The following is a 144,179-nucleotide window of genomic DNA, read 5'->3' as shown; positions in this document are numbered from 1 at the left end:
TTTTTGTTGTATAAAAGGGAATAAAATTTAATTTTTTGCTCAGCATTGCTTATTATTCCTCCTATGGTTTCAAAATATACCCACATACCTCTTCTAGAGTGTTGGATCTCACTCATTTATATCCAAACATGGCTCAGGATAAATATATGTATTGACCTTCAACTTCTTCCTGATTACTTTCATTTGGTTGCTCCACTAGCATCTCAAAAAAATAGCTCCAAAATACTACTCCATTCTGTCTTGACTGTGTTCAAAGTGGAGTAGTCATAAGAAATAAGGGTTTTCCATTCAGCATCTCTTATTGACCGTTAACTACAGAAGTTGTGTTTGTAAACATGCATATGGCACAGCCCTTACTCTTGCGGAACTCACAGAACTCTGTTAATTGGCGGATAGGATAACTGACATATATTTATCCCACACTCACCCCTGTACACAATCACCAAGAAAGTAAACAAGCAATGCAGTGTAATGGCCTGGCACATGGAATACTAGGCATTCCATCGTGATACTTATGGAAGAAGCAAACTTTGAGCCAAGCCTTAAATTGTTCAACAAATTCCAGGTATTGCAGGAATTGGCACTCCCAATAAGCAAACATCAGTGAGTAAATGTGGAACATACAGGGTTATAGAAGGAAAGGTTTGGGGGATAGTGAGCAAGTGTCTAAATTTGTGGGGAGTTCCTCCAGGTCTTAAGAATGACTCATTCATTAACCTCCTGTAAACTAATTCACAATGAGGTGTCAGTGGCTTAATGATACCCCTCCTAGGACATCAAAAGATTTTTCTTAATGCTTCCATTGAAAGGGCTACATCTCTAATGGTGTGTATTTCAAATCAGATGGTGGGGTACTTCGGGGAATATTTGAGGGTAGGGGAAATTTTTAGCATCACCACTCATACCATACCACAAAAGCAATAGGTGCAAGTCCCACTGAAAGATGAGCTGATAAAATGTTGTTGGTTTTGGAGTTGCTTTGTTGTTATTGTTATTGTTATTTTTAGCTGTTTGGAAATTGCAGTGCTTCTATGGAGAGGAGGATGAATTTTAAAATAACATGGAAATTGTGTGTATGTGTGCTTGTGTGTGTGTTACTGTGTTTGTGCCCTGGGGCGTCCTAGGTGAAGGGCTCCCTTGAAAAATTTGAAACAAATAAATAAAATGAGAGCTGACCTAAATTTTTGCCTCAAACTGGAACAGAGTTCAAACTTTTGAGGAGGATCAAAAGCTTGATTAACTGTTGTTTATTTGTTTTTAGAGGCTTTGCTTCCCTCCAACTCAAAAAAGTAAAAGTGATCAAACACTACACTCTGAGAGAGACTCTTGTCTCAATATTTCCAACCGGGTTGAAACCAGAAAGTACTTGTGAGGCAACTGGGAAACCCAAGTGACCTGCAACCCAAGGTCCGAGATTCAAGGGGTTAGGAGGAGTTCAGCTAAATTTCATGTTGGCATCCAAGGAAAACAGCAGCACTGTTGTGTTCAATGGAACTGAGATCCTAGAGGGCAGAAAACATCATTAAGTGAAACAGAAAAAGTACATGCATTTGTGTTTCCCACCAATGTCTGGAGGAAAGCACATTCATTGATTGGTTGAAAAGTAAAAAAAAAAAAAAAAGAGAGAGAGAGAGAGAGACCCATGGGGTGTTTTGAGACCTGTAGGTCAACTTCAGGCAGCTGGTGTAAGACAAAAACCACCAGGGAGAAGTCAGGGGACTTGAAGTAAGGCCCTCCTTTACAGCTGCATGACCTTCAGCACGCTGTGTAGCTTCTACAGAATTTTGGTGTTTGAATTTGTAATGTATTCACTTGTTCAGAAATACCAATGGCCTGACTTTCATGACACGCTGAAGCAGGGCTTTGGATCTTTCTGAATTGGGTTAGACCCAATACGAACCTTTAGAGTAGTGAAATTCAGGAGGGACTGCACAACACACACCGAAATCATTGTGTTAAAAGGTAATTTGGGGAAAGTCATTGAGGCCAAAGGATAGTTGTTAGTGAATTCTAAGCTGCTAGTTTGGAGTTTTGCTTGGCTATATGGATAATTATAACCCTTTATCAAGATTAATTTTATAACAGGATAAAGTTAATGAGGAGGGAAGAAACAAGGCTATCCCAGCAGAGATATGATGGTGTGGTGAGAGGTGGTATAGCCCTAACGAGGACAATGGCCATGCCTATAGAAAAGAGGGTATGAATTTCAGGGGTAAGATGGAAGTAAGTTCAAGAGGATCTGGCAACTGAACGTGGCCTACAAGGGAGCCAGAAGAGTCAGGAAGCTGAGGCTTCACACTTGAATGACTTGGGAGATGGTGCAATTAACTTGAATCACTTGGGGTAGAAGCAGGGTTGAGAGAGAAAAATGAGTCTGTTGAGCTGGAGGTTAGAAGGACTACTAACTGAAGGTGGGCGTATAAATCCTGAGATCAAGAGTTAATCATGGCTGCCGTCCAAAATGGAGAGTCAATTGCACAGGTATCACCTAAGCCAGTGATGGCAAACCTTTTGAGCTCAGCGTGTCAGCATTTTGAAAAACCCTAACTTAACTATGGTGCCATGTCACATATAGAAATTTTTTGATATTTGCAACCATAGTAAAACAAAGATTTATATTTTTGATATTTATTTTATATATTTAAATGCCATTTAACAAAGAAAAATCAACCAAAAAAATGAGTTCGCGTATCACCTCTGACACGCATGTCATAGGTTTGCCATCACTGACCTAGGCAATTCCTTCTAATGCCAGCTGGGCAGATATGTTTCCTGGGCTTTGTTGACAAGTTTCCATGTGTGAGCTCTTGGCAAGTGGACTTTGTCCCTGGAATTTAGACTCATTTCTGATGAGTTGAATTTCAACATCTACATGAGTTCTTCAAGCCTAATCCAATCTCTGTACTTCCTACAAGTTCTGACCTCCCTGGGTTTAATCAAGTCCCCAGTTGATTAAATCCATGACCTGTAGTTCCCATATTGATAAGAATTAGAAAGGACTATCAAAACATTTTCCAAAGGAAAAGGGAGACTGTAGGCTTCTGTTTGCTTTTTTGGATTTCTGATTTAACTTTAAAAATAAAACCCATGTTTTAAGGATCTGGATATATTAGTTTAATACTTTCCATAAGCAATGTGCATTTTAATAATGTTGTATTTCCAAAGAACATTCCAGGAAAATGGCAATGCCAAGAAAACATAAGAAATTCCTTCCCTCCATATATCACATTTTTCCTGTTTTATTTGCCTCTAAAAGGCCTCTTATAGATTACATAGATGTTTCCTCAATATTTAAAGACATATGATGAGATAAGATGATACAATTCTATAAGGTTGATGAGCTGCCTTTAAACCTTTCTAATTCTTTGATATTTGATGAATCATTAAACATTTTAGAGTTGTACCTGAATGATATGAAATTTCAGTGAAGCATAGCACCATTCTCTGAGAGCTATAAAGAACTAGGCAATATCTAAGCAATATAAAGTATTATAACATTGAATAGGGCATAATAAGGAGAAATTATTCACTGCAATCTAGAATATGGGGAGTGACACTTACCAAGGTAATTGTACATTTATTTTATGATATTTGATGAATGTGTATAATCAATATCAGATTACTAGTTACATGATGATGAGTCTACATCAGCTCTTGCCCATATAACTCTTTTTTTTTAATATATTTTATTGATTTTTTACAGAGAAGAAGGGAGAGAGATAGAGAGTTAGAAACATCGATGAGAGAGAAACATCGATCAGCTGCCTCCTGCACATCTCCTACTGTGGATGTGCCCGCAACCCAGGTACATGCCCTTGACCGGATTCGAACCCGGGACCTTTCATTCCGCAGGCCGACGCTCTATCCACTGAGCCAAACCGGTTTCGGCGCCCATATAACTCTTTACTGCACTTACCATATAGCAGGTTCTCAGTGAAAACTTTTGAATGAACAATTGAATACTTTGCAGCTTAAATTTTGACATGTTAGTATAATCAAAGGATCAATAAAAATTTTGAAAACAATTTCTCTTCTAAAATCCAATACAGAGGATGCTGTATATTGGTACAAGGAGGATTTGTGTGAAATGTATGTATGAGAAAATCCATGGTAACAAAATGAGGAAAGATAGAAATGAATACACAAATCTTTGAGACTCTAGCCCTGTTTTCTGTTGATGCCAACTAGTCTTTCTACTGTTATAGTGTTAAGTTTCCTTTGCTATGTTTTTTGTGTGCTTCTATGTAAAACATATGTTCCGCAAAGAACAAACAGCACTCACGCTTTCCCCACTTTCCCATTACTCCTTGAAGTTTTGCCTTAGTCTACAGAATGCTATTAAATTTGTTCTCAAGTAATTCACCAGCAGCTTTATAGAATGTGCTTCTTGACTCTGCTGATGACCTCTCCGTCTTTCTTGAATCTCACTTCCTTTGGCTTCCATAATAAGTATTTTCTCCTTATTTTCCTCCTTTTAAAAACTTTCTTTGTGAATATGCTCTTTGGCCACATCCATAGCTACTTGATATATATATATATATATATATATATATATATATATATATATATATCAATATATAATCTCCATAATATCCCAAACTCAGTTTGTCCAAAGCTATCTATTTCTTACATTTTTCCATCCCATTCTCGCATCCCCCTTACCATTTACCTTAGAGTATAAAATCAGAATTCAGCACTCAAACTTTATTCTTTATATCTATCTTTTTGTCTATCTATCAATCTATCTATCTATCTATCTATCTATCTATCTATCTATCTATCTATCATCTATCTATCTATCATCTATCTATTTATCTATCTATCATCTATCTATCTATCATCTATCTATTTATCTATCTATCTATCTATCTATCTATCTAATCTCTATTTCTCTCTCTTCCCCCTTCCTTTCCCTCTCACTCTTTCTCCTTCTTTATCCCCAACTCTTGTCAGTTTTTTCTTTATGGTGTCATTATGCCACTCCCACTTTTCTGTCCCAACCATCCCATTTCTGGTTTCATTGGACTTCATTATAGAAATAGTGTCCTATTATCCTGACTCTATCTCATGCAATACACGACTGCCAACATGATCTTTCTAAAATTTACATCTGCATAGGCCACTCCTACTTCTTCTGCTCAGCCTCTGAAGTGAAGTCTTTGGCTTGGCATTCATGAACTCTTTAAATAAGGCTCTAGTCTAAACTGTCTTGCAAATCTCCTTTATTTTTAATTTGTAGATTATCTGATATGTAATTTACATAGCATATTCACCCCTTTAAAGTGTACAGTTCAATAGTTTTTAGTGTGTTCTTAGAGTTGTTTAACTATCACTACAGTCAATTTTAGAATATGTTCATCATTTCCATAAGAAACCACATATTCTTTAGCAGTCACCCCTGTCAATTTCCCCCATCCCATCCCATCCCAATCCCATCCATAAGGGACCTATGTAGCTATCTATTTCCTATCTGTATAGATTTTCTTATTATATATATTTCAAATAAATGGAATAATTCAATATGTGGTCTTTCACTTAACATAATATTTTTAGGTTTCATCCATGTTGTAACATGTATAAGTACTTCATTCCTTTTTTATTTCAAAATAATATTCCATTGCATGATTATACCAGATTTTATCTATTCATCAGTTGCTAGTCTCCTTTTCCACTTTTTTTTCCCTTTTATCACATATAATTCTCTTATTTTCACAGTCTCTTGTTTTTGTTGTTAATTCCCACCCAAGGACATATTTTCCATTGATTTTTAGAGAGAGTGGAAAGGAGGGAGAGAGAAAAAAATGCATGTGAGAGAGTCACATTGATTGGTTGCTTCCCACACATACCCCAATCAGGGCCAGGGATTGAACCTGAAACCCAGGTACGTGTCCTAGACAGGAAATTGAACCTGAGACCAATGCTCTAACCAAATTGCCCTTTCTCAACTTCTTAGAGCCCTTTGTACCTTGTGTTTTTGATTTAAGTTTTTAAATTTCCAATAGATTTTGTCTTTACTCTTCTTTAGTTGTTATATTCTTAATTTTTCCATAGATACTCATTTGTATTCAATGGAAATGGATTACATGGATTACGTCTACTGTTCTCAGTATTTGAAATTATATATATATATATATATATATATATATATATATATATGAGAGAGAGAGAGAGAGAGAGAGAGAGAGAGAGAGAGAGAGAGAGAATCCATGATGTCAAGATGTTTAAATCTACAATCATGTACCATATGGTCATTGTGCTTATATAATTTGTTTGATGCCCTTTGTTTATATATGAAATGATATTATTATTGACATTAATAAGTCCTTGATGGCAGATTATATGCATCAGTTACTCAAAACCACAAAAATTCTAAAAGGGAACATAGGCTTATATCCCCTTGGGCAAAGGAAACAAAAAGAAAAATAAACAAGTGGGACTACATTAAACTAAAAAGTTTTTGCACAGCAAAGGAAGCCATCAACAAAAAGAAAAGACAACCCGCTGAATGGAAGTACATATTCGCTGATACATCTGATAAGGGGTTAACTTCCACAATTAATAAAGAACTTATAAAACTCAACACCAGGAAGACAAACAATTCAATTTAAAAATGGGCAAAGGCCTGAATAGACACTTCTCCAAAGAGGACATACAGATGGCCATAGACATATGAAAAGATGCTCACAATCACTAACCATCAGAGAAATGCAAATTAAAACCACAATGAGATATCACCTCACATCTGTCAGAATGGCTATCATCAATAAATCAACAAACAACAAGTGTTGGCAAGGATGTGGAGAAAAGGGAATGCTTGCGTACTGTTGGTGGGAATGCAGATTGGTGCAGCCACTGTGGAAAGCAGTATGATAATCACCTCAACAAATTGAAACTGGAAGTGCCTTATGACCCAGCAATTCCACTTCTGGGAATATATCTGAAGAAAATCAAAACACTAAATTTGAAAGAATAATGGCAATCCTATGTTTATTGAAATGTTATTTAAAATAGCCAAGATTTGGAAGCGGCCCAAGTGTCCCTTAGAACATGGATGAATAAAACAGCTGTGGTGCATTTACACAATAGAATACTACTCGGGTATGAAAAGTAAGAAAACTTTACCTTTGTGACAATAGGGATGGACCTGGAGAACATTATGCTAAGTGAAATAAGCCAGTCAGAGAAAGACAAGCACCATATTATTTCACTTATATGTGGAATTTCATAAACAAACAGAACTAACAAGCAAAATAGAGACAGACTCAGAGAGAGCAGGCAGACAGCTATGGTGGTGGAGCAGGGAGGTGTTGGGGAGGGAATTGAACAAGAAAGTTAAAAAAGAGAAAAGAACTCATGTACATAAAAAACAATATGGTGATTGCAGGAGGGAAGGGGGTGAGTGAAGGTGGAAGAGGATATGGGGGATAAATGATGAAATAAAAAGGATTATTCACACACATAAATAAATTTCTTTGCACTTAGATTTTTCTATTTGCTATTCTATTTAGATAAGTATGGACTCATGGATATATATTTTATATTTTGGATTATAAGTCAATACTTTGTTTTTCTCAAATTGTTCTAGCATTGGCCATTGAAGACTCTTTCCGATAATGCCTTTGCCTCTTTGGCAATCCCCATCTTTGGGTATTTTTTGTTGCTGTTTGTTTTATTTATAAATGTTTTTTATTGATTTTAGAGAGAGAGGAGAAAATTAGAGAGATAGAAATATGAATGAGAGAGAAACATTAATCAGCTGCCTCCCCCTCACCCCCCACCGAGGATCCAATCCCAAACCCAGGAATGTGCCCTGACCTGGAATCGAACTGGCCACCAACCTTTCCAGTGCACAGGACGATGCTCAACCAACTGAGCCACACTGGCAAGGCTGTTTGTTTATTTATGTAAGCACTTCTTTACTTCACATCACTACAAGATGCTCCAGGCTCATACTTATATGTCCACCCTCTCACCTCCTGTCATAATCAGGCATTTCTGCAAGGAGTCCCTGGTTCCTTTTATTGGAGAGCAGCATTAGACACTAATATCTGGGAGCTAGATGTGCTTGTTGCTTCTTAATTGTGACTGTTTCTAGGTTTTCTCAGCTGGCAAATCAAAAAAAAAATATATGTGTGTATAGTAACCCATGAATACACCGACCCCCCGCTGCCACACACACACACTCACACACACACACACACACACACACACACACACACACACATATATATATATCCTATCTAATAATAGACAAACATGGTAATTAACCGTACCTCCAACAAGCTTCCCGTTGGCTAATCAGGGTGATATGCAAATTAACTGCCAACCAAGATGGGAGCCGGCAGCCAGGTAGCTGAAGCGAACTGGAGGCTTGCTTGCTCCAGTGATGGAGGAAGCCAAGGTTCCCCGCCTGCCGCTGCCCAGCTCTGAGCTACACTCTAAGCAACTATGTTGCAATTATAGAAGCTAAACAATCCCCAGAAACCTGCTTTCAGCCAGCTGGGCCTCAGAGCTGGAGTTGCAACAGTGTTTCAATTATAGAAGCTAAACAAAGCCCAGATACCTGCTTTCAGCAGCCAAGGTCTCAGAGCTGGAGCCGAGCCTCAGAGCTAAAGCCAGCTCTCAGCTCCAGTGACAGCCATAGAAGGTAAATAAATCCCAGAATAAAAAAATAAAACAAGAAAAAAAGGAGAGGTTGGGAGCTTTAGTTACCCACCAGCCTGAAAATGGCCCTTAGCCCCTCGCCCAGACTGGCCAGGCACCCCAGTGGGGATTCCCACCCTGAAGGGGGTGTGACCAGCTGCAAACAGCCATCATCCCCTCATCCAGGCTGGCCAGGCACCCAAACGGGACCCCCACCCTGATCCGGGACACCCTTCAGGGCAAACAAGCCGGCCCCCACCCATGCACCAGGCTTCTATCCTATATAGTAAAAGGGTAATATGCAAACTGACTCTAACAGCAGAAAGACTGGGAATGGCTGGTCACTATGACACACACTGACCACCAGGGGGCAGACACTCAATGCAGGAGCTGCCCTCTGGTGGTCAGGGCGCTCTCACATGGGAGGAGCTCTGCTCAGCCACAAGCCAGGCTGATGGCTGCCAGTACAGCGATGGTGGTGGTAGCCTCTCCTGCCTCCTCAGCAGCGCTAAGGATGTCCAACTGCAGTTTAGGCCTGCCCCCCACTGGCAAGTGGACATCCCCTGAGGGCTGCTGCTGCTGCCAGAGGGATGTCTGATTGCCATCTTAGGCCCAATCCCCCGGGGAGCAGGCCTAAGCCAGAAGGTAGTCATCCCCTGAGGGGCCCCAGACTGCGAGAGGGCACAGGCCGGCTGAGGGACCCTCCCTCCCCGCTGAGTGCACAATTTTTTGTGCACTGGGCCTCTAGTATATATATATACATCTTTATCTGTATTAAGCTAAACATCAGTACATATGAGACCAAGAAAGTCAGCAGTGATATATGAAGGATTTGCAACAGGGTCCGAGAATTGTCTAGAAATGAGCAAGTTACAAAGTACTGTTCTAAATGTTAACACCTATTGTATTTATATTATTTCCACTTGCTATCATGACAGTGAAACTCCAGGAGTACTTTCTTGGTAACTTGTGTAACATTTTCCCCTTTCCTGGTTTTACTGATCAAGCTTCTGAGCCAATCAGAAGAATGGCTGTGATACCTGTTACTATCGATTTTGTCCTTGGAACAAACCGAATAAAACAACAAAAATTAAAACTGAGAAAAGAGAGCAGATGCATCAGAGTCAAATCCAGTAGCACATGGATCCCTCTATGCCCTCCTTCCCTTTGCTTGCATGTAACCTCCCACTCCCATGAAACCTGGTTTCTCCCATCTTCCATGAAACTACTAAACTCTTCAGTTCCTGTAGACATGCAGAGAGGTTTCAAACATTTTAACCCACAACTCCGTGCGAAACAACTTCGCCAACTAGAGCTTGATATTCTCATGTAGCTCTGTGCCACTGATTGTGTTGGGGTGGCAACCCAAATAAAACTTAGTCTTAAGCATTTCATAATCTAGAAGAACAAGTCCTCCAAGAAACTCTAAGCTATAACATCCTGGGCTTATTTTTTTTGAAAGAGAAAAAAAAACTATTAAAACTATTAAACTATCCAAATCACAAAACTATTAAAGATAACAAAAATCATCAGAGGTAAGTAAGATCCTGGGGGGGGGGGGGGGGGGGGCGGGGAAGAATGGAGTATTTCCTAACAGAGCAGTGTCAGCAACTGACAGTACATGTTGAGACCTATTTTGTTAAATCCTTTATGGATTTAGAGAGGCCTATCACTGTCGTTCCTCCTAGTCCCAGATGACCACCAGGGAGAATCTCAGCTCCTTACAAAAACCAGACTTCTACAGCAAGCCCAGGGCGTCTGAGCTTTGGCCCACTTCTTTATTTTTTTTTTCTCTTTTTAAAAATATATTTTATTGATTTTTTTTTTACAGAGAGGAACAGAGAGGGATAGAGAGTCAGAAACATCGATGAGAGAGAAACACTGATCAGCCGCCTCCTGCACACCCCCTACTGGGAATGTGCCCGCAACCAAGGAACATGCCCTTGACTGGAATCGAAACTGGGACCCCTCAGTCTGCAGGCCGATGCTCTATCCACTGAGCCAAACCGGTCAGAGCTGGCCCGCTTCTTAAGAAAACTTCACAGGTCTGGCAGTGGCTTAGGGCTAGAGGACCAGAGAGAATGGACAAGCTGGCCCCATCATTAAGAAAGGCTTACTACTAGTAAAATTCCTAGTGGTCCAAGAGCTATTTCTGATGGACCTTCCCAGGAAAGGTGCCCATTCAAAATAACTAGCCATTATTATTTTTTTTAAACAAATGGCATCCCACTCACAATTTCTTATTAAAATTATGTCCCTTCTGCAAAAGAGGAAACCAAAATTGCCCCACATCAGAATGCATCTTTTTAAAAATCGGTCACAGCCCCCTTATTATTTTTCTTCTTTACATTTAGTGACATATGGCCTCCAATATTGTTCCTTGTTTATAATGTGCTCACCTTCCCCTGTCCATTCTGCACCAGCTATGCTTCTTGAGGCTGGGGGCTCGATCTCATAATTAGAATGGCTTTCCCATAGTAGGCGATCAGCAAACATTGAATAGAAACTGAGTAACATCATAGGAGAGAAAAATTCAACATTACAGCTTTATTATTCACAGGTTTCTCTCATGAAAGTGAACAATTTCCTTGAGTCTATTTGGATAAATGGCTTTTTGTCATGAACATTTATACTCATAAAAGCAAGTTTTCAATAGGTAGTACTGTCCTTTGAGTCTCTGAAAACGGTGTTTCTCATGCTTCTTGTAAGTTTTTCAAAGAAATATTATAGATTCTCCATTATATCTCTGGAACTGGATATCTTGGTTAGAAGTTCTCATTGCCAAATAATGACCCAGCTTCATCAGAACTGACTTAACATTTAAAAAAAAAATACATGTTCCAGAGTCATATATATCCCGAGAGTTTCGGATGTAGTAGGTTTGAGGGAAGGTTTGGAAACCTGTCACTTTAAAATACTCTCCCAAGAGTTTCTGGTGGGAAGTTGGATCATATCCTGCCTCCTCCTCTGGAATAGGTGGTTACAAACTCCCAGGGCTCTATTCCTTAGCAAAAGGTGCCAGTAGTGAATCAAAAGCCATCCTCCCCATGTGTGTTACACCAGGAGTTTGTTCATCTCAGGCCTCTCTGGAGGTCGAGTTTGGTTTGCCTTCTCACTGGTAGTTGCACCAGGCTGTATGGAAAAACAGACTGGCTGAAAAGCAAAATTTATATTTGGAGGCCACAAAAGAGAAAGCCAGTTTTAACACAGATTAGTGATAAGCTTTCCATAGCAAATTTATCAAGACTTCTCCTCTTTCCCTTAACAAAACTGCCTGGCTAATTCTTCATGGCAAATATATCTGCCTTCCCCCCCCCCCACCCCCCCGCCACACACACACACACACACACACACACACACACACACACACACACACACACACACACACACTCCAACCCCCACCCCTAGCATTTGGGGAAGGGGACTTGACATTCATCCTGTGTGCCTTCTGAAGTACAATCCAGTATTGAGACAGGTTACTGGGACAAGTCTGAGCCTCAGGGAACAGCGCCATCTGCTGATTACCCAGGACATAGCTTACATGAAAAAGGTGAGTTGAGTATTTTGGGGAAGTGGTAGACGTTAATTATATATTTCCTGGCTTTGTTACCACTGTTGCTATAACACCCCTACTCCTGAGTGCCAGGCGTTCTTTCAGCCCATTGTCTGAAAAGAGCCAGTATTAATTGGTGGGTGTTTTTGTTCCTTACGTGTGAATACATCTCCTTGAAAACCTTGGCTTTCACTAATTTGATTTCAATATATTTTTAAGCCATAGGTAGACAACCCTGCCTGTAGGTGCTCATTCATGATTCGGGGAAGCTCAGCACTTGCAGTACCAAGAGCCAGAGCTATCATACAATGTACGGTCCCTTTGCCCACTGCACCTTTCATGGTTTATGGAGAATGTTCTGGGAGTCTGGCTACAAGGGGCTATAGGAAATTTCATTTCCTAAACAATTTTTCTTTAGGGCCCAACAGCAGCAATCCACAGAGTCAGTGCTGCACTACTCTGAAGTCCCCCCTATGTGCCATTTCCTGCTGGAACAGGCCTAACAGGGCAAAGCAGATTCCGGAGAAGCCCAATTTTGGTGAAGACCTTTAAGAAATGAGGTGCTATTTTTCCCATTGGTAGTTTATTTATGTTTGTTTTAATGTTAGGACCTATTTCTTATAATATTCTCCCTAGGTCCAGGAAAGGGAAATGTTAAAAAGAAATAGTGTGTGTGTGTGTGTGTGTGTGTGTGTGTGTGTGTGTTCTAAACCAGGCCTTTGAAAGATAAACATTTGATGTAGGGAAATGTTGAAAGTAAGAAAGTTATAAGCAGGTTTCATTACATTTTTCTAAAAATATTTGGCTTTCAAAAGCAAACCCACTTAAAGTTTTCCTCCTTTTATTTTCTTTTCTTAGTCATTTCGACATATTGTAGGGGGTTTCACTGTGTCATAATAATGTTATTTTTATACAAGCTTTAATAGTGAAAATAAAGTCGGTGGGCCCCACTGCCCTCCACCCAGCTGAAAGTGCACTTCTCTGCCCAATTCTTCCCACATTCATGAAAAAAACACAAGATTTAAAATTAAAGTTCAGCACTTAAGCTCTTGTGAGGTCCTGTAATATTTGATCACTTAAAAAAAAAACCCTATAGCATATATTACAAATATTAGCAGGAATAAGTACAGATGGGACTAATTAGCATTTTCCAGTTTGATTTTACCATTTACAAAATAGAACATTTTATGTTTTGAACTAAGTTTTTTTTCTCTTTTGTATTCAAAATGTGTGTAATCCAGTTTTCACTGATTCAAGGACAGAAGTGGCGTAAACACACTCACGTGAAAATATCTTTAACTAGTGCAACTCTGGACCACCTAATTCCAGGTGCTTCAACTTAAAATGTTGTGCCCTAGCTGGTTTGGCTCAGTGGATAGAGCATTGGTCTGCAGACTAAAGGGTCCGTCTGGTTAGATTCTGGCCAAGGGCACATGCCTGGGTTTCGGGCTCGATCCCAGTAGGGGGTATGCAGGAGGCAGCTGATCAATGATCCTCCATCATCATTGTTGTTTCTCTCTCTCTCTCCTTTCCTCTCTGAAATCAATAAAAAAAATATAAAAAATTTGCTAGTTCAAGTAACTCATATTTGGTGTTAATGTAATAATGATCATTAATAATAGTGAAATGTGTTGAGAATATTGTTAGGCAATGTTTTTGGTACTTTATGTGCAATAATTCACTTAATCCTCTCAGCACTGTGAGTTAAGTATTATTACTCTTCCAATGAGGACATAGAGAGGTTAAGTACCTTGAGTAGGGGTATGAATACCTAGTAAATGGTGGAGCTCATAGAGATAGAGATAGATATACAAATACAGGTATATAGATGAAGGTCTGTGACTAGATCCCTTTGTATGCCCTGAGGATACTTTAAATGTTGCCTCACCTATAGTATCCAATGCTAGTCTTAGGTATCTACTAGTATCAATATCTATCTATCTATCTATCTATCTATCTATCTATCATCTCATCGATCTGTCTACCTATCTTCTATTTATCTATTTATCTATATAGTCACATATAGATATAAACAGATACATATATACATATATGTGTGTTTAGAGGGATAGAGAGAGTGAAGATGGGAAGGAAGAATAATGCACAAAATATTAATTTGCTCTTCTCGTTGGTCTTCCATATGACCTTCTTCTTAATTTGCCTTCTTGATTACTCATCTCTTGGAGGCTGGTGATGAGATTTGGTGCTTGATCTCCAAGAACTCTTGGTTTCATTAGCTCAGTAAGTCCCACCCATGCATGCGCGCGCGCGCACACACACATACACACACACTAATATTTTAAAGTAAGTACTCTCTAGCCAGTTTGGCTCAGTAGATAGAGCGTCAGCCTGCGGACCAAAGGGTCCCCGGTTCGATTCCTGTCAAGGGCACAAGCCTCAGTTTCAGGCTTTTCTCCTGCCCGGGCCCTGGTTGGTGCATGTGCAGGAGGCGACCAATGGATGTGTCTCTCTCACATCAGTGTTTCTCTCTGTCTTTCCCTCCCTCTTTCACTCTCTCTAAAAATCAATAGAAAAATGTCCTCAGGTGAGCATTAAAAATATTAAAGTAAGCATTTAGTGCTAGAAGATGTTCTCTTTAGGTGAGAATTGGAGCGAGTTCTTCCATGCAGGAGGGGGGGGCGCTGTGGAGGAAAGAGGAAAGGCTTTGTTAGAAGAAATAGCATTGTGCTGTTTGGCAGGTGGAAATAGGAGAGCATGTTACCATTAAGGAGGAGCCCATGAACTGTCTGTGCAGGGAGTAAGGGAGGGAAGTGTGTGTGAAATACAGAAACCATATTTAATCTTTTCTCCCACGCCTCACCTTTACCTGCCTGTCTTTGTGCAATTAGATTTACCTGTAACATTTTTCTTGGATGGTTTCTCTCTCCTTTTCTTTGGTGTTGTTACTTTCAACATGACCAGTAATACAGCATGACATTTAAGTGTTTCTGTTCTGGGCAGACACTGCACGCTTTAATAATCCCTAGGGTTCTGACTGCCACTTTCTGGCTATTTTAATTCAAAAGAAGATGAGAAAGAAAACAGGATTAGATTTTTGCAGAAATCAAGAAAACGGGAAGGCAATTTCAAGCAAGAGGTGGGAGATAGAGGGCCATTAAAAGTCTCAAAGGCTCCAGGGAGGACAAGAAAGAAAATGTTGAGAAACACCTTTTCTATACCAGCATTCTCTAATTTGTGAGACTCATGGTGATTTCAAATTTCCTAGTGCCTACAGCAAAAGAAACATTATTTGAACATTGTTATCATCCCAAGAAGTTTTCTAAGCACAGTCACTCTTCTGATATATATTTTTTTACCATAGATTTATTCTAGGATCCCATACAAATGAGGCTTCTTTCACTCATCACAAGGTTTTGAGTTTCATACATTATCATATTTTTAGACAGAGGTGCTCCTAACTGTGCCAGTGACAGCACTCCTACAAGGGAATCTGCTTGATTGTTACTAATAAGTCAAGTTTGTTTTAAAGTTCTCAATGTCATTGTTGTTCTTATTTTGAATTCTGTGGGGCTTGCATACCAGCAGGATGCTCACATATCAGAGAACAATGTTTATTCCATATCACGTAATTACTATTATTATCGTTCCTTTTAGGATAATCCATTTTGCATACGTAAGAAAGACATAGAAAATGACTGAAAAACAAAAGCTATGACTGAGATAAAACTCTGATCAGATAATGTGACCTCATTGAGATTGGAAGCATTAGGGGTCTGATGATGGCCTGGTTTCCTCATGGGCAGAGCAGCAGAATGCACCCTGTCTCTGCTCAGAATTGGTCAAGACTTTGAGGTAGGTGATGGATGCCGCCAAGCTCCTATGCAGAGCTGTAGAAGTATGGGAAGGAGCCGCTCTTCCTGCTAAGACAGCGGTTCTCAACGTGTGGGTCACGACCCCTTTGGGGGTCGAACAACCCTTTCGCCTAAGACCATCGGAAAACACATATATAATTACATATTGTCTTTGTGATTAATCACTATGCCTTAATTATGTTCATTTTGTAACAATGAAAATGCATCCTGCATATCAGATATTTACATTACGATTCATAACAGTAGCAAAATTACAGTTATGAAGTAGCAACGAAAATAATTTTATGGTTGGGGGTCACCACAACATGAGAAACTATTAAAGGGTCGCGGCATTAGGAAGGTTGAGAACCACTGTACTAAGAGATGGTATCTGTTAGGGAAGGGCCATGGGGGTAGATGATTGTTGATCAGCACTGTGTAATTCAAGGGTTGCCCTCAATTGCAAGAGAGTACTTGTCTTCATGATGCTCTAACTCCAAAAGCTTCCTGTTATATTGTGTCAGGCCATCAGATCAGGAAAAGCAAGGCTTTCTGGATTTAATAAGGAAAAATCTGAAGTAAGCAACTATTGAGAAACTTAACCTCTGATCTCAAGAAGTGAAAATAGAAATGATCAGCACGAATATTTCAGGAAACTTAACTCTGATCTTTTCTTGGGTATCTTGGTTTGCACTTTATCAAATCAACACAGGCACAAGATTATATTTTGCAAAAGGATTTAGAGACATATATTACGTGTTTCATGTATATATATGTTTATGTATTTTCATTTTTTCTTATAATTTGTTGGCACAAAATCAAAGATTATCATAAGAATGTCTTTCAATTGGGGTAAGAACAGGTGTTTTTGTTTTCTTTCTTGACCTCCTCTGTTCAGATCAGAGTGGGTGTTACTGGAGTGAAAGCGTAGCTTTATTAGTCACATCTTAACATCAGGAATGGCCATGTCCCTGTGAGAGGCTATAATGAATGAATATTATGCTTAAAGCATAAACCTCAGACTTGTGGGTATTTTATTCTCCATGTTTTAAAAAATACCAGAGAGGAAAGATTTAACTCACCAGAGTTATTTTGAGAAAATCAATTTCCATAAATACATTTAATTGCTCACTCATAAATTTATACTTCCCTTTCCCTCACTGCATAATTGGTTTCCTGCATTCAGTTTAACTCCATGTTTCATGTTTTCTTAAGAGTTTTATTCCTGATATTTGTCTGGTCAAGACATTCTTCTGCTAAAAGACCTGGCAGCTTTTCATTGCCTGCAGGATTAGGTCCATAATTCTTAGTATGGCATTCAAGGCCTTTCAGAAGCTGGTCCCAAACTGTTTTTCTAACGTGACCTCCCCCCCCCCCGACCCCTCCCCCCGCCGGGCATTCCTTTGCAGTTTCCTTCCACTTCCTTCCCAGTTCCCACAATTTCTATATTCTTTGTTGTTTCCCTATGTGCAAAAGATTTTTGTTTGGAGTATAATTTTATACTACCGCAGTGAAATGACTGTGTGTCTGCCCACCCATGTTACTAGAGGCTTCTGTGTCAGAAGATAATCAATAATCTGCTTACTCACTTGTTTTACTATTTTTAAATATTGTAGTAAAATATACATAACATACAATTTACCATATTTTTAAAAATATGTATTTTTATTACTTTCAGAGAGGAGGGCAGAGAGATAGAGAGAGAGAAACATCAATGATGAGTGAGAATCATTGATCAGCTGCCTCCTATATGCCCACACTAGGGTTTGAGCCTGCAACCCATGCATGTGCCCTGACTGGGAATCAAACCATGACCTACTGGTTCATAGGTCGATGCTCAACCACTGAGTCACACAGGCTGGGCAAAATTTACTATCTTAATCATTTTTAAGTGTACAGTTAGGTGACATAAAGTACATTCACATTGTTGTACAACCAGCACCACTATCCATCTCCAGAATTTTGCATCATCCTAAACTGAACCTCAGTACCCATTAAACAATAATCCTCTATTCTCCCCTCCCTCCAGTACCTGACAATGATGATTCTACTTTCTGTCTCTATGAATTTGACTACTTAAAGTGGGATAAGTGGTATCACATAATATTTGTCCTTCTGTGTCTAGTAAGTTTCTTCTATATTGTAGTATGTATCAGGATTTTCTTCATTTTTAAGACTCAATAATATTCCATTGTATGTACATAACACATTTTATTTATCCATTCACCTATTGATAGACATTGAGTTAATTTCCATTTTGTGGTTATGATGGATAATGCTTCTGCGAAGATTGTTGTACAAATATCTGATTGAGTCGCTGCTACTGCATCTGTTCCTTTGTGTACGTACCCAAAAATGGGATTGCTGGGTCAAATGGTACTTCTGTGTTTCATTTTTTGAAGAACTGCCATATTTGTTTCTATGGTGGCTGTATGATTTTACATCCCTACTAGAAATGCACGAAGTGCCAATTTCTTCATATCCCTGTCAATACTTGTTTTCCGTGTTTGTGTGTTGCTTTTATAACAGCCTTCTGAATGGGTGTAAAATTATTTTGAGCTGCATTTCCCAAATGACTAGTGACGTTGAGCAAATTTTCATGTGCCTATTGATCATCTGTATATTTTCTTTGAGGAAATGTCTATTCAAGTCCTTTTTCAGTTGTGTTGTTTGCATCTTTGGTGTTAAGTTTTAAGAGTTATCTGTATATTCTGGACATTAATCCATTATCAGGTAAGTAATTTGTAATTATTTTCTCCTATTCTGTGATTTGTCTTTTTAATATACTGATATATTGATAGTGTCCTTAGATACAAAAAAGTTATCAATTTTTATAAAGTCCAATTTACCTATTTTTTTGTGGTCTGTTTTTTGGTGTTATATCCAAGAAATCAATGCCACATCCTTTGTCATAACGTTTTCCTCTATATTTTTATCCCCAAGCTTTTATAGACCTTATAAAAATGTTTAGACCTTATTTTTAGGTCTTTGATCCATTTGAGTTAATTTTTTGTCTATAGTATCAGGTAAGGGTCCAATTTCATTCTTTTGCATGTGAACATCCAGGTTTCTTATGGTCTGTGTGTCACTAGGGTCAGGTTTGCCATTGAAATACTGTGATGCCCTGGTACTATTTCCTTAGGTATTTTGGAACCAAAGCAAATGGCTACGACAATCCAGGATGACTTACTGGTCATTCCTAAAAGAGGAAAATGTGAAAGGGGCTTCAGTTTTTCCTTTCTTTTGTCCATTAAGATTCCCATTTCTGTCTCCTGTTTGTACTTCACGGAGCACTTACAAGGCATCAGTGAAACTCTTAATAAGTAAACTCCTAATAAATAAAACCCAGTATTTTTTTTAAATCAAAAGTTTCACAACTCAACACTCCAGGAAGTCTAATTTTATTACTTGTTTATACTTTTTCCCCCTTTTTCCTGAACCAAGGCTGCCTAGCCAATTAGATGCAATTTACCTCTCAGAGAATTTCAGTTTGATACTGAATTCAGAAGCCCTCTAGACTTGGAAGCATGCATTTTAAATGCTACAGAATGTATCTGTTTTCTTCAATGAATGTTTCATAGTACTCAAAGCCAGGCGTATAAAACAAATCACAACACATTTCCTCAAGCAACTACTCAGAGATCATACTAAATGAACTTAATAATTATGCTTTACATTTTTTTAATGAGCAACGAGGAATGTGCCTGAATGGTCCAATTTTTTGGAAACTTTTCCAGGAAAACTTCCTACCAGCTTCTCCCAGTAGAGAACACTTTTTAAAAAATCTAAGTTTAGTTCTCTCCATTTCTCTCTATTTCTTTTCTTTCTTTCTTTTTTTTTTATTTTTTTTTTATTTTAGCTCTTTCAGGTGGTGGAGCCTCTAAGGACCATGGGCACTAATTATTTTTAGTTTCTCCTCACATCACACCTGAAAAGTACAGTCTATTTCTGGGAACCAAATTGCTTAGAAATGTTTCCAGGCTCCTTAGCAGAGGTCAGTACACACATTAGCTTGGGGCCAAAGGAATATTCGTGCCCAGGCATCCCTTTTGAATTCACAGCTGGGATTGTGGCGGCTCCATGCTGTTGGTCCGGTCCCCTTGGTTACCCTTCACCTTGCTCACAATACCCAGACAGCATGTCAGGACCCATCTCATCTCCACGTATCAACACATGTTTGTGGAGGATCAGCTGTTCCCATGGTACCTGGGCTTGGGGATTTGTGTTGGAATGTGTGGTGTTTCCCAGAGCCTGGTTCCCAGCAACTGTATGCTCATATTCATACAGTCTTGAACCTCTGCGCCTACGGGGTCTTGCTGGGGTTTCGTGACATTTGCACACGCTTGGTCCTACCTCTCTGTTACCAGCTACAGGGATTAAAGGATTCCTCCCCTGAAACTTGACTGCACTCGCATTAATTAGCCATTTGTTCTCTGCTGTTTTCCCCCTTTAGGGTGAAGTTTAAAGAAACACTGGTTATCACTTTTCCTCATTTTAAATCCACGTGATAAAACTTTCAGAATCGGGCTATTTCCCCTGGAGAAAATACAGAACTTGATTTTGGTGGAAAAAACCTTGTGGCATGTTCTTCATCCTATTTCTCTGGCTAATGTGTTTCATTTCATGGAAACGAGACACACGAGAGAGTATGGTACTCCCATAACAATACAGTAGTGTGAAAATGATGTATAAACCTCTGTAAATTAAGTGATGCCTAAATCATAAGACATTTGAAATAGACATTTTATGAAAACATTTTAAATGCTTCCCTTAAAGCATGAATAAGTTTAAGGTAGTGAAACTTATAGAAGAAATAGTCAACCCCTCAACTTTGGAAAATATTCAGTTTAGGTCTGAAATGTGGATTTGAAAAGAAGAATAAGCAAATTTATTCTTCTGAATAAAAATGTATTCTTCTGAAGAATAATAAAGAGCCAGATTAACAGAATTAACTTGGAAAGTACTGGTAACACAGATTACTCTTGGTGTCCCAGATTTATTAAAATGAAAAAAAAAAGAAAACAAACAAACAAAACGCCTGAAAACTGAGATGTCAGTTAAATTTGAATTTCAGGTAAACAATGAATAATTTTATAGTGTAAGTATATCCCAAATATGGCATGGGACAAAGTTGGACTAAGATATTAGTCGCTGTTTATTTCAAAATTCAAATTTAAATGAGTGTTTATATTTTATCTGTTATTCTTAATCATTAGAGGATCCAATTCAGTTGAAAGTGGAGGTCCAAATGGTTGTACTTTTTATAAAAGTTTGTTTTTATTAATTTTTTTAGAGAGAGAGAGGAAGAGAGAGAGAGAGAGAGAAACATCAATGAGAGAGAAACATCAATTGGTTGCTTTCTACACATCTCCCACTGGGGACTGAGCACCCAACTCAGGCATGTTCCATGACCTGGAATCAAACTGGTGACCTCCTGGTGCATGGGATGATGTCCAACCAACTGAGACACACCGGCCAGTCCAAATGGCTATACATTTTATACTCTGAACTAGGCATGGAATTCTCATTAAGTGTGGTTTGGGAAACACTAGGTTATTATTTCAAAACAGAAAACACACACAACAGAGACATAACGGTGGTCCCAAATTCTATGTTTCTGATATATTTATATTGAAAATGTCAAAAAAATATTACCTAAAGTAAACAGAGAAACCCTTGCCAAAACCGGTTTGGCTCAGTGGATAGAGCGTCGGCCTGCGGACTGAGGGGTCCCAGGTTCGATTCCGGTCAAGGGCATGTACCTGGGTTGCAGGCACATCCCCAGTGGGAGATGTGCAGGAGGCGGCTGATCAATGTTTCTCTCCCATCGATGTTTCTAACTCTCTATCTCTCTCTATTTCTCTGTAAAAAATCAATAAAATATATTTTAAAACAAACAAACAAAAAACAGAGAAACCCAAAGGACATCTGAACTTGCCATTGGGGGTCCCAGCACAGGTGAAAAAATGCTCAGGTATTTTTCACGTTAAAGTCTGAGCTATAAGCTAGTAGACTTATATAATAATAGTCGTGATGATAATACTGTTTTGACTGTCTAGCTTGAATTTATGTTATCAAATATGGCTGGTAGTTATTGTATGTTCTTGTAACCTTTTATGATTGATAGTGAAGTACACATTATAAGTAAAACCCCAAATATTATTTGTGATCTACTACCCTTTTAAAATATAATTCAGCAAAACATACAATAATAATCAAATTGAAAAGAAGTTAATTCATTCATTCTACATATATTAAGTGCCTGCTATGTGGCAGTGCTGGTGAAAATGATACATAATATAGGGCCTTGGCTTTAATGAATAGTTTAGAATCACAACAGTTTCCAGCAGGCCCTTATGTTTCTTATGATGAGCTGCTTTATGTTCAAAACTAGAGCCCTGGTGCACGGATTCGTGCACCAGTGGAATCCCTTAGCCTGACCTGCTGGGATCTGGCCGAAACCAGCTCTCTGACATCTCCTGAGGGGTCCCATATAGCAAGAGGGAGGTTCTCGGGTGATGCACCCCAGAATTGGGCTCCCTCCTCTCTGGTTCTGGTGCATCACCCAAGAACCACAGCTGCCAAGTCACCACAGCTCAGCAATTCCTGCATTAAGCGTCTGCCCCCTGGTGGTCAGTGCACGTCATAGCTACCAGTCAGCTGGTTGAATGGTCAGTCGATCGGATGGTTGCTTAGGCTTTTATATATATAGATGACAGTAATAGAATACCTGCTTCCACAGAGCCTATGACATTGAAAAAAAACAACTTTACTTTTTAAAATGTAGCAACCTCAATATAAAGCTTTAGAAAGGAGAACTCCTTTTTGTGTATTCTTCATGCTACATGGTTTGGTGAGAAGCTGGCATTAAAGCTCTTTGTATTCACTGGGTTTATTTAATTAAGAACTAGTTATTAATTATCACATAGACATTTAGTACTGTATGATACATTTCTATTGGTCATTGTCACATGAAATCTTCTCTGGATTATTTTTTTCTATTAGTGTCCATGTTTAGGTGATATGAAATCATGCTCCTGAGAGAGAAGGGGGAACTTCAGCCTTCTTAGTATAAAAAATCCAGCTCCGTTCCCCACTATTTCTTGAAGTCTCTTGTGACAACAGTCACCCACAATGAGCTTTCTTTTTCCAAGTGACAGTAGCACTACCCACTGAACATTCAACTGTTCAAAAAATCTTGTTATCATGTTTAAGTCTGGTAGTCCAATAATATTTATAGGGGGAGGAGAGCAGCAAGCACCACGTCGGTCTAAAATTCGTTTAGAATTTTCCACAGTGCCTGCAGAAGTAGCCTCCAAGTATTTTATCATCTGATTGTTTGACCTGAAAGTCACTTTGAAGATCACAGCACCAAAGCAAGTGGTGTAGACAGCAAGCAGCACTTGCGGCACCAAGGGTGTATCCTGAGAAACAGGCAAATCAAAGGTAAAATCTCAATGCACCGGGATGAGTGAGGATTGAGGGGTAATTATTTTTTCTGGTTGACTGGAAATGTCTTTCTGAAAATTAATCTACTACGATATCAAAGTTGCCGTGCTTAGGATTCTGGTTTGTACAAAGAGGACCAGACCAACACAGAGCACCTATTCTCAAGGATCAGAGAGGCCAGGTGAGGAGTGAAGACAAGGGTGTATGAAAATGTAATTGCCAGGAGGGTTCTTGCCTGCAAAGGGAAGTTACTAACAATCAGCTTCTCATTCTCTAGACTAGCTTATTTTCCTGGTGGATGGAATTGGGTCATTCTTTTGATATAGTTTCTTCCAGTCTATTAGGTCAATAATAGTAATAATATGATAGCAGGAACTGGTGGAGTGCTTACTACTTTTCAGGTACTCTCACAAGAGCTTTTTGTCATTGAACAACTTAATTCTCCCAACAACCCTATGAGCTAGGAGCTATTACCCCATTTTACGGAAGAAGAGAGGTTAAGTAACTTGCCCAGTTTGCACAGCCATTAGGTAACTGAGTCAGGCTGACTCCAGAGTCCATGCTGAGCAATGATTCTGCTCTCCCATCATTGTCTCTTCACATCAACTCTTATCATGGCTTATGAAGAATTCTATTCCAAAAAGCGTTTCCTCTTCTTTTGTCTCTTCATGTTACAGAATTGAAAGGAAAAACATCTGCTCAGTGCAGCAATTTTCAACCTTTTTCATCTCAGGGCACACATAAACTCATTATTAAAATTCAAGGGCACACCAAGTATAATTTTGATTCATTCACATTAGATGACTATTGTTGAATTGGCTGTTTTCATTTTGTTTAATTTGACAATCTAAGGGAAAAGAGGTCAGTGTCCCTGACTAAATAGTCCCAGTATTGCATGTTTTAAAAATTCTGGTAGCACACCACTTGAAAAGGGCTGGCTTACTAGATGGTTCTTGTAAGAGACACTGTTTCCTGATGATTGAAACTCACATTGGTGAGGCTGAGAGTACCTAGGCAAGGTCTGTTTCTAAGAGGTGGACATAAAAGCAAAACAAACATCAATGTCCCCTGATAGTCCGTGATCAACAGAGATGTGGCCTGCAACACCAGAAAGGACAGTTCCTTTGAGAAGTTCACTGCCTTACTAGGTAAGAAAGAGTCATTTCTAATCTGTGAGGAACTAAGTTAACAACAAACAGGGGAAGCAGTGAGCTGTCTTGGGCTTTGTAACATCTGTTCTAACTGCACCTGCCTCAAAGAGTTCCTGGTTCCTATTCCCCAGAGAACGTCAGTCAGCAGGAAATGAGGCAAGTGCATAATGGCTTTACGGGAAAAGGTGGCTTTTAACTTCTTCTTGGGCTTAATTCCTGACAATATTACCTATCCCCCTTGTTGTTCATCGTACTTTATAAGGCGGCAGTTTGCAGAGCGGAAGATGGGGAAGAAGAGAGGGACCTGCCCTTGGAAACAGCTTGATAGGACACGGGAATGTCACAGGACCAGTGGTCAATTGGGTGACATCAGTGCATCTGGACAATTAGTCCTCGCTCTGACTCACGGGGTCACACCTGCAAACAAAGAATATCCCTACTCCCCTACTCGCAGAACAATTCAAAGGCTGGCCAACTCATGTCTCCTTTCTTTCTCAAATTCAGTGGTTCTCAAACTTTAAAGAGAATCAGGATCCAAATTTCCGGACCCGATGCCCAGAATTTCTGATTCCGTGTGTCAGGTGTGGTGCATGTGGTGCAAGTTTGCCTTCCTGCAAGTTACCTGCTGATGCTGTCACTGCTGGTCTGGGAACTCTATTTGAGAAGCATCGTTCTCATTGATTTAAACAGAAGCCCTCCATGCTTACTAGTATTATTCTACTCTAGGGTTGCTCTCCCATCAGGATCATTCCGTGCCCAGGAGATTCCATCTTTTCTTCTTGTCAGTAGCCATGATCCGAACTTGCCTCTCACTCTCCATCCTAGCCCCAGCCCCAGCCCCAGCCCCAGCCCCAGCCCCAGCCCCAGCCTCAGCCTCAGCCTGAGCATTCCTCTGCAACTTTAAGTTACACTCAATGGGTCCCAGAAAGAAGTTAAGTGGATATAGCCTTCCCAAGCTAGTAGAAAGGAGCAGGCATGTCCCCAGATGTCTCACTACATGGGAGAAGGTACTCTAGAGCAGTTTTCCTGTAAGCAAACTGCTGCAGATGAAATGCAAATAAATAGCTTATTTTATTATTTAATCCATTATTATTTACAGACTTTGGGCAAGCACCTAATGTTTCTGTGTTTCATGTAAAGTAAATAGTAGAATACTGGCACATAGAGACATTTACTAAAAACAGTTTTTCCAATTAAAAGCTCCCTGGGATAAATATCAATATATCTACAGAATATGAATATATAAATATGAATATATCTACAGAACTAAAGAAGAGTATGTATAATACATACTATATGTATAATATTTATTGTATTACTATAATATGACTACAATGTTTACTATATTAACTTCCTTTATAGTGATATTCATACTATTTATGTATTTATTCTTTATTTTCTTTTTATTAATTTATTTTCTAATTACTATTGGCTACAATATTACACTGGTTTCAAGTGTAGAACATAGTGATTATACATGTCTATACTTTACAAAGTGATCACCCTGATAAGTCTAGCACTCATCTGACACTATACATAGTTATTACAATGATATTGACTGTATTTTCTATGCTTTACATCCCGATGACTATTTTTATAACTGGCAATTGTATTTCTTAATTTTTTTACCTTTTTTACCCATCCCCTCAATCCCCTCTCATCTGGTGACCATCAATTTATTTTCTATCTAGGAAATTATTTCCGTTTTTATTTATGTATTTTCTTATGTTTATTTATACATATTTTTATTTAAGAGAAATGGGATTCTACACATTCTATTCTAAAACCTGCTTTAAAATTTTTTGACAATGCCTTAGACATCTTAGAGGAAATGAGCATATTTGTTTCTACTTGACTAATGTTTTGTTTGAAACACCTATATAGTATGTTTCCTTTTTTCTTTTCTTTTCTGTTTTTTATATATTGAATTTATTAGAGTGACATTAGTTAATAAAATTATATATGGTTCAGGTATAAAATTCTAGAATACATCATCTGTATATTGTATTGTGTTCACCACTCCAAGTCAAGTCTCCTTTCATCTGCCCTCTACCCTCTTCTACCTTCCCCAATCCACCTTTCTTCTGGCAATCACCATGCTGTTGTCTGTGTCTATGAGGTTTTTGGGTGTTTTTTTTTCCACTTAATCTTTCATCTTTTTTATCCAGGACCCCCAAACCCCTTTCCATCTGACAGCTGTCAGTCTGTTTTCTGCATCTATGAGTCTGTTTCTATTTTGTGAGTTAAACATGTTACTTACATTTCTCTGACTGGTTTATTTTACTTAGTATAATTCTTTCCAGGTCCATCCATGCAGTTGCGAAGGGTAAAATTTCCTCCTTTACAGTCGAATAGTATTCCATTGTGTAAATGTACCACAGCTTTTTATCCACTCATCTACTAATGGGCATTTGGGCTGCTTCGAAATCTTGGCTATTGTAAATAACACTGCAATGAATGTACGGTGCATATATTCTTTCAAATCAGTGTTTTGGACTTCTTCAGATATATTCCCAGAAGTGGAATCACTGAGTCTTAAGACAGTTCCCTTTTTAATTTGTTGAGGTAACTTTCCACAGTGGCTGCACCAATCTGCATTCCCACTAATAGTGCATGAGGGTTCCCCTTTTTCCACATCCTCACCAACATTTGTTGTTTGTTGATTTATTGATGTTAGCCATTCTGACAGATGTGAGCTGATATCTCATTGTGGTTTTTGGAGAAGTGCCCTTGGCCCATTTCTATTGGATTATTTGTTTTTTGGGTGTTGAATTTATGTGCTTTATAAATTTTGGAAATTAATCCCTTATCTGATGTATCATTGTCAAATATGTTCTCCCATTCAGCAGGTTGTCTTTTCATTTCTTTGATGGTTTCCTTTGCTGTGCAAAAACTTTTTAGTTTTATGTAGTCCCATTTGTTAATTTTTTTCTTTTGTTTCTTTTGCCTGGGGGGATATATCAGAAAAAATATTGCTACATGAAATATCCAAGATTTTACTGCCTATGATTTCTTCTAGGTTTTTTTATGGTTTCCAGTCTAACATGAAAGTCTTTAATCAATTTTGAGTTTATCACATTATTTTTTTAATAGTAAAACAGTAGGACACCTATATTGACATATTCAATATTTTCATTATTTAAATACTTGCAAAGAAATATTCTAGAAATACTTTTAAAGAAATAAATATTATGAATATAATAGATATTGTACTAACATAATGCATATAATATATTTTAACTAACATATGAAATATCAATAATGTTTATAAATTACATTAGATGTTAAATATTAAAAATGTATAATATTATGTGACATATAATTAAACATTAGCATAATAATTAATTTATTCATGTTGATATATGCAAAGTTATTTAAAATGCATGTATCTATATGCAAAGTATACATAAAGAATAGTAAAATCTTACATTTATATTTATATTAATATGGGAACATTATTGAAATGGTAATTAGATATATATGGAAGATAATTTTATATAATACATAATGTATATAATTAATGATATTTATTACATATGATATGTTATTTACTATTTTTAAGTAGTCACTTGATTTATTATTAATGTCTTAATGTATTCTGCCACCCTAGTTTTAATGAAGTTATCATCACAAATCTTATTGGAAAGACAACTTGAATTAACAAAGTCATTGGATAATGGAAAGTTTACTTTATTTCTTAAGGTCTAGCTTTGGAGATCTTAGGTATATATTCAGTGCATGTTTTAAACATGGAGTAATAATTAGCTCTACCTTTCACTTCTAAAGCAGTATGTTAATGATAAAAGCCTTAATAACAATAATATTTTTAAGGCCCTTATTGAAGAAAGCAATGTGTTGGCCTCAAAGGGGTCATTCAAGGGCTTCTGGAATGTCCTGCTCTTCTATCTCTCCTGTCTTCCCACCATTTTGCCTAGAATTCCACTATTCCTGTCATTATTCCAGGAGTAGCCTTTTTCAAAAGGCTTCTATTTCTAAGAAGCTGCCTTCTTGTGAGTCTCATTATGGGTGTCATTATCTGATCACCTGCGATGGCTTTAAGACATCTAGGATTTACAGGTACCAAAAATACAAGAAGGAAAAATGGGGACAAATTTATTTTGCTTCAAACTTTTATAGGGCTTACACAGAAAGAAAAAAACAACAACACTGAGATCCTTATTAAATCTGTCGTATTCTTTAATATTTTGCCAAACTAAAGGCTCACATTATCATCAGTTACATGACCCTAGCAAGACGTGTGACTGACAGAAGTTAATGTAAAGACATGTGCTAATGAATATTGAACCAAGGTTAATATCATGCCCCACGGAAAAAGCCATATGCTCTGAGAATTTAGTCTGTTACTAAAACTGGTTTAAAGTTGGCTGTATTTAAATCTCCAAACATTTTAAGTAAGCAAACACTTAAAATCAAATACACAGTGATGATTATATTAATCCCTCCCATTTGTTCAAAGCCTGACAGTAGGGCATTTTCAGAATTTATAATGGATATTCTCTCATTCAAGACAGAGTAGACCAACCTTGTTTTGTAGGTAATTAATAACCTTATTTTACCCACGGAGACACCAAGGCTCATACTGAGAAGTTAAGTTATGTAAGGTCATGCAGATAATAGGCTATGGTTTCAACTAAAATCTACCCCTTTGCAGACAATGCACTTGCCGCCCCACTGGGCTGTACTTGAAGATATCTGCGGGGCCCTAGATATATAATATCTGCAAAGTCACTTTCTTATTCTAATTTAGAGAAAATTTGGGACGGAGCAAATGTAGCCAAATGTTCTTTCTAGATGATTTTGATTACCCCTCCACCTCTGTTAATGGGCTACATCGTGTCCTCCCCAAATTCATGTTAAAATCCCAACCCCCAGTAATGGGATCTGGAGAAAAGGTCTTTAAAGAGGTACATAAGCTCTGAGAGGCCCCTTGGGATAGGACCTGATGCAGTCTGCCTGGTGGTGCCTTTATAAGAAGAGGCACTATGTGTGTGCAGGCACATAGGACAAGTGTGGTATAGAGGCACTAGGGGGTGGCCCTCTGCAAGCCAGTAGAGAGGCCTGGAACAGACCATTCCCTTATGGTCCTCTAGGCTTCCAACCTGCTGAGACCTTGATCTTGGAATCCCAGACTCCAGAGCTGTGGGAAACAAATGTCCCTTGTTTCAGCCACACAGTCTGTGATACTTTGTGATGGCATCCCAGCAAACCAATACAACCCCCAACCAAATCTCTTGAATCACCCACCTGGAAGAAGTAATGAGAGGGTGGCTGTGGAAACATCTATGCAGTGAGGCTATTTATTAACATTTTAACGTTTAGAGAGTGGACCTTCCAGCCCCCTGGACGTGCTTATTTGAAACATGGATGGCTCGGGTAGCCTGTAATGCCCACGGTAAAGCTATTCTTGAAGCATCTGCAAGTAGCAGGTACTCAGGAATTTGATTCTTTATTGAGATATCCCGCCTGCTTTCCTCTTCCCCTTCATTGTTCTTTCTTTCTCCTCGCTCTTCCTTCTCTTCATCTCTGGCTTTTCTCCTCTCCTTCCTTCCCCTGCTTACACTGTCCCCCCTCTACTCTTTCTCCTGTCTGCCTTCTCTCTGATCTTTCCTGTTCTCCCTTCCCTTGTCCTGTATTTTCTCCCCTCTCTGTCCCCAACTCAAATACTTCCTCCTCACCTTTGTCTCCCCTCCTTATCCTACCTTTCTTTTAAAAAATTTTTATCTAAAAAGGACAGCTTTTCAATCTTTTTTACCTTTGTGCAAACATTCCTCAATATAAGATACCCCATGGGGTATTTTCTATGAATTCAACAGGGGCTGCAACAAAATAAGTGGCTTATCCAATCCCTATTAGAATGCCAGGCATCAGAGTACAGATGTGGAGGCATTTCTGGGTTGGCACAGGCTTTCCAAGTCTCCAAAGTCATACTACCAGGCAGACATCAACACTAACTGTTCACAAGTCCTTGCAACCACTTTTGAGCTAAAAATTCCTTGCGATTCCCTAAACTCTTTCAGATATATTTAAAATTGTCTGAGTCAGTGGGTGGGGAAGGCGGTGGCGGCAAGCGTGGGCTGGCAGAAATGACTAAAATGAACAGCGATTCTTGAACCTATCGGTATAAGATCAAGCGTGAATTTGAAAGTTAAAGGGCAGATTGTCATTAAATATCATATTTGAGGTACGTAGTTGTCTCCTCCAAATCATGTCTTACTTATTCATGTAAGCATTACAAAATGGAAATCTCTCGGCATTGAAATCAACAGTGTGGATTCTCCCATTCTGTCTGACTCCTCCTTTGCAGGAAACAAATAAAGAACTTCTCAGCTTGTTGCAAAATCTAGCATTCTCAACTCTGCACTCCAGCTTTTTGGATTTCACCTTATATATAGAATAACATACTTATAATCCATAAAAAGAATTCTTAAATTGCGGGAGAAATATGGCTTAACACGTCTCCTCTGGCCCAAAGAAAATAATTGGTATCCCAATAAAGTCATTATTAAAAGTAATGGATGGGCAAAGCCTGGAAAAACCATTTTTGAAAATTTCCAAACAGGGCGAAACAGGAAAATGTCTGGGTTTCACAGTGTTATTTAACAAACACACACTGTCTGCTCAGGGGACCTGCATCACCTCAGTCATGAATTCGACTCCTCTCATGGTGCCCCTTCTTGTAATGATGGTAAAATCCATGACATCCAGGACAGAAGTGAAAAACAAAACAAAACAGGAAAGCTTTCTACAGTTATAAAAGCTACAGCTATGAATTACCAGGTTTATCTTCAGTGACAAGTCAATGAGAAAAGACCAGGGCAAATGAGATTTTCAGAGCATCAGAAAGTACCCTGGCTGAAGGCAAACAGGACTCCTGGCCTTTGAGGGACACAGGCACTCTTTTGTGTTGTGTATAAGCTGTATGAAGCAGCAGGGCATGTCCCAGATCATTTGAAGTCATGGAAATGGACCATCATTTATTCTCTAGCTGGACTTTTTTTTTTTTTTTTTGCATATTTCTAGTATATGTTTCCCTTTATGATTTCATAGTCCCTTTTTCTTAACTCTCACCCTACTCATCTAATAGCAATTTGTTCCACCTAAAGATGAAAATTCAGGTATCCATCCCAGGAAAAGTACAATTGATATCTCCACTGTCTAGCAACTCTGGAGTTAGTTTGTCCATCATCCCCAGAAGAGGCCACATCTAACTATAGAACTGCAATGCCACGCCTCTATTAGGGTGTCCATATTCACAGCTATCACCCTAAGTCTAGAGGGGCAAGCTATCCCTGTAAAGAACCTTGCAAATGCCTCACTTTTATTCTATCTCTAACCAAAGTCTAACTGCTTGTCTATTAAGACAAAGAATTAAAGAGGAAATGAACAAAACCTAAGTATGTCTTTTTAGAATGCCATAGCCCGAGCAATCTCTAACACAGTAATTCAAAAACTGAAATTCATATCTAGATATTTATCTATATATCTATGTTGAGTTATATAAACTATGAATTTCAAAAATGGGTGGTTTGGAAATATGAGTAAAGGAGATTTCATAAGATCTGTAAATGCACCAAAAATGTGTACTGGATTCTTCTGAGACTACCAGACTCACATATCTGTCCACTGTTGCTCTAAGTACACTTGCTATTGTTTACTATTTGTCTTCCTGCATGCCTCACAACTCTTTCAGCTGTTCACATAATTTTCTACTCATTGCTATGCCTTTGAGCTTTTATTCTATAATCTATAGTACCAAGGTTAAGTCACATTTAAAAAGTTAAATGGAAAATAGCTCTCTTTCAAAGACTTGCATTAAATCCTGGCTCCTTTAGTATGATCTAAACCTCTGTGCCTCAATTTACTCTTCTGTCAACTGGCCATATTCAGTTATGTACTATCTATGTTTCCTCATACTCATTTTGTGAGACTTACCTGCGTCTAACTTACTCTACACTAGCGCTAGCATGGGGAGAAAATCCACAAAATACAGCAAAAGGAATACCAGGCTAAGTGGGTCTCCTTTCCTGGTTGCACCATCCTGAGGATATGGATTTGCCTCTTTAGGACATGGGACGTGAGAGAGCACAGGCAAAAAATAAAGGTGAGGCCATACAGAGTTTACAAACCAGCAGTTAATTTGAACTTTTCCATGTGTTTACAGGCTAATATAAGTAGAAGTTTACTCAAATTGATGACAGTTGAACAGGATTCCACTGTTCAGGTTTTGTGTATTACAGGTAAGCATTGTCTACGCCTGTGTTTATCATCCATTGGAATGACATGAATTCTAATCCCAAGAGGCATAAATGAGAAGTGAGATTCACTATATACACTGTATCTAAATTCTCTTTATATATAAATATGTTAGATAAGAAAACTATAGACGCTGTATACACCATATAGACAATTGTAACTCCTGGTTAACAGCCCCTAAAACTATTAAGAGAAAATGTTGAAGTAAACACACAGATGGAAGTTTGGGGTTTGTGTGATGTTTTCTGCCTTTATATTTTTATTTCCCAACATTCTTCTTATTCATTGTTTTTGAGTGATTGTGGACTCTGTCGAATGTCTGCTTTCGTCTGTGTGTAGGTAAAGAGATAGTTACTTGGGAATTGTGTAGGCTGGTTTTAAAATTATAGGCAATTCTTTTTCTACTTCATAGGAAATTTGTTTCATTAGGATTTTATATGAGTTTTCTGAACCCACTTGCCTCCTTTTGGAGGATCTTAGTCTTTATGAAGACAGAGGATCTTCCTGGATGGTCAAAAGTAGGTGATCTTCTAAAGCAGTGGTTCTCAACCTTCTGGCCCTTTAAATACAGTTCCTCATGTTGTGATCCAACCATAAGATTAATTTCGTTGCTACTTCATAACTGTAATGTTGCTACTGTTATTAATCATAATGTAAATATCTGATATGCAGGATGGTCTTAGGTGACCCCTGTGAAAGGGCCGTTCAACCGCCAAAGGGGTCGCGACCCACAGGTTGAGAACCGCTGTTAAAGCAAAGAATGGTTAGAAAGTCCAGATTGTGGATTAGGCAACCAGAATAGGGTGAACCAGGTGAGGGGTTTAGTCTTGATGCAATAGAAACTAAAATAAGAGTTAATTAAGGTTTTAAAGACGTAGATGGAATAAAGGAAATTATGATCAAGGAACTCACTGTGGTGTGGATTGAAGGAGTCATTAACATATGGTATTGTTATAATATCCAGAGAGTTATTATAATAATACGAACGAAGAGTGAATAATCACAATGTTGAGAATAAAATAGATCTGTAGTAGATTATTGATGAAATTTATATCAGAAATCAGCTGCTCCAGTGGTTTCTATTATTATCTAGACAGCTTAATTCATACTGTGAATATCTGTGTCTGCCCATTGCTGACACTGAAAATACTTGAACTTGGTCAATAGTTCATTTTACAGATAAAAGGGCAGTGATTCAGAGAGGTTAAGTGACTTGCTGCAAGTAAAGTTTATTGTTTATGAACAATTGAGGACAGCATAAGGGTTTTTGCATTGAACCATCCTGAACATATCAGGATTCCTTTCTTTGGGGAAGGAGGTATTGTTTTTCTTTTATAATTATAGAATTGGGGAGTCATTTGATTTTTTTCTGTATTAGCCTTTAATCTCAGTAGTTCAGTACTTCTTCCCTTTCAAAATGATTTTCTGAATCACTCTAGTGTTTGACTTTCATTTTTTCTTTGCTTTCTTTTTTTAACAAATATTTTTTTATTGATTTTTAGAGAAAGAGGAAGGGAGAGAGATAGATAGAAACGTTGATCATCGGTTGGCTGTTCCTTCAAGCCCCCTACTGGGGATCAAGTCCCCAAACCCTGGTATGTGCCCTGACTGGGAATCAAACCAGTGACCTCTTGGTTTCTGGGTTGATGCTCAACCACTGAGACACACTAGCCAGGCCCATTTTTTTTTCTTATACACCCATAAAACTACTCCACACTCAGGACAGTAAACACACCCAAAAGCCCTAAAAATTATTTCCTAGTTCTTCTATGTAATGCCTTCCTTTCCTGATCTCCTAAACACTACAAAGTAACCACTGGTCTGTTTTCTGTCTCTATATATTAATTGGAATTTTCTAGAATTTTATATAAATAGAAACACACAAGTATGTGTTCTTTTTTAAAATCTCATTTGTTGATTCATTACCTATATCTTGTTTTTTGTTTAATTTTTAAATTTAGGGTCCTTTAGAGTTTATAATAATATGTCTTTATCTTCAAATGATTTTATATTACTTCAAATACAGTATAAGAATCTTATGATAGTTTAATTCTATTTCTCCCCTCCTGAATTGTATGCTATTATCACACATTTTATGTGTTTATGTGTTATAAATTCTACAATACATACTATTTTTGTTTAAGCAGTCAACATCTTTAAAGAGATTTAAATAATAAGAAAACGTATGTTTTCCATGCAGTTACTATTTATGGTTCTCTTCATTCCCTTGGGTAGACCCATATTTCCATGGGGTCTTGTTTTCTCTCTGCCTAAAGGACTTCCTTTAACATTTCTTACAGTACAGAGCTGCTGTTGATGAATTGGTATTGCCATTTTCCACCATTTTTTCTTTTTTGGCAATCTCATTTGAACCTTTTCTCTCATATGCAGTCAAGATAAACTGAGCTAATGTTAGATGTTTAGTTCTACACATTATGTTAGCCTCCTCTATATTTCCTCGTATTTTTCAGAATTGAATTGGCAATTCTATCATTTCTTTTTACTTTTATATAAATTTTAAAGTCAACTTGTTGATATTTACAAAAATGTTTGCTGGAATTTTGATTGGTATTGTATTATTGGATCTATATAACATTTTAATACTGACTCTATTAAGCTATTAACACAGTATAGCTCTTTATTTACTTAGGTTTTCTTTCATGTCTTTCATTAGTGTTTTGTATATTTCTATTTATAGATCTTGGATTAAGATTTATACTAAGTAGTTCCATTTTGTATTATTAGTAGTATTAATTATTAGTTTACATTTCTCATGTGATATATAGTAGTAACTAGAGGCCTGATGCATGAAATTCGTGCAAGGGGCTCAGTCCTCACAGCCCCTCACAGCCTCGGCCAGCCCTCGCAGCCCCAGCTTCATCCAGACGGTCATCTGGAAGGTTGTCCAGACAGTCATTCCACTGTTCAGTCTAATTACATATTAGCTCTTTATTATATAGGATATAATTGACTTCTGTAGGTTGACCTTGTATTCTGAGACCATGTAAAACTCATTTATTTGTTCCAGGAGTATTTTGTGAATCTTTTGAAATTTCCTACATAGATAATCATATTATCTCCAAATAAAGATGCATTTCTGTCTTTCTCTCCAATGTATGCCTCGTTTTTTCTTGCTTTACTTTACTAGCTACAACTTTCAGTATTGTGTTAAATAGGAATGGTGGGAAAGGACATCCTTGCCTTGTTGTGGAGCTTAGAAGAAAACTGTTAGTCTTTTACCAGTAAGCATCATGGTAGTTGTAGGTTTTTTGTAGATATCCTTTATTAAGGTAAAGGATTTTGCTCACAAATATTTATTTTTAATATATGAGATTGTATCATAAATGAATGTTAGGTTTTGTTGAAAGTTTTTTCTGCATAAATTAATATGATAATATTTTTTTCTTATTTAGTCTAATAATATGGTGAATTGCGGTGATTGAATTTTGAATGTTGAACCAGTCTTACATTCCTGAAATGAACTCCACTTGATTTTGATGTATTACTGGTATGCTTTTTATATATGACTGTCTTTGATTTGTTAATATTTGTTATGAACACTAACTCCTCACTTAGTCATGCTTCAGACACTTAAATGTCTTTACCTCACTTCTACTTATACCACGTACCTCCCAGTTTTGTTCCTACTCCTCTGACTCATTTGATGTTTCCATGTATGGTTCCTTTTCTTCTGTACAACCTCAAATGTTGTGAAATCCAAACTTTTCTTCTTGGCCTTTATCTTAGTTTCAGTCTTCATAGTTCCATTGACCTTATCCTTTCTCATTGCCCCAGTATGGCAGATGGATTACTAGCATAGATCATTCTTCTTGTTTCAGACCCATGTTTTCAAATAACTTCTGAATATCTTCAGCTATATGCCCTACCTTCATCCATTCCCTTATTCATCAAAAAAAAAGATTTATTGAGTTATTATACTCTATGCTGTAACAAAGATTTTGCCCTCATGAAAGTTACATAATTGTGTGTGTGTGTGTGTGTATGTGAGAGAGAGAGAGAGAGAGAGAGAGAGAGAGAGAGAGAGAGAGAGAGAATAAATAATTCACAAGATAAATGTTATGCTATTAGATGGTAAGTATTATACAGAAAATAATTCACCCTATGGTAAAGATCAAGAGTGCCTGGGGAGAGTGTGGGACTAGCAGTTTTAAATAGAGTAATCAATGAAAGCCTTGTTTTGAAGGTGTATTACAGCAAAATGTTGAAGGATATATAGGAATTAGGCCTTGTATATCTGGGAGAAGCATTCAAGTTAGAGGGGTTGCAGTGCAATGGTTGTAGGGCAGTGTGAGCCTGGGTCTTCTAGGACAGTAAGGAGACTGGTGCCTGCCAGTGTAGTGTGAGGAGGAAGAGAAGAGGAGAATAAGTCAGAGAGGTAATACAGGACACATCTTGCAAGTTCTCATGAGCTTTTATAAAGAACTGATCTTTATTCTAAATAACCCCTCAGTGCTTGCGAGGTTCTGAGCAAAGGCATTATTCCTCTGCCTGCTGTGTCTCTTGAACATCAAACTGTCCAAAATTTAAGTAATTTATTCCACTTATTTATTTTTCCAACCCAACTCTACTACCCTACCTTAGTTTCTTATAAAATCCACTGTCTCCCAAGCCAGATGTAAGTGAAATTTACTTCTTGCTCATATAATAGTCCAATACATGTTTCCATCATCAGCCAGTGACTCCCTCTTACTTATTGATTCAAGGAATATGGGTATTGTATACATGGTTCTACCATCCCTTATGGCCTCATCACTGAGCTTCAACCAGCAAAAAGAGACAGAAGACAGAGGGCCCTCTCCTGTAGGGGCAACACCTATCACTCTCTCATTTTCCATTAATGAGAACTCAAATGTGCCACTTAAAGGTTAGAGGCAAGAATTATAGTCTAGGTGGGTGCCCAGAGAGAAAAGATTTGAATCAACAGCTAAACTGTTATTTTCTCATCAAATAATATGAAATTAATGGACTCTACCAACTAAATACTTTTATATATATACTAGAGGCCCAGTGCACAAAAATTTGTGCACTCATGGGATCCCTCAGCCCGGCCTATGCCCTCTTGCAGTCTGGGACCCCTCAGAGGATGTCCACCTGCTGGCTAAGGCCTGCTCCCTGGGGGATCAGGCCCAAGCTGGCAGTCAGACATCCCTCTGGCAGCCTGGCTGTCCTCGGGGGATGTCCGCTTACCAGCAGGGAGCAGACCTAAGCTGCAGTCGGACATCCTTAGTGCTGCTGAGGAGGCGGGAGAGGCTCCCACCACCACCACTGTGCTGGCAGTCATCAGCCTGGCTTGTGGCTGTGCAGAGCTCTGACTCTGGAAGCGCACTGACCACCAGGGGACAGCTCCCACATTGAGCATCTGACCCCTGGTCGTAAGTGTGTGTCATAGTGAGCAGTCATTCTCAGTCAGTCTGCTGTTAGAGTCAATTTGCATATTACCCTTTTATTATATAGGATAGCGGTCTGGTGCACAGGTGGGGGCAGGCTGGTTTGCCCTGAAGGATGTCCCGGATCAGGGTAGGGGTCCCACTGGGGTGCCTGGTCAGGTTGGATGAGGGGCTGATGGCTGTTTTCAGGCTGGCCACACCCCCTTTAGGGTGGTGGGTCCCCACTGGGGTGCCTGGCCAGTCTGGGTGAGGGGATGAGGGCCATTTTCAGGCTGGCCAAGCCCCCCGGCAATGGAAGCTCCCAGCCTCTCTTTTTTTTCTTTTTCTTTTTTATTCTGGGATTTATTTACCTTCTATAATTGAAACTTTGTAGCCTTGAGTGGAGCTCAGAGCCAGCCAGGGCAGGCGGGAAGCATGGCTTCCTTCATCACTGGAGCAACCAAGCCTCCTGCTTTCTCCAACTTGGTGGCTGCCGGCCGCCATCTTGGTTGGGTTAATTTACATATAGTCGCTCTGATTGGCTGGTGGGCGTGGCTTAAGGCATAGCAAAGGTATGGTCAATTTGCATGTTTGTCTTTTATTAGTGTGATTGATAAACTTTTCTGCTTTATTTGGGTGTTATACTCTCTACTCAAATTTTTTGGGGGAAAAATCTATTCTCTGAGGTTTAAGGGTCTTCTATAGATGTCCTGTCTCTCACATTCAAATTTGGTCATTTTCATACATTTCCAGGAACTCCTCATAACTTTTATGCTGACACTCAAGGCCTTTTGCTGATCAGATTTACAGACTTGCTTGATCTCAGATTCTGCTGTCTCCACCAAGTCTGTGTGTGTTTTCATGGTGTTATCTGCTTTTCCACAAATCATTGGTGTCCTATTACATGCTCCTTGTGCCTAAGTCACACCATTCCACATGCACAGGCAAATGCCAACCCTTAGAACAGCTGATCAAGACCACTTCTAACCTTGCCAAAGGCCCCAGGAGATGAGAGGTGTGCTTGGTGTTCCACACCTCCTTAGTTATGACCTGGTACACCATCCATGGTTCCGGGTGTGACAGAAAACAGACACATTTTATTTTTATAAAATTGATTTGATGCAGAAATGTCACATTATCTTTCTCTCATCCTTCCTTCCTTCCTTCCTTCCTTCCTTCCTTCCTTCCTTCCTTCCTTCCTTCCTCCTTCCTCTCTTTCTTCCTTCCTTTCTTTCATTTAGACAGTGTTTTATAGTGTTTAGGCCAAAGTATCTTATATTTTCAAAGTGTGGGTTGAATAAAATCATATCCAGAATTTCTTCAAGCATCCGAAGTGATGGATTCTAAAGTTCATGAACATGAGGCCTCATCTTTTATAGCATCTGCCTTGTGAGGCCTGGAGTTTGTGAGCACAGTATTTTTTTACAGACCTCAGAATGCTCTTCAGATACCACTACCTATGCACATCACAATTGTTTGACACAAACCATCAGATCAATATTAGATTTCTGGGGAGTAAGGAATTCAGATGCTATTTAAACAGCAAGACCTTTTCAGGTTAATAGAAAATGTGTATTTCTATTCCTATCTCATTCCCCAATCCATCTGAAACATATTTGGAAATTAAACAGGTGGGTAACATGTGAGTTTTAAGATGGAATTTCCTACTCCTTTGGTTCCTACTGCCAACAGCATTTTTGCAATTAATTTAACATTAGATGGACATAAAGAAACATGTTTCTCATCTCTGCAGGAGACTATATAAGATAATTGGGGACAGATTACTTCTTTATTATAAATTAGTAATATTTTTCATGTCTTGCATCAATATTTTTCCTATACCTTAGGAAGGGCAGAAGCGTGTACACCTGCACCTCTCTTATCTAACTTTGATACTTGTCCAGAAAATTTATTTATTCGTGTCTTGAACTTACTTATTCTTCATTGAAGTTAGAGCTATTAAATTGTCTTTTTAAAAAATCTATTGTTTCTAAATGTGTAAAAGAAAAAGAACTTACATTGGAATGATTTTTTTTATGAGAGCAGAGAACTCTACCATAAACACAATGGCTAGCAAATATTTGTCACCCAAGAAATATTTGTTAACTGTGTCCTTCCCTTTTATTTTTCTATGTGGTGTCAGATAAAATAAAGCCCACTATAATAAGAATAAAAACAATAAAATGATTTTTAACTAAATATCTTACAGATAATATTGAACAATTTTTTTCATATTTGTCTTAATCAGAGTTTTTGGAAAATTTAATTCATATATTCTCCCTCATCAAAGAACGTCTCAAGAAAAAATAGTATCTTTATTATAAAATGACACCCACGCTATAATAAATCTTCATGAGTGGGTGATACTGACTTCAGAAGCATGGGATAAATTGCCCCAAATTCATGTTTTAGTTCCATTATGTTAATGCCATGCAAACATCCCTTTATAAGGCACACTATTTATACTTCTCTACATTAGTTCTTTCAAATTTACCTTAGGAAATAAATTCATTGTTTTCTTCAAGCTATCCTCTTGAGGCTTTAAGTGTCATCAATACATTCAAAGATACATACTCATAAATTGAACTGTTGTTCATAATCCCAACTTAAATGATTTGCAGATATATTCATGACAAGGAACTAAATTCCTTAGGCTATTTGCACAAATCTTGCCTGTTGTGAATAATGTTGTGGACATAGGTGGACAAATATCTCTTCAGGACCCTGATTTCAATTATTTTGATTAAATGTGCAGAAGTGGGATTGCTGGATCACATGGTAATTCTATTTTTAAGTTTTGAGGAACCTCCATTCTGTTTGTCATAGAAGCTACATGATTTTACACTCCCATAACAATAGATAAGGGTTCCATTTTCTCCACATCTTCACTGACACTTATCTTTTTTCCCCTTTGACCATCCTTCTTTCTCAGTGTCATATTCAATCCATGCCCTATTAATTTCATCTCTAGATTCATTCTGATGCACCCACTGCTTTACATCATCATCTTTATGACATGGACCAACACAACATTTTCAATTTCCTACACTACTATAAAATCCTATAAAAAATATCATATCACTATTATCTTGTCCAATATATTCTTTAGAAACTATCCAAAGTGATATTTTCTAAATTTAAAAATAACATGCACTTCCCTATTGCTTAAAAGTCTGCAATGGCACTGGAAAGTGTGGCTCAGTTGGTTGAGCATTGTCCTGTGCACTGAGAGGTAGCTGGTTCTACGCTGGGTCGGGGCACATGCCTGTGTTTCAAGCTCAATCCCCAGTAGGAGATGTGTGGGAGGAAGCTGATTAATATTTCTCTCTTATCAATGTGTCTCTTCCCCTCTCCCTTCCTCTCTCTCTAAAAATCAATAGAAACATACTTTTTTAAAAACTATAATGGTTTCTCATTGTAGTTGTAGTAAAATTCAAATTTCCCATTATGGGAAAATCTCTACCTATTCTTACTTCTGCTTACTTCTCTCTAAAGTCACCACAACTTGATCTACTTTTATGACCTTACAAAGCTGAGTTCTTTCCCACTTTGTTCAAGCTGCTCTATGTATCTAGGCCACCCTACAGCTGACTTTGTCAATACTGTCACCTACCCAAACTCCAGTCCCTTGCTAACTCTTTAGAAAGACCTTCTGTGATTAAACTAACTATATTAATGTTCATAACCCACTAGATTTTCCCCACTATTTTTAAAAAATATATTTTTATTGATTTCAGAGAGAAAGGGAGAGGGAGAGAGAGATAGAAACATCAATGATGAGAGAGAATCACTGATTGGCTGCCTCCTTCATGCCCCCGACCAGGGATCAAACCCACAACCTGAGCATGTGCCTTGACTGGAATTGAACCCGGGACCCTTCAGTCCTCAGGTCGAAGCTCTAGTCACTGAGCCAAGCCAGCTAGAGCCATTTTGTTTTGTATTTTGCATATCAATTCCTTCTGATTTTGTGTTTATTTTTTTATTGTTTGTAGATGTGTCTTCCTCAATTTGGAAGAGGTGTTTTTTACTTTCTACATACTGGGAGTTTATCGAATTTTATCATTTTATATGATTGTAACCAGTAGTTAATTGTACAATTGGAATAGCAACAAAAAGCTCAAAACTAAAATGAATAAAAGGAACATCCATAAATTAATATTTTATTTTAACTTAAAACATACATATGTGTTTTCTTCTACTGATCTTTTTATCTAGGCCAAGGACTTTTTTAAGTATATTGTTGAATGATTTGGGTTATTTTAGATTCTTTTTTCTTTTTGCAGCAGCATAACCCATACTGTTTTGACTATGATTTCTAGTTTCAGTTGCTTAATTTAAATCAAATGAGAAACTAAAGACACCTTTGAAACAATCAGAATATCAATCCCTTCTAGATTTTGTATTTCTTTTTTATTATTTTTAGATGTGTCTTCCTCAATTTGGAAGAGTTTTTATTTTCTTCTTTTGTTGTTATATGGTTTTGTTTTTGGTGAATATGTTCTTCTTGAGTTCTTTCAAAGATTTTACTCAGATTGTTTTCTCATTGTAATCACACAGGGACTCAGGCTCCTTCCATCCTGTCCTTTGTCCTCCTCAAGTAACATATTTGTGTTGCTCCGATCTAGAAATGGCACATATTACCTTTACTCACATTCTATTGGCTAGTGTTCAATCACATGATCACTTTTAACTGCTAAAGAGGCAGGAAATGTAGTCTAATTGTGTGCTCAGGAAGGAGAGGAAATGGGTTTGGTTAGCAGCTAGAGCTAGACAGTCTTGGCAATAATATCCTTTAAATCTATTTTAATATTGTTATACAATTTGGGCTCTATTTAATATGGTAAATTGGAAAAAGAAGATGACTACATTTTATAAGTATTAGTTATTCTGGAATGGTCTATATAAGAGTCTGTTTGTTCTACTTATCCTAATCTCTTGGCAAGTATTGCCTGCAAAGAGAGTTAAGTAGAAGATATTTTATCTTATTAATAGTGTCCCCTACTAGCACTTATGCAGACTGAATCAGAAAGAACCCTCTTTAAAATAAAATAGAATCATAATATAAGTTGCCATTGTAAGTAGAATCATGTTATAAACATAAAAATATTAAAATAGTCTCTACTATTTCCTGGCCTACAAGTCAGTTCCTTTGGCTTTCACATACTTATTAGGTGTACGCAAAACATTCATGTGAGTTATAGGAATAAATGGCATTGGTGGCTATAACAGAATTATTTTGTTGGTCAGCATTAGCTTCCATGCACATGGATTAAGCCTGTTAGAACTATTTGTAGGTATTGAAAATACCATCTTGCCAAATATGTTTCATTACTCATCAATCAGCAGTGATTCCTAAGATCTATTGTTAAAGAGAATTTGCTAGATTAATTGATATCATCACAGGATGCCCAACAAAATATTAATACCTTAACTGGAAAGACTAATAAATCAATCCCAAATTGCATTATTATTTTATCATGAATTAATGCATTAAGTTACTTAACTCTTTGCAAGTGACTAAAGGTATTCAAAGGAGGACAGCTGAAATTTTAATGGCAAATATTGGAGAGACTAGAAAACTGGATATAGATACTGAATTAAACACTCCTGGCAGGTAGGGGGCAAGCCTGGGGGCATAAGGGGAGTAGAAAGGTAGCATTAGCTTGTAAAATATTTGTAATTTTATATATATATATATATATATATATATATATATATATATATATATATATAAAATCTCCAGAGTCTGCTTGCTGCGAGTGATACACTACTATTTCTCTCTCCCTTCCTCTCTGTAGAAAATCAATAAAATATATTTTTAAAAAAAGAATAGTTTTAAAAGCCCCTTGTATTATTCAATAGCCACTTCCATACACTATATGTCGCTTTGTCTCATGGCCTTCTAGTTACATCAAACATTAGACATATCATATGTCAATGGGAAAGCAAGGTTGATTTTTTAAAACAACTTTATCAAAGTATTATTAATATATAAAATGCACATATTTGAGGTATACAATTTGATGAGTTTGGATATATATATATACCCATGAAACCATCCCCCTAATCAAGCTAATAGACATATCCATCGCCTCTAAAACCTCCCTGTGTCCATTGTTGATTATTTTTCTGGGTTTAGTGTTGTTGTAATAACTATTAACATGATATCCTCTTAACAAAATTTTAAGTTCACAATACAGTATTGTTGACTACTGGCACTATGCTACACAGCAAAGCTCTAGAACTTATTCATCTTGCAAAACTGAAACTGCATAAAAATTAAACAATTCTCCATTCCCCTGGCTCCCTGGCCCCTGGTAACCACTATTCTATTCTTTGCTTCTATAAATTTGACAATTTAGGTACCTCATGTATGTGGGATCATGCAATACCTACCATTCTATAACTGGCTTATTTCACTTAGTTGCTGTACAGTCATAAAAAAACCAACTATTGATAGACCCAAATATGGTTAAAGCTCAAAAATTATACTATTGAATAAAATAAGCCAGACACAAAGGAGTACATCCTGTATGATACCATTTATACAAAATTCAAGAAGAAGCAAAATTACCCTATGGTGATAGAAATCGGGATAGTGGCTTTTTTGAATTTGGGTGAATATTGACTAGAAAGCTACAGAAGAAAATATATAGAATACTAATATTCTGTATATTTTTCTGGAAGATGGTTATGTGCTAGTGTGCATTTGTCAAAGAATACAGAACGGTACAGAATATTTGAGCATTTTCTGAATAATGAATACTGTTAATAAAAATTGTATTACCTGTGCCCAAAGAGTATTCCTGTGAAGATGTGCGAGAGTCCATGGCCAGCGTGGCTTTCACGGGTTCAAAGACTTGGAGGAAGGGCTGACGTGCAAATGATACACAAGACAAAATATTAGTTTTGACTACCAGGGAACCAGAGGACCACTTAACTAAAGAAGTCAAGTTCTCTCTTGCTTCTTTCCCAGCTGCTTTTATTAGCTAGAATACACAATTGCCTTTAGGAATGCAAACAGACATATCAATGGTAATGTTTAGCAAACAGTAAGATTGTCAGGTTTTAGGGGAGTTTGCTGTAGGCCATTGAGTCAGCAGCAGGTAATAAAATGTAGATATCACCCTGTGAATATCAAAAGGAGTCCTGATCAGCCTTCTGCCAGGCTCCTCACATTTATATCAACTACTGTTGATCTTGATCTCCAGCAAAGATGCAAAAATAGTAATTGCTCAATAAAAAATAGTGAAATTCAAATTTAATCTGAATCATTCTCTATATGGCACCTGTTTCTAATAGATCCCCAGAGCAGACAGACTGAAAGAAGAAACCATAGACATGAGAATATTTTCATTTCCTTTTAATTCTATGAGTACAACCAAAATCTAAATTGAAACACCAAAGACATGAAAAGTAAAATTAATAACATTATGGAATTCAGAAATACTGGTGAATTTGAAGCAGGTGCTCTCATAAATAGTCACCCATGGTAAATGTGAATTTTGCACCTTGCATTTGACTCATGAAAACATGTACACATCTGGCTTCCTGGTTATTGGGCATGAGTTGAAAAATTTTGGTTTAGATCTATAAATCAATGCACTTAAATCCAAAAGATTAATAGTAATAACTCAGAGCTCACATTGGCCCCTTGGCTCTCTCTGCTGATGAACTAAAGTGGAAGGTTTGACTTAGCTTTTGGAGAACTTCAGAAGCCTTAGATGTAATAGACTTAAATAATTCTCTTAGCGTTACTTTGTCAAGTTTAGGAAAGTCAGCCAAGTTAAGCTCTGAGGTCCGTCTGGGACTGATGTAGTTTTCCCCTGGATACATATAGGGATTGTGCACATAAATTAATGATTTAATCATGACAGTGTTACTGCACAGACACCAAATAGCTCTCCAGTTGCATGGTTCCAAAACTATCTATTTAAAGTTTTCAGAAACAAAAGTTATGTCAAAACACATTGTAAAGGCTTAGTAAAATTGTATTACATGGTCCTATTCAATAGTCCCTATTAAAATAAATATAGAAACAGAATAAACCAATGCAAATATTCTGTATATACAGTTACAGAAAAATAGGTACTAAATGGTGTACTACTTGATGCATTAGAAAGAGAAGGATAATCATATCTAAAAGTTGCCATAATGAACAGATGTCAGTCTGGAAGGGCTTTCTCAATGTGATCTACAAAGATTAGACCTTGAGTCTCCTCTATTGAACTATTAATACAATTTGGACAGACATTCTAGGTATCAATACTATCAAATGTATGGCTTAATGCTGCGATTTAAATCACTTCCTGTCTGTCACAACATTTCTACATAACAAATTATACCTTTATTAGATACTTTTTTTTTTTTAAAGAATGGCTTTTCTTTTTTTTCTCTTTTTTTATATTTTATTGATTTTTTACAGAGAGGAAGGGAGAGAGATAGTCAGAAACATCGATGTGAGAGATACATCGATCAGCCGCCTCCTGCACATCTCCCACTGGGGATATGCCCGCAACCCAGGCACATGCCCTTGACCGGAATCGAACCTGGGACCCTTCAGTCCGCAGGCCGACGCTCTATCCACTGAGCCAAACCGGTTTTGGCGTTTATTAGATACTTATTGCTGCATAATAAACTACCAAAATTTGGTAGCTGAAAATCACAATAATAGTATTTGCTCATGGTATTGTTGGTCAGCAATTTGAGCTGGGCTCAGCTGAGTGATATTTCTTCTGACCTCTCCCAGAGACACTCACTCAGCTCTGCTCATCTGGCTGGCTCATGGCTAGTTAAGATAAGGGGCAGATCCTTGATCCTCCTCATCTCACCATCCAGCAGGCCTGCCTGGGCTTACTTACATGGTTACAGCATGTTCAAAGAGGGCAAAGGGAAGTGGCCAGGCCTCTTAAGGCCCATAGTCAGAATTCACACAATGTGCTTCCACCTTGTTCTGTGGCTCGAATAAGTCATTAAGCCAGCCCAGATTCAAAAGGTTAAGGAAATAGATTCCACATGTCAAGGGAGGAACTACAAATAATTTGTGGCCATTTTAAATGTAGCACAGTCCTCTCCCTGGGCACAATTATTTCGATTTTTCTTATGAAAGAAACACCTCCTAAGACCATCAAAAGTAGTGGTATGTGACAACTTTCTAGGGGAAAAAACAAAAGAGCCCCAATCATGGAACATTTGCTCATTTCTGAGGTATAAATACTACCAGCACGCACAATTTCAAGCTACTGATATGATATCACTGAGTGTGAGCTGGAAAATAATGCACACAATTGGCTCTCAAAAGCTGGGATGAGCTGTCTCCAGCACACTACTGCCCCAAAGTCTCATTCGATTATGGCATCAGATACAAGGGCACTATATCAAAATCTGCATCTGGTCCAGATGTAGATGGGGCTCCTTGAGTGCAGCTTCTCAATTTATAGGCCTAGGAAAAGAGTCTGCTTCCCATATTCCCAATGCATGATTTTGAAAGTGACAAGATAACTAGAGGAGTAGTCAGTGTTACTTAAAAAGGATAGGAATTGCCCGGCAGTTGTGGCTCAGTGGTTGAGCATTGACCTATGAACCAGGAGATCATGGTTTGATTCCTGGTCAGGACACATGCCAGGGGTTCAGGCTCGATCCCCAGTGTGGGGTGTGCAGGAGGCAGCCAATCGGTGATTCTTTTTCATCATCGATGTTTCTATCTCTCTCTCCCTCTCCCTTCTTCTCTGAAATCAACAAAAAAAAAAGTTTTAAAGGAGAGGAACAAACATAAAATAGCAGACACTAGTACTTAGCAATATAGCAGATATTATCAGGTTTCCCAATCCCAGGAGATGACAATAGTCCCCGACTAGGGTTCTGATCTACTCTATGAGAGTAACTCTTTAGTCCATTGCTATCCTTAAGTCTTAACATTACTCTCTGGTTCTGCCCTCTAGGATTTTTACTTTGCCCCTGAGATGACTTTTTTTTTTTACCATATTAAATGCCACATGTTTTCAGCTGAATAGCTTTCTCATCTTGTTTCCTATTTAGTGCAAATTGGGGGTCCAGAAGTATGTTTTCATTTTGCACTGTCTGTGCCACTTATAGATCAAGGTGCCATAATTCCCTAAAAATTATTTTGGTTTTCTTATGTATCAGATGATAAGACTTTTTCAGAGCCATTTTTGAATTAGGCTTCTTTGTGATCATGCTCTTAAATTACCTAAAAGCCTTTTTGTCTAGATAAGAGGGTTTACTGTCTTAAATATTTCCGAGATCTAACATAGTCTCTTACAGCTACACTGTGGGTTTGATACTTACTATGAGACTATTTTTTTTTTTTAATTTGAATCTATCAAATCCTATATTTCCTCTGAACTCTGCTGGAAAATTGAATATCTCCTTCTTTAGTTCATCTCTCTCTTCTCATACACATGCAGTTTAAAAGAAGCATGTGTGTAAATCTTCTTAATTATATACCAAGTTCATTAGTACAGTGTAATAAGTACCAGGTAAGAATTTGAATGGGTGGTCACCAGTCAAGGCAGAAGAGACACCTAAACTGATTTCCAAAGGATGAATAGAAGTTGGCAAAGATAAGCACAAGGGACACATGCTGGAATCTTCATGTCATTCAAAATAATTTCAGTATGAATTGCTAGAATGTACAGCTTAGTTGGGACTAAATGTTATAATTTTCACTACATCTTGAAAGCAGTGAAGGCAGGTGGGGTGATTGGAAAGATTTTTAGAGGGAAAAACAGAATCAGACTTGCAATTAGAAAATGCATGCCACATGTGCAAGAGGTAAGTTTTCTAGCCATAATAAGTACATAAAATTGAGATTTTTTTCATTGTACAAGATATTTCTAAACTGGTCTCCAAAATGAGATCAACTTAAACTTCCATCAGTTTATCTTTATTGGACCTTTTAAGTTTGGCCAATTTTATGGGTGGAAATAGTATCTCACTGTTGCTTTGTCTTTTCTCTGATTAATTAATGAGGTTAAGCATCTATTCATGTTGTTCAATATGTTTTCCTCAACTATGAATTGCCTGTTCATAACTTGTATGCGTTTTTTCTGCTGGTTTTAAGTGCTGTTTTGTATTTTTAGTTATTAATTATAAATTAATTATTTACACACTCAGATCTTTTTCCAATTTATCGCTTATTTTTTAACTGTTTCCATAATGTCTTGAGTGGTATAATTTTTAATGGTATCTCAGAGTTTCTGAGGACTAGGAATCTGCAGGCAGCTTGTCAGTGTTGTTCTGGCTTAGGGTCTGTAATGACATCACTGCCAAGCTGCTGGCCAGGACTGCAGTCTTCTGAGTTCAACTGGGGCTGGAGAATGTGCTTCTGCACTTACCCATGTGGCTACTGGAAGGTCTCAGTTCCTTCCTGGCTTTGGCTAGAGACCTCAGTTCCTTGCCACATGGCTCTCTTCATTTGATTCCTTAGAGTCTTCATGACATATCAGTTGGCTTCTCCAGGAGCAAGTGATTCAAGACAGACTGAGCCAAGGATTGAGCTGCAATCTTTTAAAATCTAAGTTTAGAAGTGACACACTGTCACTTCTATATTCTATTTATCATTCAAACCATCCCTCATAGAATGTGGCATACATCTACACAAGGATGTGAATGCAGGAATCATTGGAGGGCATCTTGTAGACTATCTACCACAGATGATAAATGAATTAGTGTCAGAAGGACTCAGATTTATTTTGTATATATATTTTAGTGAACATAGAATCAATTAAAGTAGTTCTCAATCAGTAGTAATTTTGACCCTCAGAGGACATTTGGCAATCTCAGGTGATTCTTTTGGTGGTCACACTATGGGAGGAGGGCAGACACCACTAGATATTAATAAATATCTGTTGCTAAATTTTAAAAATACCCCTCATGTTGCCATAGCCAGTTTTTCTCAGTGGATAGAGCATCGGACTGCGGACTGAAAGGTCCCAGGTTCAATTCCAGACAAGGGCACATGCCTGGGTTGCAGGCTGGATTTCCAGTAGGGGGCATGCAGGAGGCAGCCAATCAATGATTCTCTATCATCATTGATGTTTCTATATCTCTCTCCCTCTTCCTTCCTCTCTGAAATCAATAAAAATATATTTTAAAAAATAATACCCCTCATGTTAAATAATCATCCAGCACAGAATACCCATAGTGCTGATGTTAAGAAGTCCTAACACAGAGAAAGTCTAAATAAATAGCAGACATCTTTGGTTATTAAATAGATTTTTAGCTAATTCTATTCAAAGAATGGTAAATATGCAGATTAATTTCTAACCACACACACACCCCTACACACACACACACACACACACACACACACACACACATACACACACACCTCTACAGTTGATTACATCAAAGCAAAGACTTATACCCATAGAAGATACCATCTATTAAAATAAAATTTGGGAGCATTTAAGAATTGTAGCTAGCAGCTAGCTATTAATGTTAATTGGGTCAGAGTGCTATGTTCACAGAAGTCACTGAAGAAATATGAACTTCAGCAAAGAATGGGATGGTGTTTCTCTAATTTTCCCCATAGATCGTATTTTTGAGTTTCTTTTTCCTGCTAGATGTCATAACATGATTGGGTCAATGACTACATCTCCCAGGGTCACATAAATTCTGTGAAGAACGGGTAGTGTTAGCAGAGGTAGCTAGATATTAATAAAAGAAAAGGGGGCAAAACTGTCTAAGCTTTATTAGGCCAGCAGCTTCACACACACTCCAGGTGATAACAGCATTGCCCTGCCGAGGTTCTCCCTTGAACAGCCACCCTCTAGTACTGGGATTATAGGAGGGGAGAGAAAGGGCAAAATTCCTCTGCTGGGTACATGCCCAGTAGAATACAAGATGGCACAGGGGGAGCTCCTTCTACTTTGAGGTAGGCACATTAGAAGCTAAGATGCAACCATAAAGGGAAGGTGTCTAATCTTGGAAAAAGACCAGATTGCTAGGGGAGGGCTCAGCACAAGCCTGCCAAGGATTGGGAAGGAGATTGGTCAGTTTGAAAGATGGAGATAATATAATCAAAGCTTAACAAATGCCACGTTTCTCTTGCCCATAGAAGCTGAACAGACTGTTGAATCTCAGGGGGAAGGTGGGGATAGATGGGTGGGTGGGAAGAGATCAACCAAAGAACTTGTAGGCATATACGTATAACCCATGGCCATGGACCACAAGATGGTAGAGGTCTTCTCCAGTCCCTCCCTTTTCTGGTGCTGAGGGTCCTGCCAGTGGTGGTGTCCCTCTAGGAATGCAGCTCCTGAAGACTAGCCGTCTTCTGCACTCCAGTCCTCCCTAGTTCTCTGTAATGTGATTTCTCAGCTCTGCTGCTCTCAGATACAGAGCTAATGATAGATTTCTACAGCTGTTAGTCACTGAGGGTCTCACATTTGCTGGATCTCTAAACCATGCAGTCTTTCTGTACCTAGGCCCATCATTACAATTTTATTTTTCAGAATCCCATATGAGTGTCTTTTGCTCCTTACTGGACCTGACATAAACCTGACCAATAGACTGTGGGCACAAGATCGTGACACTGGATCCCACACAGGGTTGGGAAAAGCTTTGTATGATGAGAAGAGGAATGGGCACTGCTGTTAGCAGCTGTGTGTGCAGTAAAGTGGATTATAAATTATGTCAGAGAGAGCAAATATTTATCATAAATTTCCTGGCCACTACATATATATATATATATATATATATATATATATATATATATATATATATATATATATATATCTTTGTCCCAGGTTCCTGGCCTGAGCTCCCAAAACTTCCTGGAATTTCCTGAGTGATAGAAGTATCTTTTGTTATTCAAAATGAGTGTTTTTTCACCACACCAGCATTTATACTTCAAGTTGGGGGCTGGTCACCAGAAAGACCAAGCATGTGAAGGTTGAAACTTTCAGACTTACCTTCAGATTTCTAAGGGGGAAGAGTGTGGCAGAAGCTGGCATTCAAACACCAAAAGCTGCTGATTTAATTAATCATTCCTAGGTAATAACATTTCAGAAAAAATTTTGAACAATGAGATTTGGGGAGCTTTTGGGTTGATGAACACATCAATGCACTGTGTCCAGAGAGGGTCTGGAAGCTCTGTCCTCTTGTCCCACTGACCTTGTCCTCGGCTTCTCTTCTATTTGGCGCCTCTTAAGTAGTAGCCTTTATAATAAAAACTGTAATAGTAAATGTAGCACTTTTCTGAGATCTGTGGTGTGTTCTATTGATATATTGAACCTGAGGAGAAGAGTTTAAGGAAGCCCTTCAATTTGTAGTCTGTAGGGCAAAGCAGAGGTGCAGGAGCCTGGTGTCTCTATTTGTGGCTGGCATCTGAAGAAGGGGTGGTCTTGAAAGTCTGAGCCCTTAACTTGTGGGGTCTGCATAACTCTGGGTAGTTTAGAATTAAATCAAATTGTTGGACACCAAATTTGTGTAGAGCATCAGTAGAGTATAAATTTTATGAAAACAAGAACAATGTTTTGCCCACTCACCACTGAAAACTCACCACTACATCATATATATGCACACATATATAACCATGGTAGTCCCAGGACCTTAGTCCATGAAGACTACAACATCACTGGGAAGAAATTCATCCTTGAAAATTCTTCAACACCCTACTTATCTACATAAATATGTATACACATTATAGGTTCTGTTTCTCTGGAGAGCCCTGACTAATACACTCCCTTTCTAGAACAACCATTCCCAGAAGCACTCTCTTGGTTATTTTCTAATAACCTTTCAGATCTGAGTATGAGGTGAGTTCCTTTGCTTCATTCTCTAATTAAATCTAGGTTCTGTCTGTTTTAATACTTATTTCAACTTCAGTCAACCAACATTCATTCAGTCAGTCAGCAAATATTTACTGAATTCTTGCACCGTGTATGCTTCCAAGCACAGAGAATTATGCGGTCATAGCAGTCATATGGACTCAAAAGTACATGTTTGTTAGTAATTTCCTGATTAATATCTATCTGATCCTTTAGAGCATAAGTTCCTGAAAGTAAGGGACATCGTGCTTGGTTACTAATGTATTGCTGAATCCTAATTCAGTGCTTCAAGCATGGTAAGTGCTAATAAATTAATAAAAATTCTGAAAAATAGGTATTTTGTGTTAACCTGCCTCATAGTATCTTTCATGAGGACTGTGCACATGTACATAGTAAGGTGTTACACAATTAAGATAGAGTTTTGCACATTTTAATGCACATGTGTGTTTTTTTAATTCTACCTTCAATTAAAACAACCTCCCAAACATTATGGTTGCTAAATAGAGCACAAAGAAATAGTGTTTAAAAATAAGTACAAGAGAAATTTGGGGAATAAAAATGGAGAGTTTTCCATTGGAAGAATCTAGATAATATATATTCTAAAGGTCAAATTTCTCTGTTCATATGAGCAGCACTTCCTGAATCAGGATAAAAATTATACTACTTCGTAAGACACTATAACGTCTTATGTTCCACAAGGAAGATGAGGAGGAATCCAATAGCTGTAAGAACCCACTATTCTCAGGATACCTCAGGCATTAGTTCTCACAAAACTTTTTGGAGGTTGGTATTTATCATTAGTTCATTTTAGTAGGTGAGAAGACAGAGACTTAGGTGTGTTATATAAACTGCCTTGCCATCTAATAGTAACACTGAGAGTTAGAAACCTACCAAGACCCACCCCAGTCAACAGAATGGGGGCGATGGCGCACCATTGCATCTTTATCCAAATAACCCTTTGGGTTCATGATCATCTAGATCCTTGAGAGAAAAAGTGGTATAGGAGGACTTTCAGCAGATGGAGAGAAAAATCTAATCTATTTATATATATGTACTGCTTCAAAAGATATTTTTATTATAAATTAGGGAGGAAAATTTGGGAATGTATAAAAACGATCCAGCTGCCTTCTAGGTCTGTGTGTCTGGTTGACAAATCCTATGACTGGGATCATATGACACAAGCAACCCCTGTCTTTTCTTGTTATGCAACACCCCCCCAACCTTTCTTATCAAGGCCCTTCCTTAACTTCTGATGTAGTAAACAGGATACTTTGCCTCCTACCTACCACAGTATACATTTGTTGAATTGTTAAACTGAATATGCAGGACGCATTAATTGGAAATCATCACTCTCCGAATGTTGACAGCAAACTAAAGCCCAAAACACAACCATGGCAACACATTGGATATTTGTTTAATCGGGCCAAGAGAATGTACCTATAAGGCATCTCAGAATATAAAGGTGACATAAGCAATCGAAAGAGAGGGAAAGTAAGAGGTCGGAGAAGAAACCCTCAGCTTGTAGGTACTGAAATATTTCCATGAGAGCAACTACATTCCAAAGAGGTTGCGGGGCTGGATGGGGAGCTATGTAGAGGCACATTGTGCAGCCCAGGAGAGGCTCTTTGAAGGCTTGTATTCACACTCATTTTCTGGAGTTTTATGAGATCACTTCAGACTCTGTCTTTCCACGGCCACATCAAAAACAAATATCTATATTTTTCTTAAAAGAATAGACACTGCAATATTAAGAGCAGGGTACAGGTTAGGAATATTTCACTCCCCTTTATGAAAATACTGCTTTGGTAATTATAACACAAGGGGAGCAGGATTAATTCCTGATCATTGGCAATTGAATTCTGGAGCTTGAAAACAACATCATGTTTATCCCATGTGGTTTTCTGCCTTCCTTCCTGCCTTACTTTTTTTTCTCTCTCATCCTTCCCTCTCTCCTTCTATCCTTTTCTTTCCATTTTCATTCAACAAATGTTTATTTGATGCTTATTCTACAGAGCACTACTTTAAGAGCTGGGAATGCATTGTGAATGAGACAGATATAGTCCCTGATATTATAAAACTGAGCTAGAATGAGAAGAAGGACTGTGTGAAGGATTTCTTTGAAGCTGTTATATATTTATCTGTGTAGGAATCATCTAGCGGTTTGTAGACAAAAAATCAAGTTAAGTGTAAACATTTCACAATTGAGAATATTTGTCAAAATCAGGGAACTCTAGAGACAAAATTAAATGAAAAGTCAGATGTGTTTTAGAAATGATTGTGTGTGTGAAAGAGAGGGAAATTTTTGTGCATTCCAAGTCTACTTTGGTGGCATGAAACTTCTGTGAGGCAGTCTTCTAGGCTAGAGAAAATAATAGCTTGTAACAAGGTGTTGGCCCCAGAGATGGGAGAGAATTATTATCTTTGACTACAGTTAAGATAAAATCCACAGGGCTTGTAGCTGGCTGAATGTGTTAGGAGGCTATGAAGGATGACCTGAGCTTTCCCATTTATGGTTGATAGTTGCCCTCTGAGATAGTCAACACTGAACATGGAGTCAATTTGGGGAGAAGAGGAGATAATGGACTTAGTTTAGAAACTGACAAATTTGAGGTCGCTTAGTGATATCCAAATGAAGATATCAAGGAGGCAGCTGGATGTGGGTGTTAGGTCATTTTGTTTTTACTAAGAGAAAAGATGAAAAATATTAGCCCAGGGTCATAATGCTGGATGCATGTGAGGGGGTAACCAGGAGGTTAGTAGATAAGAGTGTGAAGAGAGAGAAAACACAGTATAGTCAAACAACCTGGGGTGTAAGATTCAGATTGTGTGATCAGATTGATATCGTTATTGTAATTGGAAAGGAAGGTTCATGGACTGGAAGCAGCTATTGGAAGCAAACAAGTCATTAAACTTTTCTCTCAATCTTGAAATACACGGCCTTTGATAAAGCAAGCAACCAACCAACACCTGGAAGAGCAGCAACCTAGACTGCAGGTGAGACAAGAGGGAGGGGCCTGCAGACTTTCTTTGTGGAGAGTACACACCGTTTTGGAACCAGTGGTGGTTCCACATTAGCTAAAGTTGCCTGACAGCTGTAGCATAGATTAATTCTAGTCAAACAGGGCACAGATGTTCTAGGTCAGAGAAGAAGAAAGTTGGAAAAGGAACTGAATTAGGCATAAGAGGTAGGAGAAGACAACAGAGTGACAAGCCAATGCCTCCTGAAAATATTCCCTTTTCTGACCTGGAAAGAACAGAAACCATTCTGACCACTGATGATCTCAAAGCCCTAAAGGAAAATAATTAAACGTTGTGGAGAAGATGGGAGGTAACACATGGGGATTATACACAGACAACACAGTTATTCACTTTCTTCTCCATATGAGAAAGAAGAGAGAAAATATGTTAGAAAAACATATGTAAGTAAATATATCACATATATGTTTTTTAAAAGATAATATGAGTAATGGGGATTATTACCTGATACACTAGTCTAAGTAGATCATGGAGTGAATGACAGTTGTAAGGATTAAATAGTATTCCCATTCTGGTAGAGGCATAGATTCTGAGACATAGTAAGTTTTCAATTAATATATTTTTTAAAAAAGAATAAAAAGTTGTTCTCTTGGGAAAGCCTGTTTAAGTCTTTCCCAACCTCAATTTCCCCGTTTCTATTTTCCTAGTTAACAATTTCTAAGCTATTCTCAGTTTTAAATGAGATAGAAGACATGGATTTGGTATGCAGATGCCAGCAGATGCTCATGGGGATCTAAATTTGTATATGTGAAGAGTATCTTTTTCTTACCTAGCCTGTTCAGTCATTATTCAAAGGTGCCTTGCTACCTTCCACTCACACTCGCCTTTTAAACCAAGCCTTGTACATAAACACCAAGGAGTTTTCTTGTAGGGCTGACCTATTGGATTTACACACCCATGCACTCTTTGAGGTAACCTTGAGCCAAGCTCCTGCTGATTATATTTCACCTTTCATGCTGTTGTCCCAGAAGACGTTGACGTCATCTAGAGACACAGTAGCGCCGTCTGTCTTCAGAGGTGCAATTCATTCTGCCATCCGGAAACTCTGTCCACAAGGCGGCCAGTGTTAGAAATTCAACTTGTGACATGCAGGACATGGTGGAGTGCAAACATTGGTCAGTGCTTCCTCTCCCAGCCACAGAGGAAAGCCACACTGATTGGTATTCAGGAAAGGGACCTCCTGTTTCGAAGGATTCCTTCATGCTGTTCAGCAATGCTGTTTAGGGTGGATTTTGCCATTTGAACTGCAAAGCTTAAACACACATATTAACTACCTGAAGCTGCAAATAGCAGCAGAGTACATTAAAAAAATAATGAATATTTTAACCAGCCTTTGCCCAACCAAGAAAAATATTATGCAGAAACGAGGCTGATTTTAGAAAAATGCCCAAGGAAACATTTAAAAAAAAAGTTGAGTTTCCTTTCAAAGTTTGTTTTTGCTAAACATTCAGAGTTTTGCTTTTTCCAATCCAATTTTATTATAAGAAAGGTCTCCCACATGTGTACCTGGCATTTCATTCAAAATAATCAGTAATACACAAAACTTTGGAAATAGTGGGTGACTTCTTAAGTGTGACAGGAAGAAAGGGAAAAAAACATTATACAGAAGAGAAGGCACTTCTTTGCAGGCACATATGTTTGTGGTTCCTTTAGTTATAAGCAGATTTTCATGTCCTCATTATTTCAACTATTTACATTTTAATTTTGTTCATTTGGATTATCCAAATTTAACTAATTCTTCACTGTGGATTTTCCTCCTAGAAAATCACTGAAGGTTCCACATCACTTGTGGTCATTGAAACACTTTGCCATCTTGCGGCTGCAATTCTGAGTGAAGGCAATGGATAAGTGTTCGGCTACCTGTTTGCTAGCTTCCTTGGCATTCATCTCTGTCCCTGGTGAAGATCAAAGTTAAATGACCAAAACATGCTCTTCAAGAATTCATATTCTCAATTTGTAAAATAGGACGCTTAGACTGAGCTTAACGACATAATGCTTTTAGAGCCTTTTCTTTTTTCAAGCTCTTTTTCTCAACACTTAATTTACATTATCTCATTAACTTCTCAAAATGACCCCAGGAGGTCAGTATTAGTATTAGCCCATTTTTCAGATGAGGAAACTGAGGCACACAGTCCTTAAAAACTGCCTGGGTGGTTGAGGCAGGATTCAGATATCTCCTGTTCCATCCAGAGCCTGCCCCTTTTACTTCCTTGATGTGCTGTAAGTTAAATTCAGTGTAAAACTGGCTAAAATGACTTCTATGGCTTGCTGATAATCCACTGTCATTCAAGGTTTTGCTTGTTTATTGTTTTGTCTAATTTGTGGATTATACATGATAATGTTATAATGATAACAAAACACGTGTTGAGATATCGGGGTTCTGATCAGCTTAGCACCCGGCTCTAAATGATTTTAGATATTGCATAAACTCTGTTTCCTTCCAGTAAAACAGACATAATGATAGTAGCCCTATCCATCTCAGTGTTTTGTCCTCCAAATCCTCTGTGGTAATAGATTTACAGTGCTATAGCTGATGCTTCTATAAGCAAGAAAAATGCACCAACCTAAAATTCATTCCATTCAAGTTTAACATTTGAATATTAAACTTCTATTTTTTTAATTCAAATTTCTATTTTGCCATGGAGGATATGAAACCGATTGTGAAAAGGGAAATTTTAAGTTTATTGATGATTTTTTACCAAACCTTTTGTTCACATCAAAAATCACTATCAATAAGTTGTGATGTATATTTAGAACAATAACAAACAATAACTGACCACCAAAGTTTCTTTAATATCAGAAATGTGGAAACATCTATAATGATAATCCAATGAAATTAATTTTAACTGCCAACATATTCTTCATACCACTCTTTAGGGATTACTGAATTGATTAATAGGGAACTGTACCCAGACAAATGTCACAGTTGAAAAGGTCATCACAATATTTGTGAGTCTTTGGCATAAATCAATTTTGAAGAATACTTTAGGGCAATTTATTATGTTTATTAATTTAGAAATCTGTTTCTTCTCACCCACATAGCAATATTTATCTACATCCCTAAATTCCTATTTTATCTATATCCCTAAATTCCTATTTAATCTATATCCCTAAGTTACTTGTTTGTATAGCTTTCTTCCCTCTCCAAACTTGAAATCACATTCCTCAATTTTCACATTGTTTAAAATAAGCCTCTCTCTCATCATTTTCTCCCTAGGCTAGTGTTCTCCCATAAGAGATGAAAATGTACTGTAAATGAAGGAAAAATCCAAATTTAAATATCCTACTCTATTATGAGAAAGGAATCTTTCCTCCTTTTTTTTTTCCTTTTAGCACAAGCATCTGAAAGGATGTGGTCTTTTTGGTTGGAAAGCCAGAATTATTTTATTTGAGAAATCGGGACCCCATCAGTTTGTATTTCAAGACAGTGTGCTTGTGCTCACTGTGTTCCTTCCCTCAGGGACATCCTTCCCCAGGCATACTTCAAACTTTTGCTCTGCTCTTCCTTCCTTTGATACCTGATGGAGATGATGGAGCAGCAGAAACCACCATAGTATATTCATTGATGTAGTTAATAAATCATTCTGTCAATATTTAGTGAACACCTTCTTTTCCCAAGAAATGTTTTACATACTAGGGATATTAAAGGTAAAAGCCAAATATTACTCCTGCCCACAAAGTACTTGCATTCTAGGGATATTGAACAGAGAAAGAGAAAAACAATTACGTAGCTTAATATTCATCTAAATGAACACATAAATCAATGAATAGATAAGTTAATTTTATAGTATGATATAAAGGTATAGGAAATAAAAAATGATTGAGGTATTTAGATTTAAGGGGTAATACCTCACAGTGGTCAGGCATCTGAGAGATGACTTTTCAAGGGCTATGAAATTTTGAGAACAACTAGCCACATGAGAAACATTCTGGGCAGGGGGAACATTGAATACAAATGCCATGAGATGAAAATTATGTAGAATGTTGAGAAATGAAAACTAGGTGAAATGAGCAAGCTGGAGATGACACAGATGTGGTCAAAGAGATAGAAGAGAACCATGTAGTATATGCCTTTGTAGATTGTGGAAAGATGTGGATTTTTTTCTAAGTGTGATGGTGTATAGCAGTGGTTCTTTAACTCTCATGTCCATCAGAACCAATGGATGACTTGCTGAAGCTTGTCTTACTGGGTCTATATTACTGGGTAGAACATAAGAATTCGCATTTCTAACTGTTGGTGCTGACTCTGCTGGTGTGGGGACAACACACTAAGAACCATTGCTTTGGTAGATATCTATTATTTGTGCCTGCCCAGAATAGATTTCACCACAATTTTGTATCTGAATTCGATTTTCCTGTGGGAACAGTCCCTTCTATTCTTTTAGTCCAACCATGTATTTCATTGCCTTGGTCACAGAATACCATTCAATGATGGACATATGATTCAGCAGTCAATTGAAACCCAACCCAGAAACTTTTGGGGAGTGAAAGTTCTCAAGCCACTGGATGAGAAACTAGGGAGCTTTATAGGGAAAAATCTCCCTGAGAGTTAAGCAAATTCAGAGGAGCACTGAGATGAAAGACAGCAAGGCCCTGAGCTCTGATGCTGTCTGCGGAGCTCCTGGAGTCAGCCTAAATCAACTCCACTCCCATGATTTTCAATTACATGACTCATTTTCCCATTTTATGCTCTAAGAAATATTTCTTTGTTTTCCAAAGCTTATAAACCAAAAATTAAATATAAATTTTAAAAACTAATGTAAATACTGTAATTTTTGAAAAATTTGGATGTCCCTTGATTCATCACAGAGAAGCAGATTAGGGAGTTTAGATGGCTCAGATACTACTCTGAACAGGTATGATGTGACCTTTGTACAAGATAATCTTGACATATTTTAAAATAGAAAACTGAAGTAAATAGGAGAACAGAATAGTTAATTAAATGAGCACAAATGATGTAAAAATGTACCAAACAGGACATGGTGGCACCACACCCTTACTGACAACGCTGTCACCCCATAGCATCCATATCTGATTCTAAACAAATTTGACTTTACCCCCTTTCCTTCTATATGGAAACCTCATGTCCTGTACAAGATGATGATGTTTTTGTTTGTTGTTATTTTTTTAACTTTTTCACTCCTTTCACCATGTTTCTCATTCCAGTTATACATGCCAGCTTCTCATCATTTAGTTTTAGTTTAATTGTGATTTAAGGCTATTGTAATTTCTTCAATAGCCTTCCTTGACTGTTTTGTTTCAAGTAGCATTTCCTGACTCCAGTTCAACTCTGTCAAATCATTCAATTTCATTACTTTCTGCAAATTTAACATTTTCTCAGATCATATTGCTTATTTTGCTTATTATACATGCCTTATAATAAAATACAAGCTACATGAAAGTACTGATGCCTCCTGTGTTATTTATTAGTAAGTCTCTGTCACCCAATTAATAAATGAATTAGTTGTCCCTTTTCTAGAATAAAAAAATAAATGAATTGGATGCCCATTTTTGCCTTCCGTTAAATAGCCTTTAAAAAGTAGACTGTTTTTTAGAGAAGTTCTAGGTTCACAGCAAATTGAGAGGAAGGTACAGATTTTCCACAGGCTCCCTGCCCCACACATGTGTAGCCTCCCCTATTATCAGCATCCTGCACCAGAGTGGTACATTTGTTTCAATCAATGGACCTACATTGACACAAAGTCTGTAGTTGATATTAGGGGCTCATTCGTAGTACTGTACATTCTATGGATTTGGACTAATGACATGTGTGCATCATTATAATATCTTATAGAAGAATATTTCCACTGCCCTAAGAATCCTTAGTGCTCCTTCTGTTCACCGTCCCTCCACCAACCCCTAGAAACCACTGATCTTTTTAATGTCTCCATAGCCTTAAGTGTCATATAGTTGAACCATACAGTATGCAGCCTTTTCGGATTGGTTTCTTTCACTTAGTAATATGCATTTAATGTCCACATCTTCTCATGGTTTGATAGTTCATTTCTTTTTATTGCTAAATAATATTCCATCGTCTCTATGTATTAAAGTTTATTTATCCATTCACTTATTAAAGAACACCTTGGTTGTTTCCAGGTCTTTATTCAGTCAGGTGAGTGGAAAAACAGGGGACTGCCTGTAATTTTTAATTACATCTAACCAAGATGTTGTTAGTGACACACTGGCCATATGTGAATCAAAGTGTTTTTCTGCAGTGGTGAAGAATTTGAGCCAATGTGTCTATACTTCCTCTCTTGTTCAACTTCATGACCACTTCGGCATAGACTAGTGGGACAGGGTGTGGGCACTGGCCAACCTCAAACATTTTAGAACAGAAGCTGCTTTGGGATGGCAGTGGTAAATCTGTTTTTAGACATGTTATTTCCAAGATGACAGCAGTCTACATATGTGGAATTGTATGTAGTTAGAAATATGGCATTGCAGAGAAGAGAGAGATGACAGTTGGTCCTAAATATTTATGTCATAGACCGAAACATCCTAAATAAAAAGTGTGGATGAATGCAAAATACAGGTTGGTGGTCATTTCTGGGGAGAGGCAAATGCAGATGAGGTTATGTGTGAGGAGGATCCTTGAGGGGTGATCTTAAAAGTTAACGGTAATCTTCTTTTATATAATATAGTTGGTAGGTATGTTATCTATCATTTTCAAAAATATTATATTTTAGTTACATATATCATCCATAAATCATAAAGAACTATTTTATATAATTGATACACATAATATATATCTCATAATAAAAAGTAAAAATAGCATAAGTATGAATTGCTTTTCTAAACAAAAGTATGGAGTACCAGAATGTGAATTTTTAATACTTCAATTGTCTTTTTTAAAATTTGTTTTTATTGATTTTTTTTTTAGAGAAAGAGGAAGGGAGAGTGAGAAAGAGATAGAAGAATCAATGAGAGAGAAATGTCGACATTGATAGGCTGCCTCCTACATGTCCCTTACTGGGGATTGAGCCCGCAACCTGGGCAAGTGCCCAGACAGGGAATTGAACCAGTGACCTCTTGGTTCCTGGGTTGATGCTCAACTGCTGAGCCACACCAGCTGGGCCAAATGTCTTTTTTAATTTTGATTACTTGAGGCACTTAATTGTGAGAATACCAGTGAGCACAATTTTTCCATCATTTCTAGCTATTTCAAAAACACTATTTTAGTTGTGGATGAACTGATGATATTGTCTTAATTCTTTTTACTCTTGTATGAACAAATATGACTCTTCAAGCTTCCTTCCTCTTTACATTAATGCCTGCTTTTTGACAAAAGATGATTTCAAACACCTACAGCATAAAGAATGGAAGAATCATCCCCAAATTAATAAATGCATAATTTAAAACATGACATATGTATCAGTTACTTATTGCCATAATAATGCTGCATAACAAATCACTTCAAACTCATAGGCTTAAACTATAAGCATATTTATATCATGAGGTTCATTAGGTTGAATGGGTCTATTCCTGTGCCTGCAGTCTGCTGTGAATGAGCTAGGGGGCTCTGCTGATCTTAGCTAGGAGAGGACCTGATCTTAGCTAGGTCTTTTCCTAGCTAAGATCGTTGACTATCAGGTTGTTTAGGAGGAATTCCACTGGAAAAACTAACAATTCTGCTCTATCTTACTTGTCTTATGCTCTAGCAGGCTAATCTGAGCAATTTCTCATGGCAAATGTAGAATAGGAAGATAAAAAGAAGATACATTCAAGGACTTTCCTGAAGTTCTCGTATATGTTTACATATCTGTTGATGCTATGTTTGCTAACAATTGGCCAAAGCAAGAATTAGGGAGAGAGCAGAACACTGGCCAGATTGGGAGGATGTAGTATATTATAGAGTAAAGGGCATGGATACTGAAGAGGGTGAAAAATGAGGCTACTGATACAAGTCATCTGCCACTACATGGTCTTACTCCTTCCCCAGGACCTTCCCCATCATCTCTGTGATTTCCTGCCTATCCAAATCCTACATCTTAGCCTTTCTTTGAGGCTCAGTTTCCGTAACCTTCCTTGACTCTATAGGTTATCATTCCAGCCTTCTTGACTACCCAAGACCTAAGTCACTCATTATTAGCTTCCATCATTTCTCCATTTGTATTTATATTCTTTGATTTTATTTCATAACTGATTTTCCAATTAGATAATGAGATATTAAGGAAGGGAATTTGTTTTATAACCTTTCAGAGTCTGATAAAAGTTGGGCAGAAATTAGACCCTCATCAGTAGTTTTGATTCTTTGTTTACTAACTTATTTTGGTCTCTTTCTGGAGTTCTACTCTATTAATATTTATTCTTATTGGTGACTGGGTATAATCCACCAATTCATTCCCTTCTTTTTCTCCCTTTTTTCCTCCCTTCCTCATTCTGTCCCTCCTTTGCTTCATGTGTTCCTTTGTTCCCACTTCTTTATTTAGTTTTTCACTTTAAATATATTTTTACTTTTCTATAGCTATAAAAATTTTGACTTATTAGGGAGGGTCAAAACTCTTTTCATCACAGTTAATTAGATTTCTGAGTTGTTTTCCACATGAGTATTTCTTCAGGCACATTACTTGTACATACTCCCCTTGTCCCCCCCCCCCCCACAAAAACAGGTGTCAAAACACATTAAAAGACACAGTTTCCTAAAACATCAAAGAAGTCTGTGTTTTTTAATTTTTTTCAGTATCACCACAAAGCTACATACCTACGGAAATTAGACATGTGCACTGTATTGACGTTGAGATGTAGTTAACTGGATGCTGCCCTCAGTACTGATCTCATTATCTCATTTAGAGATGTGTAAAACTTTGCTGTGATCCAAATCCCACCATCGGGATAATTTATGCAGAGGCCAAAAACATGTCAAGCTAGAAAATAATGTCAGGACCTTTAAAGAGATGCCAGGTAACGGCATAGATCTGGGAAGTAGAAAAGAAAACACAAGTCTTACTAGCTGGATTGTCCAAGGAGAAGGCACACTAAATATCAAATACAGCCTCCCACTTCTCAGTGAAGGGTGTAATGAGAACCTTTAGGGTCTAGATTTTCTACCATGGAGCTGACTTTAGGCTAAGCCATCAGCAACAAAGATTTTAAATAGACGAGAAGCAAAATCCACATTAGATTTATCACAATAAGCTGTGTGTTGGAATGGGACAGGTAACTCCGAAACACACTATTTGAACATGAGCTCAATTGGGCAAGGAATATAGTAAGGCGTTATTATCCTCATTATGCAGTTGAAGAAACTTAGCTGCATAATAAACTAAGAAGTTGAATGCCTTGTCCAAGTTCACACTGCCAGCAGGTGCAAGAGACTCTGGACTCCCCTCCAGCTTTAGAATCACTTCCCTTTGCTGCCTCAACAGATGGCCAAAAGCACTACCTCCCCCTACATGTAAAACACTCACAGATTCACTGAAAAAGGACTCTCGGGCAGCCAGCAGGAGTGTGCTGAAGAGAAAGTACAGGGCTCTCCTTGGTTTTTAAAGATTTTGTGATCCAGTTTAATTAAGTAGCTCATTACAACCTGTTATTATTTCTTGAAACAGGTAAGAAAAACAAAATGAAGGTGGTGAGCCCGGGGGAAATTGGGGTTCATGTTTAAGCAAACCCTCTTCACTCTTCGCTCTCTCACCTAAAACCTACTGTGACATTTATCTCAGTGTCTCGTGGCAAGGTATCTGTTTTCCTTTTTGTTATTACTATGTTCTTATGCCTCCTTTATCTTGAATAAACTGCTCCTTGAGCTTTCTTCCCTCTCCATCTACACCCCGATATACCTGGGACATTCTCTCACGAAAGATCAGCCAGGTTGGTCTTTCTGCTCATGACCTTACTGTTCTCATAGGGAGGAGAGGAAGGGGGCTCACTGCCTGGAGTGTGTGAAAATGGGAGCAAGGTGAGGGCTGAGCGTGGCAGGTATTGTCCCGAGGGCATGAATATGTAATCACTCCTGTCAGGGCAAATAGACTCTGTCACATGGAATTCCTTGGTTTTCTAGAGGAAATGAGCTTTCCCTGCAGGCTGCCAAGCCCAAATGAGCTCCTTACAGCACCTGCAGATCTGAGCATCAAGCAATTATTCCACTATCTTGCCTAAAAACAAAGACTCTGCTACCCTTGGAAAACCTCTGACCTTTTCCAGCTAACATAAACTAATTATATTTGCAGCAGGAGGGAAGGAAGGTTTTCGGAGTCCTTCGCAGGAGTTGTCCTTCATGCTTTGTGCCACATTGTCAGGTCTGGCGATCCAAAAAACGACCGCTCTTCAATCAAGGGAGTTGCTAGATGAAGCGTTTAAACAGATACAGGGAAGCCCTTATCACAAATACAGCTCATTGCCCAGGATTTAGCAATGGGCCTGTGTGGCCCACCATGTCCATTTAGCAGTGGTACAAGGGAGCCATTGTTAAGAGTCCCTTAGCAATTACAGCCTGGTCAAAACAGTTGTTGTGTTTTGTTTGTTTCTGGACAACCTGTTAATGGGCCTACAATTAAGTGTAAGGAGTAACCCAAGCCAAGGGTGGCATCGAACAAGGTTAGAGGTTAATTGAGACTTTCTATCCCAACAGCCTGAGATTTTGCCAATTTTTGCTGAGAGGACAGTCTTGAACAAAAAGGAGATAAAATAATACAATTAGTTGGAAAGCAGGAGGATCAAAATTCCCAGACCAACTGGCCAAGGAAATCAGGCCAGAGGGGCCACCTGGGCCTCTTTGGGTGCCAAGAATATCTGTGGCCATTCATCTGGTGGATGAGGCAGAAAGTGGTGGTGCCCACCATTCATCACATCCCTCCTCTCTACCAAAGAAAACACAAGGTCAATGCTATAAACAGTAGGCACCCCAGAGGAATTGAAATTCCAGAATGTGACTCACTGAAGAGCTCACAGGCAATCAGTTTTTTTCTTTTCCTATTGAAGATGTATTCAGATCTTGAAATTCTGTGGCTGACCTTCTTTATGGTGGCTGAGGTTGCAGGGGGATTTTTCTGAGAGTTTTTGAAGGATTTGTCTAAATAAATAAGTGCCTTTGCAATCGAGAGGAAGTGGCTCATCAGAATCTCTCATGCTATGTTATGGCACACACAAAGTCCACACCTGCTCACTCTCCTAACTCTATCAAAAGGGCCCCTCCTTCTCCATCTCTTCTAGGTCATAATCAACAATTGAATCTTAAGTTCAGCAGCAGCTGCTCTTTATCTAACAAATCAAGACCCTGAAAGTATTATTAGATGTCTCTGGGATTTGATATTTCTAAAAGTTTTTTTTTTTTTTAAACCCCTCCTTTGCTCCCACCCACAACACAAACTTTGACCATCCAGCTGGCAGATCTCACTGACTGGAAGTTTACTAAAAATTGCCAACTCATTTTCTTTCTTTCTTTCTTTTTTTTCTCCCAGTGCAGCTGGTGCCAACATGTGATGATTTGTTTTGCTCCAGTCACTGACGATTTTGTTTTCTTTTATTTCAACCCCCTGCTGGCTTCCCAACTTGGTGCTGAGTCATCTGGTGCAGGTGTTCTAAGCAGCTTGTATTTATGTCACTTGCAGATGGTTCGGGTAAATTACACGATGTTCCTGCAGCCCTGTTGAGGCTCTCTCGGCTCCCTTTGATCCACGGGCTTCCTGTGGCTCCTGCACATGTGCAGAACTTCAGGGCCCTGGGTGAACACGTGGGTGGATCCTATCCAAAGGTGGTTAGGTTGCTCTGGGCCCCACAGTCTGAGGCTAAGAGGAGTTTAGTAGAACAGAGAACCCTGAAATCACAAGGCACCACAGCTTAACCTACAAAAGCAGTCACATACCAAATGTGTGACAGAACAGGAGTAAGTTAATGCTATAGCTGCCTAAGGAAAATGGGAGAAAAGGAGAAAGTTATGTTGCATATAACGAGACTGTTAAGTCTTAGAAATGTGCATCTCTAGTGTTCTCTCTTTCCTCTCCAGTCTAACCCCACAGTGTCTCCAGCTCCCACTCCAGCGATCAGTGTGAAGACAGCTCATAGGGAAGAACCTGAGAAGTCTCATTTATACTTTACACATAGGGCATCAGTTAGAAACATGAGTTCTTGCTCTCTTCCATCTGAGAAGGCTGCCCTTTATCATGAAGCAATACATTCCACTCGAAAAGGTTCAATGAATTACTTTCCTGTGGAGATTTATAATGTAGTCAGAGAAATCTCTGTTTGGCCATCTCCAAAGAAATGAAGTGTTAACAGTATTCAGAAGCATTTTCACAGACAGGACGCTGGCAGAGCTGTGCCTTTTTAGTACAGAAATCTCATCACCGCAGGCTCCTACATGGATTTCTACAGGATGCCCAACCTTATGAGGGGTTTCCCAGGAAGAGTGAATTTCAGAGCTAAAACCGAGGCAAGCCTGGGTAACCAGAAGCCACCGTAATGTGTGTATACAATTACCTGGGGAACTTGTTTAAAATGCAGATTTCTAGGTTCCAACCCTAGAGGTAATGATTCACTTGGTCTGGGTGGGGCCTGAGAACTTGCATTTCTAACAAGTTCCAAGGTGATGGTAAAACTGCCAGATCGGGGCTATACTTTGAGTTGAAAGTAGTTAGAACATCCTTTGCTATTTTCTAGCAATTTCTGAAGAGAAGATTCCATATATGAGGGAGTAAAAGTGAAGAGCACAGATATTGGATTTGTATATTTAATACAGAAAGGCATTGTTTTCTGAAAAAGTGACTCACCTTGAGGGTATCATTCAATGATTGCCATAAGAAACAACAACCACAGAATCTCAGTGGCATATGACAATAAACATATTCTTACACGCGCAGGCCACATGCCAAAGTATTTCAGCCAATCTGGGCTCAGCTTGGAGGTGGAAGGTGGTGTCTTTCAATCTGTAGGTCCTTCCACATATCTCATTCTGGTAACCTAACATGTGTTTTCTCATGGTAGTGGTCAGAAGTGCAAATGTGATGGTTCTTTCCATATATATATATTTTGATTTCAGAGAGGAAAGAAGAGGGAGAGAGAGACAGAAACATCAATGATGAGAGAGAATCATTGATTAGCTGCCTCCGCATGCCACACGCCAGGGATGGAGCCCCCAACCTGGGCATGTGCCCTGACCAGGAATTGAACTCTGACCTCCTGGTTCATAAGTTTATGCTCAACCACTGAGCTGTGCCAGCTGGGCAAAATGTGATGTTTCTGAAAGCCGAGGCTCAGAACTGGCACAATAACATTTTCACCCACATTCCATTGGCTATAGCCAGTCAAGCCCAGAATCAATGGAGTGTGGCAGTATATCCTTCCATTGAAAGTGCATAAGGAGGGAGTGAACACTTGCTGAATAATAATCTAACTTATTACAATGATCTCTGAGTTTAAGAATACCCAATCTGGTGCCTGAAATATAATTGATACATGTCTCATAACCTACAACCAATTTTCAGATTCTCTTAACATTCAGGTAAGAATAGTTACCAGGAGAACAAGGTACTGAATTTTAATTACAATTACAATATAACTCATTTAAATGTAAACCTGAAAACGGTAGCAAAGTAAAATATTTTTTTATTAAACACTAGGGGCTGGGTGCATGAAGATTCATTCACTGTGGGTGGGTCCCTCAGCCCGACCTGCACCCTCTCCAATCTGGGAGCCCTCAGGGGAGCCCTCTCCAATCGGGAGTTTCTGTCTGTCTTTGCAATCATATGAGAGAATTGTCTGAGACCCAAGCTCAGTTTGGTTTGTTGCTCACAGAATAATAGAGGCTTTTTTTTTTCTTTGCTTCATTGGTGGAGATTTCCTGGAAGTTTTAGGAAACCTTCCCTTTAATTTTTCCTAGACACTCTGACTTTACTTATGTCTCTCACCTTTGCTTTCCCTCCATCCCCCACCGCAACAGAAACTTGCTCCAGGCTCACTTTGCTCTAGTGCAGCGGCTCTCAACCTTCTGGCCCTTTAAATACAGTTCCTCATGTTGTGACCCCACCATAAAATTATTTTTGTTGCTACTTCATAACTGTAATGTTGTTACTGTTATGAATCGTAATGTAAATATCTGATATGCAGGATGGTCTTAGGCGACCCCTGTGAAAGGGTCATTCGACTGCCAAAGGGGTCGCGACCCACAGGTTGGGAACCACTGCTCTAGTGTCTAGGACAGCCGTGGGCAAACTGCAGCCCTCGGGCCGGATCCGGCTGTTTGAAATGAATAAAACTAAAAAAAAAAAAAGACCGTACCCTTTTATGTAATGATGTTTACTTTGAATTTATATTAGTTCACACAAACACTCCATCCATGCTTTTGTTCCGGCCCTCCGGTCCAGTTTAAGAACCCATTGTGGCCCTCGAGTCAAAAAGTTTGCCCACCCCTGGTCTAGGAGATCCGTCTGCCACCAGAACTACAATTCCCAGCATTCCTGGTGCTCCCACGCTCTTGGCTTCCACTTCAGGTCCTGGGGCTGCCACCAGAACTACTATTCCCAGAATTCCTGGTGCTCCCCATGCTCTAGGTTTTCCCTTCCTGCTCTGTCTCCATTCCATGGCCTCCCACTCTGCCATGTTCCCCCAAGCCTCTGGCTCTCCCGCTCTGCTCGCTCTGCTCTCCACTTGACACCTGTGTATGCACATTAGCCCGCCATCTTTGTTGGGTTAATTTGCATATTCACTCCTGATTGGCTGGTGAGCATAGCAAAGGGATGGTCAACTTACATGTTTCTCTTTTATTATATAGGATTATTTTATAACTTTGGGGAAAATACTGTAATACTCTCCAGTTACTCTCATTTATTTAAAAAAATGCCCTTGATATTTTATCTTATTTGATTTCTTTGTAGGAAATGAAATATACAATATTTATACAATTTACAGTAAATATACAATATTTACTCAGGTTACAAGTTTTTATTTAGGAATGAGGGTATTACTGTACTTAATTTTATCTTGAAATATTCTGCTTTCATCTTTCTTATATTTTCCTCTGAAGTCCTCAACCAGTTTCCATTCAATTAAATATACCTGCAGATTCCATTGCTTTTCCCTACAAAATTATTACAAATATCTCATGCTATAATAATAAATCATATGAGACTTAGAAAGAAAGCACAAATAACTATCAAAAGAAGTAGATAAATTATTTAAGAAATAATTTTGACTATAATAGAACCACTGTGTTCTTTAAATAGGTAAATTGTTTCTGGTTTTTGGCAAAAGACATTAAATGGAATCTACTAATATATCAGGGAAAAGTGTTATTTCTTATCATTGGCAGGGCCTTATGGAAGATGAATATTTCCAGAATATTGGTCTTAGCATCCATTGCTCACTGAGTAGATTTTTTTCCTAAGACAATTGGAGGTTTTCATTGGTTTAGCAGAAGAATATATTTATTAAAGAAAGTCATTTGCTATTTTTACATCTCAAGAAATAAACATTTGTCACTAGCCCTAGAATAATTCTCTATTATTCAAAGACTGCCAATTTCTTAAACTTTTTCAATCAGGATCCAGATTATGTACTGTGGTATCTTTAGTTTTCTGGCTGGGTCACAGTGAACTGGACATACCCTAGGGGGAAGCCCCTGGACACAGTATTTTCATCCCTTTGATGGACCAATATATCAAGCATCCACGAGTCTCACTGAAACCACCAATGGAAGAGAAGTGTAAATAGGTCAACAGTTAGGACTGTTTCTCCAAAAGTGACTGATCTTATATCTGCTATGAAGGTTCAGAGGTAAGTTCCATTCCTGCTAATCACTCCAATAATTTTATGCAGGAGAAACCTGGTTAAAACAAATGGCCTTGGCAGCTTTGAATTGGACAAACAAGGAGAGGGTTGTACTAAAAGTCTAGTATGCAACCTAATAAGAAGTATGGATGGATATTGTTAACAAGTATCTGCTACTCAAGGCGGTCCCTCTAGAGGTGTGCTTTTCAATATCATATCCACTTAGGTTCTAGGATCTGCTCCATTGAACACCACCGAATTCTAGGCACTTGACAGACATTGTCATTTTATACTTACCTTAGAGAATAAGAACTATCCTTTGGAAAATGTGGTTATGAGAAAATAAGAGCTGAACCAAGATCATAATTAAGTCAATTTATTTGAATCAAAGGAACTTTATCGTTTCAACTGACAGCTACTGTTACTCAGATAACTCCCTGGAATTAAGCAATAGATTCTACTGGAGACTGGAGGGAACCAGGACAAAAATAGGGACCATGGCCAAGTGAAAAGGAGAAGAAAAGTCCAAGGTATTTGTGGTCTCACCAAAGAGCTGAGATTTAGTAGGAACATTTGGAACAGACACAGGAAACCAACGCAGAAATTCAGCTCTAGGATCCAAACAACCAGAGAAAGGTTGCACTTAGGAGGTTTGTGGGTTCCCAGGCTCACCCTAGAAATAAGGCTTAGGGCCTCAATACTGAGGTTGAAATCACTAAATAGATTAGGATCCTAGTTTCCTTCTAAGATTAAGTTGGATCCAGTGTTTAGAGGGAAATTTAGGAACCTACAGTTCAATACTGTAGGTTGAACTGCCATTTCTGCCATTCTCAAAGCCTTGGAATAAAGAAAATCCATAACCTCTTTGTTTCTCTTAATGAAACTCAGTTTAGCCATGACATTTCAGAGAAAGAAGATGGCATACATTCAATTTTCTGCAATATTACTATACAAAGTCAGAATAAGAGGAAGTCATGGAAATTCCAAAAGAACATAAGGAATTATTGAGTCTTGTGCTTCAAGATGGTTGGTAGTGAAAATACCCTACCACACTCCATATATAATAAAATACACTTATATAGGACATTGCACCAAAATCTCAGAACACCAAGGGTTGTCCAGCCTTGTTTTATTGCAGAAAACATTTGCCATGGCGTTTGCATTTAGAAACTTTTTCTTATGTTACACAAGGAAAAAAATAGCTCTTCAGCACCTGGGATTGTTAGTGAGGTATAGCTAGGGTGACACTATAATTTATCGTCCAGATAGAGACATTTTTGAGAATGAATATAATTATTTATAATTATACCAGAACCACAGGTGTAAACCAGAGCTGTTGGAGGCAAAGCAGGGCACACTGTCTCCCTAGAACAAACCACAGCTGTGTGCAATTGGATCATGCCATTTTCCCACCTCAGTTGCCAGTTGCTGAATATGACCTAAAGTCTGCTCTTTTCTGTCAGCTGGTTTACAAGCTGATTGGAATAATGATGTAAGTGCACAATGATGAAGATGTCCAATACCCTGAAGTAAAAATAACTAGTGTGAAGAAAAATGTGATGGATCATTATTGTTGAGTTTTATTTCAAAATAAAACCAATCACTTGATATAATATATCCAAGGAAAAAAATGTTCAATAACCAATTTCCACTCTACATGGGAGATTATTTCTCTTCAATTTTTTTAAACCCAGTTTTCTACTATCATGTAGGCATTGTGTTTGATATTCTATTTTGATGGTATGTATCAATGGGCATTAAGGGAATTTGGAGGGCATTTTGGTTGCCACAATGTTTGAAATGCACGACTTGCAGTTAGTGGGTGGGGGCCTGGATTGTATATGTCCTAAAATGTGCTGGATAGTCTGACACAATGAAGAAATGTCTCAGGACTCATCTGATATCTGTTTGGATGAAAAATGTGTTTATAAATATCTAAGGCTAAAACTTACTTTTACATATAAAGACAAAATATCTTTTTTATGCCATTTTAATAGCAACTGCCAAACACATGGGGAGAATGTGCTCTCTGCCTTATTTGGCACTTTATCAAGAATTGTTTGCTATTTCAAAATATGACATCACAAAAGGCAACACCACTCATCGTATTTGCATGGCAACACAACACACCCGCATTTGTAATTGACACTCAAGGTGATCCTTGAATGGGTGTAAACTTCAACAACTTAATTATATCTTTCAGTGTAGTCATGCCCAAGCATTTACATGTTGACATACATATTTTATTATGAATTATTTTTCCTTACAACTTATTTTTACAGTATAATTACATTATATTGACAAAAATAAGTGTGTGGGAGGTTTATATTATCTATGAATTTTATGTAATATCGTAAAGCCTATGTTATAAAATTCTGATATAAATAGGAGCGCTTGGATTGGATAGGGCTGTGGACCAGGGCTTCAGGGCAGTGCTACCCAAAGTTAGTCCCAAAACTGGCAGCAGGGAGTTCATTAGAAATCCAGGTTATTAGGCTCCCTTCCAGATCAACAGAATCACAGAATCTTAGGTGGTAGCCAGGTGAGCTGTGATTTAACAAGCTTCCTACATGATTCTTATATATGCTGTTAATGCAGGCAGTGATTTGAGGATTATTGTTCCGGTTAAGACAAAGATGAGTAGTAATAAATAGTTCTCAGAGAACATATAGTCTAACGGTAGATATAAAGATATATTCCTCTTTGAGTTACATGAGTAAGCAATTCATAGGGATTATGATGACCAAAAACGTAACAGAAATTTGGCAATAACCTAATTCCAGAGACTGATGTGTCAACAGCAAAAGGCTGGGTCCTGAGACAAGTTTAAACTACACAATTCCGATTAAAATGAACAGGCTCATGCTGTTAAGACTCGGTACAGTCCTAAAAACATACCCAGCAGAGTACTTAAGCTGTTCCAAAACACGTCATTCTCTACGTTTTAACAGGGAGCGAACAGCTGGGATGTGTTATTAGTAAGCCATGTTTTCATAGGCTTTCTGGTTTTCTTTAGCCAGAGTCTTACAACAGTCTTCGGACAAATTAGTGCCTGAAGCTATAGGAAGTCTTTACTCGTTTTGGAGAACTGCTGAGTAAGTCAGGTCTCAAAGACAACATGCCCACATGGACTTGCTTCGGCACCTTTGACCTTTCCACCTTGGAAATGCCTTCACAACCAATTACACTATTCTCAAATGTCTATTTATTTTTAATGACTCTAGTTAAACGTTAAGAGTTATTCCGATGACCCAGTTCAAGGCTCCCAGGAAAAACCTGACCAAACCAACAGTTTACACTGAGAAGCTCTCAAGTAAATGAGCAAGAATCACGTCAGCATCTTAAAAGTGCAACAAATTGTTGAGTACCTGTATGCCTTGATCATACTGAGCCAGACCTCACACCTTTCAAAAGACATAAGGAGATCACCCTGGCCGGGCAACTCATTTGGTTAGAGCGTCATCCAATAAACCAAAGTTGTGGGTTTGTTCCTGGGTCAGGGCACATACAAGAAGCAATCAATGAATACATAAATAAAAGTGGAAGGACAAATCGATGTTTCTCTCTCTCTTTCTCAAAATAAACAAACAAACATACAAACAAACAAACAAATAAAGCAATCAGCGTGGAAGCAATGTTGGGTGAAATGGCTTTCTCACACCCGCTTTTGCTCCAGGGCATTGCATGTTTATTTTGTGATTATTCCAAATTGTCAGCACAGTGATCTAGCTCTCACAGATTCACAAAAACAACCCCTAGAGATATTCTTCCTGTATTTTATTGTTGGGAAAAATCCTGAAACATTATCTCCTCCTCCCACACACAAGAAAGCAGCCTCCCTGAGGCTTTTCCTTGGGTCTCTGGTGTTGTCACCTGCATAGATATTTGTATCTAACTTTGTGTTATTTTCATGCTGCTCACCAATATTACTGAATATCAGCAAGTCCCTTATGTCAGATTCTACATAGGAAGGTATTTTCAAAATATTGTTACATGTTACATGCCCATTGTTCATTAGCCCACGGTCTGTCTAGTGACCCTTTTTATGGGCCATAAGCAATTGCTATAACTGTATAACCTCCACTAGGAGGAGGAAGACAGAGAAAGGAGAGAGAGAGAGACAGAGACAGAGACAGAGAGAGACAGAGAGAGAGAAGAAACTGGTGCCAATTTTTTTGATATCTCAATATGCAAAAACCTATGTGCTAAAGTCATTTGGATAAAAGTATAAACTCCCCACCTTCCTTTGGCTGGAGACAATTTCACTTTAACATTCACTCCCCTTTGGTACAGAGAGCTGCTCAAAGAAGCATTTAGCAACAGGTGGTCCTGGTTGCACTTAAGCAATTGCCCTAGGGAATAAACACATGCTTACACTGTAGATTCCCAGGCCAGTAAACCCAAGTAAATATTATAACTCCCAGTACTCAGCTCATTTAGTTTTACACAACAGAGTCCATCCTCTTTGTTGGGAATGGAAAATAAATTCCTCTTAGAAAAAAAAAATACAGTGTAATAGAAGAGGGGAAAAATATGGAAAGTTAACAGACTCAGGAGATAATAAAAGTTCTGTCAATGATCAATCCTGGGATTTTGGTCAAGAATTTAAGATTTCTGTTCATTAAAAGCGTCTGTGTGTATAAAATTAAGAGGTTTAAAAATCCTAGATGGCCTGTGAAAGGACTTCAGGAGGTGCGCATATGCATTACTTTGGTTGAAAATTCAGTGTGTATCAGCACATGCTTTTTACACATTTTTACAAGGGTAGATATGACCCCCAAAATTAAAAATCATGGGATTAAATTTCTCCAAGGAAACTTTACTACCCTAATTTTCTATTTAGTTTATTTCAACAAAAATTTATTGAAAACACCCCTGGCCAAGGTAGCTCAGTTGGTTGGAACATTGCCCCTACAGACAAAAATGTTTTGGGTTCGATTCCTGGTCAGGGCACATATGTAGGTTGCAGGTTCAATCCTCAGTCAGGGTGCATACTGGAGGCAATCAATCAATGTTTCTCACATTGATGTTTCCCTCTCTCTCCTTTCATCTCTCTCTCTCTGAAAATCCATAAAAATATATCCACAGGTGAGGATTAAAAAATTTATTGTAAACTTTCTATAACACAATACACTGTGTCAGGCTCTTGAAATATATGGATAGACAAATACATAGACCTTGCCTTTTGCTAACTATCCCATGTCTTTACAATCCCCAGCTATGAATAGATCAACAGCATCAGATTTAATGTTTCTTATAATCTGGGTTTCAACCTCATTTCTTACTAAAATTTCACACTGAGTCTATAGGTAACTCTTATGTACAAAGTTGAATATATGCCCTAGAAGCATCTGCATCCTCTGTGAGTTTATCAGTGCAACATGTCTGGCCTCTTCCTAGTCTTCTTGAACCAGAATTTGGATTTTAACAAAAAAATAAAATAAATAAATAAATAAATCAAATAAAATATCATTCATATGCATATCAAGTTTGAGAAGCTCTTCCCTGTAACCCTCAATAGTTCATCACCACCCTTCTTAGCTGAATAAATAGATGGCATAATGTTTGTTCCAGAGAAGCCTTAACTTATTGTCATTATTGCTTTTGCCAGCATAAAACATTCAGATTTCTTCAAATCATTTAGAATAATAAAAAAAAAATAGAATTAAATTGTAGAGGGAAAAATCTACCTACTTATTTCTGTCTAAACATTTCTGGGCTTTTTTTGTTGCGTCAGAGCCGTGGTCGGCAAACTGCGGCTTGTGAGCCACATGCGGCTCTTTGGCCCCTTGAGTGTGGCTCTTCCTAAGCCTTAGGAGTACCCTAATTAAGTTAATAACAATGTACCTACCTATATAGTTTAAGTTTAAAAAATTTGGCTCTCAAAAGAAATTTCAATTGTTATACTGTTGATATTTGGCTCTGTTGACTAATGAGTTTGCTGACCACTGAGTTAGAGGATCAAATTGATATCCTTAGCATGATTGTGATTCATAGCAATTGCTCAGTAAAGTTTGAATTAAAGAATACCAAGGACAATACAACAAAAGAAGTTATAATGAATCTTTGATTGGAAAGAAAGGAAGTGACTTCCACTTCTGGACAAGATGGAATAAGAGGGTAGATGTGATGTTTATACTCCCATCTGGAACAAGAGAAAAACAGACACAATATATGAAACAACAGATTGCAAGACATGACATGAGACAACAAAGGACAGTGATGGCTGAAAGATGGTAAAAAGTTAAATGAGCTTTTCCATTACTTCAGATGATTGTGATGAGATAGTTTCCAGGCCACAGAACAGGGAGGGGTGTTCAGGAAGAGTCCAGCAGACTATTTACTGTGAGGAGGCAGAGCTGAGAGTCTACGGAGATTATGGAGCTAAAGTTGACAGGACAGAATACCAGAGAGAAGAGAGCTGCACAGAGAGAGATCCCCTGGTGTATTGATCAGCCCACATGTAGTGAGGACTCTACTTGAGGCTGAGGAAAGAATCACCTGAAAGGATTAGACACTGTTCTGTCTAACTGAACTCACAAGGGACTGTGAATAACACCTGTTTCCATCACCAGGTTAGAGAACATCAAGATTCATGTGGCATTGTGTAGAGTACGCAGAAAGATTTTTCCTCAGCAGTGAGAAATAATTAGCCCTATACTAAGCACTAGTGGCTTCAACCCCACCTAAAAAATCTTAAAAACAAGATGCTGAAAGAGTAAACTATTTCCAAGCAATTTAATTGTATCCCTAAACAAAACACAAGAATATTTAGAGAAATACAAAGTTATTGAGCATTCAAGAGGTAAAATTTAATGTCTAGTACAGGGGTGGGCAAACTTTTTGACTCGAGGGCCCCAATGGGTTCTTAAACTGGACCGGAGGGCCGGAACAAAAGCATGGATGCAGTGTTTGTGTGAACTAATATAAATTCAAAGTAAACATAATTACATAAAAGGGTACGGTCTTTTTTCTTTTTAGTTTTATTCATTTCAAACGGGCCGGATCCGGCCCGCGGGCCGTAGTTTGCCCACGGCTGGCTCTAGTATCTAACCATTACCAAGGATGAAAAGAATAGGGAAGATACTACCCATTAGGAGGAAATAAATCGATTATTCCAAACCAACCCTGAACTCATCCTGATGTTAGAATTAGCAGATAAGGACACCAGTAAATTTTGAATGAATAAATTAGTATCTTTTTTTTTTTAAAAAAAAATTAGGAAATATCATGATTTTAGGAGAAACACCACCTGGTGGTATTTCTAGGTATTACCAGTCAAGATATTTAAAACAGGAAGTATGACTTTTCTTGGGGTTTACAAATACTTGTAAAAATAACTATAACTATTTGTGTAACTAAACAGTTGAAAAATTGTATAGACTAGTTATACAAGTAGTATCCAACCCTATGTATAAATTATACATACATATATGTGTGAGTATTCAGAATTATGTAAATGGGAAGATTAAACTAATAAATAGGCTTCCTGAAACAATTCTGAAATTTAAATGTCATTCATTATCTAGTGAGAAAGGGATTGTATTCCTTATAACAAAAGTATGTTCTTAAATATAATTTCAATATCATATTATTGCCACGCTCTATCCTATTACCTGGCCTTTCCTCTTCATATAAGTGATTTCCATCTAGTTTTCTTACATATTCATTTATGTACTTACTAGAGGCTGGGTGCACAAAATTTTTGCACGTGTGTGTATATATATGTGTGTGTGTGTGTGTGTGTGTGTGTCCCTCAGCCAATTCTGAACTGTCTCCAATCTGGGACTGCTGGCTCCCAAATGCTCGCCTGCCTGCCTGCCTGATTGCCCTTAACCACTTCTGCCTGCCAGCCTCACCTCCTAACCACTCCCCTGCCAGCCTGATCAATGACTAACTGCTCCCCTGCTAGCCAGATTTCCCCTAACTACCCTCCTCTGCTGGCCTGGTTGCCCCCAACTGCCCTCCCCTGTAGGCCTGGTCCCCCCAACTGCCCTCCCTTGCAGGCCTGGGTCCCACCCCCACTGCCCTCCCCTGCAGGCCTGATCCCCCCCCAACTGCCCTCCCCTACCAGCCATCTTGTGGCGGCCATCTTTGACCACATGGGGGTGGCCATCTTATGTTTTGGAGTGATGGTCAATTTGCATACTGGTCGTGACTAATAGCATATCTGGGCTAATTAGCATATCCTTCTCTTATTATATAGGATTGTATGTCTTTTCCTATTAGAAAGTATGTTCCTTGAAGTTTTGTTTCCTCACTGCATTTCTAATACCTAGAATAATCTTCGGTATTTAGTATGCACTCAATTATGTTTAAAATAATTACTTTCAGTGAACAACATGAGTTTACTGAGTCCTGTGGTTTCAATGATCAGATATAATTAGGACATATGTAAACAAATTTATGTATTTGTTATGCAACTATGTGTATATATTATGATCCAAAACCCATTTTATAGTAAGTTTTACATGATCAAATATCAACTCTGTTGGTCAATTTTAGTTTCTAGCTAGGGGATAATTTATTTGCAAACTAGATATTTGATAACATAAAATAATACTTAAAAGCACAGCCTATGAAGCCAGCCTTTTATCAAACCCTAACTCTACCTCTTACTTAATATGTACCTTGATCAAGTCAATATAACAGGCTCAGAAACTACTGTAGGTATTTTCAACAGAGAGATTTTACTACAGTGATTTGGTTACCCTGGGGATAGAAGGTTTCAGAAGCCAAAAGAGAAACAGTCTCCCAAAAGATTAACAAAAGCAGCAAGACATAACCCCTTTTAGGGCTGAAAGTTCAACACAGAGCCAGGGCCACTGGTGGAAGACAAGACCATCAGGACTGTTGGGACCATGGTGGGGCGGGGTGTGGGGGGGTGTCAGGTGAGAGCTGGAGCCATTCAGGGTCCACAGCTATTGACAGATATGCAATCAAGGTAGGTGGAGGAACAGGGAGAGATATTCTAGTCTGCTCCTTCTTTTTGCCCTCCAATTACCTGCTCTTCCATACCATTGCATATAATTGCCAAGAGCCATTTGACTAGGAAATCTAGGAAAACAGTTTACAGGAGGCACTCTCTAGGTTCCAGTTATTCATCTTAAAGTTGCCTAAATTAATATTTTGTCCTCTAGCTTTACCTCAGGGTCTTTCACAAACTTTTTTTTATTCTGGGATAATCTTTTATCTCTTCACTTGGTGACCTCTTTCTCGTCATTCAGATTTTACTTTACTTGTTACCTCCTCAAGATGCTTCCTCTGATCTTTTAGATCAGGCTAAGTTTTACTGTTACCCATACTCTTGGAGAATGTACTATGTCCTTTAAAATAACATCTGAATTTGTGATTATGAATGTACTTGTACAACTATATCAAGAATGTCTTACTTTTTCACTTGGTGGCATGCTCCATGAGGTCAGCTTTCTTCTGAAGACCCTTCAGAAGCTAACTCAAAGTTGGCACTCACTATATACAGTTGACCCTTAAACAACTCAGGGGTTAGGGAGCCTCCTGAAAGTCAAAAATCTGCATATAACTTTTCACTCCGTGGTATTTTCCATCCACGTTTGAGAAACCTGAGTTGGGGATGGGAAAATACTGTTTTGGATCTGTGGTAGGTAGAATCTGCAGATGTCAAACCCATGGAAAGGAAGGGTAGACTGCATTTCTTGGGGAAAAAATCCATGTATAAGTGGATCTGTGCAGCTAAACCCATGTTGTTCAAGGGTCAACTGTGTTTGTTAGATATTTCTCTACTGATAGCTTCATCTTTGTTCTTGAAACATGATTAGGACCCTGGCTTTATAGCAAACCAAATGCATCCTTGAAATCCTATCTAAAACTCTTAGGTATGTGGATGTACCAAACTGCCATTCAAACGGTTTATTGAAAAATCCAGAAGGAAAGGCCTCAAACACTTCTCAGCTCTACAGTCTGTTCTACAAAAATCCCAACTAAAAATCTTTACTCCATCTAATTTGATTTTAAAGATAATTTTGACCTCTGTGTTAGTCAGGGTTCTCCAGTGAAACAGAACCAACAGTATGTATGCAGGGAAGGCAAATCCATATCCAACATGTGTCTACTCTGGTAAGGACAAAATGCTGGCCCTTCCATAATGGAAGTTGTGTCGAGCCAGCTCAGCTAAAGGTTCGGCAAGCCTGAGGGCGGCAGCGAAGGATGAAGAAAAGACAGACAAAGAGAATAAGCTGGGTCTAGGTCAGTGGTCGGCAAACTCTTTAGTCAACAGAGCCAAATATCAGCAGTACAACAATTGAAATTTCTTTTGAGAGCCAAATTTTTTAAACTTAAACTATATAGGTAGGTACATTATTATTAACTTAATTAGGGTACTCCTAAGGCTTAGGAAGAGCCACACTTAAGGGGCCAAAGAGCCACATGTGGCTCTCGAGCCACAGTTTGATGACCACAGGTCTAGGTGAATCTTCCTGTGCCTGGCTGAAGCCGCAGAGAGAGATCCAGACGGCAAGCTGAGCCTTTATTTTATAGCGAGAGGTAAACAAGGTAGTGGTCGCCATAGTTACAATGTTCTTGTGAGTTTCACTTGTTTTGGCAGCACTTGCTACATTTCCCTCAGCCCATTAGCTACCCAGGTAAGATCTAGGGAACATCATAAGGTCAAGCCTAATTATGCTAAGAGGGGTGTGCCCTCTAAACTGGGACTTGTTTGTGGCTTTGCCAACAGGTTAGTCCGAGGCTTAACCCTATAGCCGCTCCCTTCAGAAGTGGTCTAGTGTAAACAGTCTGCCACAGTTAGTCCAGGAAATGGGGCCATACCAGGTACAGCCACTGACAGATTGGGCACTCAGCAGCAAACATAGCCAGGTCAACCTTGGTGAGTGGAATCCACGTTGCCGAGCCCATGCATAAACTCCATCCTGCCACCATGGCCATTTTATTGATGAGTCAATTGAATGATGACAGATTGGCTGGGAAAGAGGCTGACTGGTATTCACACAATGGGTCATCTTATCTACTTGATTATTAAAATCCTTCTCTATGGAAGTCAATGTTTGATGGGCATTCATACGGAGCATAAACATCTTCATGTCTTTGCACATTCAGAGAGATTTATATGTACTTCTTCCCCAAGCTACCTTATCACCAATTTTCTATTCATGTTTTTTCTAAGTCCCTGGCCATCCAGTCAAATCACTGGTGACAGTCTATTATTGTACAATCTCACATCTAGAAATTCCTCCTTCCAAGCAAAGTGAAAAACCAGGTGCACTACTCAAATGTCTGCCCACCAGAAAGATTTCCCTTTACCACCATCCTTTGGGGATATAGAAAAAGGCTGTAGTCCTATAGCTGCCCACTTTCAGGTGATGCCTTCACATCACGTGGAACCACCTGTAAACCAGGCCCAAGTCTTCTCTTCCTCAGTCAAGCGAATGTAGTGAACTCGTCATGAGGCAACAGGTACAGACTGGGAGAGAGTGGGACCATGGGCATTTGGCCACTTCTTCATGTAACTTATTTGTACAGGGTCTGCTCAGGTCCAGTTATATATATATATATATATATATATATATATATATATATATATATAATTAGTTTTATTTGATGAGGTAGTGTTGTTGTGCACATTCAACTTTATGGTTTGGTGGGTCAGATAACACCCAGTTCGTGATGAGCATCTCAGGTTATATGGCAACTTGGTGCCTCTGATAAGCACACAGTCTCTAATGAAGTCCAGAAACAGGACACCAGCTCTTTCTCAAAAAAAAAAAAAATATCCACAGAGAAAGGCATGGAACGTGCTTGTTCCAAATCTCCTGAGCCTGTGCTGTGATTCACCCATAGGCTCCAAACAGTACCCCTAACTGCATCTGCCACTCTAAGCACCATTGGATCTGCTGAATCCAGTGTCCGAGTGGCTGAGCAGCTAGCACAGCAGCCGGGAACTATTGCAGAGTTGTCTCCTGTTCTGGATCCCATTCAAAACTAGCCTCTTTTCAGGTAACTCAGTAAATAGGCCAGAATAACACACCAAAATAAGGAGTATGTTGCCTCTAAAAATCCAAAGTCCCACTAGGTATTGCACCTCTTTTTTGGTTGTGGGGGGAGCCAATGCAACAACTTATATTTTACCTTAGAAGGGATATCTTGATGTCCCCCACACCTCTAGACCCCTAGAAAATAAGACTGAGGTATAAGTACCCTGAATTTTAGATAGATGTATTTTGTACCCTCTGACACACAAATATCTTACCAATAAGTCTAGAGCAGTTGTTGTTTCTTGCTTACTTGGTCCAATCAGCATAACGTCATCAAAATAATGGACCAGTGTAATGTTTTCTGCAAGAGACAGGCGATTCAGATGCCTGTGAATTAAATTAGACACACGCCTGGAGGGTGAATTTATCCCTGAGGTATAACAGTGAAGGTGTTGTCTGGCTTTCTCAGCAAACTGCTTCGGGTGGTCCTTACTGACAAAGACGCAGGAAATAAAAACAAACAAACAAAAAAAAAAAAACAAGGGAAAAAAAACATTTGCCAGATCAGTAGGTGCATACTGTTGACTGTTGTGTGAATTTGCTCAAGTAATGAAACCACATCTTGTACAGCAGCTGCAATTGGAATCACTACATGGTTAAGCCTAGGACAATCCACTATCATTCTCAAATATTCACAAACCAAACATGAGAGTTGAATGGGGATCTGATGGGAATCATCCCACTTCATCTTTCATGTCCGTGAGGTGGCGCTAATCTCTGTGATCCCTCAGGAATGCAGTATTGCTTCCGTTCACTGTTTTCCTAGGTTGAGACTGTGGCCTCCACTTGGCCTTTCCTCCTACAATAGCCCTCACTCTACAGTTCAGAGAACCAGTATTGGGATCTGCCTGCTGCTGAGTTTGCCTTTTCTAATTATGCCTTTTAGAACTGGGGAAATAACCTCAGGATGTGCTTAGGAACCCACTGAGCCAGCTGTGAGATAGAGCTGAGCTAAAACTCCATGGATCATCTGACGTCAATAAACCCTAAGACTGGAATGATTTTGTTGGTCTCCTAGAATTAGCAATAGTTCAGAGGCAGAGTCCAATAGTTGCCCAAATGTGCGATTATTCTTTTTTCCCAATTCACAGCCACTCTGGTCAAAGTCTATCAGTTCTTTCAGAGAAAACTGAAAAATTAGTATGAATGTTGACCATATACCAGGGTCCTACCTCAGTAGGACTCAGTCTCTGTTTCATTCAAGGGATCTGGGTCTGTAAACTGGCTTAAGTCTGAGAACTGATTGAGGAACTGTGACTGTTTATATCATTCAAGTTAGATTTCTGTGCATTTAACCTAGAACGTTCCTGCTTATACAGATCAAGTAAGAATCACATAGGCTTTTTATCTATGTCACTTCAAGAAATATAATCAACTATACAATGCCACAAACCACCATGAATCAGACCATTCTGATTGCTGCTTTGATCTACTGTCCATTACAGCAACCATGCCTTCCTTGCCTTTGGTGGTCACGTGCTGCCTGTGGTCTGAAATGGCCCTGCTACTCCTAGATCTAATTACCTCCATTGTATATGCATTTCCCAAATGAGCTACTATAATTCTCCCTGTAAGTTCTTGCCTACAGAGAAGGATGATCACAAGACTCTTCAAGTGCAAGTGGTTTATTTAAAAAGTGATCCAGTAATAAAGTGAAACGGTAATGATAAAGTGGGGAAATGAGACTGGGAAGAAGAGGAAGCCACTATAGAAAGATTTACTAAACTGCTCTGGGCAACTAGAGCTTAATCTCACTGGGGAACGCTGAGAAACAGTGCTGAATGTGCTCAGGTATATTGCTCCTGAGGGGGAAGGGACTGGTTGTTATATTGTATACCAATCTTCAGTAATTTGTTGAGTATTGCTTCTTAGGAAGTGTTAATTCCTTGGCATTTCTACTTTCCCATGTGTAGCAGCAAAGATGGCTCTGGTGGCCAGAAAAAAAAGCTTTCAGACAAAGAAATACAGAGACCAGTATTTGTTATTCCTGCTCTGAAATGGCAAAGTCAGCGGGAGAGGAGCATGGGAAGAGCACCGACAGCATTTTCTACAACAAAACAGGGAATTTGGATTTTATTCAGTAGACATTGGGGTGTCATCAATGGCTCATAGAATGTAAGACAGAGAGGAAGTAAAAGATGACTTTGAATTCCATGGGAAGAAGAGAATGACACTAAGACTCAGTCAATTCAATATTCCCTTTCTTTTATACTTCACATATGACCATTCATTTAGTTTTTTCCACTGTTTCATGCATATTTCTTAGCTTTGTTTTCTACTAACATTGTTTGAATGCTGAAATCATGATTTCACCTTGATATGTACGTTAGTTTTACAATTGTCATTGGAAGTTCCTCTGCCTATGTTAGCCATTGTCCTAACAAGTTTAACCCTCAACTTCAGCAAGACCTGCATTTTAATCTCAAATATTGTCTGAGGCCACTTCTGGAAATTCAAAATTTTAGTCCACACTTTCTTTTGCCATATTAATCAACCTCACATAGCTTCTTCTTTCTAACCCCACTGAATTTCTTAATTTTTCTATCGCTAAATATCCATTTGTGCCATGGTAACTTTGTACATGGTTTTATATTTCTGGGAAAGCCAGATCTCTAGTTTTCTAAGTACTTGTCTCTTCAGGAAATCACAATTCCCATATATGTCTCCCCAACTTCTAGCATAGTGCACTTTATGTTGTACATGCAATAAATTTGCTTAATGCAGAGGGCAAGAGAAAATGGTAGGCGTAAGGGAGAATTAAATCCAGATTCACCCCTGTTGATCCCAAAGTGACTCGGTGTCATCCATACAGAAGTGAATAGCAAGAAACTGGAAAGAGTGCTTTAATACTTGGACAAAAGTGAGGTCTGGATCAGCATGCACCTGTTTGAATTTCATTCTGCAAAGTGAAAGATATGATTTCAATCACAAAGCATGTAAGTCTTGTTTTTCTTTGCCCCACCCCAATATTGTTCCACTTAGAAAACAAAGCATTACTTGCAATAAAAAGCAAAAGCACATATGGCAGAAAAGGACAGACTATTGTAGGACATCTTCAAAGTGTAGTAATTGGGGAACAAATAGGAGAACTGGAAATTCAAACTAAAGAAAGAATTCTCACCTGCCCCTTTGAAATCTCACATTCAAGTGGGAAGAATTTGCAAAAGCAATAAATATTCTACCTTCCTTCTTTCCTCACTTTCCACTGACATTCTATAAGGATCATGATCCCAAAGCTGGGCTGACTCAAAGGTCATAGGTCAAATCATTATTGGGTTAATTAAGAGCATATATTTCTGTAACTAAGGAAGAATGACAACTGGAATGGCCTTATCATAGATCAAAATAACTATATTAGGCAACCTTTAAGTAAAGTACTATTATATGATCAATAAATCATATATCTGCATGTCTACCATTTCATGGTAAAGAATGAGATGTAATGTTTATCCTTATGAGGAAATCTGTTAGATTTTATGTCTCGTCTCATAGAGATAGCCTTCCTTCAGCAACATAGCCACAACCAAGCCACATGGTGAGCAAACCACACATCAGTTTTCTTATGTTCTTTTTGGACATTTCAGAAACAGAACCCTCATCCAGTGGTTAAGTTAGTCAATTTCTTCCAACTGACTTGGATGTACTGATATTTCCAGTAAATAAACTACCTCCCAGGGTCAGAGTGTACTGGTATATGAATGTACTGAACCAACCATCTGATTTTCAGAGACCAATATATACATACCAGTAGATCTCTTCTTGTTATTATCACCAGTATAAAACCCTAGTGTTTGAGGACTACCTAGATCACAGATCTATATATATAAAAGCCTAAGTGACCATCAAACTGTTTGAACGTCATGCACACTGACCACCACGGGGCAGGTGCTCAATGTAGGAGCTGTTGAGCTGTGGTGACTTGGCAGCTGTGGTTCTTGGGTGATGCACCTGGAATCAGAGGAGGGAGCCAGATTCCAGGGTGTGTCACCTGATAACTGCCCTCTCCCAATCTGGGACCCCTTGTTGGATGTCAGAGAGCTAGTTTCAGCCTGATCCCCACAGGCCAGGCTGAGGGACCCCATTGGTGCACGAATTTGTGCACCAGGCCTCTAGTCCTAACATAAAAAGGCTTCTACTAACCAATGGGGTTCACTGTAAGAAGAACAATAAATTAAGCTTAACCAAGAGTAATGTGAAACTTTAGGAGCGTGACTATACAGGAGGGGGCTTATCCCCTAGAAAGACATATGGGGGTCAGGAATGGAGGCAGGACATGCCTCTGGTGAAAAGAATGTGAGTCTTTATTTCACTAATAACTATGAGAAGATGTCATAAAGGTACTTTAATAGTAAGGAGAACCATTCCCTGTTTCCCCTGAAGCTATAAGTGCTGTTCATTTGGCTTCAATTTCAAAGCTCAGACATAATTCTTTAGAATATCCAGGAAGGAAATATGCTAACCTAGGGTCAAAGGACTAAGGATGCATTTGTAGTATCAGGAGTAAATGTTGGAAGCTACTTTATACTATCACATAAAGATCATGAAACTATTAAAGATATGCATGGCCAGACAGGCATGGCTCAGTGGTTGAGAGTCGACCTATGAACCAGGAGATGACAGTTAGATTCCCGGTCAGAGCACATGCCAGGTTGTGGGCTTGATCACTAGTGTGGGGCATGCAGGAGGCAGCCAATCAATGATTCTCCCTTTCAATGAAATCAATACAAATATATTTTTTAAAAAAGCTATGCCTGTTTGAATGCCCGTCATCTCTTAAACAAAGAATAAGAATTTCCACAAGGCACCTATTAGTCAATTGGTCTATCAATTCCAACTTTTCCACCAAAGATGACCTTTTCCCTCCATTTTATTACAAGGGAAATAATTTTGTAAAATATGCATTTCTTTGCACAATTATTGGCTTTGAGGAGCTCTTTTAGAGATGTTTAGAATTATGATATTGATTACTAAGCAATTAAGATGAACACGTACAGAGTTTTCATACCTTATCTCAGAGAAAAAAGATAATGAACATTTCGTAGAACTGTTAGATATTCTATATATAGAAGCAGCTACTCTTTTACTAGTAATTTGAAGTCTTTTATCCATCAGCACAAAAAGCAATGGTATAGTTGATCAAAAAATATAATGAAAAATTAGTTCCCTATTACTCTACTTTCATTACTTTTGAGTACCTACACCAGTAAATCTTTTGGGTTTTCTAGTTCTGTATACACTCAAAACCAGATTAGGACCAGTGATCAAGTTTGAGCTGACCCGTTGATGCAATAAACAACAAATTTGACTTGTGTTGTTGCCTGAACTGAACAGTTACTGTCTGATATCACTGGAAACTGAGGTTGACGTTGAAAGACTATGCATATAAATGCAAACTCTAGGTTTGCAGTGGCAACTCATACACAGCTCTCTCCAGTTGTGTGACATCTTTATTGCCTCTCTCTGGACCATTTCGATCTCAGCTCTGCTTTAGGTCAAGGGGCTGTGTTCACACAGAAGCCCACATTCACTTATATCACATTTACTGAGTGCCCACCATGCCCCAGACATTTTTTTGGATCCACTGAGGTACAGTGGTGCACCAAAAGGGATAGACACATGGATGATACACCCATTCCTAAGTCATTTTTACTCTTGTAATCCCTGTCTTTTTGTAACCCTTTACTTCCTGACAGAGTAACTGTCCTTCTTTTTTAAGCACACAAGTCTTCTTCCCTTCATTCCCCCTGTAGAGCTAGCCCTGCTCCAGTGATGTGATCTCCAACACTATGAAATCGAATCTCACTCTCTTCTTTGCTACAGGCCACAGCCTGGATGGAACCTGATGATGGAGTCACGAGAATACAGTCCTGAAGAAAAGCTGCTTCCCCTGCAGGCAATAGATGAAATAGGAGATTTATGCTTAGTTTAGTGCATTTGACTTTTCATAGCAATACTTTAATTGTTAGCTTTGTGAATATTATAGCAGTTGTGGCATCACTGAGTTCAGGGCAGGAAGGGCTCCTGTGAATCAACTCCTTTCACTCCCTGACTTTTCCACACAAAGAACTCTGATACTGAGTATTTCGGTGTCTGTTCTCACACAGTCTGCTTGCTTGGGAATCGAAAAAATAAGAGAAAAGATAGAATCTAAGCACAACTCCTATCTAGAATCTAATTCATTATTATGGAAGTGCAAGTTTAATTAGAGTGATAAATTATTATTATTCTAAAAGGTCATGCTGTCTTAGATTCCTTCAATTACTTTATTTGAGAAAATAACTATAATTTCTTCTTTAAAATGCCAAAATTAACAAAAATACTACTAATTATCTGGGAACCAGGGGAAAAGGAGTCTAGAGCACAATCACACATAAGCATTTGTAGTTAATGTATTTTTAGCATCTATAAGGAAGTGAGGTTTTCTTTCTTGGACAAAAGAGTCTGTATGATATAATCTGTTTCCATTTTTTTTTGAATAAAAGTATGTTGGGTGTTTTTTTTAAACACTTTTACCTTCTTTCTATTTCTAAAATTGTCCAAAGTCAGTGTGATTTTTGTAAAATGTACTAACAGTTCTAAATCAGTTGACTGCAGATGTCTAATTCTAAATCTGATGTTTTGGAGAACTGTGTGGCCTAAAGCATACCAGAATGTCTCGTTTTATGTTTAAACTAGAAGCCCAATGCATGAAATTTGTGCAAGGGGCTTGCCCCTCACAGCCCCGGCTTCATCCGGAAGGTCATCTGGAAGGATGTCCGGAAAGTCGTTCAGCTGTCTGGTCTAATTAGCATATTATGCTTTTATTATTATAGATGATCACGAATATAATAATGGCCTACAAAAAAAGAGCTTGCATTTAACTACATCTTTTACTTTTCAAGCACTCATCTAAGCATGCCCAAACAGGAGAATGCCATGCACTTTAAATCTGTGCCCATCATGGAAAGGCCCGCTCTGGACTCTGTACACATTAACAGGTTATGCCCATTAGGTCAACGCAGAAATTAATTGTGGGATTATTTTCAAATCCACATTGTTTCCTGGCTCTGTTGAGGGCCACTCAATTAGACACCTCTCAAGGCCTTTGTGCTGGACTAAACACAGCTAATTGTTCCATTTCTGCACGGAGTGATTCATCTCCCAGATGTCTCGGACCTTTCAGCAGCTCTGCTCCACCAATATCTCGAAGTAAGAAAATAGAGTCATTTGGGACCTAGGCAGAGGGGAGAGATTGGGAAGCAAATAGAGCAGGGTATTCTTTACCCCTGCCCTTTGGTATGATTAATCTTCAGTGAGAAAGGGCTCCTGAATCATTCTCTTGACAGGACAGCCCCCCTGTCCTATCTGGCTTCCCACGTGAGGAGAGATGGATGAATGCTTCCTTTTTTCTCTTCCTCCAGGTGCAGCCCTATTCACACTCGAGCCTGACAACACATAATAGAACAGTTTCTACTTGCCCATTGCCTCAGCTCTGTATTCCTTTCTCCTCTACTGTTTCGCATTTGTTCACATCCCACTGACAGAGCCAGCCAAATTGAAAATGCATGAAGACCTAAACACAGTCACTTATTTCCTTGGGGCACTAAAGTGTGTGTGTGTGTGTGTGTGTGTGTGTGTGTGTGTGTGTGTTTTCTTACAGTAAACATAGATTCAGAGTAAATCGATAGAGAAAAGTTCTTTCACCTCTAATCTATTAGGTTAGCTTTAAATTTTTACTGTAACTGAATTTTTGCTTTGTCTTTGCACTTTTTAAGTCTCTCCTTTACTCATGGGAAATAATGTTATTAATCCATTATAATAATTGAGCATGCAAAAATTAGTGTTCTGAAATAGAGGTGCCCAATTCCACTTTCTGTGTGGTTCCAACCAGTATTTAAGAGTCAATAACTTATCATTATCAAATATTTTTTACATTTAATAAAGATTGCCACAAACGTCTGATTTAAAATAAGATGAGAAATTGGTACTTAAAACAATGTTTTAACTTTATATTGACCCATATCTAGAGTTAGCTCGAGCCTTACCAAAAATAATTAAGCTAAACATATGCCTTAATTTGAGTTCCATGTAAAAAGACATTGAGTCTGGGGTGTGAGTGCACATAGTTTATTTGGGAGGTGATCACAAGAAGTGAGTTTGGAATGTCTCATGAAAGGGAAGGCAACCTATAGAGGGTATATTATCTAGCAAGTTACCACTGTGGGCAATTAGAGCTTAATCTCAATAGGGAATTCTGGGAAACCATGTAGAAGGTATAACTCAAGATGTATCGCATCTGCATAGCAAAAGTGCTAGATTACATGAAGTACATGGGAGCAGAAGGATTCACTATCCTCCATTAGTCAAAGGCTGATCCCCATAAATTTAATTAAACCTGTGTACCCATGCAGGGTAGACTTGATTATCAAGTAGTCTTCAAGCAAATAGATGACAATGTGCTGTTGAAGGGCTGCTGGGGAACAGGAAGATGGCAGGGCATCCGCAGTATCTACCATCATTTCACTTTCTGAAGTTTTGGTAAGAATGATCACTGGCTTTAAGCTAATTATTGAAACATTGTGCTGCTATAGCATATATGGAAACCAATGAGTTAAACCAATAAGATCACCCTTGATTTTATTTTGTTTCACCAACTTTTCTGACTCGCCCGCCCCCCCCCCCCCCCACCTTAGCTAGACCAACAGCATGGCTAATTAGTCTGCGATCACAACTCCAGGAGAATCTATTTATTTGTTGACTTTTACAAGTATGGTACAATGACATCCCCCCCACCTGGACCATTTGTTCTAACCTGATATCCCAACACCCTTGAATGTTTTAGTGCATTTTAGACAAACAAGAACATTTTTCTACACAATTACAACAGGTCTATCAAAATCAGGAAATTAGCATTAATGCATGTCTATAACCTAATCCTCAAATCCTATTCAAGTTTCACCAATTGCCTCAGTAATGACATTCACAACAAAAGGATTCATTTGAGTCACATTTCACAATATATATATATATATACACATATATATATATACATATATATATATATATATATATATATCAAGTCATTATGTTGTATACTTTAAATATATATAATTTCATTTGTCAGTTATTCCTTAAGAATTGGGGAAACAATAAAACACTCTAGTAGATGAACTAAAAAGAAATCACATGTCTCTTCAGTCTTTTTCAATTTCCACAAGTTCCTTGATCAGTTCTTAAATTTATACCTTGAAAGTTTTGAAGATTACATGTTATTATTTTGTACAATGAGTTTAGGTATGAGATATATATATATATTGTTAATCCTCACCAGAGGATATTTTTTCATTGATTTTTTGAGAGAGTATAAGGGAGGGGGGAGACAGAGAGAAAGAGGAACATCAATATGAAAGAGACACATAGATTGGTTGTCTTCAGCATGCATGCCAATACCAGGACCTGGATTGAGCCTACAACCCAGGTATGTGCCCTTGACCAGAATCAAACCCGGGACCCTTCAGTCTGAAGGCCAATGCTCTATGCACTAAGCCAAACCAGCTAGGGCTAGGTTTGTCTTATATTTACTTCATGATTAAATTTAAGCCATGCATCATTGGAAGATATGTCACCAAACTAACAGTGTTCTCCTTGTTTCATACATGTGACACATGATTTTGATGTGTTCCATTACTAGTGATCACTTGGTTGAAGTGCCATCTTCCAGCATCCTTCAATGTAAAGTTACTAACTTTGCATTTTTAATTTTAAAAGATTTTGAGAAGAGATACTTGGAACCTATAAATATCCCAGTAGTGATCAAACTTTTAATTATTTGATTTATCTAGTATATATCAGAATATTCTCATGGATTATTGTTTTATTCATTGACTCATAATCTTTACTATGCTATATATTCTGATGTTTAAATAGTCACAGTTTTACCAATAGGAACCTCTTATGGCAAGTTTGTCTTTTGATATGATCCTATCAGCTTTTGATTATTTCCTAGGAAGACTTTTTAAAAATTAATTATTTTTTTATTTTTTATTATTGATAGTATGTCTTCCATTCTCACTTCTACCTTGGCTCCCCTCCACCTAGCCCCTGCCCCACCTCAGGCCTGCTCCACACTATGGTCCGTGTCCATGGGGATATGCATATTTTCCTTCCCCTGTGACCTTTTACCCCTGAGAAATCTGTCAGTCTTCCATGAATCCAAGTCTCTGAACCTATTTTGTTTGTCAGTTTATTTTGTTCATGAGATTCCACATATAAGTGAGATCATGTGATATTTGTCTTTATATGACTGAGTTATTTCATTCGGCATAATAAACTCCAGGTCATTCATTCTATTGTAAAAGGTAAGGGATCCTTCTTTCTTTACAGCTGCATAGTGTTTCATTATGTAAATGTACCACAGCTTTTTTTATGCACTCATCTACTGGTGGGCACTTGGGCTGTTTCTAGATATCAAACTAAAAAGCCTCTGCACAACCAAAGAAACCATCATCAAAATGAAAAGAGAACCTATTGTATGGGAGAACATATTTGCCAATGATACATCTGATAAGAGGTAAATTTCCAAAATATATAAAGAACTCATACAACTCAACAAAAGGAAGACAAACAATCCAATTTAAAAAATGAGCAAAATACCTGAATAGACACTTCTCCAATGAGGACATACAGATGTCATATTTTTAAAAATACTCAGTGTCACTAATCATCAAAGAGATGCAAATTAAAACTACAATGAGGTATCACCTCATACCTTCTAAAATGGCTACCATCAATAAGTCAACAAGTGCTGGCAGGGATGTGAGAAAAAGGGAACGCTAGTACAGTGCTGATGGGAATGCAGACTGGTACAGCCACTGTGGATAAAAGTATGGAGTTTCCTCAAAAAAATTTAAAAATGCAACTTCTGGTTGATCAGTGTTCAAACTTCTGGCAATATATCCTAATAATCCCGAAACACCAATCAGAAAGTATATATGAATCTCTATGCTCATAGCGGCATTGTTTACAATAGCTAACACCTAGGAAGACAAAGTTGAGCAGCCCCATCAACTGCTGAGGTCCAGTAAATAGTATTCCACTCAGGGAAAGCAGAATGGTACTTAGCTTATCCTCATTACTACAAAGAAGAGACCAGTGCGGAGAAGAAAACAACTCCATGGCATGAGAGGTTTGCTTGAGACATAAGGCATCTTCTATGTGAAATAGTAATACATGGAAATCTCCCACATTGGAAATCTTGAGGTAATGAATTGATTCTAATTTTTCTCAAGTTACTTAGATGTAGAATTTGCTTTAACTATTTTGAATCAAGCTAGAAAACTGTGGTTTGGACTGAAAGAGCATTTTTTTTTCATAAAAACAAATAATTTGGAAGAATAAAAAATAATTAATCAATGAGTTCATTAAATTAGCACACATTTCTTCAAAATATTCTGCAGGAAGATGAATCTGAGTGTAGTTGCACTGGCAGAACCATGAATGCCAAAACCCATCCTTGCCAATCGTGTCTTTTTCTTGAGATCATGAAGTCACAAAGAGATACAAACACATATTGGTCAATAACTAATGGAAAATAAGAAACACTTTAATCAAGTCAATGCCTACAACCTACCAGCAAAGAGGTTTGAGGAGACTGAGTGTCCCACCTCCCACCCCAAATCTTAAGAATTACCCGGCTGGGCCCTGACCAGATGGCTCAGTTGGTTGGAGTTTGTTCCAAACAACAAAAAGTTGTGGGTTCAATGCAAGTCAGAGCCCATACCTAGGTTGTGTGTTCAATCCCTGGTTTCTCTCTTGCATCAATGTTTTTTTCTCTCTCTCTCTCTAAAATCAATAAAAACATGTACTTGGGTGAGGACAAAATATATATATATAAGCTGGTCACCAGGGTGCAAACTATATGAAGCAATGGGCAGCATATTGTGATTATAAAGAGAATGAAGAAAGAAAGATGCCTTGACTTAAAGAGTTATTGCTTCCTTTGCATGAACTGAATGAAGAAGGAATCAGAGCCCTTATTTAACCCACAGCCACACTGCCATTCATAACTGTGATTCAGTAAGTGGTCTGAACTCAGCATCATGATTAGCAAGTCCTTTTCATCTTTTTGTGAGGAGGTGGTACATAGTAGTGAACTGAGAGGTGAACAAAAAGTGCTTCCTTTCCTAAATATTCATGATGCTGGGGTCTATAGGGTTTATCAACATGGCTCATTTGAAGATGCCATGTTTAATGGAAAGGGAGTATATAGTTCAACAAATAAAACACAAGATTAAAACATGTGAAAGTCTATGTAATGGGTACAGAAAAATAGATAAATGATAATGTATAGACAGGTTTCTTTAACAAATATTTGAATTTAAAGAACTTTATAAAGGAGATCTTCCCTTCTCGTTGTTGTTACACCCTTACATGCAGAGTTGGTAGGCTGTCTCAGGTCATTACACACAGGCCAATTCTCTCCGAGTAATTAGGGGCATGAGTGTAGTTCACTTGCTGGATATACTTCCTTTGGGCTCAGTGAACTCAAGCCAGTGCAGATGAGATTTGAATGAAGGAAAGGAAATGCTACCAGGACCTGCTCCAAGACATCTTAGGGTTTTAAACCTTAATGCCTGGCTTCCTTGTGCCTTTGGGTTGACCATATGTAAACAATTGCTACTTGTCACACCAAAAAGCAGGCTACCTTTTGGAGGTGGACTGACTCCTTGGCCATAAAGTTTATAAGTCCACTGGCTAAGTTTATGGAGTGCTTAGGCACCCTTTGGAAATGAAAGGTGCTGTGTCGTGGCAAGAGCTCTAGGCTGGGAAGGAAAGGAAACACAGCCAAGAAGGCAAAATCTCATTAGCCCAATACATTGCTTGTGCAATGAAAGACACATTCTGAGAGAATTAAGGCTGATCCACAACACTGAAACGCCCTTGAATTGGCAAAGCACGGAATCGTTATATGCTGTGCCTCTGAGGGCTATTGGGCACTGGAAAGACTGAAGAAAGGCTGGCCGGTGTAAAAATAAAACACATTGGCTACAATAGGTCTTGTCCCTGCTTTAAACTTCAAGAAGCTTTTTTAATTTTTTAAATATGTTTTTATTGATTTCAGAGAGAGATGAAGGGAGAGAAAGAGAGAGAAACATCAATATGAGAGAGAAACTCTGACCCGGAATCAAGCATGTGTCCTGAACTTCAAACCTTTTGGTTCACAGAACGATGGTCAACCAACAAGCTACACCTGCCATAGCTCAAGCAACTCTTCATTGGATGGTTCTTCTCCTGAGGGTAGTGGGAATACTAGCAAGACTTGAGAAAGGATTTCAGAACTTTGCTTTCTCTTAGGGCCACTAATTTCTTACCTTCTCCAGAAGTAGGTAAGAATTCCCTTCCTTAGTCACACATATTACCCGAAGCTTCTTTTTTCTGTAAGGTGAATCATATATGATTGCCTTTGAAGGTAGAGCAGTTAGTTTTGCTATGTAATAAACAACCCCAAAATTAGTGGCTCAAATTAACATGTTTTTTGCCATGATAATGTAAGTTGTCACTTTGAACTGGGCTTAATTAGGACTGCTTGTCTCTGTTCTACAATGTGTTGGTGGAGTTTACACATTTGTTTATGATCAGTTGGTGGTTAATGGCCTTATTCACATGCCTGATGGTGAAGAGCTGACTTTAGGATCACTGAAAGTAGCTGGACCACTTATCTCTCATCCTCCAGCAGGCTAGCTGAGGCTCATTCACAAGGTTAAAGTTCCTAAGAATAGTAAGAAAGGAAAAGCCCCATTGCTCAGGCATTCACCAAGGCTCTGCTTGTATCAGGTTTTTCTATGCCCCTTAGCCAACATCTGTCACATGTCTAAATCCAGATTCAAAAAATAGAGAAATAATCTCTCCATTTCTAGATGGGAGAAGCTGTCAAGTCTCATTGCCAAAAATGCATGGATAGAGGAAGAGAAAGAACTTGTGGTCAGTTTTACAATTGACTATATATGGCAAAAATTGAAAAAAAAAAAGACAAATATGTTCTCACCTTAAATGCAGTCAGATCCAATGGACATGCTGGGAGATAATACCAATGGGAAACATGGATGCCATATTTATTTTGATATATAATTATCATCATTTGGAATCTTTCAGTTTATGTGTGGAGAGATTTTGGAGTCTTCACAGTATAATTTTTTTTCTTTAAAATCCCCCCTCACAGTATGTACAGGTTGGTGAAACAATTTCCAGACAGAGAGGTTCATTATTCCCCATTTGACACACGTGAAAGATTTTCAAAAGAAGCTAAAAGAAAACAATCCCAATGAGATTTTTTTTCATTTTTTCTTCTTCCTTTCATTATTTTTTAGACTTGCTTAGTAAGCAAAACAAAACATGTGGTAGACCTGTTCACACTTTCTCACTTTCAGTGAATAAGTTCATACATTTATTTTTATATCTTGATGGGGTTCAGGACACGCTAACCCAACGGCACCTTGGCATGTTGAATATTATAAGCTGAAAGAGACTGAGAAACAGCAGAAGCAGGAAGGTCACGCTAACCTTCCCCATACTGTTCTATCTTCAAACAATTCATAAAACCCTCATGTGAGAGGTGCCTTGCCTACACCTGGAGGAAAATAGCATCATTTTCTCCAAAAAAAAAAAAAAAAAAAAAAAGGATGCTGAGAAGAATCTAAACAAGCAGCTTTTGCTAAGTACCACCCCCCGCCCCCCAACTTTACTGCATTTACCTCATACTCCTTGACCTGTCATATTCCTCCACAACTGTCCACTCTTTATCAAACCTCACATAAAAATACCCAGGTCTAACTTTCTTCGAGTTTTCATTTCTTTATGAAGCCTTTCATGTCACTTAAAACTTATACTAAAAAAAAAAGTCTGCTTTTCTCCTGTTAATCTGTCTTTGTCAGTTGAATTTTCAGAGTTAGCAGGGGCCCTAACAGAGTTAGGAAGGCTTTTTCCTCCCCTACAATGTCACATAAAATGATCATTATTGCAACTCTGTTGTGTGGGTTTGGCACATTGCTGAAATGATCGGTGCCTCAATTTCCTCATCAGCAAACTGAGGATAATAAAAGTATCTTCCTCAAAAGTTGTCATAGGAACTATAGGAGTTATTATTGTTAAAGTATGTTGAACAGAGCCTGAAATATAACTAAGTTGAAACCACTGTGAAATAAATTTTTATTAAATAAAAACAAAAGTTTGTTTTATGCTGACCATGTCAACACCAGGCCAAAGAAGTGGCCAAGATATTATCCTAATTTTAGAGCAAATTCAGTTTCATTTATCAAAATAATTTAGGCAGAGCCTACCACCACCTGTCTATTCGTAGTTTACTATTGTTATTGTGGGACAATAATGTCAGCTCCACAGCCTTGAAGAATGGCCTCCTTTCTCTAAAGCATTTCCCATACATTTTATTTTATTCTTGCAGTGGAGTACGCAGAGATTCACATCAGTAGTATTTGAGGGCTGTTTCAAAAGACTGGCCATAGTGCAGAAGGAATGAAAAGCAAATCAAAGGGAAAGGGAAAAATTTGTTCATTTTTTGGGGGGACCTACTAGCCATGCTTCTTGGAAAACTGCCAGCTATTTATTTTTCTTTCTTTTTTCTTTTCTTTCTTTCTTTCTTTTTTTTTTTGGCATTCTGCAGTCAGCAACTTCACTTGCAAAAATCAGGAGGGAATTGAGATAATAGGAAACAATCACACTGCAGGTAAAATTCATGCATTATGATACAACCACTTAAAAAGAAAAAAAAGTATCAAAAGTTTTTCATGACCATAAGAAAGCTCACATTGGGAGCACCTACATCTTAGTTATATTAGCACAAAAGGTACAACACCTTTTATAAATTCAAAAGGATGTATTCTAGTTGGGAACTTTGGGTGTCTGATTTCGGCAGTTTTCATTAGGATGCTCTCTCCTGCTAATAACAGAAAGAAGCTTAAATAATAGAAGGTTTTTTTTCATCACCTATCAGAAACAGTGTAGGAAGGTATCCGTCAGCTTTTCTGGAACTTTTGCCTCTTTCGGTAATTTTCAAGATGGTCGTGGTAACTTGAAGCCTCACATCCTCTCAGGAGAACCTCCACATGCAGGAATGGAACTAGGCCTGCTCTTCACACATCTTTACCCTTCTTGATAGAAAGAACTATCTTTGTCTGACCCACTGGATTTCCCCCTCAGATATCTCATTGACCCAGAGCAGATCACATGTCCATGCCAAAACTTCAAAGGATGCTGGGAAAGCAAGTTCTAGCTATCTCGGCTTTGACTGGTACAGAATTGCAGGTGATGGGTGACAGGGTGGGGAGTTCCCTGACTGGCAAGAAGAAATGAGGTAACTGTCCCAACAGTTTGTTGGGAAATATATTTTGATCCCAAAAATATACTTATACATTTTTTCATTCCTCCCCCATCTCCAATTACATCTGCATTCACTAACAAAACACACTCTATAATATTTTTTTTATGAAAGACTATGTCTGAGTTAGTACAAAGATTATCCAGGATTAATGAAGCTCTGAGAACCACCTCAAAAGTGGTAGGTAGTGCAACCAAAGTTGTCCAGTTAGGACCCATGGCTTAGGTATCTATGCCACCATCTTAATGAAATAGCTTCAGTTCTTGTCTTTACACATGAATGTTTTAATCAATGTTCCCATGTATCTCTCTACTCAATTGAGAGTTGGCAGCTGGTAATATTTTATATTACTCTTTTTAAAACTTAATATTAATTCAAACCATTTTTACACTTTTAAATGCAATATATGGTGTAGCGATTTTAAAAACAGTATTAGTGGTGTCCTAGGATTCTGCTGAAGCCAAGTGGGTGGGGCGGGGCTGATAGTTGCCCAGACTCCAGCATATGCGTCTAGATAGCTCAGCCTTTGTCATCTCTTTGATTTGAGGCTAAGAGAGCTCTGCTTAGAGTTTTATTTGTAAAATGAATTCTACAGCTTAGAAAAAATAATATTTAATGGAAAGAGTTTAAGATTTGGAGTTAGAAATCAAAAAGAATTTGAATACTGCCACTTATTAGGATGTCATGTGACTATGAGCAAAGCAGGTTCCTTCACCCTGTAATGGTAATTTAATGACACTGAGTTCATGAATTTTGAGAGATAAGATAGTTCACAAAATCATCGGAGCTCCCTAATTATACATCAGGTCCCAGGAAATGTCAGTATTTTTCCTTATTCACATGTTTCATGCTTTAACCATAGAATAGTACCCCATGAAGTTAGTATTCAATAATTTTTTTTTTTTTAGGCAAGGTAGATTGTTTCAAATACTTTGTGGCAACAACCATAATTCATGCAGAAGATATTTGCTTTACTGTAATGTTCCCATGGAATAAATTCTAAGACACGAGTTTATGGATACAAAGATTTTAAACAGCTTTTTGCTACTCAAGAATTTTTGCCAAATATTTGTTTAATGATTTCTACTACTATGAGCAATATATCATTATACCAGGTTAAAAAATTGCTAACTTTGAATATTTCCTTTATTTTATTTTAAGCAAATATATCAGATGTTAAATAATGTCAAGAAGGATACACATTTTCTTAATTTTAAGAACAACTTTATTATTTCTATAAAAATGAGGCAATGGTAATTATAAAATAAAAACAATTAATAACCTTATAATGAGGAAACAAATAAATCCCATTATCCAGATTGATTCCATTTAAAAATCAGGTAAATAGCATTCCAGAGATTCTCATCTCTTTCTTTCTCCTAGCTTTACTTAAAATGTTGACTGATCATAAATAAGAATAGAGAGAGACCATGTTTAATTAGAATAATTTTATAAATACCATTTGTAAATTAAAAGTATGATATTTTATTAATGGAATTAAGAGGATACAAATGAAATGAAATGGAATAATTTTCAGTTTTATCTATAATTTAGAAAAGATATATTTTCACCATTGGTGTGAAATTAAATCGAAATATTTCAAGAAACATTATTTTTAAATCTACATATTTTACTACTCATTTTGTCTTTATATATTAAGTTTTAAAGTTTTCAAATAGTCATGTACCTATACCAAAGATTTAGATGTTGCTTTAATACCTCAGATCACTTTTAAAAAAATATATACTTTGATTGATTTCAGAGAGGAAAAGAAAGGGAGAGATAGAAACATCAATGATGAGAGAGAATAATTGATGGGCTGTCTCCTGCATGCCCCACACTGGGGATTGAGCCCACAACTGCACAACCTGGGCATGTGCCCTGGCTGGGAATTGAACCGTAACCTCTTGGTTCATAGGTGGACACTCAACCATTGAGCCACACCAGCCAGGCACCTCAGACCACTTTTTAAAAGAAGTAACATTGTTCAAATATAACGTAAAGCCATCCTTTGAATCCTTTTCCTTTCCTTTTTATTTCCCTTATTAGTGAAAAATCATTATTTTTAAATGTGTGTTGTGTCTTTGTTGTCTTTTTTATTTCCATGCAAATGTTTGTATTTTACTACACATAAGACCATAAACAGTACGCTGTTGTTTCATGTGTATAGCGGTCAGTCATGCTCCTTTCAGACCCCTTTCACTGCTGATGCACTCGAACTCCAGCTGCTACTAATGTCTTGGTATTGGTTACTAATGGCTCTTAGCTGTCCTGTTCTCTGAAGAATTGTCCTGGGCTGAATGAGAGGTGTTCCACCGGAGGTGACTCTCACAGGTCAGTCCACAGTCAGACATTGACTAACAAGTATGTGTATCTTGGGGAAGGTTGGTAGTGGGTGAGAGTCAACAGTCAGCCCCTTTGCCTCAAGGTGACACCAGTGCCATTGGTTCAATTCATTCAATCCATTCTCCAGAGCTCCTCTTGGGATCTGGCTGAGATGAGACTCCAACCCAAACCACAACCCTGCTCTATTCTTTTCCCTGCTTTGCCTTGCTTCCCTCCCTGCACGTCTGAGAGCCAACTTCTAATACATGCTATATACCACAATCCTTACTTCAGGTTCTGCTTTGGACAGCCCCTGCTAGGAGGATATGGCATCTAAATTCACATATAATGTACAAATTGTATCTTAATGCATTTGTTATTTGGTACTTTGCTTTCTTTACTTAGCATGATGTTTTTGGATATTTATCACTAATAATATTTGAGACTTTAGCCTCTATCTTTTAATTGTTATTGATTTTTCTATTTTAAATTAGTTTATTCATCCAGGGGACTATCAGTTCCAAGGGACTATTAATGTTTGTTCTCTTTTAAGCTATTGCAAACATTGCACGATCCTAAATATGTTCCTCTGCATATGTATGCATCTCTCCATGGTTGATGCCCAAGGTTAGAATTGCATCATAGGATAAATGGATCAACTTTCTTAGATTTTGCCAATTAACTTAATAAAGTGGGGGGAATCAAACAACAAATCCAGCTAATCTCGAATCTATATATGGTGTCACTGTTAATACATTTAGATTAGCTTTACATAGTGTTTTTGTTGTTCTATTTAGAAAATTTCACTTTCTTAATCTTTACCTATTCCAGACGGATCAGATGTTATTACATTCTACCTCAATTGGTTTGAAAAGTGTGCATCCTATTTCTATTATTTTAATTTTTGCATTAAATTCTTTTTAAAAATTGGATATAATTCTCTTATCATAAAAGTCACTATTTGTACTGTTCCGTGTTTTTCAGTATATCCACAAAGCTGTACAATCATTGCAACTATTTAATCCAGAATATTTTCATCACCCCCCCCCAAAAAAAAAACATTACATCCACCAGTAGTCGCTGTCCATTCCTCTCTCAGAGCCCTTGCTTCTAATTTATAATCTGTCCAGATATCTACTATCTGTCTGCAGAGAATTGCCTGCCCTGGACAGTTTATACAAGTGGAATCAAACAATTTAGAGTTTTTTTGTATCTGGCTTACCATAAATTCAAGGTTCATTCACGTTGTAGTATGTACTAGTGCTTCTTTCCTTTTTTTATTTTCAAATAACTTTCCATTGTATTAATATTCTGTATTATCCATTTATCAGGGGATAAGCTTTTGAGTTGTTTCTATCTTTCGGCTATTATGAATAATGCTATAATGAAGACTATATATAAGCTTTATGTGAATATATATTTTCAGTTCTCTAGCATCGCAATGCAAGTGTGAGCTGTGGGATTCATTATCTCAAGAAGTCCACAAGTAAATTCACATACAAGGGAGAGGTAAGCAGTTTATTGCAGCAAAAGTAACAAAACCCTTGGCACTTGAGAGGCTTTCCAAACAGCTGCCACAGAAGCTCACTAGTGTAGGGGTTTAAAGTTTTTTGCTCTTGCCCTCTGTTGGCTCTTTCAAAGAAACACCAGCCAATTTCCTTTTGCCCTCATGTCCCTGCTTTTAGTTCCTGCTTTTGGGTTCAGGGGGAAGGGAAGCTCTATGGCGGACTGGTACATTTTGCCTACCTTGCTCACATCCTGACCATCTGTTTTATTTCCTCCTTATCTACCATCTTTCCTCCCCACACCCTTACCCTAAATTGCCTGTTCCCATGTAAGTCCTCAGCATCTACACATAGGAGTGAATTTGCTGGGTTATATGGTTTAACTTTTCATGTCCTTATTGGCCATTTGTCTATCTTCTTTGGAAAAATATCTACTCAAATTCTTTGTCCACTTTTTAATTGTGCTATTTTTCTTTGTACTAGTATTGTAGAGTAGTATGTTTTTTTTATATTCTGAATCCTAGAACCTCGTCAGATATATAATTTGCAAATATTTTCTCCCACTTTTTGGATCATTTCACTCTTGGTAGTGTGTTTTGACATTGTCAGAGAGAGCAAAAGCACTTCTTAGCATTGCTGCTTAGTTGTTTTGAGTTCAAATATTCTTCTGAATTCTTCCCAACTACACCAGAGTAGGTTCCTTCTTGAACCCTAATCACTACACTACCTGTTGGGAACTTAGTCCAAGTTCCTTCTTTATCCTCTGCCAGTTACAGGTATCTGGTCCGAGCCCTTCTGCCTGGGGCTGGACTTCCTAGGATGCCCGGTCTTAGATGGAGAAGCCATGAAAGGTTGTGGGTGTATAAGAATGAGTCTTTATTGCAGAAGCCAGTGGCCATATAGCCATCAGACAAAACAGTTCTTCATAACAGTGTCCCAACCAGGCAGCCGTACACCAGTTGGTAAATACATATCTTTCCCACATAGTAGTAGCAGTCTCTGTACCCACAGCTATTATCTGAGCAGCCACATGCTGACCGCTAGAATCACCACCTCACATAGTAGCGGAATCTGAACTCTCTGCCTCAGCAGCTTCTCCTATCTCCTCTGCCCAGCACTGGCTGACTAACATGGTAGCTATATCTGCGCTCTTTAAGAGCTCTTAGCCTTACATCATAGCAGTACCAGCTCAGGTCTGTTTGAGCTCTCTAGCCTTAGTAATATACTTTTAATATTACTTACACAAAAGAGGCTAACAGTTATCAATCATTTGGCTATAGAAGGGCACAGTGTACTGTGAGATTGCTGTGGCCTTGCACCTGCTTATAGTATCTCAGCCTTGAACATTTGATTAAGATTTCCATGTTCAGAGTGGCCTTGGCCATCTGGTATACTATCAACAAGGCCTCCACACTCTAATTAGCCTTGACAACCCTGGGACTCTGGCATGGTTCCACAGATATTCAAAAGTTTTTCATTTTGATGAAGTCCACTTTATCTTTTTCTTCAATTGTGCTGTGGTCCTCATGTTTGTGGCTCCCCAAGTTTATATGTTGAAAACCTAACCTCAAAAGTAATGGCCAGTGTGGCTCAGTTGGTTGGAGCATTGTCTAGTGTTCCAAAAGTTTGCAGGTTCGTTCCCAGTCAGGGCACATAGCATTTCTCTCTCATATCAATGTTTCTCTCTCTTTCTCTCCCTTCTCTTCTCTCTAAAATCAATAAAAATATCCTTGTGTGATAAATTTAAAAATCATATTAGGAGGTGGGGGCTTTGAGAAGTGCTTAAATCATGAGGTTGGAGTCCTCATTAATGGGATTCATGCTTGATATGGGACCCCACAGAGATTCCCTAAACCCTTCCACCGTGAGGAGATAGCCAGAAGGCACCTCATATGAGCTAGGAAGGGAGCCCTACCAGCTACCATACTGAATCTGCTCACACCATGATATTGGACTTACCAATCTCCATAACAGTGAAAAATAAATAAATGTTTCTTGCTTATAAGCTACTCAATGTAGTTACTTGTTATAACAGGTAAGCAGGCTAGAGGTTTGCAAAGGCCTGCAGGTATGCAAAAAGGGCTGGGGATCTTCAAAGGGCTGGGACTCTGGTTTCTGTATCAAATCCTTATTAATCTTTCCATGATAATATGCAGCTCCAAATGGGGAGGCAGGGGCTGCATCTCCAGGTCAGCTCCAGCTAGGGTAGAAATGCCTTCTTTAATCAGAATAAAACAATCATGGTTAACAGAGCATGATTAATATTTCTTACAATACTAGCTGGTTCCCCAACATTCTATTTCTGCCCCTTTTCAATGACATTATAATAAATCTTTGTCTAATCCAGTGTAACAAGTATATACACCTGTGTTTTTTTCTTCTAAGAGTTTTATAGTATCTTCTCTCACATTTAGGTTTTGATCCATTTTGAGATCCTTTTTGTATGTTGTGTGAGTTAGAGCTCCAAGTAACTAGATGTCTCAGCACTATTTGTTGAAAACACTATTCTTTCCTCATTGGATGATTGTGGCCCTGTTGGAAAAAATCAATTGACAATAGATATACGGATTTATTTCTGGACTCTCAATTTTATTTCATTGGTTTATGTGTCATTATGCCAGTACCACTCACAATTATTACAGCTTTGTAGTAAGTTTTGAAATCAGGACAAGTTGAGTACTCTAATTTTTTCTTATTTTTCAAGATATTTTTGACTATTCTGTGTCCGTTGTATTTCTGTAAGTATTTTAGTATCCACTCTCCATTTCTGCAAACAAGGCAATAGAAACTGTGATTAGGGATGGTATTGAATCTACATTTCAATTTGGGGAGTATTACCATCTTGACAACATTAAGTTTTCCAACCCATGAACAGAGGAAGTCTTTCCATTTATTTATGTCTTCTTTAATTTCTTTCCTGAGCATGAACACAGGCTTACACATGTTCATGACCTTTTATATTCCCAGGAATATGTCAAAGCTTTCAGTCCCTATGGGACATGTCATTCCTCAGCTTTTCTAAGCTTTTTCATTAGTCTCTGGTTTACCCCAAATGTTAGCATTGCCTCAGGCAGCCATGACATTAAAACATTTGCCTATAAATGTTTTTGACAAATGCCCCCCAAAGAGAGGCTTTTAGCAAGAGGTGAGCACTGAATCAGGTTAAAGACAATCTTTTCAAGTGGGGTCTTTCAGGGAGCCATTAGACAGGTAAATAATGGCAATTCTTTAGGAATAAACATTTGAAAGAGCTAGAGCTGTGTTTGTTTGCTCCCATCAGTACAGGGGATGATAGCTTGTTTTTTCAAGGCTACTGTGAATTGGAGAATGGCAAATGGAACTAGGGTAAATTAAGACACCGCAAAACTCTGTTCTTATTAAGATTCAGCTGTGTGTTTTTTTCTGTTGTTTGTTTGTTTTTAAAGATACCTAGGCATCTTTTTATTTATTTTATTATATTTTAAATAAATTTTCATTGACTTAAGAGAGGAAGAGAGAGATAGAAACATCAATGATGAGAGAAATCACTGACTGGCTGCCTCTCATACACCCCCACTGGGGATCAAACCTGCAACTCTGGCATGTGCCCTGACTGTGAATGGAACAATGACCTCCTGGTTCATAGGTCAATGTTCAACCACTGAGCCATGCCAGATGGGTGCTGTGGTTTTCTTAAATGCTCCCTAGATCACTTCAGGCCTTTGGTTAATTTGCAGTTCTAAAAAAATAGATTCTGAAAAATTTGCAAGTTTCTCATTGCTTTTATGGTAAAATTTCTTGAGGTCCTTAACCTGAAATTTTCACTAACATCATTTGCCTCTAACTCACCTTAATTATTAAGATGAATTTTTTTTCTAACGAAATATCAAAATAATAAGTTTTTGTCTTCATGATATTGTAGGAATTCTATAATTTTTAACTTATATCACCCTTGTGTCTTACATGGTATGGTAAAGTTGTTGTAATGTGATTATATATCAAGCTATTATCCTAAGATCTCTCCTTACTGTCAAAGAGAACATTACTTTCAGCTAGTCTGGTTACATCTCATCCTTCCTAGATATCATATTTCCCTTTAAAAATTAACTTACTTTTTATGTTAGGGCTCATTTTTCAACAGAAAATTTTTTGAGAACTTGCACTTCTAGTATTTTAGTTCTACCTTGTTTTAATATTCACCAGATTTTTCAGTAGTTTAGCCTCTTTTCCAATAGTCAATAATTGTTTTGATTCACTTAATAAATGTCTTTGACCACCTTCTTTTTTTTTCTCTTTTTTTTTCAATGTCTTCTTTCCTGAGCATATCCTTTAGTATTTTTGTCATAGATAAGCTGCCAGGTGGTGTGGGAGAATAATCAGTCGGGCACTCAGAGTCAGAAGAGGGGCCTTTTAATGCACTAGGGCAGTGACTCAGGGGATTCAGTTTCCAAAGCCTGAGTAATGAATATGGACGGAGCTTTCCCTTTAGACCAGTGGTTCTCAACCTCCCTAATGCCGCGACCCTTTAATACAGTTCCTCATGTTGTGGTGACCCCCAATTTCATTGTTACAAATTGAACATAATTAAAGCATAGTGATTAATCACAAAAACAATATGCAATTATATATGTGTTTTCCGATGGTCTTAGGCGACCCCTGTGAAAGGGTCATTCGACCTCCAAAGGGGTCGAAACCCACAGGTTGAGAACCACTGCTTTAAACCCATAGTTTCTTTGTCCCCCAAATATGGGTCAGGTCTCCAGACTTTTCAAGGGCTTTGCAGCCCGCCTGAGTTGGGATGGGGGAAATGAGATTATACTCAGAGGCTTGGCCTGTCTGGCACCAGCACTGCCAACCCCCTCGGGGGGGGGGGGGGGGGAGGCGGGGCGGGGAGGGCGGGTGTGTATGGTTCATGGTTTATGGCCTCTGTAAAATGGGAGTATTCTGGGAAACAGGTTCTGCAAGGCAGGATAGGCATCACAGATGAGAATGGAGTTAATTATCGGCTAGCAAGAGTGTGCAGCAGAATGCAGGTTACTGGCACAGATTCAGATAGCCAGCCCTGCCCCCCCTCCCCAATGTCTTACTTTCCCTTTCAGTTTCTTTTATTGAAAGTGTGTGAATAGTAAACTTAAATTATTTGCTGCCAGAAAATTCTTAATCTTGGTATTATAGTTTAGTGTCTTCTCATTTCTTTTGTTTCTATATGATAGAATTCTAATAATGGTGTTGCTCAGTTGAAGTATTTAGACAAGTTTAATTTTAATAGAAGTTGCCTGATTGCTGATCCAAAAGCCTATAAAATTATACTTCCACATAACCTATTGGAGGGTTGGAGGGTTAGGGGTAACATGCAACAGAGATGAGCCATCCTAACTAAGGACAACCTAGAGCAGTGGTTCTCAACCTTCTGGCCCTTTAAATACAGTTCCTCATGTTGTGACCCAACCATAAAATTATTTTCGTTGCTACTTCATAACTCTAATGTTGCTACTGTTATGAATCGTAATGTAAATATCTGATATGCAGGGTGGTCTTAGGCGACCCCTGTGAAAGGGTCATTTGACAGCCAAAGGGGTTGCGACCCACAGTTTGAGAACCGCTGACCTAGACCAATCAACACTGCAGCTGTCCTCAGACACAGCTTAGCCTACACTGGAAGCACCCGCTCACTGACACAGATTCTTGAACTAACAAAATGCTTAATACTTAAGCCGCCAAGTTTTCAATGTATTTGCTATTCAATATCCAAATGATACATGTGAACTACAGTAAAAAGAATGTCAGAAACAAGGCTGTAACCTTAATAACTGGACAATGAAGCCATAGTTCTCCCATACGCATGAATATATCTGGTTACAGGAGCGACTGCTCTTTCAGTCAGGTTTGCCATTGGAGCTGAGCCGGCAAGCTGTGGGGTAGAGGTAAACACTTAAGGAACAGGCTATGAGAGATCACTCCAACTATCCAAGTCCTTAAAGCTCAGATGTCCTAAGCAAGGAGAGGAGTAACAGATCTTCAAAGTCAGGATCAAAACTGCCAGGCACACACTCTATGTCAAGCATGTGATGCATGCATCTACAAGAACTAGAAAGTAATGCATATGATTAGTTTGAAACAGGTATAGGCAGAGGCAGACTTGACAGTTTCCAGTGGTCATCCCACCTCAACGGGAGATATTCTACCCTCCACCCAAATACAATGAAACTATGTCAAAGCAGGTGACATCTTCGTCCTTCTCTAGACTCATGGAGGCTGCTCTAGACTGAGGAAGGTTTCCCCACCTGGATTATGATCTCCATACATCTGAAAGTACCATTGGGGTTGGGAGTGGCAGAAGCTGTTTGTCCCCTCATTTTGGACAGATTGCCAACGTCCACCCAGGATTCTAGAAGACAAATGTGATAAGTAACTATGGGAGAAGGATAAGTGAGTCCCACTGGACTAATGCCTACCCTAGTGTTATGTATATTATGTATAATCATATATAATCATAAGATCACTTTTGGTAAGCTGATTTTTAAAATTATGGTTACAGTAATATACATGGTCACAGGCTAAATAATATATGCATTATTATTTTTTAAAATGTCTCTTACCCCACCCATGCTGTAAAAGAAAATATTACATCAAAAACAATAAATAGCAAAGCTGAAGATGCTCTTTTTGGATACCTACCATTACCTTAGATGCTTTCCCTTTTTTATAGAGGCTTCTTCCCTTTCCTGCCAACTGTGCTATTATAAAGTATATTTTATGCACTTAATTACATTTCCACAAACGTCATGTCTAATGTGTGAGCATGCCAAAAATCTATGAGAATATTCCTTCTCTTGTTGTCATGCCAAGTTCAGTATGAATTAATTTTCTGAAGATCTTGCAAATGTCTCATTTAACATGCTTTCAGCCTAAACTTGCCTAACATAAACGTACACAAGTGGTAATTCTCCTTTGGGAGATTGGTTGAGCAAAGATGTCATTTTGGAAGGAACTCTTAGTTGTAAGTGATTCCCTTTAAAAAGTATGCTACATAGGACCTGCTCTGGTTAGCTCTCAAACAAATAGCCAGGATTTCAATTGACTACTTTCCAAAGCAAATTACTCACACCTTTCTACTCATCAGAAAGTCTCAGCTGAACTAACATTTTAAAAGACTGTTCCCAATTCACAATTCTTATGGAACAAAATTGGATTTTTTCCCCCACCCCTCATTTTTGCTGTAACACTTTGGTTACCTTCACCACATGTCACTATAATATGCTACCAAAAATAAAGTCTTAAGTTGGTGACATGAGATCAATTCGGGTATTCATCACTGTTGTTCTCTGATGCTCCATCCATTACAAATCCTGGAATGTTAAATAATCAATATATTTTTTTCTTCTTTGCATATATTATTTTGGCAAGACCTTTTAGTCTTTCAAGAAAAAATGAAAGCCATGTGTTTTGAATGGGTTCCACTGCAGCATGATTACTGCAATGAAGACATTTTATTGTGTTAATTTTCATTAAATAAAACCCTGTTGAAAGCCAGTAGTTTTCCAAAACCCATATGATTTATGACATGCTAATGTTTGTAGGAATACACTCTGTTTCAATTATATGGAGCAAGTGATGCCTTTCAGGACAGCTCAGTAATAATATCACCTACGACAACTTTAATTTTAGACCTACAGCAAGGGTGTGAGACCTAGAAACGTATCGACAACATTGTCAGCTTCTGCACCAATTTAATCTTCATCACCTCTATGCTATGTTTAACATCAGATGGTTGTGCTTGCCAGGGACTTCAATAATATGCTTCCAGAAGGCAGGCACTTCATAAACATTAAAAACTAGTTTTCTGTAAGTCAAGCATTTTTACCAGTCAGCAGAATAAATTATGTTGAAGTACTAAAGGAAGTAGAGGTGCACCTGTGGGAAATGGGCTGATATTTCAGATATTCTTCCCCTACAGTCTTTTTCTTTCTGTCTGGTCTACTTAATTTCCACTCACTGACTTTTATCTCTTCCTGAAGACTTTAAGCGCAAATACATGACATGAAAACACTATATATTTTTCACTCATTTTATAGGAAAAAATGATGTGTTCTTTTCCAGTCCAGAAATGTACATAAATTTATCACAGGTAAGAATACATTGATACTTTTAATTTGTAGTTTACAGAAGTAATAAACAGTGAATTAAAAGTACTCAAATAGTATGTACATAAAATTGAATGAGATAAATATTTGTTGTACTTGTCAAAATATGAAGTGAAGACTTGAGAGTGGATGGTAGCAGTTGAAGATTGGTTCCAGGGAGTCATTTTTTAGAAGGCCCATTCTGTCTATACCAGTGGTCGGCAAACTCATTAGTCAACAGAGCCAAATATCAACTGTACAACGATTGAAATTTCTTTTGAGAGCCAAATTTTTTAAACAAACTATATAGGTAGGTACAGTGTTATTAACTTAATTAGGGTACTCCTAAGGCTTAGGAAGAGCCGCACTCAAGGGGCCAAAGAGCCACATGTGGCTCACGAGCCACAGTTTGCCGACCACGGGCTATACCATTATTTTTACTACTATTTAAACTTTTCTGAGGCTCATGATTTTCTCACATTCAAATTGAAATTTAAAATAAAACAAAAACCCAGAAAACATCTTTAGTTAAATCAAATGCAACATTTTTTAAAAAATATATAGTTTTATTGATTTTAGAGAGGAAGGGAGAGGGAGAGATAGAAACATCAATGATGAGAGAGAATCATCAATCTGCCACCTCCTGCACGCCCCATACTGGGGATTGAGCCCGCAACCCAGGCATGCGACCCTGACTGAAATCAAACCCAGAACCCTTTAGTCCACAGGCCGACACTCTATCCACTGAGCCAAACAGGCTAGGGCCAAATGCTGCACTTTTAAAGAGCTCAGGACACATGGAAATAGGACAGGAACACAACATCCTGAAGAGTTGTAGACATGGCTCTTGGTGTGAATATCCACAGCAACTCTCTTGGTATTGACCTAACCATCAGCTTGCAATCCTAATTCATTCCATAGCATGTCAGCTGATCATTGTGTCACATTAGTTAATGTAATTTTGCATGAAATTGTAATGTCAAAATACCAGTTTTAAAGAGCCACTATGGTGAAAACTGGTTACCTGAGTAATCATCATTGAGGTAAGTCTGCATTTAGAGAGAATATGATGCCCTTGGCTTTTACAGTTCTGTAAGAAATGTTCCTCTGCTCCTTTTCTCTTCAGATTGACAATGTGCCCAGATGATGGAGGCTTCAGGAAAACTGATGAGTGAAACAAGTTGGGAACAATATTTCTTTGGGTGGAGAAGTTAGAAATTTCATTAAGCAGATTCACTAACCAGTAAGATCCCAGGTTCTAAAATATGCTATTGCCATGAGAGGGCCATTAACTAGAACACATTTGCCTTTCAACACGAATGACAATTCTTGGCCATGTGTAAAAAATGAAGAAAATGAATTCCAAAAATTATTTCTCAGTAGTAATCAAAGGGTATATGAAAGCAACCTGAAGAAATAGTGAATTAGTTAATAACATGCCAACTAAATAATTAGAATAAGGATTCATTTTAAATTTGGATGGTGAACTGAAGCACATTATTTAATAGTTAAAACAAAACATCAATATTTTGGCTTATTACTAATTTTTTAAAATTAATTCTGTTGATAAGAACATGAAACTGGCTCCTGAAATTATAGCTGTGTATATCTGGAACTCCACTTTCTAAGGAGGTAGAAATTCAAAGTAAAGAAAACAGGTAACTCATAGCACAGATTTAATGTTTTACTACCCAGTGTTTTACTACCCAAATAGGCAAATCCAGTGTATTTTGAAAATAGAACCATTAAAAAATGGGCCAAGGACCTTAACAGCCACCTCACTAAAGAAGATATACTAATACACACAGCAAATAAACATATGAAAAGATACTTCACATGATGTCATCAAGGAATGCAAGTTAAAACAACAGTGAGATACCATTACACACCTATTAGAATGGCTGATATCCAGCACGCTGACAACACCAAATGCTGGCGAGAACGTAGACCAACAGGAGCTCTCATTCATTGCTGATGGGAAATCAAAATGGGACAACCACTTTGAAAAGGGGGTTGCTAGTTTCTTACAAAACTAAACATGCTCTTACCATATGGCCCAGAATTTATGCTCTTTGGTATTAACTAGGGGAGTTTAAAACCTAAGCTGCACATAGATACTTATAACATCACTAGAGGCCCGGTGCATGAAATTCGTGCATGAGTGGGGGTTCCCTCAGCCCGGCCTGCACCCTCTCCAATCTGAGACATCCCTCTTGCAATCTGGACCACTGGCTCCTAACCACTCACCACCTGCCTGCTTGATCATCCCTAACCTCTCTGCCTACCTGCCTGATGCCCCTAACTGCTCCCCTGCCTGCCTGATCACTCCTAACATCTCTGCCTGCCTGATCACCCCTAGCCACTCTGCCTACCTTCCTGATGCCCCTAACTGCTCCCCTGCCTGCCTGATCACTCCTAACATCTCTGCCTACCTGATCACCCTTAACCACCTCTGCCTGCCTGCCTGATTGCCCCTAACTACCTCTGCCTGCCTACCTGATTGCCCCTAACTACCTCTGCCTGCCTGCCTGATTGCCCCTAACTACCTCTCCCTGGCTGCCTGATACCCCTAACTGCTCTCCCCTGCTGGCCTAATCACCCCTAACTGCCTCTGCTTTGGCCCCACCACCATGGCTTTGTCCGGAAGGACATTCAGTCTATCCAGTCTAATTAGCATATTACCCTTTTATTAGTATAGACTAGAGGCCCGGTGCACAAAAATTTGTGCACTCGGGGGGAAGGGGGGGTCCCTCAGCCTGGCCTGTGCCCTCTCGCAGTCTGGGACCCCTCGGGAGATAACGACCTGCTGGCTTAGGCCTGCTCCCAGGTGGCAGAGGGCAGGCCCAATCCCTAGGTGCAGCCCCTGGTCGGGCTCAGAGCAGGGCCGATTGGGGAGTTGGGGCGCCGCCCCTGTCATGCACAGAGCAGGGCGGATCAGGAGGTTGCGATGCCACCCTCAGACACGCTCAGAGTAGGGCCATTTGGGGGGTTGGGGAACTGCCCCCTGTCACACTCAAGGTAGGGCCGATGGGGAGGTTGCAGCGCCACCCCCTGTCATGCACAGAGCAGGGCCAATCAGGGGGTTGGGGCGCTGCCCCCTGTTACTCACAGAGCAGGGCCCATCAGGGGGGTTGGGGAGCTCCCCGCTGTCACGCACAGAGCAGGGCCCATCAGGGGGTTGGGGAGCTCCCCCTGTCACGCACAGAGCAGGGCCAATCAGGGGATTGGGGTGCCACACCCTGTCACACTCAGGGCAGGGCCGATGGGGAGGTTATGGCTCTACCCCGTCACACACAGAGCAGGGCCCGTGGGTGGCAGCTGGGGCGTCACCCTCTATCACCCACAGAGCAGGGCCGATCATGGGGTTGGGGCACCGCCACTGTCACACTGAGGGCAGGGCCGATGGGGAGGTTATGGTTCTACCCCGTCACACACACAGCAGGGTCCGTGGGGGAGGGGGGTTTGGGGCACCGCACCCTGTCACACACAGAGCCGCAGGGCGATCAGGGGGTTGGGGAGCTCCCCCCTATCAGGCACAGAGCAGGGCTGATCAGGGGTTTGGGGCGCCTTCCCCTGTCACGAACAGAGCAGGGCCGATAGGGAGGTTCTGGCCCCACTCCCTTTCACACACAGAGCTGCAGGGCAATCAGGGGGTTTGGATGCTGCCCCCTGTCACTCTGATCCCAGTGCCGGGAGGCCTCGCGGCTCTGCTGATCCCGGTGCTGGGAGGCATATTACCCTTTTACTATATAGGGTAGAGGCCTGGTGCATGGGTGGGTGCCGGCTGGTTTGCCCTGAAGGGTGTCCTGGATCAGGGTGGGGGTCCCCACTGGGGTGCCTGGCCAGCCTGGGTGAGGGGATGATGGCTGTTTGCAGCTGGTCACACACCCTTCAGGGTGAGGGTCCCCACTGGGGTGCCTGGCCAGTCTGGGTGAGGGGCTGAGGGCTGTTTTCAGGCTGGTGGGTGACGGAAGCTCCCAATCGCTCCTTTTTTTATTTTCTTTTTTTTTATTCTGGGCCAGCTTTAGCTCTGAGGCTCCAGCTCTTAGGCCTCCACTGCTGAAAGCAGGTATCTGGTTTGTTTTGGTTCTATAATCGAAACAATGTATAACTCCAGCTCTGAGATCCTGGCTCACTGAAAGCAGGTTTCTAGGGTTTTGTTTAGCTTCTATATTTGTTACAATGTTTCAAACTGCAGGCTCAGAGGCCGGCAAGGCAGGCGGGGAGCGTTGGTTTCCTCCGTCACTGAAGCAAGCAAGCCTCATGTTAGCTTCCAGCTGCCTGGCTGCCCACTGCCATCTTGGCTGGCAGTTAATTTGCATATTGCCTTGATTAGCCAATGGGAAGGGTAGCAGTCGTATGCTAATTACCATGTTTCTTTTATTAGATAGGATTATCCACAATTGCCACCACACAAAGGAATATTATTCAGCTTGAAAAAGAAGGAACCTACCAAACTCCAAGTGCATGCTTTTCCCACAGGACTTCACTGCCTCCTTATGCTCTCCAGAAACAGTGGAGATAATTGTTCAAAGAAGATAACTGAGTGGGAACTCACTAAAGGACTGACTCAAATCATCCCACTGGATTTTCTGGAATTAGAGGATCAAATCTCTGAACATTTTCTTACATTTTTCCTGTTTAACTATAGACTTAAACCAGTGGGAAATAACAGTAGCTTTTACAACTAAATATGAAGTCAAGTAAACCCTCTATTTATTATCTCCTTAGAATTAACTTTTCCAAAAGGAAAAAAATAATCAACATTTTAGAAACATCACATTTATGCAATTCAAGCAATAAAAAGAAAGGGGCATCAAGATAATCCTGGTAATTAAGTGCTTCTATCCTACCACTGTATCATCTGACTTTATAATTAAAAGGATGTGTTTCAACCTGCTTTATGCGAGTCCTTGCTCTTAAGCCCCTGTATGCACTCACTAATGGTTATCAAATGGGCGGCTGTTTATTTTGCGAGGAAAGGCCAACCCTGCAGACCAGGTTGTTTAAGTATTTTAAATAAACATTCTCTGTAAACTCTAAAATGGTGCATTTACCATGACTTCTATAAAAGGCTCATTTACATTTATGTGGAAAAAAATAGAACAAAGGATCATTTAAGCCTGGTCTTCACTCAAATCCAATCTCCAGGTTCAAGCTCCTGATACTTCCTTTCAGTTCAGGTACTTTGTGGTTAGAGTATAAATTGAGGTATAAATCTAAGCCTGCAGTCAGATTACACACGGTTTCCAGAATGTGCCCGAATCTCTTTGGATGCTAAGCAACCCCAAGGTGGGGTCCATTTATAATTCCTGTTGCTCACACCATACTGCCTATTGCAAAGTTCCCAGTGCTGCAGAAAGGTAATCACTTATAGAACCAAGCAGTACAAATTCATCCACGTAAGCCCTTTAGAGAGAAAAACCAGGTGGCCTCTACTCCTTTTGTCATGCTCATTTGTCAGTGAGAGGCATTGATACTGTTAATAGGTCCCTGGACTCCACCTTCCCTGGGGCACTGGAATGCTCCTAGGGACAGAATACCATTGTGTAAAAACATTTTTTTTTTTTTTAAATCTGAGGCCTCTTTGCCTGTGTGTACAAAGTAAGAAGGAAACATAAAATGGCTTTTCTTCTAAGTTCTGCCTACCAGGAACAGTATTCAGCCTCTTCTAACGAGTTACGGGAGTTATGCTTTACTTTGACTATACAACATTTATGAGAAACTTAGAGAAAAGTCATTTTTTTCCATGAGAAGCTAAAGAAAATGTAATAAATTTCATGACAATGTAATTGTAAATACCATATTGTTGGGTTGAAAGGGGGTCCAGGAGCTGATGCATGCCTCCACCAAGCAGATGGTGACGCAGATACTGGGCCCTTCCTAGAATTCGTAACAGGCCAGTGCACCAGGCAAATGGTGATACAGATACCGGTCCCGCCCTGGAATTCCTAACAGATCAGCTACCAGGCAGATGACACCTGGAAACCTTGAGGACCCCCGCGGCGGGAACTCCCACAGCTCATGCTCCCCCCCCCCCCCCGTCCTCACTGAACAGCTGTATAAAAAAAAAAACGCTCCCCTCCCTGTTGGTGCGGATCCACATGCCCTGTCTTTGGGGCCCATGTGTCATCCGGGGACACAGAATAAAGCCTTTCCTTTCTTCCTTTTCTGATTAACTCGACTCTCTTTATTTCCTACGCCACCTCCTGAGCCACCTAACCTAACACATGTCATCACAATGTACAATAAATGGAATAATAAAGAGAATTTAGTTGAAAAGAGTTGTGCAAATTTATAAATATTTGGAAATAGAAAGAATTATCATCAACTTCCTAGGAGTGCTCTCTTGAATTGAGGCTAAACAGAAGTAAACAACTGGTTGAAAAGTAAAAAATTCAGTTAATGAATTATTTCACCTATATAGTATCACATAATTAGCTATGCTTTTTTAAATCTCAGCTAAATAATTTATTGCTGTGATGCGTAGGCACTGACAAAGAGCAGGACAGCTGTCTAGGAAGAGAACCAAGCAATGTATCATTCAAATCTTGAATTTTTCTTTAATTTTAATTTTTTTCCTTTTCTTTAAAAAAATGAATGTTGACATTATTGCAGGAGTCCACCTTCCCATCCCCAGGATGGTTTTATATTTACAGAAAAGTTGCAAATATAATACAGAGTTCACATATTCTCATGGTCACCTGGCTTTTTCTAATTTTAACATCTTATATTAACCATGGTACAACAAAGAAATTATGAAATTAACATTGGTCTAAAACTAATAAATATATTACAAACTTTCTTCAAATTTCACTAGTTTTTTTCTACCAGTGTACATTTCCTGGTGCAGGAGCCCACATTGCATTTAGTTTTCATTTCTCTTTTGTCTCTTCCATCTGTAGCAATTCCTTAGTTTTTCCTTGTCTTTTATGACCTTGAGACTTTTGAAGAGAGCTTACCAGGTATTTTGTAGGATGGCTGTCAGTATTTATTATGTGTTTTCATGATTAGATTGAGCTCATGCATGGGGTTGAGATGTCTGATTACTGATGATATTTAGCCCTGATCACATGATCATTTATCTGTTCAGTTACTATTATTCCTTTTGTAATGAATAAATATCTTGAGGAGACACTTTGAAACTACACCAATATCACATTTCTCAAATAATGTTGCTCACTAATTTTATCTGTCCATAGTGAATCTTGCCTGCAAGAATTATGATTGTATCCATCATTTCTTTTCCTAGTTGGGTTGCATTGCACTACCCTTCATACCTTGATCTGAGTACTGAAGCACAAATTCTTTTTGGTGGAATTACAACAGAACTATGTACAGTAAAGTGGAATATGAAAAATGCTTGCTCAAAACTATTAACTATTATATTCCTACCTTAGGTTCAAGATGGATAAAAATGTTATTATATAACATATAATAATCTGTCACACAAGCAGTTGATTAAACAGCTGACAAGTATCTTTTCAAATTAAGGCACTCTCCCCTAATCCCTACTTTAGAGATTGGAGAGCTAGAGTTTTCAGTTTAGTTGAAGGTGAACTTTTGAATTTCCTTTTTAGGTCATATTGTATCCTGTCACGCCTACATTTTAACAATAAGCATTTTTAAAGCAAACTTATTCAGGGCACTGCAGGTAACAGAGAAAATTAAGACAAATAGAAGATATACTTTACTGAATTAATGTCAGATATAACAGGTATGACACTTGAAGCTATTTAAATGTGGCTGGTCAAACTGAAATATGCTATAAATGTAAAGCATCAAATTTTAAAAATTTAATATAGAAAAGAACACAAACATGTGTTTACTAATTTTTATATTGATTACATACTGAAATGACAATATTATATATATGTTAGGTTAAATGACATATATTAACTTTATTTTACTTGTTTTCTAATTTTTTAAATGTGTTGTCTTGAAAATTTATAATTACATATACAGTTTGTATTATACTTCTATAAGATAATGCTTAATTTGAACTTTCCATGCTGTTCTCTAAGTAAGTAAAATACTTACCTCTTTGAAATACTGGAATATAGAATCTAAAAGACATGGTCAATGTAGCTAGGAGACCTCAGTTCAAAACCAGACTTTATTACCCAGTAACTATGGTATTTGAAAAGTTACTGAATCTTTAAACAAAATGGGGAAGGCATATATACATAATATGTTCAAAATGCTATTGAACATCTGAAAACAAAAGGAACATACAATGTGGAAAAATAGTTGCAAAGTTTACTAAATTTGTATAAAAATACAGCTTACACAAAAGCGTAAATATTGCTGGGATGTATCAGTATAGAGAAGTATCTGTTAATGTTTTTGCAAACTTTTATACCCTTTTTTTTTTCTAGCATGCCTCATATTATGTATCCTTTTGAGTATCATTCTGGACTTGTAACTCTTCACAAAATTTGGTTTTCTTTAGAAATCTGACATCTTCACAACTAGGTCAGGGAGAACCTGTTTTAAGTTTAACCTTTGGTTCTTTCAGATGTATGTGACAATATTTTTGCTCTCTGGCAACAAGTCATTCCTACTCACCTTGTTCTTCCCTGCTATACTGCATTCAACCAACTGTTGTCCTGTCTACATTTAGTGGTCAATTGGACTAGAGACCAAAATCCAGGTGGTAAGAATTCACGCCATGTTGTTTTTAATGAACATTGATTGTAGGTGACAGTATTCATAGATAACTTTGATAAAGATGCTACGAAAATGTGTCTATTTTAAAGGTTATGTTGACTTGATATACTCAATACAACTTAACCCCTAGTTTACTAAGTACATGCTTATCAGATACTGATATCAAATATTTACAATCTATTTTCTCTTATTTTATTTGATTTCCCTCACATATGGCATATTTTTATACATTTTTTTTTAAATATATTTTATTGATTTTTTACAGAGAGGAAGGGAGAGAGATAGAGAGCCAGAAACATCGATGAGAGAGAAACATCGGTCAGCTGCCTCCTGCACATCCCCCACTGGGGATGTGCCCGCAACCCAGGTACATGCCCTTGACCGGAATCGAACCTGGGACCTTTCAGTCCGCAAGCCGACGCTCTATCCACTGAGCCAAACCGGTTTCGGCAATTTTTATACATTTTAATAACACATTATATAAGGTCAAACCAAATTATGTGCATAAATTATAATATTATATAGCCTCTCTAACTTAATTAACCCCGCAACCAGCCTTAACATTTGTTTCCTCTTTTGTTATCAATTACCCTTTCAATTATCTTACTGGATACCTTTCTGTAATCACTTATTAACATCAGTTGTAAGTGTCAAAAAGAGTTAGGACTGCTTGAAGCACTTGTTCTAGAAATAATAACACCATGAAAACATCTATACTTTAGGCTCAAATAGAAAGCATGCCTTCCTTCTTTCCCACTGACTGGACTTCAATTCATTAGGACAACAAAGAATTTGTGCAAAAATAATATTAATATAAACAGCAAGGAATTTCTTTAGGTGACAGTTTTCTATTTAATTTTTTAATTTGGAACAATGTTTCCAGTTTTCAGAAAACCCTTTTATATGGTTAAAAATGGTTCAGTAGTTTATATCACATAGTAAATGAGTTAAAAAGAAAGAAAAATTAGTTTGTACTGGCATAGGAACTACAAGTGACTAGGTTCATAGTTTGTGGCATGTCCATCATTGCTATACTTTTCTGTAATTGTATGCCCAATATATGCATATTAATCCAGCTTTGTGGATCCTCACTGATTTTGCCTTAATGAGTGGGGCTATGTCATCAGGCTCTATGGCTTGGGGAAAAGGTAGGGCAAAGCAAGACTTAGGAAATAGCATCTTTGCAAATATCAAAAAAACAAACAAAAAAACCCCTCACAATCAATAGAATTGAGAACCACAAAGTTTCAGGAAAATAATGCAAGCCTAAATCATACTGCAAAAATATTTGTACCATCTGTTGATAATTTAAGTGAATCTGATGAACCCTCTCTCCTGATTTTTTTAAATAAAAAATTAATTATATGGAAAATGTGAAAAAGAATCTGACTCTATTTTATTCTGTTTGACTGATTACATATTATAAATCCCACCCCTCTCTCCTTCTCTTCTGCCCCATATGTGGACAACCTAAAAAAGCCTGGGTATCCACTCTTTTGGTGCCACTGGGAAATGAAACCACACAAGCCCCTGCCTGCATGTTAGAGATCTCACCTTGGTCCTCACTCCACAGGCACCATACAACACTCTACATCAGTCTCTCTCATATATATATATATATATATATATATATATATATATATATATATGGAGAGAGAGAGAGAGAGAGAGAGAGAGAGAGAGAGAGAGAGAGAGAGGCCAGATTATTATGACCACCTGACGTTTGTAGGCAAATTAGCCGTACACTGCATTATATGGTATATGGAAGCCAAAGGCCTGTTCGAACACCTTTGCTGTCTGCAGTTACCAAGGTAAAACGTCTCCAATTCGCACAGGAACACAAGGATTGGACAGTCGAGCATTGGAAAAAACTCATGTGGTCCAATGAATCACGTTTCCAGTTGCATCATGCAGATGGCAGAGTGAGAATTTGGTGGAAAGAGCATGAAAGCATGCACCCCACATGCATGAGTACAACCCTTCAAGCTGGTGGGGACAGTGTTATGGTTTGGGGCATGTTTTCCTGGCATGATTTGGGCCCTTTAATTCGTGTGGAACAACATCTGAATAGCACAACATACCTACATAAGTATTGTTGCTGATCAAGTTCATCCTATCATGCTGATGGCGTACCCCAATGGAAATGGCTTCTTCCAACAAGACAATGCGCCATGCCACGGTGCTCGTATTGTGCAGGAGTGGTTTCAAGAACATGAGGGAGACTTTACCTTGCTTAGGTGGCCCCCACAATCACCAGATCTAAATCCAATTGAGCGTTTGTGGGATGAAGTTAAAAGAGCCATCAGGCAGCTGGTTCCACAACCATCAAATCTCACAGAACTGGACAGTGCTATTCATCAGGCATGGTGTCAGATTCCTTGCATCACCTTTCAACATCTCATGGAGTCAATGCCAAGAAGAATGGCCGCAGTATTGAAGGCCAAAGGTGGCCCAACGAAGTACTGATGGGTGGTCATAATAATCTGGCCACTCATGTTCAAATATGTCCCAAGTTCAAAGGCTGTTAAATCGTGTTGTTTACCCATATCTTCAGAAAAAAAATCACTTCTGTCGTGGTAAACAACCTGCTTCCCTATTTATAATGTCTAACAACTTCAGCGTGAAATTATAGCTAATTTGCCTACAAACGTCAGGTGGTCATAATAATCTGGCCACTCAGTGTATAATTAATTCTCTTAGTTAAATCATTATCTAGCATCTCACAACTTGTATTAAAATTCCCAATCCAACACAAACATGAGATACTGATGAAACCCAAACTGTGAGATATAGAAAGAAGTCTAATCCCTTCTTTTATAGTTGAAGACAGTTAGGCCCAAATATACTAAATTCCCCATCCCATTTCACACAGCCAACTAGTGGCAGAGCCGGATTGGTACCCAGGGTTCTCCAGGGCTATTTGTCTGCACCACAACCATCCCTCCACTTCTTCAGACTCTCAGCCTTGTGCCGCTCAGGGACTAGAGCACAGGAGGTAACCTACCTCACGTTATTCTCACAACCCTCATAAGGACACAGATAGTTTCCATATTTCAGACAATATATCTTTTGAGGGTTCAGATTCCATCTTTTTTTTTAACATATTTTATTGATTTTTTACAGAGAGGAAGGGAGAGAGATAGAGAGTTAGAAACATCGATGAGAGAGAAACATCGATCAGCTGCCTCCTGCACATCTCCTACTGGGGATGTGCCCACAACCCAGGTACATGCCCTTGACCGGAATCGAACCTGGGACCTTTCAGTCCTCAAGCCGACGCTCTATCCACTGAGCCAAACCGGTTTCGGCCAGATTCCATCTTTTAAAAAATATTTTTTTTTATTGATTTCAGACAAGAAGGGAGAGTGAGAGAGAGCTAGAAACACCAATGATAAGAGAGAATCATTGATCAGCTGCCTCCTGTACTCCCCAGAGCTAGCAATGTGGGCATATGCCCTGACTGGGAATCGAACCATGACTTCCTGGTTCATAGGTGGACACTCAACCACTGAGCCACACCAGCCAGACTCATATTTATTTATTTATTTATTTATTTTACTGAAAAGTAGCCATTTTCCACGCATACACACTCAACAGGGGTTGTGGAAGCTGATTGTGGCCATAAAAGAGAGCAAAGGCTATGAAAGTACTTCCCCATCCAGGAGTAAGCCAAGCCCCATTGAACCTTCCCCTTCTCTGTCAGATAATTTAAATCTGAGCTACTTAGTTAACAAATGACCACTTGAGCAAAACTCCAACTACAAAAAAAGCTCCAAGTCTTATTGTACTGCGTGTTTTTTTAATGTTATGTTCATTTTGATGGTGACAGGCTCCACTAGGAGAAGCCTTCTTTGATTTCCCTTAAAATAACAAAAACACATCTACATCTTCACTGAAATATCAAAGGACATTTAATTAATGACCCATGGCATTAATTTTTGTTAACAACTAATCTTATTTATTCAGGCCATATCAGAGACACTAGAAACAATAATGTGCCAAGTGTGGTGCTAAAGATGTCATATCTATTATTCCATTACCCCCATCCCCATAAATCTACTCTCTGTAGTGAAGAAACCATTATTCTCCCAAGTGTATGATGTAATCCCCGGGTCCCAGGGCAATTATACACGGTTTATGGTAGAACGTGGCTGCAGAACGATGGAGGCTGGCTCTGGGTTCCAGGCTGTAACACCTGTGGATTCTCTCGTCCCTGCATTAACCTGCCAGTCTTGTTTCCCATTTGCACTCCAGGACCTTGCACAGTGGCCAACACAGAACAGAGGCTCAATAAATATTTGTTACATGAAAAGATGAGTGGACAGTCATGACTGTTTTTCTGCCTGACCTAAACAAACCAATCCTCACTTTGCAAGCCAGAGGTAACTCAGAAGAGTGCAAGGATGTGGTGCTCATTGGGACACCTGAGAAAGACCATGCAAGTCTCTAGGATGAGGGTGCTCTAACCACTCTCCAACATAATGCAATTCACCTGGAAATCAGGGGGAACTGAGCATTATGGACACAGCTTGGCTGTAGAGGAGTTCGCATAGTTCTAAGACACTAGATTAAAAACACCCTCTATTTGATTGTTTGAGTAAGAACTCTATCAGTTTAACTACATCCTGCTACGTTCACACAACAGGATATTAACCCATTAATATGCCTGGTTCGGGCCCCACTATGGTTGCTGTTTTAACATGAGAATGCAATTAACTTAGTCTGCTCCTGTGAAAGGATCAGGCTTCTGGGAGTTTAAACAAATTAATAAATTTGTTGATTAGGAAGGAGAACTCACCAGCTTCCTCTGTATATTTTTATTCAGCACAGCACACATGTCAATGTGTTGTTATTTTTGTCTACTGGCTTACGGGAAAGAGAGGATGGTCGCCAGCTGCTCTCCATCACCAGTGGAGTAAGAGGGGGCACACTTTAGCTCTAGCACGAGATCATGGGGTTCATTATAGGGAACGTGAACTTCCCATGTGGATTTTTCATCTTTGAATGGATTAGTGAGGAAGATGGACACCTTTAACCAGGCAGGGGAGATCTTTTTTTTTTTTTTTTTTTCTGAGTTGTCAGATATCAAGAGGTATTTCTTCTCTAAGTCAACAATCTTCTGCCTTTTCTTTTCTCTTTATATATCAGTAGCTCTTAAGTGACGCCTAGAGACAAAATGGAATCCTTTAGGGAGCTGATAACAATCCCCAGGCCTAGGTCATACCCCAAACCAATTAAATAAAAGGCTCGAGGGGTCGAAGCCAGTCACCAGTATTTTTTAAAGCTCCCGGGATGATTCTAAACTGAACTGTAAACTATGGGAAGCTCCTTAAGGGGAAGTTCCCCCAAATGAACTGTGTTGACTGAAGATTGTGATAACGGAAATGTCCAATGATCCTTGAGCTTATACATAGGGACCTGCCCACCGCCTGACCCTAACTAAGCCTGGGGGCTGTGAGAGCTTCCGGGCTTGCAGAAGAAACTAACAAAAACAACCACTTATTTAAAGAGAGTTAATCATGAACAGCATCAAAATATAGTGCAGGGTTCAGACTGCATGGCTCAGTGGTTGAGCACTGACATATAAACCAGAAGGTCACAGTTCGATTCTCAGTCAGGGCACATGCTCGGGTTGTGGGCTCAATTCCCTGTGGGGCATGCGGGAGGCAGCTGATCAATGGTTCTCTCTCATCATTGATGTTTCTCCCTCTCCCTTCCTCTCTGAAATCAATAAAATATGTATATTAACACATTATTTATACTTATTTGTATTTTCATGTTAAAACAGCAATGATAGTGGAGGCAAACTTTTGAGGGTTGTGACCCTATTAGAAATCTGGGCTCAAACTAAAGGATTTGTTGGATCAACACTATTCCTAAAACACGGTAGACTTGGGGGTTCAGCTATCATCCTGAGCCAAGCTTCACTACCACCAGCCCACCTTGAGCAGTCCATGTGTTAGTTTAAACCGACTAGTCATCATTTCCTGTAAAATTTATGGCTTTAGCCTTTATCAATCCTGTACTTGCCTTGGGTCTGGGAAACAGCCTTCACAGACACTGTTCCTCCTCTCATAAAACTACATATAAATAAAGTTTCAATGTTTTAAACTAATTATATCTGAGTTATTTTTATAATGCCCTCTCCTCCTGACTTTTAAAACTTTTTTGTGATAATTTTACATTTTGTGGTAACAAAATATACAAAACAAAATTTTCCATTTTAACCATTTTCAGTTACAGTTTAGCAGCACTGAGTACATTGACATAGTTATGTAGCCACCATTGCTATCCATCTCCAGAACATTTTCCAGCTCTGTACCTGCTAATATTTCCTCATTACCTCCTCTTCCCACACCCTGGTAACCACTATTCTACTTTGTTTCTATTAATTTCACAATTCTAGCTACCTCATGTAAGTGGAATCCAATATAATAAAAAGTCAGCCACCATAAGCATAATGACCAGAACAACCAAAGACCAGAACCATCACGACCCCCTCGCCGGGCTGGCCCCACCCCCAAGCAAGCGGTTAGGGGCAATCAGGCAAGCAGAGTAGTTAGGGGTGATCAGGTAGGCAGACCAGCAGTTAGGGATGATGAGGTAGGCAGGCAAATGGTTAGGGGTATAAGGCAGGTGAGTGGTTAGGGGCATGCAGGGGGCAGAAGGCCCCTCGCAGGGCTGGCCCTGCCCCCAGCAAAGAAAGAGGGAGGCCCACGTCACCTGGCAGCGACTCTGTGGCAGGTGTGCGGCTGGCCAGCAATCGCCCCACAGAGGGAGGCCCAGGCCAGCCAAGCCATCACACCCCACGCCTGTCGCCTGTAAAGGGAGGCCACTGGTGGCAGGGGTGGGGGGGCAGCACTGCACAGATGGCAAGCAGTGGCAGTGGCAGGGGTGGGGCCAGCTGCCTGAAGCCAGCGAGTGCATGCATTTTTGTGCACCAGCCCTCTAGTCAAATAATAATCATCTTTTGTGTCTGGTTTATTTCATCTATCATAATGTGTTCTAGGTTTGGACTGTGGTAGAATGTATCAAATTTTTATTCCTTTTCCAGACTGAATCATATTCTGTTGTGTGTATATAGGAAATTGCCGAAAGCCGGTCCATCATTGCTGCTTGACACAGTCGCTGCAGGGAAGAAACATCTGCATAACATATGTTTCAAGGGACCTGGCGTATATGGCATACTGTTCTTAATATGTTTGCTCCCCTTCTTAGCGCTATGTGTTTTAACCAAGGTCACCTCTCTGAGAAAGTTTGTTTCCCCAGGTGGGGATTTTTCTCTGGAGTTAGGGATTAACGGGACTAAGGAAGGGAATAAATCAGTAAAACCCCTTAACTAAGTGCCAGGCGGGTAGTTACGAACAATCACACTTAAGCTACATAATCTTTACTTAGGATAATCTCCTTCAGTTACTTCCTTGTAGCTTAACAGAACAGTAGAGTAGTGACCTTAGAATGGAGATAACAAATGCCCTAACCTTTGGAATAGAATGGATAGGATTAAAATCAAATGGTATAAATACAGATGTAACAGAAGAATAAAGAGAGAACCTGGCTAGCACCTGGCTAGAGAACCTGGCTAGACCCTGGCTAGAGAACCTGGCTAGGCTGCTGATCAACTGAACGCAGCTTCCGTGTCCTTCATTCTTCGCCGACTCCATCCACACCTTTGGGAACCCCTGGACCTGCTGGGGCTGGACCCCAACAGGAAATAATTGCAAATTTACATGCAGCATCTATAATAATAAAAGGGCAATATTCTAATTAGACCAGACATCCTTCTGGACAAAGCTGGGGCTGGAGGAAAGCCCGGGTCCCGGGTGCCAGAGGGAAGCTGGTGCCAGCAGCCAGGGGAAGGAAGGCCTGCTCTTACACAAATGTTCATGCATCGGGCCTCTAATTAAGAAATAACAGAGAAATTATGTATAACCTTCACCCAATTTCCCCCAAAGGTAACATTTTGCATTACTTTTTTTTTTTTTAAATATATTTTATTTATTTTTTACAGAGAGGAAGGGAGAGAGATAGAGAGTTAGAAACACGATGAGAGAGAAACATCAATCATCTGCCTCCTGCACATCCCCTACTGGGGATGTGCCCGCAACCCAGGTATATGCCCTTGACCGGAATCGAACCTGGGACCTTTCAGTCCACAGGCCGACGCTCTATCCACTGAGCCAAACCGGTTTTGGCTGCATTACTTTTGTTAAATATTACAATCAGGAAATTAACAATGATATAGGCCATTGACTTTATTCATATTTCACCATCCTACTTGAGCTTGAGAGAGAGAGAGAGAGAGAGAGAGAGAGAGAGAGAGAGAGTTATATTTAGTCCATGCAACTTTATCACATGTTGAGGGTTGGTGTGACAAACACCAGAGTTCCAACATAAGAAGCTCTGATGCTACACTTTTACAGTCACAGTAACCACCCAACCTCCCCTTTCCACTAACCCCTCACAGCCATTAATAAGTTCTCCATGTCTATAATTTTTTTTATTTCATGAATTCTATGTGAGCCTGGCCAGTGTGACTCAGTGGTTGAGCACTGACCCATAAACCAAAAGGTCACAGTTTGATTTCCAGTCAAGGCACAGGCCCGGGTTGTGGGTTCAGTCCCCAGTAGGAGGCATGCAGGAGGCAGCCAATAGATGAGTCTCTTATCATTGATGTTTCTATCTTCTCTTCTGCTCCTTTCTCTTGCTGAAATCAATAAAAACATATTTAAAAAAGAAAAAGAATTCTATGTGAAAGGAATCATATAATATGTAACAATTTGTGATTTTTTTTTCACTCAGCATAATTTCCTGGTGATCCATCCAACTTATTTTGTGGATTAAAAGGTTAATTTTTTTTTTAGTAGTATTCAATGGTATGAATTAAACAATTTGTTTAACCATCAACATGTTAGATAGTATTTGTTTCCATTTTTCAGTTATTAAGAGTAAAACTGTTATGAATATTAGTGTATAGGTATTTGTAAGAATATATGTTTTCATTTCTTGGAAAAAAATAAGAGTGGAATTGCTGAATAAATGCATGTTAAGTTTTGCTAGAAAATGACATATACTTTTCAAGTGTAGTTGTATAATTTTGCATTCCCATTAGTAATCTATGTGTAATTCAATTTCTCTGTATCTTTGCTAGCATTTGGCTTTATCACTATTTTTATTTTATCGATTTTGATAGGTGCCTAATGGCATCATATTTTGGTACTAGAGGCCTGGCACATGAAATTCCTACATGGGTATGGTCCCTAGGACTGGCCTGCGATATTCCCCAGCTGCCCACAGCCAGCCCTGACCCCCACCACCCCCGGCTCCCCATTCGCCATCCGGTGATCAGTGCCTGACGGCTGGCGGAAGGGGCAGAGAAGTCGGCTATTCCTGCCTGCTCCCCAGCCCCACCCCCACCATGGGTTGCCCTCTGTGTGTGGGGTGACCAGTGGGGTGGGGGCCTTGGCCTAGCACCACCCACATCCCCCACCACCCATCCCTGGTTTCCCATTTGCCATCAGGCAATCAGAGCCTGCTGGTTGGGGAAAGGGATCAAGAGATGGTCAGTGCGCCTCATAGTGACTGGTCCAGCGGTCGTTCTGATCATTCCGCTGTTAGGGTCAATTTGCATATTACACTTTTATTATATAGGATTAGTTTTCAGTTTTCTAATGGTTAATGCTGTTTAACATCTTGTGTGTTTATTTGCCATCTGTATAATCCTTTTGGTGAAATGTCGTTTTCATATCTTTTATCCATTTTCTTCAATACCTCTCTCTGTGTAATTGACTGATAACATAGGCAGAAATTCAATAAGGAAATTGTTGAACTGAACAGCAACATCAATCAACTGTATCTCATTGATACCTATAGAAAATTTCATCCAACAAGAGCAGAACACACATTCTTCGTATGCTAACATGGAACATTTCCAACATAGAACACATTCTGGATCATAAAACGTATTTGAACAAATTTAAAAGAGTGACAATCACGCAAAGCATGCTTTCAGATTACATGGAAATTAAACTAGAAATCACTAATAGAAAGATAGCTAAAAATTATAAAATATTTTAAGATTAAACAAACACTTCTAAATAACACATGGATCAAAAAAGAAATCTGAAGAGTAATTTCTAAGCAATTTGAATTAACTTAAAATTAAACTGCAACTTACCAAAATGTATCGGATGCTGCAAAAGCAGTGCTTACAGGGGAATTAATAGTATTATTCATTTATTAAAAAGAATAAAGTTCTAAAATTAATAATCTGACTACACCTTAGGAAACTAGAGATAGAATAGCAATACCTAACATAAGAAAAAAATAAATAATAAAAATTAAAACATCAACATCTCTAATCAACAGGGCAATGCAAGTTAAAACCACATGTGATATCACCTCACACTTGTTACAGTGGATGAATTAATGGATTTCACAGTTATTTTCTCAGCTTGAGAAAAAGCACCCTCTTTTTGATCTATACCTATCTACACTAATAAAAGAGAAACATGCAAATTGGTGTCACTCCTATGCTCACGAGCCAATCAGATGAATATGCAAATTAACCCAACAAAGATGGTGGTTAATTTGCATACATAGGCGCCCAGCCGCCTGGATCCAGGGAATATCATCGACACCCAGGTCACTCCGAGGTAGGCCCCGTGTGGGCCCTGAGCAGCATAGGAAAGGCCTGAGCCAGGGGCTCCTGGGCAGGGGTGGAGCCAGCCATCGGAGCTGAGTGGGGGCCCCTGCCCAAGCCTAAAGCCTCGGCCAGAGGTGTCAGGCCTGGGTGGGGGGCCAAGCCGGAGATTGGTGTGAACTAATGAGAAAACACCTTTTCTGACCACTCATTGGCTAAGCTCCCTGTATGCCACTGGTAATATTCTTAGTAACTTGGGTAATAAGAATCCAAGAAGGTGAAGTAGGGTTTTTCCACCTCACTCCTGGAATAAAAAACGAAGGTCCGCTGCTAGACGGCTAAGAAATGTCATATCCTGCCCTAACTGGTTTGGCTCAGTGGATAATGCCTTGGCCTGCCGATGACAGGGTCTGGGTTCAATTCTGACCAAGGGCATGTACCTAGGTTGCAGGCTCCTCCCTGGCTGGGGCCCAGGTAAGTGCTCATGCAGGAGGCAACCAATCAAAGTGTTCCTCTCACTTTGATGTTTCTCTCTCTTTCCCTTTCTCTTCCACATTGTCTAAAAATCAATGGAAACATATCCTCAGGTGAGGATAAAAAAAATAATAAAGAAATGTCATATCCTATGAAAGACACATCTTGAAAATGCCTAAAGAAAGTTGTCATTTTTTCATGGTGAAGGGACTGGAGTCCATGTTGATGAAAAAACCTTGGTGGCTGCGGTGACTGGCAGTGGCTGCAGCAGCGGGGTGATGGGGCTGGTGCCTTCCCCTGATCAGCACGGTCGCCTCCCACAAAGGGAGGCCAGACTGTGGCTTAGGCCCACTCCCCAAGGATAGCAGGGAGCAGGCCTAAGCCATCAGTAAGATATCCCCTGAGGGCTCCCAGTATGTGAGAGGGGGCATGCTGGGCTGAGAGACGCGCCCCACCCCCCCCCCAGTGCACGAATTTCATGTACCAGGCCCCTAGTGAAATAAAATAGGCACTCATTTACTAAAGAATTATTGAATGAACAAATGAATATCTACCATTCTACCTGCATGTATGAAAGACAGTGGGTTAAATAATGCCTTCTGAAACAATCATTCTTGTGGTTCTTGCTGGAGGAATTCAGTAGATGATATTTGAAACTCTCTTCCTTAATAAAAACAATTCATACTTAATTCTTTCTTCTGAAAATGTGTGTTTTATATCCAAAGTAGACAACTTTTGCCCAAGAAAGTCTCTGGCCACTCCTCTCTCCTTAAAGGAGTATATCTATCATTTTTTCCCCTTTCATTATAGAAAACAATTTAGTTAGATAAATCTGGGCAAATAATTCCACAATGTAGGTTATTTAGGCATTTAAATTCATTTTTTCATATGTTCTACAGCTGAACCTACAAGGGATATGTCTAGTGAAGACAATTTTCTTTCTATGTCTAGGCTCAATGTTCTCTATGGAGACAAAAGTTTGCTTCTTACTCTCAGGTAATCTGCAGCAAATATTAAAGTGTATAAAGGTAGAGAGAATGGAACCCAAGAAATATAAGAAAATATATAATCCAATTTGAATCCAGAGACTCCTCAGTCAAGTTCTTACAGTGAGCCACATATATGTGAAAACCACAATGTTACACTCATACTAATTAAATCCTTCTCAAGAATTCAAATTGGGTCTATTTAGTAGACTCTTTAGAAATTCCAAACAATGTGCAAATCATTTTGCCTCTCATCTTTGCCTTTGAGGTACTTTAAAAGAGATTATCTCTCAGGAAACATGTTTGCGCACATATCTAATTTTTTTATATATATATAAATACATTATAAGAGTTCATTCAGAGGAGAGATGAAAACACATTTGGGTGCAATTCTAAAAAGATCTTGCAAAATGTTTCCCTGTGTTCAAGTTCACAAAGAAATAATTCTCTTCCCCGTCCTTCACCTTTTGGACATAGAGCTCATGGAAGAAAATGAATGTCTGCATTTTTCAAATGAGCACCTCACACTCTCCATATACTTTATCAAGATTTTGTTGTTAGCAGGAATTACGAGAACCCAACTGAACCCAGCTGAAGGTGTGCATAGATAATCTTACCCACTTTGTTCGAAGATGAAGAAAGACATGGTCCTTTTTACTCAATTAATGACCAGGCTCTGTTTTATTGCTCCTTGAAGGGCTTTGGAAGTGGGTGGCTGCCACAGAGGGGATGTTGGTTTTGTGGGTTTCATGGCTGGGCCACTTATATTATGGCTGATTCCTTTCATGTATCTCTGCATCAGTAGCAATATACAACTAATCAAATAAATAGAGAGTGTAGGATGCAGATTAGGACAAGCCCCAACCAGGCTTTACAACTAATTCATCCTAATTGAAAGCTGGCCACATTTCTACCACATGTAAAAATGCCAGACATAATAACCAATGCATATCCTACTTAGCTACTGACTCACTGTTTTACATTAGTTTTCAATGACCAATGACTTCATAGGATTTTGGGGATTTTATTTTAAACTAGAGGCCTGGTTCACGAATTTGTGCATGGGTAGGGTCCCTTAGCCTGGCCAGTGATCAGGGCTATGGAGTGGTTGGCTAGCTGGGGGAGAGACCATGGGAGGTTGGCTGACTGCCCCCCCTCCATAGGGGCCGATGGAAGGGGGGGACAGCCGGCCGGGGAAAGGGACCGCAGGAGGTTGGCCAGTGGGAAGAAGGGACCATGAGAGGATGGCTGTGGGAGCACACTGACCACCAGGGGGCAGCTCCTGCATTGAGTTTCTGCCTCCTGGTGGTCAGTGTACATCAGAGCAACCTGTCGACCGGTAGTTTGGTCATTTGGTTGTTCGGTCGCTTAGGCTTTATATATATAATTTTAAATTTTATTTATTTAAATTAATTTTTTTTTTACATTTTATTCCTTAAGTAAGGAATAAAACTTCCTTATTTTCTTTTGGGTCATCTACAGCATAACTTTGATTTGTCAGCCTACCGTAGTGTGAGGGCTGAAACTCCCAATTATATTTTAGAACTTCTTTCTCCTCTGTTGTTTCTTAGTTGTCCTCCACCCTCTGTAGAAAATGAAAACAGTAACAGAGGAGCCAAAGGGATATAAAAGCAAATTAGTCAAATTTGTTAGTTTTCACCTTGGTGAAAGGAGCTTAAAGAAGATAATGTGAAGTTTATGCTTTATTCATACTTTTGCATTATTTATGTTATTATTTTCCTCCCTCAGGTTTCCATTTCTGTAGGACTTTCATATTTTAAATATGGGGGGGGGTATCAATTATTTCAGTATGTGCTCTGCATTTTTGTGTGATTTAAATAAAATACATAAGTCACATAAGTGTGTGTGACTTTTTCTTTCTAGTTATAATCTGCCACATCTTTTGTTAGCAGTCCCAGCCAACCTAACCATCTGAATGAGTCAGGAATGAACTCAGACAAGATTACTGAGAACAACTCAGATCACCAGAACCACCCAGCTGACCCAAATATTTGTTAAATATTAAATGGTTGTTGTTTTAAGCCACTAATTTTTAGGGGTTTGTTTGCTAAACAACATTATTGTGGCAAAAGAAAAGTGATACATATACCAATCAAAGCACTTCAGTACTGTAAGTGAACTAAATCCTCTTTTTTTTTTTTAACTAAATCCTCTTAATGTAGCATTGTAAAAATGGGTATCATGACTAATTGACTTCATTTTCACATAGAGTAATTGTTAAGAGAGATCATTTCCTCCAAAGCCAAAAGAAATTGCTATCTTTCCACAAGATATAATGCCAACATATTTTTAAAAATAAACAGATGAGTAGATGCTGACGTGGCCAAGAAATATTGCATGAAATGGGATATATTTTGCAATATTGTATTGATTAAAATTGTCTTGATCAAATTTTTGAAAATCTATTTTATGTGTATGTGATACATACTGACTCTTTGCTATTGGTATTTTATTTACATCTTCTAAATTAAAAATCAGCGCAAAGTCTGTTGGGCATTAAACACAAATGCAAACAACAGGTATATAGTTCAGTTTATTTATTTCTTCTCTGTGATAATTTTTTTTTACAGAGTATACTCTGAGAAGGACTAACAGATTTCAAAGATATATGAAATATAATACCTGTTATAAAATTAGTATTAAATAAGAAAGAAAAAAGAAGCATAGTGAATGAAACAGGAGATGTAAATAAAACATACATTTTAAATGATGCTAATATATTGTTCATAAATAATAAGAAGAGACCATGAGTTCAAGTCCTTTTAGCCCCCAGTTGAAACAGGCAAACCTGAACTAGTTAGACACTTCACCACAACTCCAGCACAGCCAATGTAGGAGTATTCCTCTATGGGACAAACTATTTGAATTAAAAAACAAAAACAAAAACAAAAAACTGGCATATGTAGGATTTTTGATTGTTGAAAATATTAGAAGAAAAATACAATATATGATTGATTACATGAGAAAGGTATTTTCACTGAAAACAAAAAGAAAAAGTAAGTGATGTGTTAAAAGAACATCCAAAGAATAAGCGAGTGATCTTAGAAATTAAAATGTGACTCTTTAAAAGAAAAAAATAATTCCATAGGTGAAATAAAAAATCAATTTGAGTAAGTTTTGTGTGCGTGTGTGAGTGAGACAAAGAGAGAGAAAATATGACCAAAAAATGAAAAAGACAATATATGACATATCTAGGAGTTCTAACATGTGATAAAAGAAATCTCTATAAGAGAAAACAGAAAAAAGCATTGAGATGAAACAACAATTGTCCAGGAAATTATTTTTAAAAACCAATCTGTCTATAGTTAAACAATACAAAATACCACGTGCGGGCACCTACGGACAGTGCGATTGAAACTTCGTGGCCCATGCTCAGAAGTCGATATTTTGTGGAAGAGTCACACTCAAGGGGCCAAAGAACCGCATGTGGCTCGCGAGCCGCAGTTTGCCCAGCCGCAGTTTGCCAACCACTGGCACAGGTCTTAAGATTTATAATGTTTCCTAGCAAACAAACCCCCCAAAACTGTTGAAAAAATATAGATTTTTAAAAATACCTTACATAATTTGTGAATTTGCAGAACACCAAAAATATGCAGAAGCTATTAAAACTTCCAGAAAGAAAGTGGTGACTGATAAAGAAACAAGAATCAGACTGAAACACTTAATTAGCAACTCTGGATCTCAGAAAGAAAGGTTCAGTATTGTTTTCACTGGACTTAGAAGAAAAGAAAACATTTTAATCTTAATTCTAAAACCAGCTAAGTGTCAATCAGGGCAAAATTAAATAACTTTTTAGATATTAAGGACTCAGAAAGGTTTACCTCTCATGTGCTCTTTGTTACAGTGTGCATGTACTTGACAATAATAAAAGGTGAAGAAAAAAATGTACCTTATAATGGGGTTTTCCTGCCTTCTAAGTTGCACTTAACCTGATGCTATTACCTTTATAGAAAAATTCCTCAAACCTCCAATGTAGATTCATGAAGATGAACAATTTTATGTATCTGATATAATATTCAGAATTCATAACATCCCGGGGATAAATGAAATTTGTAAAGGTGATCTTGTTTAAACAAGATTAAACAGGATTTTGAGGGGCAGAAACGAAGTGTTTAATTTGTGTAATAAACTACTGTTCTTAAGCACTTTTAAAGCCACCTCTGCTGCACCATCAATAATTAGCTGAGTTCTAAGAAAGCACAGTATTTTTGGTCCATTATAATGGGCTCAGGAGGATCCCTGCTTAGACACAGAGCTGTGAGTGGGCTCCCTGTACTGCTCTTGAAAGTAAACATATGGCACCTCTTTTAACATTTCTTTTATTTCCGGTTTCAGGCCAAGCTTCCTTGTAATTATTTTGAATGGGTGGAATTGTAGTCCGTTTGTTTCTTGAGCCTTTTATTATTATTGTTTTCATTATGGAGAATAATGTGACTGCACATATCCTGGGAGTAAAAATTCAAGGAAATAATCTCATCTAAGTTATTTCTGATGTCAAATCACACAATCCAGAAGTCAGGCTAGAGCAAGACATAAAAAGAATAAGCTTTATTAAAAGCCACTTTAAGTTACAGGAAATTGCAATTAGGTGGGCGTATTACTAGACATTTCATAAGACATTTCCATGGGATGTAAAGGCAGATTTCCGGCCTTTTTATGACCCAAGTATACTCTGAATACACTACATCTGAGCTAAAAGATTTAAAGTTAAAATATGTTAATAGCAAATGTTATTAAAGTGTGTCCAGCCTGTTTTTACAGAAAATGATGAAGCAAAGCAGAGTGGAACAAAATCATGGGCCTGCCTTGGCCAGCGGCTGGAGAAAAAAGTGCAGTGCTACATAAGAAAAGCTATGGCAAGAATCTGTCAATAAAATCTTTTAAAAGAATTAAGTGGCTTTGCCATGCCAAGAGCAAGGCCAAAAAATTTCTCTCTAAATTAATGTAACATTGCCCTTTGTACAAATGTAATTTGTCATTAGAAAAAAGAGTAGGGCCCAATTCATTGTACATATGATATAAATATAGGAAGGGTGTGCTATATCTATTGTATATACATATGTAATATACCCAGCCTATGTATGTACATCCATGCATATAATGTCCTTTCTATAATCATGCTTCATGTGTAGTAAATACAAACATATTAAGAAAGAATTCATGGCAACAGGAGGTTTTTTATAGTTTTTGAAAATAGTTTATTTGTATGTCTTTTATGACTGTGCCAATAAACAGACAAATGCAAAAACTAATATTGTCAACACCCTATACCTACCATCCATATTTAACAAATGATGTTGACATTTGGACATATTTGCTTTCACATCAGTTTCTTTTCTCTTAAATAAATACAATGTGGCAAATACAGTTGATGCTACCCTTTTCTCCATTTCTTTCCAGATTTTACTTCTACACTGACATCAGTTATTATCAGTCCCATCTAGGGTTTTATACTTTACTACCTACATGTGGTCTGTAAATAGTAGCATTTCCCATGTGTTTTTTATTTCAATATATGTTAGCATCCTTGTATATTCTTATGCAACCTGTCTTATTCACTCAATGTTCTATTGCTCCATGGTGTTCCATTCTATAAACAGACCACATTGTATTTATTCACTGATTTACTGATTGCATTTTGGTCTTATCAATCTGTTGATCTTCTAAATAATGTTATAATGCATTCTTTGAACAGCCATTCTTGAGCACACCTTTGTGACTTTTTTTTTTACAACATATAACTCAAAGTGAAATCACAGCATCATAGGTCACAAACATCTTTGTATTTTTAGAAAATGCCATACTGGCTTCCAAATAGTTGTAACTTTTTACATTCCCACGAGAATACAGCAAAGTTGTCATTTCTTCAATTGTTCACCAACACTTGCTATTGGCTTTTCTAGTATACATAACAGACATAGATAGAATGTTATTTCTCTCTTTCTGTAAAGTGCGTGAGTATGTGCAAATACATACACTTATAAATACATGCTTTTAAGTTTTGGACAGTTGGATGTATAATGCAAAAAGTTTTACAAGAGAAAGGTAAAGGTATGAAATATGAGTCAATATTTGCACACCTTATCAAACCTTATTCTCCTCTAGATTTTGAAATGATTTTATTTTAAAAATGTATCAGTACATAAATAAAATATTTGTAAAAGTCAGAGACTATTTTGGGTCAGACTCTGTTTGTTCCCAGAGCTCCCTTGGTTTCCACTGTGTTAGAGTGCGCGTGCCACACTTTAGTTTATGAAACACTTTCATACTAGTTTATGGTATTTACCTCGCAGGGGAGACACTCCGCTTAGATTTAAACCACCTTTCTAGTGCCAGGCTTGCAGCATGTCATCATTGAATCTAATTCTTCAGAATCTTAAGTATATGAACCCTTGTTTTTAAAAATTAGGAAAACAAAACAATTTGGAAGTCACTGTGAAACATAATCAGAGAAACAGATGATACGAGACTTGAACAGAGTCGCGCTTCCAAGTCTATTGATCTGGGCCTCCCGTTCGTTTGCTGGTTCTGCTCTGGGTAGGAAAACTAAAAAGTAATCTGTAGGGACCTTGTTACATCAGCAGGATTTGGGTTAAAGCTGAGTTTCCGTTAATTTTAGAAAGGAAGGAGGACAGGGGATTATTGGCTTTTAAAATCAGGCCTAAAAAAGCTCGGTCTGTGCTTTCCACTCGCAAAGAACTCCTAAGAGGCTCCATGGGACTGGAGAGCGTGTGGAGAGACATAGAGCTCAAGGCACATTTCCAAGATCAAAAGAGAAAGGACATTTGCGTATTTGGGCAGGATATCAGTAACTGACCCAGATGAACAAAAGAAAAGGCAAGGCACTGTTTTCCTCTCATGAATATCATTAGAAAACCATCCCAGTCACTATGTAAACCATCCCAGTCACTATGTAAACCATCCCAGACACTGTGGTAAATTTCCATGTGGCCACTTGCAACTTATGCTTCACTCTGAGTTACTGGAATTTTTCCCACCTGCAATTTGCTTTGCCACTTAATGCTCGACTATCCAATGCCGAAGCCTCCATGAGCCTTTGTGTTTCTGAAAAAACATGAGTTCTAACTACTGCTGGGTAAATAATTGTAAATGCACCTGAGCAGCAGTATAACAAAGCGTTTACAAAGTGCTGGTTCTGGAACCCAAGTCCTGGGATGCTGGCTCTCCTACCCGGGAGCCTGGAGACCCCAAGCTGCTTACTTAGACTCTTTCCACTTTGGTTTCTCCATATGTAAAATGAAGCATTTTGGTGTTTCATATTTAATGAAGATTAAAGAAAATTAAGCAGATGAAGTAATTAGCAAAATGTCTGCACTTAATAAGCATCTGATACATACATGTCAGATGTTATTTTTATCATCATTTCGAGCTACATACATACTTTGCATAACTTTAAGTAATAATATAATAGACACACAGATGCAACTAACCACTAGGTTGTATGAAATTACTAAAAGGGGTGGATGGAGGCCAGGCCAGTGTGGCTCAGTGGGTTGACCATCGATCTATGAACCAGGAGGTCCCTGGTCCCATTCCCAGTCAGGGCACATGCCAGGGTTGTGGGCTCAATCCCTAGTAGGGGGCATGCAATGATTCTCTCTCACCATTGATGATTCTATCTCTCCTATCCCCTCCCTTCTTCTCTGAAGCCAATAAAATATAATTTAAAACAATAAATCTATAATAATAAAAACATAATATGCCAATTAGACCAGACGTCCTTCCGGACGAAGCTGGGGCTGTGAGGGAAGCCTGTACCTGTAGCCAGGAGAAGGAAGGCCTAATCTCGCACGAATTTCATGCATCAGGCCTCTAGTAAACCAATAAAATGGGTGGATAGGGAATTCAGAACTCAGAACTGCCCTCTGCAAAACCCGCATAGCAGGTGCCTGGAGAAAAAGAATTAGGAGATGTATCAAAAGTTCTCAGTGACAAAGGGATTCAAGAGGAAAACATTTCCAATATCAGGGAATTTGTTTGAAACAATATGATTAATTGTGTCTCCTTACTCTCTCCCCATACTATTGAAAGGACGGGCTGGGGGGCGAGGGAGAGGGAATTAAAAGGGAAAATAAGTGAACAAGAGGCGTGGCAAAGAAAAAGGCTATCTTCATTAGACCAGCAACGTTTTCCCCCAGAAATTCCCAGGACATGGAGAGTGACTTGAGAATGAAGGAATAAACCAAACAGGGAAACATAAATCCAAATCTAGAGAACTAAAGGTTATTATGGCAGTAAGAAAAGTTTTTCCTAATAAAGCCTCAGAGGAACCCCCTGCCCAAAGTCAACAGGAACCAGAGGGGTCCAGGAAGACTCAAGGGAGTAATTAAAGGTTGCACTGAAAGTGATGTCCCTTTCTACCTAAACAGTGTTTTCCCTTAGTTACAAAGCATCTTCTAAACAAGAGTAAGAATCAGTCTAAGCCTAAGGCAAGCTTTTGTCATAATTTTAGGGGCTGACATGCTGACTTCTTTCTTCCTTCAAAATAAGGCATTTGCACCTGGGCTGCTGCTGTTGTTGTTAGTTGAGCATCCTCTCGTGCACTAAAAGGTTCAATTCAAGGTCAGGGCACATGCCCGGTTGCGGTCTCTCTCTCTCTCTCTCTCTCTCTCTCTCTCTCTCTCTCTCTCTCTTTCTCCTCTCTCTCTCTCTCTCTTCCTCTTGTTTGCTACCTTCCTCTCTCTCTAAAAATCAATTTTTAAAAATCTTTTTTAAAAAAGGATAAAGCACTTGCTACTCCCCCTCTTTTAATACGATGGATCTGACCCAGAAGACTTACAAATGGTTGTTTGGCTAAAGAGCAATTAATGTACCATCACAGGGAGGGGCCAAGAGTATGCACATCTAGAAACAAAGCTGCTTCTGGCACCCACTGTTCTTTGGTGGGTCCTGCCTGTTCAAATGAGCCCTTCCTACTAAAATGAGAACCTGAGTCCACATTATGCAAATAGAGATACTCATTGGGTTGAGAAAGAACAACTCTACCACCTATTTTATTTTAATGCTCAAACAGATGGTTGATCACTCAAGAATCACTAAGCATTAGCTTTGTTTTATAACAAAGATACCATCAAAGAAAGGTGTCAACTTCAAATAAATTCACTACAAACCAGCTTTCATAGTTATTTAAATGGCTATTGCATCTATTAAGAGCAGGTGAATGAGTACAAAGAAAAAACAACTATCAGCATCCTTAGAAACACTGTATATGTTTACAATACATGTACTGGATTGCAGAATGGCAATGGGGTAAGTCAGGAGGGGTATTCTGAGGGAGTAAAACATGAACATTTAAAAGAAGGAACCTGTGAGGTGGAGTAAACAGACATGAAGAACAACTTTTTCTAACATTTATGGGGCAGAGCTATTATAATTTTTAATTGGAAACAATTGACAAGAGTAAAGAAACATTTCTTCAGGTTAAATCTTTAGACCATGAGGGTCTATCAAAAGCAAGACAGAATAACTTGGAAGGAGTGAGCCTTTCATGTAAAACCCTCCAACCTCAATAATTCTTGGTATGTGACAAAAATAAAAACTTGTTTTGTTTGACCCAATTTTTGACATTGGTTCCTAGCAGCCTTATGTCATGCCTAATGAATACAATATTATTTCGAAGCAAAATAATTCTAAGAAGCTATTTCTATACAATAGGCTTCCCTCAGACTTTTAAAAGAGCTCACAGTAACATTTTCCAGTGAAGATACAGAGATAGAGCACATGTCTCAGAACAGGATTCGGGAGAGAAGTTACTTATTTTATCTTATTCTATGTTATTTTAGTAGGGTAGCTGAAGCATAAACAAGTTTAAAAAAAGAAGGAAAAGAAAAAGATGACAGAGACTAGAGACTGGAGACACACACGCACACACGCACACCCTGTATTCTTTCTTATGTGATAAAAACATGAAATAAACACTTGACCCAAGAGTTATTTCATTGTGTCTGCATATAACTTTCCAGGAAGCATTGACCTATCTCTAACAGGAGGTGGCATTTTAAGTGTAATTATAAGTGCAAGTTCTGATTATTGTATTTTTCTGGCTGGAGCTCACTGTACTGGGTGCTGAAAAACAGTCAATGAAATTGTTTTGATGCTGAGATGTTGCAATACTTCATTTCTTGTTTTCTTATATATCTAGAGGTATAGAAGCATCGGGAAAAATGATTTAACATTGGTAAATCAAGAATATAACTTCTAATATAAATAAAAATATATATCTAATATCTTGATTATTAATATCACCTATAAAGATTAAGTACAATGCATAACAAAATTTATTTTATTTATTTTGGTTTATATAGAGGTATAGTTTCCCCATACATGATATATCTGCTAAAAATAAAAAGATGTTAAGTTAGATGGACTATGTAGTCTGTCTAATATCATCTCATCACATGGTAAGATTATAGGGGAGGAAAAAGTTTTCTATACCCTTCTAGGTTTCTTGGCTGCTCTAAATCATCAAATTAAAGTAAGACATTAATAGGAGAAAATCAAATTTAATTACATACATATGGAAGGTTCTATAGCTTTGGGACTCAAGGGAAGGTTGGGCAATTGAGACGTATATGCCATCCTGAGGTAGGCAACGGGAAAGGGCCAGGAGCTTCCAAGAGAAGGAAGGTAATTCACAGGATAAGTAGAGCAAATGTTTGGTAATTAGATGTTTGTCCTGCCGTGCATATAGGTCATTTAGATAAAAAAGTTATCTCTGCTCATAGCTCTCTTTCTGGACCAGGCCCCTGTCTAAGCTGGTTTAGGTAGTTAAGGGAGAAATAAAAGTTCTGAATCTGATGGTTCTTGATTACGTTCAGCTCAAAATAGTCCACATTCCAAAGTGGCACATTTGAGGAAGGCCTGTTCTGAACCCCTTCAAGATCATATCTAAACAGTTTTTATTTTTTACTCTTGTTTTTTACTGACCCTCTCTCTTCCTGGGTCAGATAAAACCACACTATTTCGAGGAGAATTCAGATAGTTAAAAGAATAGGCTTTGGCCAGGTGGCTCAATTGATTTGCAGTGGTTCTCAACCTTGGCTGCTCATTAGAATCACCTGGGAATCTTTTTAAAATCCTGATTTCTGGGCCGCATTATCCGGAAATTCTGTTTCTTTGTTATGGGGTGAGGCCACAACATTAGTAACAAAGAAACAGAATTTCCAGAGGATGAGGCCCAGAAATCAGGATTTTATGTTTTTATTTTTATTTATCTTTTTAAATATATTTTATTGATTTT

Source organism: Myotis nattereri (genome assembly GCF_964212035.1).
Source record: "Myotis nattereri genome assembly, chromosome: 8".
In the NCBI taxonomy this organism is placed as follows: Eukaryota; Metazoa; Chordata; class Mammalia; order Chiroptera; family Vespertilionidae; genus Myotis; species Myotis nattereri.
Note: the sequence above shows the minus strand (reverse complement) of the source record.